Source organism: Pinus tabuliformis, chromosome 4_2, assembly GCF_031772625.1.
Source record: "Pinus tabuliformis cultivar Carrire ecotype Pingquan chromosome 4_2, CPIR1, whole genome shotgun sequence".
In the NCBI taxonomy this organism is placed as follows: Eukaryota; Viridiplantae; Streptophyta; class Pinopsida; order Pinales; family Pinaceae; genus Pinus; species Pinus tabuliformis.
The window spans coordinates 97,152,566-97,296,744 of NC_142304.1; positions in this window are offsets into that span (position 1 = coordinate 97,152,566).

Genomic DNA, 144,179 nt, shown 5'->3' on the forward strand with positions numbered 1-144,179 from the left:
TGCCAATGCAGCGTCACGTCGAGTCTCATCTAATTTAGCTAAGTACAATAAACGTTTCTCCTCTTCGGAAGTAGCTGGAAGTAATTCGACAGCCATTTGAAGTGATGGGATTTCACATTCAATGGGTAACACTGTTTCTAAGCCATAAACTAGTTGGAAAGGAGTGAACCCTGTTGAGGTTTTCACTGAGGTTCGGTATGCCCATAGCGCCGAAAATAACATGTTGTGCCAATTCGACCGATGAATACCAATGGTATTCATCGGATCATGATAACCAGAACTTTGTTGATAGACTCAACCAAACCGTTGGCTTGCGGATAATAAGGAGTAGAGCTGTCATGGCGCAAACCAAGCTGGCTTGTAAGTTCAGTCATCATGGTGTTTCGAAAATGGCTCCCATGGTCAGTAATAATTGCTTGTGGGACACCAAACCTAGTTATTATATGATTGAATATGAAAACTGCAGCTGTTTTGCCGCTTGCGTCGAATGTAGGCATCGCCTCGGCCCATTTAGTGAAATAATCAACCGCGAGGATGATATACGCATGCCCCCCGGCCGAGTGAGGGTTACAAGTAATAAAGTCGATACCCCATTTGGCGAATGGACCAACGGCAATTATAGGGTGGAGAGGAGCAGGTGGTGCGCGCATCTTTCGATCAAACACTTGGCAGTTGTGGCACTTCCGGACTGCAATGATACAATCTTTAAACATAGATGGCCAGAAGTAACCAGCGCGCAACACCTTCTGAGCTGTGGCATACCCAGACATATGACCGCCACATGCTCCAGAGTGACAATCATTCAAAACTCTCTCAGCCTCTTCGTGAGTTAGACAACGTCGAAAAACTAAGTCTGCCCCCCGGCGATAAAGTGTATCTCCAATAATTTTGTATTGCTGGGATTGAAACCTAATTTTTCGACGTTCCGCTTTTGAAGCTTCAGGCCGAAAGGTTTGGGTTTGGAGATAGATGATTATATCCCCGAACCACGGATCTAAAGTACTGATAAGAAACAAAGATTCGTCCGCAATGGACTCTTCTGCCACAGTCTCTGTGTCAGTACGCGGGAAATCACACATTAATTCCGCAAAAACTAAGGATTTCTTAGACTTGGACTTCTCGAACTCCAAGTCGAACTCTTGCAGGATAACGATCCATTTAGAGTACTTGCCCCCTAGCAATTGTTTTGTCAAAATGTAAATCATAGGGTTGCAATCCGAAATAACTGTAGTTTTACGGAGAAGAATGTAGTGACGAAAACGCTGGACAGCTTGAACGGCTGCCAGGGCCAATTTCTCCACATGCGAATATTTTAGCTCAGTGGGATTTAAGGTCCGACTGAGATAATATATCACATGTTCCGCTCCGAATTCATCTTCTTGAACTAACACCATTCCAATGGTGGAATGTGAAGCTGCGAGGTATAAGAAGTAGTCCTGGTTGTAGTTGGGAGGATGCAACAACGGTGCATGGGTCAACGTGTGTTTAAGTGCATCAAACGATTGTTGGGCAATCTCGTCCCAAAAGAATTGAACGTTCTGTTTCAACAACCGTGTAAAACCTTTAGTGACCTCGGTGTAGTTTGGGATGAATCGGCGTAAAAAGTTTTCTTTCCCTTGCAAACTTTGGAGTTGGCGCAAACTCGAAGGAGGAGGCAATTTGATGATCGCTTCGACTTTCGAGGGATCGACGCGAATGCCGGCTTTTGAAACAACAAATCCCAGCAATCGACCTGTTTCTATACAGAAAACACACTTGTGGGGATTCAACCGAATTCGATAATGCCTACACCTCATAAAGATTGCTCGTAGGTGGTCAAGGTGATCAGCTCGTCGTAAAGAATGAGCAGGCAAATCATCGAGATACGGTTGCACAATGTGCTTGATGTCGTGAAATGCGTAAGACATCGCCCGTTGAAAAGTGGCCCCGGCATTCTTAAGCCCAAAAGGTAATTTGCAATAAGCAAATGTCCCCCATGGACAAATGAATGTCGTTTTTGGTTGGTCGGCAGGTAGAATATTGATTTGATTATAGCCCGAAAAACCATCCATGAAGGAAAACATTTCACTTCCGGCACAATCATCAATAATTTGATCGATATAAGGCGTAGGATAGTTGTCTTTTGGACAAGCTCGATTGATATCCCTATAATCGATACAGATTCTTATTGTTCCTTGTTTTTTATTGACCGGAACAATATTCGATACCCAATCCGTTAACGGGATCGGATAAATGAAACCTGCTTTCAATAGCTTTTCGACTTCTGCTTTAATCGCAGCCGCTTTTCGAGGGTGAATTTGACGCAACCGTTGCCGGATGGGTTTAGCATCCGGGTAGGTTTTGATTTCATGAACAACAATGGCAGGATCGATTCCCGGCATTTCCTCGTAAGACCAGGCAAACACATCGCGGAATTCTTGGAATAGGGCCTTGTAAGTTTGGATTTCTTCTTCTGTACATGTGGCACCTATATGAATGTTCTCCTCAATTCCGGGCTTCACTGAAATATCAATGGGAATAGTACGAGAAATATTCCCTAAATTCAACTCTGAATCAGAATGTTTCGTTGGATCCCGAGCGTCTTTGACATATTCAGCGGTAAAGATAGATGAAAAATCATTTTCAAATGCATCATCCTTAGGTAAAAACGAAGATCTGTGATGGAGATCTTCCCATGGTAGATCGTCTACACTTAGGATTTCGCGAAGTTGTTCGTCAGATGACACGACTTCGGGAAATGCTATCCGTTCTAAGGCTGAGGTGAAAAGTGATTCTTCACTGACCACATTCATTTGGTCGACCTCGGTTGAATGAAAATCGGTAAAAGACATGAGAGCTTCATAAGCAATTTCATATGGACTCAAGGGCATAGCATTACCGAATGAGTATATCTCAGAGTCAGATGGGACATACCAAGGATCATCATAAACAATGTTTTTTGATGTAATCATATGAATTGTTGCAAACGAAGGTTCTACGCTGAGTGGAGGGAGAGGAAAAGTTCCCAGTAAACCAAAATCCTTAACTAAACCTACACCAACGTCCCTATAAGGGATTGTCGTCTTACCGACATGCTGGATACTCTCTGAAGAGGCTGGGTCGGATGAAAAGTATGTCAGCTGATCAATAGTCACGATCTTACCGTTATGTGGAAACTTAATTACTCTGAAGACCGATGAAACGACCGCTGTCATAGCATATGACCAACTTCGACCCAAAAGAAGGTTGTAGTCTAGAGGGGCATCAACCACTTCCACATCCAGACTAACGGTTTTACCTTCTACCCCTATAGGCAATTCCTGTAGAATACCAAACGGACGGAACCCACGGCCATCAAAGGCCTTAAGGATGGTGGGGGATTGGTTCAACGAAGGAGAACCAAGGGATCTCCAACATTGAATTGACATAATACACGTAGAAGCTCCCTCATCAATCACAGTTCGATGAATAGGCTTGTTTTTGACTATCACTGGAATTTGGAAAGCCATTTGATGGGGGAGTCGTGGTGTACTATTTTCTAGATCGAAGATCATTAGATTCGGATCCTGAACGTCAACAGCTCCTATAGCCGACAAAAGCAATTTTCGTTGTGCTGGGCATGATTGCAGCACTTCTAACGCCGACATTGCTGAGGGTGAAACAGCTAAGTCCTCAACAATGTTGTAATTCTGGGCCGCCTCGCATGTGGATTGAAAGCATACCTTCGAAGTACACCCTTGGCGGGCGGTTTAATTACTAAGTCTGGGTTAGGTTTCTCGATCTGTAGTGGATCGGAACCAGGAGCTGAGGTTGATGGGTTAGAGTGAGAAGATTCTGCTTCCTTACCATCAACAGGATTCTTACTACCATAATCTTGCGATCGAGTCGCAATCCTCACATGAGACATCATCAAAATGGGTTCTTCACTGGCATTCGAGGAAGAACCTATCATCTTATTCTCCTGCTCCGGAAATGGATTTTTTAACACAGCAGGAGTGGGAGAACCTTTGACTATTTTCACTACCTCGGCCCGATGAGGGCAATCTCTCGTAAAATGATCCTCTTCACAAATAAGACAAGGATATCGAGGTTTGCGCTTTTCGTCATTGGTTTCCGACTTTTCAGTTTTCTCCTTCGGAGCCTTGTTTGCTTTAGCCTTCTTCTTTCCTTTCTTCTTACCACCGTTTTTTGATTTGGCCGTGGATGACTCTACAGCGTGAATATCGGCGGTAAGTTCAGGAGAAGACTCTCCTGTCGGGGAATCGGGCAAAGTGATAATAGGAGTAGTTGAAGCCTTGGAAGACTTCTTCTTGCTCTTTGTATTCACGATACCAATCATACCATCAGCGGCATGAGATCCCGAAGGAGTAGCAGCGATTTGATTCGACTTTGGAAGATCCGGAATCTTCTCGTGTAATGTACCCGACTGCGTGTAAACTAAGTCAAGGTATTGTGCCTGAGCAATGACTTGCTCCTCAGTAACTACTCCGGCCTTAGCTACATCTTCAGTAATCCTTGGTAATAATGATTTAACAAACCATTCAGCTAAGATTTGGTCCGGGATAAAAACTTTCACTAGCCTTCTTCGACGTCTCCACTCATGAATGTGATCTGAAATATACGTGGAGGTTGATTGTTTTAGTGAAGTTAATAACTCCGTACCGTTATCGTATCTGACCGGTAACTGAAAGTGAGTTAAGAACGAGGTAGCTAACTGGCTAAAATTGTAAAAAGAGGCCCGTGGTAACTCAATGTACCACTTGGCCGCGAGACCAATGAGTGTACGCTGGAAAAGACGTAAGCGGATCGAATCATCCGAGATGGAATTTGAAGCACACCAGAGGTGGTAAGTCATCACGTGATTGGACGGATCCTCTCCAGACTTACCTTCAAACTTGGGTATATCGTTGGGCAACTTATTTGGCATTGGCGGCCAGAACGGAAGATATTGAATTGGATCGTTCGTTAGACGCGTCAAGTCTGGTAAATCCAAAGTTGCGATAAACGATAACTGCCGGTTAGGATCTCTAAAACTCTGGGTCACAATACCGGCCCCAGGAGGAGGATATCCAGGATAACTAGGAACAGGAGTCGCATTTGGGATATTATATCCTCCTGGAAAACCAGGATTAACCGGACCGTACTGGGGTTGCTGAGGTTGTTGATAAGTGTACCCAGGATACGGTTGATACTGGTAAACCGGTTGTTGGACAGCTTGCCCAGGTTGATACTGTCCCTGGTACGGAGGTTGAACAAATTGAGGTTGAGCAGTAACAACCGTACTTATACCAGGTTGGCCTACAGGCATCTGGACTGTGGTTTGAATCGTAGATCCAGACAACGGTACAGATGTCTGAGGAGTGGTTACAGAGACAGTAGAAACCGGAGTCGTCGATACTCCAGAAGTAAGTATGGTAGATGTGGCGGTAGTTGCAGCAGCCGTTTGAGATGGAGTACTAGGTGCAATTGGCGGCTGAGTAACTACCGAAGTTACAGAGGTCTGAACACTTGACTGGACAGGTTGCGGTTGCTGGGGTGGACCAGAAACTACAGGTTGTCCTGCTTGAGGTACCGACTGTATACTTGGCTGCAACATCTGTTGACCCTGTGACGGATCCCACACTAACATTCCAGGGTATTGACCCATAACAGGTTGAGGGTACTGAGATCCATAGCCGGATTGAGGATAGGATTGATAACTGTAAGATGCAGTCCCCATACTTTGACCATATGATTGATCTTGAGGTGGTTGATAACCTTGACCTGAGTATTGACCTTGAGGTTGATAACCTTGAGGTAAATACGGGTACTGGGGTTGACCTTGACCTTGAGATTGGTATCCTTGAGGTTGATACCCTTGGGGTTGATACCCTTGGGGTTTCCATCCTTGAGGTTGCCATCCTTGAGGTTAATATTGATACTGAGGTTGACCTTGGGGTACATATTGAGGCTGGGGTTGACCTTGAGGTATGTATTGCCCCATAGGAGCGTACTGACCTTGAGGTTGCCCCCCAGACACGAATGAAGTACCTTGAGGTTGCCCCCCAGGCATTAATGGAGGCTGCCCCCCAGGCGGTAATTGGCCACCTTGAGGTTGGGTAACGGGAACTGAACCTGACATCATGTAAATGTCTCCTACACCCAATGGTATATTACCACTGTTTCCAACTAATAACCCATGATCAACGGGTTGAGGAGACGCTCCCGCAAAGGTACCAGAAAGAGATTGATACCCAGTAGGAACAGAAGGACCGCCATGTAAAAAAGATTCAGGACTTTGTGTAAACACAGATGACTGACCAGACATATTTACAGGAGTATGAATACCTCCAGGTGGAAAAGGAGTACGAGGTGTGGAAAAACCTAGCCCAAAGTTGTCTAAATAATTGGTTAACGAAAGGTACCAAGTAGTACTTCTAGGAGGACTGTAAAAGATAGATTCACGCTCCCTTAGATCAAGGGTAATTTGATCTTCAGGATCAGAGACACCTATTTCTTCCTCTGGAACTAGTTCTTCAATAGCAATCAAACCAACAGGAAGATTTTCGGTGATAATTCTTTCTATTCTCGGTGAATCAGGAACACTAGGAGTCGGAGTAACAGGTTCGGATATTTCTGGTTCTTCGCCTATATCACTAGCAGACGAAAAACTACCAACAAGCTCAGAAACTGTAACAGCTTTGGGATTATAACCTGTCTCTAAACTTTGGTAATCTGGATGGACTACCAAGGAAGATTCTCCTTCTTCAGGTGAACCTACTCTTCTGCCACTAGGAGGAGTTACAAGGACCTTTAAACCTTCTAAATGACTGGACTCGTCTTGAGGAGGTTCACCCCTAAGTTTACGGGATCTTCTCAACAATTCGGCCACAGAAACAACTTCAGGAGACTGGCCCCGAATTCTACGGGACTGTCTCGGTAATTCCGCCACAGCTAAAAACTTTTAACTACTACACACGAAAACAAAATAAAATTTCAAATCAAACCACCTAAAGTCTCTAAAGAACCAAACAAATTTGAATCACATGCCTAAAGAATCTAGGGCGTCAAACCAAACACAAACAGTATTCTTCCGGACCAAAAGCGCTAGTTGGTGATGAAGCCCAACCTCGCTGGATTCAGTACAGAAATGGCGGGTGGAACAGTTACGCCGACAACCTGCTTAATGAATAGACTGGACCAAGTTCCTCCATTTTAACCGTCTCGAGTGAAGTGAACCCCCCAGAAAATCCAAGTGAGTATAGCCGACGTCTGCTCCAGGTACAGTGGGACCTTCCCTCCACCGTCACCTTGGGTAGAATCCTAAAGATTATGGTCACTAAGGTTACCAACGGCCACAAGTACACCTGGGGGAACAGTCTAAACTCCGACAGCACGCAAGGGCAGAGTAGCAAGCTCAATCCCCTTACCGGCTCCTTGACAGTAATCCAAGGTTTACCGATAAGTGACCCCTGGCTCCTCGACAATGGTTAATCCGAGGTTTACCGTTTGTAATACGTACTGTCTGGCGTCGTTCCCAACGAGGGGGGAATGATCCCCTCACTGGTTCGGACACGAGCTCGTGCTTCTCCTTTAAGAGGAGCTTTCCCAGAGTGTAAATGTAACAATTGGATTTGATTCTATCACAAGATCAACTACTTGTTTGGTTTTACTGTCTTGGAGAGTTAATTACTCACCTACTCCAAGACACTAGCCTGATCTAAATTGATGCTTCAGAGCCCTAGTAAATAAAAGTTACTATTTCAATTTTACTTTAAGCGTTACTTTTATGGTTGTTCTTAAAAGTCACAAGGTAATGGAAGTGAAACCAATGGTGTGTAGACTCGACTCCAACCACTACAAAGATGCACCTAAGATGATTTATGCTACTTTGCTTTTTTAATGAAATTCTTAACTAAGAGAGTTGAGAGAATGCAATTTTTAGAGAAAACAACTTCCTTAGAAAAGACAATCAAAGAAACAATTCTCTTTTTCTTTTCAAGCACACAAACATAACCACTCTTTACTTGCACGAAAAAAACTCTTTTTCTTTCAAAACTTTCAAAGCTACTTGAAACAAAACTTTTTCAAAGGAGATGTTTTTGTATTTTCTCTTTTTAATAAAGCATGTAAACCTACCTTTAACAAAAAACAATCTCAAAAGCTACAAAACTATGAAAACTTAACTCACAAGCAAATCAAAAGAGAGATTACTCTAAGCAAACCTAACAAGGCAAAAGCTCACAAAGATGATTCTAGGTTGTTTTACTTGATAAAAATCAAATCAAGGACCAGCTAATGCAGAATCAAAAGACTAGTCAAAACAAAACTCAAATCTTTTTGTTCTTTTCGTAAAATGGAAATCAAGACTTAAACAACAAGCACTTCGAAATTGGCCCAAAAGACAACTTGATGGTAAGTTGCCCCTACAGGTAGACTTTAGAACAGGTCTGACTTCTTAGAATGTTGACAAAACCATAGATATCTAAGGCTTGACAACTCCTACCGCTAAAGTCACTACAAGACCTACTCAAAAATCAAACCCTAGGGCTTACACTTCGATGAAATCCACTAAAACACTCAATGCTATTGAAACCAGTTCAGGTGAAGATTCTGGGCAAGGGACTAATGAATCTGGGCAGAAGAAACTAAGAAAAAACAAAATCTAAGAGCAAAAAAGGCAAAAAGTGGAATTTTCTCAAATTTTGGCAGGGGACGCAGGCAACCCGTTAGCACAGGTGCGGGCCCGCTCTGTGCACACAGCAAAAGTGCGTCCAGGGACGCACTGTGCAGCACTCAGAGGGTGCGTCCTACTGAAAAACTCAAGAATACCCAAAATAAAACTAATCCTAAGCTAACCCACCCAGAGACAAGGTCACAGAGCCAAAACCAGAAAAATAAACCAATTTTCTCAAAGCAAAGTTCACACAAAAGAAAAAACTCTTCTCATCAATGGAATCTATCCCCAGTGGAGTCGCCAATTTGTCACACGGAATCAGTCAAGAGTGCGGACACAACCGACCTTCCTAGAAGTCTAAGACATTCTAATGACAAACAAAACAAACTGGAGCTATCCTTCTCTAAACATACATTATGATATGAGAAATCAAGTGTTTCGTTCTTACCTTTGTCCAAACGTTGTTGTAGAAGTCCAAGCTTTGTTGATCTGGATGAGCTCCTCCTTTTCTCCAAAACCTGTAATCACCAACAGTCAAACAATTAAATAGCACCTGATTATAACATAAAACAAAGCATATTCAACATATAGACCAAGTAGTACATGAAATAACCCATAAACAACAAGTTATTGAGAAGAATGGACCAATTTGCATTAAAGGTAATCAAAAGGAACCATTACAACCTGAGCCTTGGTGTTGTGCAAGCTCCTTCCAGGGTCCACAAGATTCTTCCTCTTCTTTGACAAAGCTCACCCACTTCCAAATAGAACAAGTAAAGATGGCAATCTCTCCTCACAAGCTTCTAAATGGGAGTCCTAATTCCTGCAGCATTTACCCTTAGAAATGTATAGCTTTCAACCTCCCTCCTTCTGGCCCAATGCCTGTATTTATAGTGCTCAAGAGGAAGTTAATCAGGTCCACCATCAATGGGATAGTCCCCTCTTTGGATGGGATCACTCCCTTATTGATGGGATAAGTTCCTCTTTGGTAGGAGTGCATGAACCATCTGGAGGCGCTCAATACACATCAAACAACCTTCTAGAATGCTCTAGAAATGACCACAAGTAAGTTTTTGAAGATAAAACTTGCGCATTTTAACCTTTTCAGAGGGACGCACCTGCCCCTTTAGATACAGAGCGCCTTTGGACGCAGACCTTATGAACAATAGGTGCGTACCCGCAGGCAAGGTTTGAGAGAACCTGCGTACCCAGAGATAAACATATTTATAAAGACTTTCTCTCTTTCTTGGAGTTTGACATGAATAGCAGAGGCATAAGACTTGCTCAAGAGGGTAGTATGACTGTTGATAGAGCCATACCAACTGTAAATAGCCATGGTGACTTTTTTTAGTGTAACATATATAGGCACGGAAAGGGAGTTAGGATCTCTCCAAAGATAGGAGAAGACCCTCATATGAAGGATGTATCTCATAGGGATAAGACCAAAGGGCCAAGTTTAAAGAACTTGACCTCATCCATGCCAAACAACCTATAGCCTGTTGTTCTAGAAGCCTCTAGAGCATGAATATTCTTGTCCTCTTTGGGAAAATTTTACTTTTAGGGATCATCATGGGTATCCAAGCTAAAATCACATTGGCATCGCAAGGCTAGTGAAGTGCAGCTAGCGACCATCATGATTTTCAATGTCAGGGAGCAATGAGCCTCAAATTAGGGTTTTAGAGCCCTTTTCTTCAGGGGAAGCTTAAGGAATTTCTCCATCAGTGTTTTAGAGAGGATCTGAGTTGCATATTTGGATGAGTACATTGCATGATGGTCATGTTTCGAGCACTTTAGGGTATGTCACAAGAAAGTGCAGGAGGTGTGACAAAATATTGTGTAACAGTCCCTTAGAAGCCTATAATAGTATGTAGCCTTAAAGGAACATGTGAGCAAAATGACATCAGAAGCTAGAAGTGGAATAGTCCACAATCCAAAGTGACAGGTTAATCCAACAACATGTCTCCAATAAGATTCATAAAAAATAGTTCATACACAAATGCGTAAGTTAAATAACATACATTTCTAAAGTAATCAGAATAGTCGAACTACAATAACAACATATGCATGAAAACATATTGGCTCAGTTATATTATTAAGTGAAAGTTCCATCCATGCATACACCATTGACAACTACTAGCCCCAATAGTGGAACATTACAATCAACATTGCCTGCTCCTCCAAATATATGTACCCATGCTACGTTGTGGAGAAGCGAAGGCTCATCACAATACTCTCCAAGCCTTCTCTAAATAATTCCTAGCCAAAATCTTGGCTCCGAAAATCCTATTCTATGATTTATGAGGTTTCTATTTATAACAAAGGGTGTGGTGACCCTTGAAATTCCCCTTTATGACTCTTCGACTATTGTTACACAGTATTTTGTCACACCTCCCGCACTTCCCTGTGACATACCCCAAAGTGCCTGAAACATTACCATCATGTGGTGTACTCAATCAGATATGCAGCTCAGATATTCCCTAAAATATTGATTGGAAACTGCCTTGAGCTTCCCCTGAAGGAAATAGCCCTAAAACCATAATTTTAGAATCATTGCTCTTATGATACTGAAAACCGCGATGATTGCTAGTTTCATTGTACTAACCCCCACGATGCCATCGCTCTGTTTGCTTGTATACCTGTGATGATCCCTAAAAGTCAATTTTACTAAATATGATGAGAAGCTTTGTTATCTAGAAGCTTCCAAAGAGATGATTTGGAGGTTGTTTGGAGTGGATGAGATCGAGTTCTCTCAACTTGGCCATTTGGTCTTATCCCTATGAGCTACCTCCTTGAGATGAGGGCCTTCTCCTATCTTTGGAGAGATCCTAGCTCCCTTTCCATGCCTATATATTCATCCTCTGCCATTCCCAAATGGTTGGACTTTGTCTATTTTCACGCTTATGCTAAGATCCTTCCTATATGCTACTCATTTTGCTTGGAGAGCTTAAGCTTGGACTTGGATATTCATTCAAGTAGAGCCTATTAACATCAAGGCTTGGTTGTATGCTTCCTCCTTTATTCTATAAATATAAAAATGTTGGTTCATTTTCCATAAATGTGTATGCTTGTGTATCATTTATATTAATGCTCCTTGATCTGTTAAGTAGGTTACTTTTGATTATGTTATTTGTATTTTCATGCCTTGTTGTGTCTTGATCTCTTGTGCAGGTGTTTAAACATTATTAGCAGCAGGACCGAGTTCATGATGCAAGTGATTCAAGGTCTTCAAAAAAGGAGGACGTGATAGAATCATAACGAGTTAGGCCATCTTCTTCGTCTCTCATTTCAATTGTAACTTAGGAAAGTGTCCAGTAGATTGTCACGCAGGTTGCTAGTCCCACTCATTGGGCTAGAGGGATCATCGATGTCCGCAAAGGGATTTCATAGACAACAAAATGGTGACTCCGTTGGGGAGATATAACCCTTTTCATCCAATCCTTCACCTTCATTTTGTGATGATTTTGACCAACCGTCAGTTTCCTGGCTTGTTTGCTTCTCTGTAAATTTTTTCATTTGTAGGTGATTTCTTGAGGAGACTCGGTTTTGTCTGGTCTTGAAGATTTTTTATTTTCCCTCATTTTACTCGCCCATCATGAGTTTAGCTTTCACAGTTGCAATGTCATCACTGATTCTTTAATTAAAGTCACTTTATTACCCTTTCATCACCCTTTTTCCTATAACAGGCAAGATGATCCCAGAGCATAAGAGAAATTAGGGTTTTCCTTCTTGTTCTCAATATTTTTTCCCTCTTTCAGTGATTTTCCAGTGTGTCTATAGTGTATTTGTCTTGATTGTCATGCTTGACTAGCTACAATTGTCTCTTGATTTTGTTTATGTGTGTTTGAAGCTTGTTTTCTTTCTATGGTTTCTAGGTCACCATCGACTCATTGATTGGTCTACTTCTCAAAGATCAATTACTCTAATTCAAGAGTCTTCTGCATCATGGCATCTTTTACAAGTTGCTTTCGGTTCTTTGGTGTGAAATTGTTTTCATTAATGTCAAATCATATTGATGCTTTGAAGATCGATTTACTTCCATTGTCAAGCATAGATCACAAATTGTTTTCTTTGGTTGAACTGAAAGAACATGCTTGTTATCATTCTTATGTTTCAGAAAGTGAAAGTGTTTATCATTTAAGTATTTTTGAGACATTTATTGCATTCAAAACCATAAAGTGAAAGAGATTTTCATGTTCAGTGACTTGTTTGCATTTACCTTTACTTTTTGCATTTGTTTGCATTGATTGAATCAAATAGAAAGGAAAATCATTATTACATCTTAGAGAAAGGAAAGAGGTTTTCATTTCCATAGGATTGCATGTTGGCATTGCATTTGTTAGTTGAATGAAAGATTAGATTTCATTTTCTACATATTTCATTGGAAAGAATTGTGTTGTTTGATGCATTTCTTGGTTGTTTCTCTTCCTTTGTTAGCTTAGCCTTCATCGAATGAAAAGGTTTCGTTTTCATCATTTAGTTGCATTCTATGAATAGGTGACATCGTTGAGCCACCAAAATTGAAACTTAATTCAATATTAACTTAAAATTTACCTAAATTAACCTAAGGATCATTTGTTACTTAACACAAATATCTAGAGGTCTAGGCTAGAGACGTGTTCTGGCGTCTTAAAACATAACAATTGTCGTTAACTTCCTGCAGTGTATCCCGAGGTTGAAATCTTTTCCTAGCATGGACGTATATAGAAGGTTCTCCAGTACTTTTGGGTATATCAGAGGCACTTCAGTATGAAAAATATATAGGGACGCTCTCATCGAATGGTTCTGCATTAGACAATGCTCACACAAACTTGTGATTCCCATACCGTTGCGTATATATTGGGAGACCCCATTAGGTTGTTATCCTTTAGCCAAAGTTAACAGAGTCAGACGCCTTGTAAACGTGATACACTAAACACATCATTCAGGGAGATTGGTCGTCGTATGTTAAGTCCTTCGCTTCAGCTGGGGTGTATATTGCGGTTCACGGATGCTTGGTAAACCCTCTTGCCTATTTTTTACCCATTTTGATTTATTTGTTGTTTTGTGTCAATATAATTAACTGCCAACGATAACATGTCGAACCCATGTAGTTGCTTCTTGGCCCAATATTCAATAAATCTTTCTAAATTTTAATTTTAGTTGGCCCTCAACAAATCATCTCTCCTTCTTCTACTCTTGAGAGAAATTCATTATGGCTGAACCATTGACTTCACCCCAAAGTTCCCTTTCGTTGTTATTGGCTTAGGGGGCCTTGACCTAGGTTCAAAGTTAGTTGTGCCAACCAACAAAACCATACACTACTAGCCCTTTCACCAACAACCCGTGTAGTGCAAGCTATAGTCTCACCCGAAGAAGTATGGGGGGATGCAAGAACTAAGTTTTTGCATCCAAAGACTAGTGTGATGTCTTCCAGCACCTCAAATTTGCCTTCACATAGATCAATAAACTCTTAGGGCACATTGTTGCAACTCTATTAAAGCAGCCTTCAGATCTTCGTGAATGTCTACGATCAGTGCTTACGAACCTATAATAGTCAATTTGCCTACTTACGCACATCAATTCGCCTACTTACGCACATGAAAGTAATTAAACGTGCATTGTGTACATTATTAAGACTTATCTAAGAGAATCACGTAACATTCAACCAATAGTTCATAAACAAATCATTCACCAACAACATGTAACATTAACAGAGATAAGCATAAATACTCAGAAATTCTTTGGAAAATTATCTTTATTGATCTTCAATTCAAGGTTACATAATCAAACTACCCTACACACACAGCTGCAGGGGTTCGCGCACTCAATTCTAGACTCTTCCTATGCCTCAACGCACTCAGTTGTGGAGCCTTTCTTTCCTTATCTAAATGCAGGAAGAAGAGCCTTCCTGCCCTAGCTCATGTCCTAAACTCTTCAATCAACCCAAATCTCTATCTTTTCTCTGTCTTTTTCTTCAAAGTCTACTTGTCCCTTCGCTAAGACTCACTATTTATAGACTTTTCATACAATTCCATTGTCCATGGACCATGGGTGAATCTCAAAACCGACTCAAAAGTTTACATAAAAAAAGGGGATAAGCCCCTATGACTCTTATTCATCTATGTGCTCTGCATCCACAACTCACGAATACTTTACATTATTTACAAAACTCTAACAAAACTTGGGTTATCTTAACCCCAAACAAACCCAAGGGACCCCATCCCAATAGGGCCCCAACACATAGATCATGACTCGCCCTCAATTCACTTTGTTGGTGTTGTGATCTTACTGTGAAGACCCCCCAGCTCCACCTAGATTGCTACAACTTCAGCAACTCTCTATGCCACTGCCTATTGAACCTCCTCGATCAATGTTTCAGTAGTTGGTCCTTCTACTGTCAGCCTCATCATTTGTTGTGTTTGCTAGAGTCCTTTAAGCTTATCCTGAATGGAAGTCATGACCTGGTAAGCCTCCTCCAACTAAGGTTGCAACTTGACCTTTAGCATGGCCTCCTTCTTCTGTGCTTCCTCTACCCATGCCAGTAGCTGTTTTCCTTCTTGTAACTTGGCAAGGCGCTGTGCCAGTGCTAAGGAGTGCACAGTCACCCTGACCTCATCATATCGGTGCTACACCTCCTTACATCTATGTTCAATGTCTACAAGTTCGGATCCTCCTGCAGATTGGTCACTAGATCCATAGCCTACTCGAACAGTGTCGCACAGTCAAAGACTATGGCATCTAAGGTAGCCATGCCTTCCTTTATTGTGAGTCTGCGCTTGTTGGCTTAGGGTGTCTTGACCCAGGTTCAAAGTTAGTTACGCCAACCAACAAATCCCTACACTACTTCCCCTTTCAGCAACAATCCACGTAGTGCACACTGCAGTCTCACCCGAAGCAGTATGGGGGTGAAAGAACCAAGTTTTTGCATCCAGAGACAAGTGTGATGTCTTTTAGCGCCTCAGATTTGCCTTCACGTAGATCGATAAGTCCTTAGGGCTCGGTAATACAACTCTATTTAAACAGTCTCCATACCTTCGCGAAGGTCTACGATCAGCCTTGGCAGACCCTTAACAGTTGATTTATCCACTTACGTGCATCGGAGAACAACCCTTAATTAATGTTCACACAAATCTACTTACGCTAATTAGTAAACATAACATAATTCATCACAGTGTTCGCAAAAGTACTTAACATGCATTTTGTTAGTTTCAGTGAGTTTTTCCTGTCACTAGTGATCAAATATGCTTTTACCAAGTTTTTTTAGGGGTCGCAAAGTCAAATTTTATCATGTCACTAGGTTTTCAGAATAAAATTTGGTCACTAGTTAGTGTGTCTAGGGTTATTTCTACTCTCTCAAGAATTTCACATGTCCGTCACTTTTATCACCCAGTTAAGTGTATCATCATTAAGAGACTATCATCATCATGTCAGCCATCACCATCATGATTTCATTCAGTTCAGTTTCTCCATTAGATCATTAGGGTTCCAAGGTCACTAAAACTTTCAATTCATGCATAAAATCTAGCAAAGAAGGACTGGTAATAAGCAAGTTTCTTCAATAAAATTTAATTTCAAATGTAATTTTATGTTTTTATATGTAATAAGTACTTCAAAGTCCCAAAAGGGAATTCCAGAAAGAAAGAGACCAAAACCTACTAAACAAGGATTTGAGTATTAAGGACAGAATTGCTATGGAAATCAATAAAGATAGGGAATATTGGCTAGTCAAAGTCAATGGACATCTAGATAAGCTTATTGACAAGGCTAACAGGGACAATCAGATGTTGAGGCACATGACCCACCACTATCAAACAAGGAATCAGATTTCACAAATCAAAATCAAGAAATTGAAAACAAAACTGAAAGAAGTCCAAGACAAGCAAAGGGAGTCAAGAAAAAAGGGTAAAAGAATGAAATTGGTGGCCAAAAATTCCAAGGATTATTAGCCTATCATCCATAGCATCCAAGGAGAAAATTTTGAAAATTTTGGAGCAATTCGAAATTTTGCAGGAAATGGCACACAAAAGCGCAGCGCAGAGATGCGCACCCTTTTTCCCTGGACATCTAAATGAAGTTTTTCCTACATGTATGAGTACATAATGATGATTACATGCCAAATATCAACTTAGTTTTCAATAAAAGATTCCTATTCTGATCAAAAACCCAAAAAACCTCACCTTTTTAATGCCTCTGCCACAAAATCTAGACTGGCGTGGCGCTTCTGAGTAAGGTTGGAAAAATCAAGTTTTGGAGGCCTTCCCATGGGTATATTTTGGAGATTGATCACTCATTGTAAATTTGACTGTTTAGCACCACTTACCACTATTGGTAGATATGATGCTCTCGTTATGGCCTAGGGCAACCCTTCCTTCCAGACTTGGTCCAAAATCTAAAAAACAGTGTTTTGTTTCCTATACGCTACTTTGCCTGGCGATAAAAGCCTGTACACGTGGGTTAGCATATACCCAACCCATGTACATGTGTTTTTTTTAACAAGTTTGGATAGTAGTTATATTACCAAAAAGATGAGATGGAGCATGCTCTTATTACATTTGGTGATAATAATATTCAAGATGTAAGAGTGTACTGGGAACGCAGTCCCTTCTCCTATGCTTGAAATCCAAAATTATATAAGTTCATATATCTATCCTGTCATACTGCCTTACATACCAGCCTACAAGTAAAATGAATTTACATAACATTGAGTTTATTGTTGTTTTTCATGGTTTATGCACTCACTGTTCCTGGGAGGACTGTTGCTTCTTGTCGTGATGGACCAAGTTTTCTCCTTCTTGGCTCATGGTGGTGGATTTGATATATGCCATTGATCCAGGAGGATGTTGGTGGCCACCCACCTATCCCATTTGGACCCCCACAACTGTCTCTTTTAGTTTTTCTGTTTCCTTAATTATAGCACAGTTTACTATTTTTAGCAGTTTTTTGGGTCCTAAACTTCCGGAGCCGTTTTGAGGCCCTAAACGACGTTTTTTGGGAAATCCACCGCAGCGATTTTTCGATTTAAAAATCATCTTTTCCGTCGTAGTCCTCGGAGAGATCTTTCCAACGGGCTATCATGCGCGTCAAACGGAGATAGTACGACCAATTCGCGACCCCGGGAAGTCGATGTACCAACTTACCCAAAAACGGGGCCCACAATTTGGCGTTTCATCTTCTAGGGTTAGGTTTTGGAATGTGAAGGGTTTTCCATTGTTTCTCAACAATAAATAAGCCCTCGAGCCTCATTGTAACACAGTTTTTGGAGAACAGTTCAGAGGCATGTAGCAAACACATCTCTTCTCAGAGATAAAGCTACCATCGCCCTAGCTGGGTTATTTCCATTTCTATTTGTAAGCATATTTCAGTATTTTACAGTAATGAAATGAAGTATTATTTCCGCTGCATATTTGTCTTTATGGTTATCTCTGTATTTTATTGCGTTCCTGTTTAAATCCGGATCAGCCATTGCCTCCTCTAAATGCACACATTTGTTCTTGAGAGCCATTATCTCCACTTTCTGGCTTTCCATGCTTCTCTTTTGATAACTAAACTCATTTCTCATTTACGACCTAATGTCTTGCAGCGATTCTTGGAATCTGTTGATCATAAATTTATTTTCTTTGCATGTTGCACATATGTCGTTCCTTGCAGCTTTTTCTAGTGGATTGAATTCCATCTGGTTCACTTCCTTCTTTGGATTTTCAAAATGTTTGTTGTTCCTTTTTCGTTGGTATTATTGTGCCTTTTGTTACTTGGAGTGCTCCTTTTTCTACTTTTGATGTGCGATGTTCTGTTGAAATCGGAGATTATATTGGTTGTTGTAGTTGTTTTATATTGTTCTTCCTTTGGAAAATTATAGGAAATAGAGTGGAGGATAACTGATTGAGAGTTAAAGGGAAAGGAGCTCATGTGTGCTCGAATGGAGGTTCGAGAGAAGTTATGAAACCTATGGGTTGGCAAGCCTATGACGAGCCTACTACTAACTGTTATTAAAGGATTGAAGGGAGCATAATGGTGAGAGGAAGGGCATAGAAGGTGCTAATGTGCTTAGCTTTCCGAGTACCTCCTTGTTTTCGATCTGATGTTAGCCTCTAGATGTGGGTTAGTCTGGTGTCGAATGTGAAGGGAAGGGATCAGATGGAGGCTCAGAGGAGGAAAATTAGCATGAGGAATTGCAGAGGCACTATACAATAGCTGAGAGTGAGTTAAATGGATTTGGATAATATTAACAGAGCGAAGTAGAGAAAGGTTGATTTTTACTTTAAGGGAGACGGGGTGCTACGGTGCTTGTCCCAGATGAGATATTTTGTTGCGCACTTCATGGGAGTAGGATCACAATCATCCTTTCTCTTTAGTCTAGATAATGATTCTGATTTCCCCCATATTTTTTGCTTGATATCCCATGAGTTCCATGTGATTTCTCCTACAGGGATATCTTCTTGTTGATTTTCTGTTGTCCTTTTGAAAGTATTTTGAGAGTGTTGAGCAATGGAAAAGGTATGTATTCGCCATTTATTTCTTTAATATTTTCCTTTGAATCATAACTCCTTTACATTCTAAAATGGTAATCTGTTAAAGAATTATGGTAGAATTAAGGAGATTTGTGATTGATACAAAATAACTGATTATTGTCTTTTTCTATACAAAAAATGAAGGAAATGGAAAACCACTATTTGGGAGGAAAAGACAAAGCAGAAGCAACTGCTGTCCCTTCCCCAGGAAGCTGTATCCAGACAAGGAGATCAAGATCGGAGCGCATAGTCCAGGAGAAGAAAGGGAAAGCACGGCATCAGCGCAAGAAGACAAAACGATAAACTGGAAATCAAAGATAGAGCAAATCCCTCAGGATCCTTTGATCCTGAGGGATCACTGCTTCAAAACTTATCTGTACTCTTGATATATCCACCTGGCCATTATAAAAAGGGACAGTGCTTGTAGCCCAGGGGGCATGTATTATCATTTTGCAGAATTTATTGTTGTATTGCTACTTGATCATCGACTCTCGTTAATCAAAATAGAGTACGATTGTTTGTAACATTTTCACATGATCAATATATAAGTCAGTTGTTGTTCCATTCCTTCCTACTAAATTAGCCCAGCGGTGCTTCACTAGCGGCTAAGGGCCCGGCCCTGGTGGATCCACTTGCTACCTATACCATTATTTTACAGTTCCAGTCATGTGATGGTTTGATTTACTTTTCATTGCTTTGAATCGCATTACTTTCTAAATTCTTGTTCCTTTACATTTTCCTGAAATCGTTTCGTGCATGAAATTGTAAATGGATCATGTTGCCATTTTCTTCCACCATAAAAAGATTATTGTTCATTATAACTTAAATTGTTATGCTATTCATTCTGTTAGGGCCTCAATCTACCATACGCTGAGAAAGGCGGGTCTAGGGTAACATCAAACCACGCTTAACCTAGTAGCTAGCCCTACCAGGTCGGTAGAGGGCTCTCTCCTTGTCAATCTCAGAAAAATATAGCTAATGAGGCTTGAGATGACTGATATAAAGACTAATTTTAGGCTAGGTATATGCTCAGAGGAGTTTGATTAAGTTTTGTGTTGGTTTGCTGGATCAAATGTGAAAGGCAGATATGGGTCCAGGGAATGGACTCGGTGTTGCAGAGGTTTCTGTGGGGTGATATGGAGAGTCTTAAGACCGGTGAGGAGTTGGAGCGGGCATGAGAGTCTCGGGAATCCTCTTCAAACAGTTGAAAACATAAATAACTAAACAAACCCTAGGTAGAGCACTGCAACATCAATGAATTCTACCTTTATCCTTGATTCATTTAGTTAAGCTGAATAGAGAGAGATGATGGCATAAAAAAACACATGAAAACTTGAATTACAGAAGGAAAACAATACCAAATCAACTTGCCACAAGAATCCCACAAAACGCTGCAAACCCTGGTCTATTCCTTTGCCAAAATGCAGAGATGAATGTACAATAATGCTCAAAGAATTCAAAAGAGTCCAACCTTATGCCAAATTCCAACCCCTACACTATGAAATTCATAAAATATATACATTTTCTCATCCTTGTACTAAGGGAATTGAGCTCAACCATTTTCTTCAAAATAGAATCAGTTACATTAAACTTGGACCAAATTTCTGAAAATAGGTGTTGAAGATGAACTCGTATCTCCTAAACCATAGCACCTGTTACAAAACTGAAAGAGGTTTTTGTAGATAAGGTCATGTTAGAGAAAAACCTCTCTCAAATTTTGGAAATTCGTTTCCATTTGCTCATAATCTGTGCCACAAAATAATCTCTAAAACAGAAAATCATTAAAAATTTAAATCTATGAAAATGAGTTGTAAAGATCTAGTCACATATCCCAATTCATGAAACCTGTGAATAAATTGAAAGAGATTGTTGTTATATGGCTTTTATTTAACAAAAAACTCCTTGGGTTTTGCAAAATTACTTTCCTTCTGTTGTAAAATGGCACCGCACGAAAATTACTAAAACAGTAAAAAAATATGAAAAAATTGCTTTGTTTTAATGTAGGCTCCAAATATCACTATATATCTCCCACATAGTAGCACCTGTGTATAAACTGAAGGAGGTTTTTTTTATTTGGTATGTGATGAACAAAAACCTCTTTCACTTTTGAAAATTCCTTACCATTATTTTAGAAATTGATTTTGTACTAAACTTGTCATTGTGTGCAACAACTAACCTCAAAACATGCATAACCAATAATCACTCATTCATTTCGATCATATATTCTAATCCGAGAGCTGGTTACGGGAGTGTGATATACCGTTCGAAATATTTTTCTGAGTTTCTTCTGATGGACACACTTGTTACATGTTCTGTGCTGAACATCATGTGCAAAACATCTAACAAAACCAGACATAGTAAGAGCTCATGTTGATCCCTGGTGACAGGCTGCGAAGACTGGAACTAACACATTCTAGTTATAAAGCTTCGTTGTTCACTTCGGACTCTGCCATTCATTACAGATTGTTGTTCATTTCCATTTAGCATTTTTGTTCATTTTTATTAAGTTATCATTGCTATTCATTTCCATTTAGCGTTGTTGTTCATTTCTATTAAGTTAGCATTGTTGTTCATTTCCATTTAGCGTCGATGTTCATTTCTATTAAGTTAGCATTGTTTTTCATTTCCATTAAGATAGCGTTGTTGTTCATTTCCATTTAGCGTTGCTGTTCATTTCTATTAAGTTAGCATTGTTTTTCATTCATACTAGATAGGTGTTATTTCTTTCTTGCAAGTATTTGGTTTTGCTTTCAAGTATTTTGCAGTGAGCGTTTTTACTACATTTCTGTTAGAAACACTAGTGATCTATTATTTCCAGTTAATTTCTTAGTGTGGAGTGTAAGATTAAAAACTGTAAAGGACATTGGCTATCACTGCCTAAGTTCTTAGATTTTGGATCTTGTTTATATTTGATTTCATTTATATCAGTTGACAGAGGAAAGAGTTATCGCTACTGCATCCTTGACTGATAAATTGTTGTAGTTTTCTGAGTGAATGATTTAAGTTTCAGAGCATTAAGTCTCTTTTGATTACAATTTTATGTTATTTCAAGCATCTGTTTACTCTTGTATGTAGCATTGTACTGCAAATTATAAAGCATTACTCTTGAAATAAATTGCCCGCCTCAGACTGAGTACACTCTTGAAATAAAAAATCGTACCTGGATTGATAATTAATGTAGGATAAATAGTAGCTCAAAAGACACCTTTTATACCTCGACATTTTGGCGTCGTTGCCGGTGTTATCGGGAAAACTAGTGTCTATTCAGAGCTTCTGGACATATATGATTGGGGTTGTAGCGCCCAAATATGTCGATAACAGTCGAGGAGAGTGTAGCCATTTGTTTTTTTTAGAATAGTGTGCATTTGATAAAGTGCCTGCTAGGAGAGAATTGGGTATTAAAAATGGAAGGTAATAACCTGCGTACGGAGCATGTAACAGCCCTGCTCCCCCGCCCGCTTTCCCGCAAATTTGTTGATTACTTTGGGTAGAAATAAGTATCTAAGTTGTGTGCATGACTAAGCAGAAAAATCCTGAAAAGAATCCAAAACCGCTACCCAAACCTGATAAAGCTAAGGGACCGGTGACCCTTGGCCGATCGACCTTTATAAGCGATATCATTAAGAAAGCAGAATCTCAGTGCAGGCCCTAGAAAAGTTGCTTCTAGACAACCTACTAACTCCCTTCGGGCCATATAATCATCATTTGTAGCCTTTGTTGAGGTACATAGCCAAACAGAAGAAACTGAGCAAGATTTTCAAGAAATTGAGAATTCTCGCCCAATTTCTTTACAAGAAGGGAACTTTAGTAATCTCTATGAAGGAGGAGGAGAGACAGGGGAAATAGAAGAACCAAGATCCCCTCTTGGAGTAGTTCAAACACTAAGCAGCCCAGATAAGGGAAGTGCTATCAAGATCATCCAAAACAAAGCTGAAGAACCTGAAGAGCCAAAATCCCCCCAGATAATAGTTCAGCAAGGAACACTCATTATCCTAGACCAAGGAAGTGTTGTCAAGGCCATTCCTACTCCTTCTAGTCAGCCTAGGAATAACTCCCTAGAAATCCCAGAAGGATATTGGCACATATTTGATCAAATGGCCCAGAACCAGCAAACACCCCAAACCTCCACACTGCAATATCCCATTGTAGATACTACAGTTAATGCACCTATGAATGCCATTCCTCTCCAGCATATTCCTACATTCCATGGCCTAACATAAGAAGATCCAGATGCATTTATGTTTGAATTCGATGTATTATGTCGGGGGTATGACTATACCACCGATCCCTAAAAGCTAAAATTATTTCCCTCCACATTAAAAGGAGCAACCTTACGATGGTTTATGGGCTTAGGTGGAGGTGTTATAAATGAATGGGATCAGATGAAAGATGTTTTCCTAAAGAAATATCAGGATTATTGTAGGTCTAGAGAATTAAAGGATGAAATATTTCAAATGACAGCCAAACCTAATGAAACATTGGAGGAATATGTAGAATTCTTTCAATACAATCTTCAGAGATCTCCTTATGCATCTTTACCCTTACCTGACAATGTGTTAAAAACTACATTAATTAAAGGGATGAAGGAAAAATGGGTTGAAACATTAAACATAATGGGAAAAGGTGAAATATATCAGGAAAGTTAAGCTAACATTATTGATTTACGTATCAGGAGTTCGAGAGGCAGTACAAGGCTAAAACCGGCAGAACGTGACATAATCACAAGGGACAACAAAATCTCTGGTGGAGGTGTAACCCGCGCAGAAATTGGGAATCTACTGGAAGACTTCAAAACCGATATTCTAGGGGCTCTGACAATGCAGCCCAACATTATGCAGGTGAAACAAAAGCAAGCAAAAGCAGAGAAAAATTTGGCAATATTCTGTCATCGATGCAGAAAGAAACACAGCCATAAAGAGTGCCCACTAGATGCAGTCCAAGTCTATGCCATTTGCACAAAACACCACTCCATAGAAAACTGTCCCTCACTCCCGAGCCTGAAAGAAGTCTACAAGGAGGCAAAAGAAGAATCAAAACCAGTGTACCTACTCAATCAGCACCGTTAATGGCAGGCACAACAAAAAGGTATACCCAGTGACCCATCCTCTTCTTTTTAGTCTCCTCAGTATAATTCTCAACAATATAATGGAATATGGCAAAATCAACCACCTTTCCCCAGCTAGTCACAGCAGCCATTTCCTACATCACCATGGCCAAATCAAACCAATTGGCCAAACTTCCCTTACTGTCCACCATTTTGGAAAAATAATGCATATCCGACACAATGCTCACCCTCCACCTCACAGAGTCAAACCTGGCAGTCGAACTGGCAAAGACCAATAAATCAGCCGGTTGGAACGATTCCTCTCCCTCAACCTACACTGCCAGCACCATATACATTGAAACAAAATCCCCATACCAACTTAAGACTGCAACTCCCAGCCCAACCCAACCTGAACCCTAATAATAGACCAGTTCAATCTGTTCAAATAATCGAAGCACCAGAACTAGAAACCGAGTTAAGGGAGTGCAACGACCTTCAATTAAGGTCTGGGCGCATAATAGAAACTGAGGGAGATAAAAATGCTCAAGTTGAAAATATGTTACCTTTAGAAAAGACACTATAAGAAGAGGATGTGGTTAGACAACAAACTCATGACCAAGCAACCACTTCTTCTCCCCCATTCCTAGAACGACTAATCATACCGCGCCCAATCGAACATCCTAATTTTGATCTTCTGGGAGAACAAAGAAATTTATGTATAAAGATCCCACTCCTCAAGGTTATCCAAGATATCCCAATCTACGCAAAAACCATCAAAGAGTTATGTATAAAAAATCCAAAGAGGAGAATAAAAACTAACCCAACCATCCAAGTAGTCATCACCCTATTTGACTTACTATCAGGAAGAGAGGCACCCGTAAAATATGAGGACCCAGGGAATCTTATAGTTATGGTGCAAATCAATGGACACTCCTTTCCAAATGCCTTAGTTGATTTAGGAGCTGCAATCAATATCCTAACAACCACCACTTGTCAAAAGCTTGGTATTACATCATTAGATCCAACCACAACCTTATTGGAGTTGGCTGACTGATCGGTAGTCAGACCAGAAGGCACACTACATGATGTAATGGTCTCTGTAGACTCCTGGGAATACCCTGCAGACTTTTTGATAATTAATCCCAAAAACCAGCTAGATGGTCACCCTTTAAGCTTAGGTAGACCTTGGCTAGCAACTATTGATGCTTAGATTGGTTGCCGACAAGGCATTATGACTATAACTAGAGGGAGTAATGTCAAGAATTTAGCTTTATACCCTCCAGCCTAGCTAAGCCTAACAATAATGAAAACTAACAAACAACTTGCATCATATCTCACAGAAAACATTAGATCGCCTTTAACCATAAAAGATGCCCTCGAATTTAAAGACCAAACAGAGGACGACATCATTAACAATTTCATTAACCAATCAGAAACCAAATCCCATGTACAATGTCACATGATAGAGGCAGCATTTGATAACAAACTAGAAGAAGATCCCCTCAAAGACACTCATGATAAATCAATACCTACTACCTCTATTTCAAACAGCAAAACTATAGAGATTGATCCAGGAAAAACCTTGAACATTAACAAAAACCTAACTCTCGAACAAGAAGAAAAGTTGGTCCAACTACTGAGAAAATATAAGGAATATTTCGCATGGGATTACCCGGACATGAAAGGAATTGATCCCCAGCTGTGTACGCACCACATTTATACGAAAAAGGATGCTAGACCCGTTCGCCAACCCCAACGGAGACTAAACCCTCATCTTAAGGATATTGTGAAAGCTACAAAAACTTTTAGATGTAAACTTTATTTACCCAATACAATCAGATTCAGATTGCCCCTGAAGACCAGGATAAAACTACTTTTACCTGTCCTTGGGGAATATTTGCTTACAGAGTCCTACCCTTTGGCCTATGCAATGCCCCTGCCATATTTCAGAGGTCCATCCTCAGCATCTTTTCAGATTTAATAAATGAAGGGCTCGAAATATATATGAATGATTTCACACCATATGGAGATGATTTTGAGCCAGCACTAGACACATTGGAAAAGGTGCTGCAAAGATGTATTGCCACCAGGCTTTGCTTGAGCCATGAAAAGTGTCATATGATGATGACCGAGGGACTCATCCTAGGTCATTATATCTCAGCAGCTGGAATACAGGTAGATCCGACTAAAATTCAGATAATTTTGTTAATACCTACTCCTACCACACAAACAGAGGTATGTAGTTTTTTGGGTTTTTCTGGTTATTATAGGAGATTCATAGAGCATTTTTCTCAAATAGTTGCACCTCTATACGCACTAACTGGGAATGTTGATTTTATTTGGACAGATAAGTGTGACTGTGCTTTCAAGGATCTGAAAAATCTTGTATTGACAGCCCCAGTGCTAAGGGGCCCAAATTGGGATTTGCCATTCCAAATTTCATCTGATGCTTCAGACACAGCTATTGGAGTAGTCCTTGGGCAGGAAGAAGATAAAAAGCCATATGCAATTTATTATATTAGCAAGAATCTATCTCCTGCTGAACTAAACTATATTGTAACTGAAAAAGAGTTTTTAGTTGTAATATATGTTGTAAATAAGTTTAGACATTATATAACTGGTATCTTGTAGTTTTATATACATATCACTCTGCCATAAATTACTTAGAAAATAAACCTGTTACAAATGGTAGAGTAACAAGATGGTTGATTTTATTGCAGGACTTTGACATCACAATAAAGGATCGACCTGGAAAAGAGAATCATGTAGCTAATTTTCTCTCATGAATGCCAAAGCCAGCGGACACATCAGCAGTCGAAGATCGATTCCCAGATGAACATTTGTTTGTTGTTATTGTCAGGACACCATGGTATGCTGATGTTGCAAATTATTTAGCAGTAGGTAAATTACCCAATCATTTAATGCCCAATGAATGGAAACAGAAAGTACAACGCTTATCTTCTGTATTATTGTTGGGTGTGGATCCTGATTATCTTCTGTATTCAAAGGTTTCAGCCGGATGTATACCCTAGGAAGACTGTACACCCCCTCGCGGGGGTCCAGGGGGGCTAATCCCCCCCGGTTGGGGGGTTCGGGGGCAGCACCCCCGAAGCCAAAAATAGATGTAAAATTGCCTTGTAAAAGTCTAGTAATTTCTAGTCAATCTGGGTCGTTCATTAGGCGGATGATCTGACGGTAGAAGTTATGTTTAATTTAGGGTTTTTTGCCCTATAAGGACACCCCTCACTATATATGAGGGAATTGTATTGCGTCTATGTAGATCTGTATTATGAGTAAGGAAGAGAGAGGAGATTGAGAGCAAAGAGGGTGTTACAGCGGATCTGTTGTAGGTTGTATCTCTTTAGTTTGCTGGATAATATAATAAAAGAAGGACCGGCTGCTTCTCCGTGGACATAGCCCAAACCGGGTGAACCACGTATACTGTGTCTCTCTTGTTTTGTGCATTTTCTGTGTTTATATTTCTGCAATATTTTTTATGTGTTCCATTGCTCCGTAATATATAATTTTCTAACATATCCTATAGTTTTATATACAGATCACTCTGCCATAAAATACTTAGCAAATAAACCTGTTACAAATGGTAGCGTAACAATATGGTTGATTTTATTGCAAGAATTTGACATCACAATAAATGATCGACCTGGAAAAGAGAATCCTGTAGCTAATTTTCTCTCACGAATGCCAAAGCTAGCAGACACAACAGCAGTCGAAGATCAATTCCCAAATGAACATTTGTTTTTTGTTATTGTCAGGACACCATGGTATGCTGATGTTGCAAATTATTTAGCAGTAGGTAAATTACCCAAGAATTTAACGCCCAATGAACGGGAACAGATAGTACAATGCAATACCCAATTCTCTTGGATTGGGGGCTACCTATTTCATATAGGGGCGGATATGCACATCAGAAGATGCGTCCACGAAGACGAAATATTTGACATTCTGAAAGCTTGCCATGACGGACCATGTGGCAGACATTTCGCAGACCGCAGGACTAGTCACAAGGTTTTACAAACAAGGTATTATTAGCCTACAATCTTTAAAGATGCTAAGAAATTTGTTCAATCCTGTAATAGTTGCCGAAGAATGGGACACCTTGGATAGTCCAACGAAATGCCTTTAAATCCATAGTTAGTAATCGAGCCATTTAAGCGTTGGGCGCTCAATTTTATTGGTCTGATTAACCCATCATCAAATCAGAAAACATACATTCTAGTAGCAACAGAGTATGTTACCAAATGGGTGGAAGCAGAGGCACTTCCAAGAGCTATAGAGGATTCTGTAATACATTTCCTTTTCCAAATATTTGTGCGATATGGCCTCCCGAGGGACATAATCACGGATGGAGGACCGCAATTTGTAGGTAATAAAATCATTGCAACATTAAAAAATTACCACATTCGGCACAAAATTACCACCCCGTATCACCCACAGGCAAATGGCCAAGTAGAGAGCACGAATAAAGTGATAGAAGCAATACTGACAAAAACAGTTGCATCACACAGGCGTGATTGGGCTTCAAGATTGTTGGAGGCCTTATGGGCATACTGAACAACGTGGAGAAATACCACCAGCCATTCACCATATCAACTAGTATTTGGAAAAGAACCCATCTTTCCAATAGAATTCGAAATACAAACATTAAGAATAGCACAGGAGGTGGGTTTGAATTTAAATGAAGCCCAGACTAGTAGATTACAGCAAATCAACGAGCTAGATGAAATTAGGCTCTCAGCTCTTCAACGCACTGCATTAATTCAACAGCAGAGAGAAAAATGGCACGACGCCCTTATCAAAAAGAAAATATTCCACGAAGGAGATTGGGCACTCCTATATGATTCGAGGTTTCAGGATTTCCTAGGAAAACTCCAGACATGATGGCTTGGACCTTATGAGATACAGAAATTGCACGACAATGGCACCATTACATTGACTACCATTGATGGATCTGGACATTCGTTCAAAGCAAACGGTCATCGAGTGTGACTTTACCACAAACCGCTCACTCAAAAATCCTTTTACTATCAGTTACGGGAAGATTACACTATGCATATTCTTGTTGAGGAAGATAACCCCTCCTCAGCAATAGTCCACTGAATAATTATTTTGTTTATGAATTTTGTATACAACTTTTTCTCTTTAATTTTTCCTATATAAACTCTTTTTTTTACAGACTATTATTGTTGTTCCTCTTAAGGAACAACAATTTTGCGTACCTGTATTTTTCGTGTTGTTCCTCTTAAGGAACAGTTGTTGTTCCTTCGAATGAACAGATGTTTTGAGTGCTTACATTTTTTTGTTGTTCCTTCTAAAGGAACAGTTGTTATTCCTCTAAAGGAACAACAGTCGTTCCTCTTTAGGAACAGCATTTCTGCCTATTTCACAATTTTTGTTATTCCTTTCAAGGGAACAGCTGTTGTTCCTCTGAAGGAACAACATTTCCGAACCCGTGTTTATTTTTTTTGTTCCTCTTAAAGGAATAGCTGTTGTTCCTCTTAAAGGAATAGTTGTTGTTCCTCTTAAAGGAACAACAGTCGTTCCTCTTTAGGAACAGCACATTTGTGTGTTTATTTTTGTTGTTCCTTTTAAAGGAACAACTCTTGTTCCTCTTAAGGGAACAGCAGGCGTTCCTCTTAAGGAACAGCATATTTTCATGTTTATTCTCGTTGTTCCTTTTAAAGGAACAGCACTTATGTGTGCTTATTTTTGTTGTCCCTTTGAAATTAACAGTTGTCATCCATTTTAAGGAACAACAGTCATTCCTCTTAAGGAACAACACTCCCGCTTGCATTTTTGTTGTTCCTCTTAAAGGAACAACACTTCCGCCAGATTGTTTTTGTTGTTCCTATTAAAGGAATAGTTCTTCCGCCAGATTGTTTTCGTTGTTCCTTTTAAAGGAACAACTCCCTTCGCATTTTTTTATTTATTTCTGCCATTCCTTCTGAAGGAACAACAATTTTGATTTGGAATGTTCTTAGGTTGTTCCGCCGAAAGATCGGTGTTTTATTTCTCGCTTGCTTTATTTGTTGTTCCGCTTAAGGAGCAGTTGTTGTTCCTCTTAAGGAACAGCGGTTTTGAGCGTATCTTTTTCTTTTGTTTGTTGTTCCTCTTAAAGGAACCGTAATTTTTGTTGTTCCTCTTAAGGAATAGCAGTTGTTCCATCTAAGGAACAGCATTTTTTGAGTGCATTTTTTTGTATGTGTGCTTCTTAAAGAACATAATATAGAGAATTTTTGTGAATGATGGTTCATTGTTCATGATCCCTTCAAAGCACAGATATAAATTTATGCAAGGATACAAAAACTAGAGGATACTGAAATCAGCAAACCAAAGAAGAATTGTTATCTTTAGAGAAATTGCTTTGTATCGATAAGAAAAAAGAGGAAAGGACGCAACTATTTATATCACTTTGTTGTCTTTATTTTTACTAAAACTAATTTGATTGATTACTTTATCATGTTGGCTCTTCCCTAATCTTCATAATTCTCTTTGATCATTATTATTGAATAAGAATAAGGGCATATTTTCCTCTATTGAGATGTTCAGACTTCTTCCACCATCCATACTCTTAGGGAGTGTTGAGCCATCCTCTGTATATAAATAGGAAAGTGCTATATAAAAAGAAAAAAAGAAGAAAAAATATATATCTATATGATACTGAAAATTCTATGATTTGTCAGATGAAGGATAGGGGGTCTCATCAAGAGCTAGCCTACCATTATCATAAGGAAGTCGTGAAGTGGCATTCCCACTATGGCCACCACACCAGGGATATGATCCAAGAGGCACATCAGAAAGCACTTTCCTAGGCATACATAAAGGATTATAGTTCCAAGGGTGAAAAAGCAACTTTGTCAAGGTTATGAACACCTGTCGGCAACAGAGCTCTGCTGATGGTATTGAAGTCATATTTCTCACACATCAATAGTCATTATAAACCCTTTTCTTATATCTTTATCTTGATTTCAAATGAGATTATGTTTTCAAACCCTTTCGAACCTCTTACACATGAAATATTATTTGAAAATCAATCATAATGGTCAAAGTGGATAATGACCGCATAAGCATTTTTTACGTACGACAGCTGTCCTCTTCCCTATTTTTCACATCATTTCATAGCATTTCCATATCTATTCGTGATTTTCATCATAAGCCTTGATTTCAGTAATTTGCTACTTTTTGCAATCATGTCATGGATATATACACTGTTCCTTTTTTTTACTGTACAATTACCATCCAGTACACTGCTCCTCCATTTGCCAGTCGAGGACGACCTATCATATTTCAGGGGGGTGTGAGTGACCTCGAAAATACACTAGCATATGTGTTAATTCCCTATTGGAAGTACTACAACTCCATCAGATCTCGGAAATAGCAAGCTTAATGGTATTGATATTTTCCAATATGCACAGCTTTGTTGTTCCATTGTCATTTCTGTGTTTTGCTCTGTAAAAATTAACAGTGTGCTAAGCTTAGATGAAATAGGAGGCAGATCAATACGCAGTGAACCGCAGGTGCTAATAATTTTTGACACTGCATGAGAAATTCTAGAGAGAGCAGGATGGATTGCCTACCTTACCCGACTACAGCAGTCCCATGAAATGATGGCCATCGAATTTCTACAAAATTTGCAGGAAGATCGTTCCATGGTGAGGAGAAGACAAATAACAGTAACAGATGAGGTAATCGCTGAAGTATATGGACTACCAACTATTGGACCAATATGGACCCCGAAAAAAGTGATACTTCAAGAGGCCATAGCAATCTTTTGGGACAAAGGACAGAACCTTACCATCAAAGGAAAAGGAGTCATGCCTACAACCTTGGGAGAACCATGGGCAGAATTAGCCAGAATAGTACAAAGCTACATCACATGCAATGGGAGAAAGGATGTGGTAAGACCACGCCATCTAAAATTATTAGTAGTATTAAGACAGAAATGTGTTGTAAATTTGCCTGCATATTTAAAAATTTTATTGCATGACGCTGCTCAGAGCATAAGGAAATCAAGCCATACATAAATGGTAGTAATTCATGATGGTCTAATTCAATTAATAGTCAGTTATAGTCTTGCTCAGCATCAGACTAGCTGGGAAGCATTGGTATTTTCAATAGACAGGGGATTGGCCTTACCAGCGCTAAAAAGAAAAAGAACCGCCAACACATCAACTTGACCACAGAAACGTAGACAGCACTCCAGATTGAGGAAAGGCAGGGGAATGTTGGGAAATCTCCAAGATAAGAGTAGCCAACCCTTAGAAATACAGGGCTCCGAGGATGAGCAACCCCCACAACTCGAAGGAGGGGAAAATGTGGAAGATGAATTGGAGGAAGAAACTGAGCGCTCTGGTGCAAGTCCATTGCAGGAAGGTGAATTGGCCCAAATTTTGGCCAATATGGGTGAGTATATTCAACCCTAGAGCCCGCTCAACCTCAATATTGAGGCAGGGAAATCACAGGAACACTTTGCTCACAGTAAGAGTGCATCCGAGGAGATGAATGATGAGGAAGAAGAAGAAGCACAATCACAGGAACACTCTGCTCACAGTAAGAGTGCATCCGAGGAGATGAATGATGAGGAAGAAGAAGAAGCACAATCACAGGAACACTCTGCTCACAGTAAGAGTGCATCCGAGGAGATGAATGACGAGGAAGAAGAAGAAGCAGAAGTCACTCGGGAAGTGGCAGATCAAACCAGGGTTACCTCCCCTGAGGAACCTAATCAGGATGACGAGAACACTAAAGAAGTGTTCCAAATAGAAAATATGGAAACAAGCCAGGGTGAGGGCACAATCCCTGAAGAACAAAACCTAGCTGAGTAGCCAAGTCCAGTCAAGGAAACAATTGTTCCTCCCAAGAAAAAGAAGAAGAAGATGAATGAAATCAAGAGGTTGCGAAAGGAACAGCAAAGGCTACTAAATGTAGTAAAACAACTCAGATAGCAGATAAGGGCCCTAAAAATGGGGAAAATCTCAAAAAGAACCCCAAGAACAAGAGATGCAGCCACCCAAACGAAACCCCATAAAATAAAGGCCACGGGGACTCAAGCTGAGCCCATATCCATTCAGGACAGCAAGGAACAACATGCGGTTGTTACAGACGCAGCGGCCCAAACAGAAGATACACCAGTCTGTAATAAGGACGTCCAGATAGAGGCACTATCCTCTAGCGTCACGACCGACCAGACAGTTTATGATAAAGGGACACAGACTGTAGGAACCAGATGTTGCAATAAGAAGATCCAGGTAGATCTTCAACCCAAAAGTGTTTTGATGGACAATGACCCTAGGGTAGTAAAACTCCAAGAGGATCTGGCACAGGCTCAGCAAACTATAGAAAAGCTCGAAGAAGAGATTGTTCCTAATAATAAATACTAAGAGTTACAGCAACAATTAAGGGACATCAATGCAGCAGAGGAAGAAGCCTTCAATAAATGTCGGAGGGCAAAGGAAAAAGTCGGAAAGGTAACAAATAGACTAAACACAGTCAGGAGTCAAATGGATATTCTCTGTTCTCTATATACAGATGTCCTAGCATGTAGGGCCCCTACCAAAAATTATGCTTTGTTTTATTAGAAAGATATTTGCAATTAAAAATTAAAGTTGTTAAGGCAGGGAAACCTATAGAATTGAAAATTGTTGATGATTTTATAAATTTTGTAACACTATGGAGTCAAAATTCAGTGTTTACTCTGTGAATTTTATTTACATAATTTTATCTTGGAAGAGGAAATGGAGAAGAATCCCAGTCCTTTTGTGGGAGATATTCAATTTCAAGCATTCATTTCGTTTGCTGCCAACCAGTTAAAGTGGCTCAAGGCCCATAAAACCTTTCAAAGACAAGAAAATGGGTTAGACCTTTGGGTTAGGGGTGAACCGAAAAACCCATTACAACTGTGGACTAAGCATAAAAGCCTAATGAAAAAGGAGGGTGTGATCCAGACATTGGGACCCATCCACAAAGACATTTTCCAGCAAGGGGTAGAATATTTCCTGTCTATCAAAGACCATGTCGTAGCAGCAGCTAAACTCCAATGGAAGACTTCCAATCGAAATGTTCAAGATAGAGAGCCATTAAATTACAAAAATTTTATGTTAGCTGCCAACCGCCTGATCACATATAGTAACCTCATCTTGAGGGAAGGATCGTATTGGCTAGGTTGTATATTTCGAAGCCCTATTATCTTGTATCCTGCAGCAGAATATAAGGCCATCTATGAATTACCTGAGGGGCAGATAGGGCGCATTTTTGAAGTTTTAGCTACACATCATGGTTTTATACCACTTCATGAAAATCCCTCTCTAGCCTATTCCCTAACTGCCTTGCATGTAAATTACATGGTCTTCATTAGGGCATGAAAAAGGGTAAGCAGGGCGGTGTGTTGAGCAATGGAAAAGGTATGTATTCGCCATTTATTTCTTTAATCTTTTCCTTTGAATCATAACTCCTTTACATTCTAAAATGGTAATCTGTTAAAGAATTATGGTAGAATTAAGGAGATTTGTGATTGATACAAAATAACTGATTATTTATTGTCTTTTTCTATATAGAAAATGAAGGAAATGGAAAACAACTATTCGGGAGGAAAAGACAAAGTAGAAGCAGCTGTTGTCCCTTCCCCAGGAAGTTGTATCCAGACAAGGAGATCAAGATCAGAGTGCATAGTCCAAGAGAAGAAAGGGAAAGCGCAGCATCAGCGCAAGAAAACAAAACGATAAACTGGAAATCAAAGATAGAGTGAATCCCTCAAGATCCTTTGATCCTGAGGGATCGCTGCTTCAAAACTCATCTATACTCTTGATATATTTGTCTGGCCATTATAAAAAGGGACAGCGCTTGTAGCCCAGGGGGCATGTATTATCATTTTGCAGAATTTACTTTTGTATTGCTACTTGATCATCGACTCTCGTTGATCAAAACAGAGTACGATTGTTTGTAACATTTTCACATGATCAATATATAAGTCAGTTGTTGTTCCATTCCTTCCTACTGAATTAGCCAAGTGGTGCTTCACTAGCGGCTAAGGGCCCGGCCCTGGTGGATCCACTTGCTACCTGTACCATTATTTTACAGTTCCAATCGTGTGATGGTTTGATTTACTTTTCATTGCTTTGAATCGCATTGCTTTCTAAATTCTTGTTCCTTTACATTTTCCTGAAATCGTTTCGTGCATGAAATCGTAATTGGATCATGTTGCCATTTTCTTCCACCATAACAAGATTACTATTCATTACAACTTAAATTGTTATGTTTTTCATTCTAGTTATAAAGCTTCGTTGTTCACTTCAGACTCTTCCGTTCATTACATATTGATGTTTATTTCCATTTAGCATTGTTGTTCATTTCTATTAAGTTAGCATTGTTGTTCATTTCCATTTAGCGTTGTTGTTCATTTCTATTAAGTTAGCATTGATGTTCATTTCCATTTAGCGTTGTTGTTCATTTCTATTAAGTTAGCATCGTTGTTCATTTCCATTAAGATAGCGCTGCTATTCATTTCTATTAAGTTAGCATTGTTGTTCATTCATACTAGATAGGTGTTATTTCTTTCCTGCAAGTATTTGGTTTTGCTTTTAAGTATTTTGCAGTGAGCGTTTTTACTACATTTCTGTTAGCAGCATTAGTGATCTATCATTTCCAGTTAATTGCCTAGTGTGGAGTGTAAGATCAACAACTGTAAAGGACATTGGCTATCGCTGCCTAAGTTCTCAAATTGTGGATCTTGTTTATATTTGATTTCATTTATGTCAGTTGACAGAGGAAAGAGTTATCGCTACTGCATACTTGACTGATAAATTGTTGTAGTTTTTTGAGTGAATGATTTAAGTTTTAGAGCATTAAGTCTCTTTTTATTGCAATTAGATTTTATTTCAAGCATCCGTTTACTCTTGTATTTAGCACTGTAGTGCAAATTAGAAAACATTACTCTTGAAATAAATTTCCCACCTCAAACTAAGTACACTCTTGAAATAAAAAATCGTACCTGGATTGATAATTAATGTAGGATAAATAGGAGTTCAAAAGACAGCTTTTATACCTCAACAAGGAGTTTTCACTCTTTTTTTATGGAGAACTTCTTGCTTTGTGACATACAGTCTGGTTTATGGAACTAAGGTGTGGTATTTCTCTTCATTCTCCCGTGTGGTTCCTTCTGCTCTTTGGACTGCTTGGTTTTCACATTCATCGACTAGTTGATTGTGAGTTCTTAGAACGTGTTTAAATGTCACCACTCCTGAGCCTTCCAAATTAATTTTAATCCTCTTATATATTCTATTTATGGCTACATTGTTGGGGCTTTTATTTCTAGCCATTGCCTCTATAATAATAGTTGAATCTCCTATTATGATTGGGTCTCGAATAAATCTCTTTTTAATTATTCTTGACCCCATTAGCAAACTATACGCTTCTGCTTTGTTGTTTGATGTTTCTCCAAGACCCCATTCATATGAGACTATCTCTTTCCCATCAGGATCGATTATGATTCCTCCTGCCCCTGCTTTCCCGAGATTGTTTTTTGATGCCCCATCAAAGAAAAGACAGTATCTTTTTTGTTTTTTTTTCCAATTTGCAAATTCTTCTTCGCTTAGCCTAATTTTCCAACTTTGAGATGAAGGTTTTTTCTTGTGTCCTTTTTGCCCATTGTTTTTTGTTATGGCTTTTCTGATCCAGTCTTTCTCTTCTTGTTGTAGGATGTTGTAGTCCATTGTTGCAGTCCCTTTTGCATTTATAATTTCATATGTTAAGTCCCAAGTTTTGGAAATAATTTTCGCTATTCTTGGGTCTGGTTTTTAAAAATACTTTTGTTTCTTATCAACCATATTTACCAACGCAGGACTGCTGAGACGCATTTCCAGAACCTCTGAATTTTCACCTTGTTCTTTATTGTATACGGGCATGCCTTCTCCCAAGCCTTATAAAATTCTGGAAAATGCTTTGTGAAGTTTAAGTTGATTTCAAGGGGACTTCAGAGTTGTTTCCAATACTCTTTGGCTATCGTGCAATCCTGGAATAAGTTTTGGATGGTATCTTCTTCCTACAAGCACATAGAACATCTGGAGGGGCCACGAATTCCTTTTAGAGATTTTCACTGGTTAGGATTTTACCTTTTAAGAGAGTCCACATCAATATTTTTATTTTAGGTAAATTTTCAGATTTCCATACTATTTTCCAAAAGACCCAATCATGTTGATTTGGATGATCTTGTAGGGCTTTATATCTAGTTTGGATTGTGTATCCTCCTCCACTTGGATCCCGGAAAAATTCATCTTCTTCCTCAATGCTTGTAGGCGTTGCTCCTTTAAGGTGTTGCCTTAATTTGACGCATTGCCCTTTCATATTTTGAGGTGTTATTATATTTTTCCTTTCTTGCCATTCTCGTTGATCCAAAATATATATTGAGTGAAGAGTGTTGAGGCCTCTTTCTGTCATCCAGTTTTGAATGCCTTCAAGTTCCAAATGAAACTTTAAAGGCTCTTTTCCCATAATTTTGTCCTCCTAGATCGAGATCGTTTTCCCATTGCCTGGGATTTTAGAGATATGCTTTCTGAATAGTGGGATTGTATTTTTCACAAGCTTCCAAACTTGTGTGCACAGCCTTATGGGGACATTTTCACTCAATAGATTTATTCTAGATTTATCCATGTATTTGGTGACAGGAGTTTTTTTCACCAACTCTCCTTTCCTATTATCATTCTCCATATTATTTTCATTCCTAGAGCAGCATTCATTAAGCCAGGTAACCTTATTGATAAGCCTCCTTGTTCATAGGGTAATGTTACTTGTTCCCACTTGACCAAACTGAATTTTTTGTTCTCTTGTTTCCCTCCTTGCCATAGAAAACTTCTTAGAATTAGCTCCATTTGTTTGTGTGCACTTGTAGGTGCCAAAATTATTGCATACTGATAGATTGGGAGTGCCGCAAGTAATGCTTTTATCAAGATCACCCTGCCTGCCATATTTAGCCACATCATACCCCAGTTTTGAATTTTATTTTTCATTTTTTCAATCTGTTTGGTCCATAATTTTGCCTTCATATTTTCTTTAGAGATAGGGAGCCCCAAATAGAAGAAATGGGTCCATTTTTCCTGAGTGGGGATTTCTATAATTTGTGAAATCCTTTGCATGGTTCTGGAAGGAGTGTTCCAACCATATATTATGCATTTTGAGTTGTTTAAGAGCCCCCCTGAGACTTGAATAAAGTCTTCAAGAACTTTTTTGAATCTTCTTGCAATTATTGTTGAAGCCCCTCCCAGTAAGAGGGTGTCATCCACAAAAAGGGAGTGGTTTATGCTCTTTACTCCTCTTGCTATTTGGAGACCTGTAATATTTATTTCTCTTCTTTGTTTTTCTAAGGCTCTGCTTAAAGTTTCAGCCATTATAATATAGAGAAAAGGAGAAAGCGGGCACCCTTGTCTGAGACCTCTAGAGCTCTAGAAGAATTCACTTGGTCTTCCATTTATAAGAGGTGCAATCCATGGGGCCGAGATGCAGGCCTAGATGACCTCTATTATGTCTTGAGAGAATCCAAATTTTTTGAGTGTTGCCATTAAATATGGAAGGCTGACCCTGTCAAAGGCATTTTCCATATCTAATTTTATAATGATTCCTTTCTCTTTCCTTTGCATGCTTGTATGGATGGCTTCCTGTACAATAATTACATTGTCAATAATTTGTCTGCTAGGCACAAAGCCTCCCTGATTTTTAGATATTATTTCCGGGAGCACTTTCTTGATTCTGTTGGCAATTATTTTAGTAATAATCTTGTAGGAGGAGTTGCAGAGGGAAATAGGGCAAAATCTATTAAAGGTGGATGGATTGGGTTCTTTTGGGACTAGAGCCAGATAAGATGATTTTGTATTGCTTCCTATTTTTATTTTTTTTAAACATTTCTCACCATTCTTAGAAAATACTTTCTTATTATGTTCCAAGGCTGCCTGTAGAATGCTATTGTGAAACCATCTATTCCTGGGGCCTTGTTTGGATGGAGGCTCCAAATGGCTACAACTACTTCCTCTTCTAAGATCTCTTTGTTTATTTCTGAATTTTGCTCTTCTTTATTTATTTTTTGGTATGGTGGAGGAATCTTTCATGATCTGCTACATCTTCATTGGCTATAAGGAGGTTTTTGAAATGATTATGAGTTGTTTTTTTCAGCTCCTTTGACCTCTTGTCCATAAACTTGAGTTTTGTCTATCTAATTTCTTGCTCTTCTTATTTTCATTGTGTTGTGGAAGAAGGTTGTATTTTTATCCCCTGTGTTGAGCCAAAGGCTTCTGGATTTCAGTCTTGCCTCTTCTTCCTCTTTTCTATTTTCCCTATATATTTCCCAAAATATCTCCTTCTCTTTTAAATAATCTTGTTTTTCCTCCTCTTTGTTTTCTTTTTCATTTTGCATGTTGTCCATTTTAATTTGCAGCTCTATTTTTTTTTTTTGGATTTCATTTTCTCTTGCCCATGCCTTGAGCTTAATTCTCAAATTTTTTAGCTTTGTTTCCCAAACATATTGAGGTGATCCTGTAATTCTTGGTGCCCAAGCTTCTGTGATTTGGTTCCTGAAGTCTTCATTGTTGTCCCATATTGGGTTGTATTTAAATGGAAGAGGTCCTTGATTTTCCATTTTGCCCAATATAATTGCCACTGGCTTGTGGTCAGATGTCATTGTGTGAAGAATTTTAGATTTTATCAAGTTGTAACCTGATGCGATGTTTTCTTGGACCAATATTCTATCCAACCTTTCCTTTATGTTATTTTTTCCAACTCTCTTATTTCTCCAAGTATATTTCCCATTGCTTGGAGGGATATCAATTAATTTGTGTTGCTCCATTATTGTTTCCAAGGCATCCCTGGATGGATCTGCATGATATATCCCTCCAAACTTCTCTTCTATATTTCAAACCAGATTTAGGTCCCCTCCAAGGATTATTTTCCCATTTTGTATTTCAGTTAGAGTTTCCTTTAAAGTGTTCCAGCATTGCTCTTTTTTTCCCTGTAATGATTTGGTGCATATATATTGATGAAATTGTATTGCTCCTTTGTACTTGCTTGCTTTAGATCTGTTTGGATCCAATGTTGTTCCTTTTTTTGTTGTATCATTTCCCATTCTCCTTTTTTCCATATCGTACAGATTCCTTCTCAGGCTCCTGTAGCCTGTATTGTTGCTCCTTCATAATTTTTTAGTTTTTTAATCATTTTTCCAGTTTCTTGGCTATTTATTTTGGTCTCTTGAATCATGAATATGTCTGGGGATTCTTTTACTAATATGTCCCTTGTTGCATTTTCTTTGAAATTTGATCCCAATCCGTGACAATTCCAAGAGACCACAATCATTACTTATTTGTTTGGTGGTGTGCGGGACCTTTCCCTCTCTGCTGGCTTTTGTCATTGTTTCCAGAACTTTTCCCAAAAAAAGAATCCATTGGTTGTTGCGTACCTAGAGCCATCTCCTTAGCTACTGCTTCATCCCTCAACTCCTTATTGGACTTCCTTCCTGCTTTTTTTTGGTGTTCAAAGGTTTGAAGGGATTCCTTGGACTGATTTCTAGTTAGAATTCTATCAACTGATGGGGGAGGTGGGGAGCGGGTGCTTGTAAGAGGAGGAGAACTAATGGGGGAGCTATGGGGTTGGAGAGGGGATCAGTGATCCGAATTGGATCCTAAACACTCTCTAAATTTTCATAAACTCTTTCAAATGATGTAAAAAAGATTCAAGTCTTATAAAGATCAAGCTATCAGAGGGAATCCTTGTGACAGTTGAAATTTGTGATCAGCGCGGAGCAACAAGGACCCTCGGTCGAGCGCGCAGACCGTTGGCCCATGGTAAGACGCACTGGTGCAAATTGGAAAACCAGAGGCTAATTCAAGAAACGGGGTAGTTTCCGATACACGATTAGGCTAAAGTGCTAATCGCATATCGCAGGGTGTCCCCCTCAGTGAAGGAAAGCCCCGAACTGCCTAGACCTGAAAAAACTATGAAATGCGAAAAAGTAATTAATTCAGTTCCATAGAGCGGGATTCCACAAAACCAGCAGGATATCGGAAGGCCTCAAGGCAGTAAGTAGTTTCAATTAAGTCCCACCCGATGCCACACATTGAGTGACACACATCCGACGGATGAGAGAGAAAACCGCTCACATCAGACGGGTAAATGTCATGCTACTTACCCACCCGATATGAATGACGACCGTAGGATTTGGGGGACCTAGATCAACAGTGGAGGCGTGTCCCGATAAATGACTGGATTTGACAAGGTTATAAAGCGAGATTGCAAGGGATTTGAGGTCCGACATGGACGATGAGTTGGCAAAAGATTCGTGTTTCGCGGGCGATATTAAAGCAAACGGAAATAATCGCCATTCAAATATGATTCAAGGAACCTGGCACACTCAGTGCATTATGAAACAGGTGGCCACCTCCCTGTGAGGTGTTACACAGTGATGATGATGCAGAGCAGAGGAATTCGAACGGCAGAGGCAGGGAAACCAGAAAGCTGAGAAACGGGAACGAGCAGTCAAAAAACAAACTGGCTTTAAATCCACGAACTGATAGAGAAAGCAAGAGAGAGAGCAGTAAGAAAGCTAAGAGCAGAAAACAGAGAGAAGAAGTCGAGCTGACCTGAAGGCAGCATCAGCCCAGACAGAGCCAGAGAGAGTCAGAGAGTCTATGTACTCCAGAGAAGGCTTGAGAGGTTCAAGCGAACTCCTCGGCATAGGCCTGTCATATTACTGTGACCAGTAGAGGTTGAGTTTCAGTAAGGAGAGTCTGTGTACTCCGGAGACTTGAAGAATCCAAGTCCAATCCTACTTATTTTTATCTTTTTAGTGAGACTTGAATTGAACTCACTGTTGTAAAAACTCTACTTTGAAAACATAATAGAGAGGCCACCACTGAAGTCTGGACCAGGAGACATAGCCCAGGAGCATTAGGTGAACTCCTTATTAAACTTGTTGTGTTTACATGTTTGCCTGTTATGTTTTCTATAACTGCCTCAGTGTCTATGTATTCTGCAATCTTATCGATCCATTGCATAAAGTAACATAGGCATATCCATGCACATGAGTCTATAATACCTTTAATTCTTTATCCTGGATAAATTCCAAATCAAGTGGTATCAGAGCTCTAGGTTACTAAGGTTAGACAAGCTTGTGTTGGATTTTGTTGTTGAATTCTAACTAGATCAAATCTTAAATTAGGAGAAGGAGAGTTGGTTGAAGCTAACCCAAAAATTGGAAGAGTCTATCCTAAGAGGAAAATGTCAGAAGAAAGTCCCTTGGAATCAAACTCCCAGTTCATGGATAGTTTTATGACCATGAAAGCCATGGTGGAGGAAATGTATAGGGAATTTAAGAAAGGTAGAGATGAAGATTCATCAAACTCCAAACAAGATAAAGGAGTAGAAGAATCTCCTCTCCATGACCACTCTAAAAGCAAAGGGAAAGAAGAAAAATTTCTCACACCTCCTAATAGCCTTGAAAATAAAAAGAAAACATATTTGATTAAATTAGATGTTAAATTTGATTTGTTGATATATGATGGAGAGTTGAATGCAGTGAAGTTGGATAATTGGATCAGATAGATTGATGTTTATTGTAGAGTGCATAGCATCGATTCAGTCCAGATTAAGATTCAGCTAGCCAGCCTACGCCTCGGGGGCACTGCCTTGGTATGGTGGGAAGGTAGGACACAAGCTGACATGAATAAGCATGGTAAAATTCTTTATGTCTGGAGTGAATTTGTTTATGCAATTAAAAATCAATTCTATCCACTAGCCTATATGTAGCAAGCCATGATGAGTTGGCCAACTCTTCGCCAATTAAAAGGGAAAAGTGTACAAGGTTACACCCAAGAATTTAGGAAAAGAACTTGGATTCTAGGAATTTCATTAGACTCACCTAAAACTCTGTTGAAGTATATAAGTGGTCTACACAGATACATGAGGCACACTATCCTCATGTTTAATCCCACTAGCATAGATGAGGTATCCATTCAGGCTACACATCTAGAAGCTAGAGGTAAGAATGTGAACCCAGAAGTTGGGGGATCATCCAAACCCACTGCAAGCAAGAATAAGGAGAAAATCAAATAGAAATGGAAAGAGAGGAAGAAAAATATTGTACAGAAGAGCAAGTCTTCATGCACTCACTGTAAGAAGGATGGGCATGATGATGAACACTGTTGGATTCTGCATCTGGAGCTGAAACCCAAGAAAAATGAGGGAAAAAAGAAGAAAATTGTTGTAGCTATTCAAAAGGATTTGGGGTCGGATTCAGGGGATGAAACAACAATCACAGCCATAGGTATAAAAGGTAAAAATTCTGAAGCATCCACTAGTAATTATGGACAATCTACAGAAAATGAAGAAAATGAGAGGAAAAGACATGAGCTTTTTCATATTCGAGTTATTTCCAATCATCAAAATATTGGTACTTTGTTTGATAGTGGCTCACAAGTAAATTTAATTTCTGAAGCAATTGTAAAGAAGTTGGGATTACTAACCACACCTCACAAGAAACCATATCCATTAGGTTGGTTATGTGATAAAGCAAAGCTACAAGTGACTAGACAATGTAAACTTTTTTCTTTTGGGTCAACATTTGTAGATGAGGTTGAGTTAGATATAGTTCCTTTGGATATATGTGGAATTGTTTTAGGGAGTCCTTACTTGTATGATAGAAAAGCTATTTTCTATAGAGCTAAGAACAAGTATCTACTCATTAAAGATGGAATCGAATATATTGTAAGAGCTCATAAGCTGAAGAATAATTATACTCTCATAAACTCAGGGCAGATGAAAAGAATTGTAAATTCATGCAAACAATTTTTACTGATGGTTGTAAAGGAAAATAAACCTGACCAATGTATTTGAGGGTTGTGATGCTAAACAGCAAACTGATTTAGTAAAATTTGTTTCAGAATATGATATACTATTTCAAGAACCTAAAGGTATGCCACACAAAAAGGAAATAGTACATGATATTAATTTGCAGCAAGATGCTCCATTGCCTAACATCATAATGTATAGGTTGTCCGCTTTAGAGAATGCAGAAATCAAGAAGCAGGTGCAGGAGCTGCTTCGAGAAAGAGTTCATAAGACCTAGCACATCGCCATGTGGGTCTCCAATTTTCATGGTGAGAAAGAAAGATGGCTCATGAAGAATGTGCATTGATTACCGAGTACTGAATAAAATAACGATCAAAAATCGTTATCCTCTTCCTCGCATAGATGATCTATTAGATCAGTTGAAAGAATTTGTTTATTTTTCCAAGTTGGACTTGTATAGTGGATATCATCATGTCAGAGTTGCAGAGCAAGATGCATGGAAGACTGCTTTCAAAATAAAGCAGGGATTGTATGAGTGGTTGGTTATGCCTTTTAGCGTAACTGATTCTCCTACTACTTTCATGAGAGTAATGAATGATGTACTCAAACCTTTTATTGATGATTTTGTCATTGTGTATTTGGATGACATTCTTATACTTAGAAAAATGTGGGAAGAACATTTAAAGCATGTTAAGCAGGTTCGAGATGTTTTCAAAAGAGAAAATATTTATGTTAAACTCTCAAAATTGGAATTTGGCAAAACATCTTTGAATTATTTGGGTCATATTGTAGGGAATGGAGAATTGAAGATTGATCCCTCTAAGGTTGCAATCATTGTAAACTGGCCTAAACCCAAATCTGCTACAGAAGTTAGAAGCTTCCTAGGAGTAGCACAATATTGGAGAAAGTTTATTTCTAACTTTTCCTTAATTACAGCTCCCTTACATGCTTTAACATGTTTGAACAAGGTGTTTCATTCGCGAGGCAAACAGCAGCAAGCCTTCGACACCTTGAAAGAAAAGATTAGTACAGCACCAGTACCAGCATTGCTCGATCTTCAAAGACCATTTGAGATTGAAACGGATGCCAGTGACTATGCCATGGGAGCAGTGTTGATGCAGCACGGTAAACCCATATGCTATCATTCTGAGACATTTAATTCTGCAGTAGTTAATTATCCCACATATGATAAAGAATTGTATGCACTAGTACGAAGTGTGAAAAAGTGGAAACATTACTTAATGGGCAAAGAGATAGTTATACACACTGATCATCAACCACTTCAACATGTACACTCCCAAACTAAGTTGCAGAAATCAAGACACTATAGGTGGATGGGTTTTCTACAACAGTTTCGTCTTTTCATCAGATATAAAAAGGGAATACACAATAAAGTTGCAGACATGTTGTCCAGACCAATTATAAACACATCTATTATACTTAAGCATAATTCAATATTGCATGAAAGCTACATTGAACAATATGCTCAAGATATAGATTTTAAAGATGTATATGCAACTTTAAGTCAAGGCAAACAAGTAGGAGAATTGGATTATATGTTAAGGACCAGCTCTTGTATCATTTTGGGAAATTATGCATTCCACAAACTGAAAGAGTCTTGGTCTAGACTCGAAAGTCGACAAAGAAAAAATGAAAACTCTGGAATATCCGAATTCATATTCTAAAAAACCACACCACAGAAATCTACAATCCATTATAGAGTAAAGATAATTCGAGAAGCACACACTTCTCTAATATTAGGTCACTTTAGTGTAAGTAAAACAGTTGCACAACTGCAAAGATTTTGTTATTGGCCAAAAATGAATGAGACAATTTCTAGATATGTAAGAGGGTGTACCATGTGTGCTAAAAGCAAGCCCAGTAACAGAAAACTAGACTTGTACACTCCACTACCAGTTCCTTCTCATCCTTGGGAAAGTGTTTCCATGGAATTTGTTGGAGGACTGCCTAGATCTAGAAAAGGTCATGACTATCTATATGTTGTTGTGGATAGGTTCAGAAAAATGTGTATTTTAATACCTTGTAACAAACAGATTACAGCTGAAAAAACTGCAAAGTTGTTCTTTCAGCATGTATGGGTTCATTTTGGATTACCCACTTCCATTATATCAAATCAAGATACCCGATTTGTGGGGAAATTTTAGTGGAGTTTGTGGGAATTGATGGACACTAGACTGAAAAAGAGCACAACTTTTCATCCGCAAACAAATGGCCAAATAGAAGTGGTCAACAGGACAGTGATCCAGTTGCTCAGAGGCTATTGCAGCAAGCATCCCAAGCTTTGGGATGAAAATTTATGTTATGTGCAGCATGTTTACAACCGAGCTAAACATTCTTCTACACAGAGATCTCCTTTTGATACCTGTTTTGGTTTCACACCAAGGTCTCCCTTGGATTTTGTCTTTGGTAAAGACATAGTAGTTGATGGACACAGTGATGTGGACAAGGCAACCAAGTTCATTGAACAAATCCAAGAGTTTCACCAGGCAGTACAGGAACAGCTTGAAAAGAGACAAGCCAAGTACAAGGCAAGGCATGACAAGCATCAGATCGAGCATAGTTTCCAAGTTGGTGATCAAGTCTGGCTGTATATCAGCAAAGATAGAATGCAAGGTGAAGGTAAGAAGTTGAAGCCAATAAGGTATGGACCTTTCAAGATACTTGAGAAATTGGTGAGAATGCTTTTCGCCTTGATTTACCAGCCTACATGCACATATACTCGGTTGTTAATGCAAGCAGCTTGAGACTATTTGAACCTTAATTAATCGAATATCCCAAAGAGCAGAGTCAGTTGCCTTCTATTGATGATCTGTTGCCTGAATATCTCAATGAGTTGCAGGAAGATACAGTTCTGGACAAGAAGGTGAGAACCGCATGCAGAGGGGATGTTGAGTACCTCAGGATTGGACTCAAAGGTTCAAACCCAAGCAGTTCGAAATGGATAGAAATTGGGCAAGCGAGGAATCTATACCCTCACTTGATTGATGCTTAAAAACCAACTTTTGGTGGTCCAAAATCTTTTTCAGTGGGAAGACTGTGATCCAAATTGGATCTTAGAAACTCTCTAAGTTTTCATAAACTCTTTCAAATTATGCCAAAAATATTCAAGTCTTAGAAAGATCAAGCTATCAGAAAGAATCCTCGTGACAGTTGCAATTTGTGATCAGCGCGGAGCAACGAGGACCCTCAATCAAGCGCGCAGACCATTGGCCCATGGTAACGCGTGCTGGCGCAAATTGGCAAAACCAGAGGCTAATTCAAGAAACGGGGGTAGTTCCTGATACGCGATTAGCGCTATCGCAGGGCGTCCCCCTCAGTGAAGGAAAGCCCCGAAGCGCTTGAACCTGAAAAGACTATAAAATGCGAAAAAGTAATTAAATCGGTTCCGTATAGCGGGATTCCACAAAACCGGCAGGATATTGGAAGGCCTCAAGGCGGTAAGCAGTTTCAACTGAGTCTCGCCCGATGCCACACATTGAGTGACACGCGTCCAGTGGATGAGAGAGAAAAATGCTCACATCGGACGGGTAAACATCATGATACTTACCCGCCCGATATGAATGACATCCGTAGAATTTGGGGGACCCAGATCAATAGCGAAGGCGTGTCCCGATAAATGACTAGATTTGAAAAGATTATAAAGCGAGATTGCAAGGGATTTGAGGTCCAACGTGGATGATGAGTTGGAAAAAGATTTGTGTTTCGCGGCCGATCTTGGAGCAAACGGAAATAACGGCCATTCAAATATGATTCAAGGAACTTGACACACTCAGTTCGTTATGAAACAGGTGGCCACCTCCCTGCGAGGCGTTACATAGTGATGATGACGCAGAGCAGAGGAATTCAAACAGACAGAGGCAGGGAAACCAGAAAGCCGAGAAGCGAGAATGAGCAATCAAAAAAAGACTAGCTTTAAAGCCACGAACTGACGGAGAAAGCAAGAGAGAGAGCAGTAAGAAAGCTAAGAGCAGAAAATAGAGAGAAGAAGCCGAGCTGACCTGAAGGTAGCATCAGGCCAAACAGAGCCAGAGAGAGTCAGAGAATCTGTGTACTCCAGAGAAAGCTTGAGAGCTTTAAGCGTACTCCTCGGCATAGGCCTGCCATATTACTGTGACCAGTAGAGGTCGAGTTTTAGTAAGGAGAGTTTGTGTACTCCAGAGACTTGAAGAATCCAAGTCCAATCCTACTTATTTTTATCTATTTAGTGAGACTCGAATTGAGCTCACTGTTGTAAAAATTCTGCTTTGAAAACATAATAGAGAGGCCACCACTGAAGGCTGGACCAGGAGACGTAGCCCAAGAGCATTGGGTGAAATCCTTATTAAACTTGTTGCGTTTAAATGTTTGCCTGTAATGTTTTCTCTAACTGCCTCAGTGTCTATGTATTTTGCAATCTTATCGATCCATTGCATAAAGTAACATAGGCACATCCATGCACATGAGTCTGTAATACCTTTAATTCTTTATCCTGGATAAATTCCAGATCAATCAGGGGGAAGGAGGGGCTGAAGGTTCTTCCAATGGCCCAAAAGGGTTTAATCTAAAGAGGGAAGAGCGAATGTCTAATTTTGGTTAAGGAGGGATGGGTTCAAAGGGGAAAAAGTGTTGCGATGAGGGGGGGGGGGGGGGGTGTTGTTTATTGGACGATTTCTTCTGTTTAGCATGTTCCCATTTGTTTTTTGAATCTTCTATATTTTCTTTTTCTTTTTATTTTTTTTAGTACATCTATTAGAAAAATTGCCATATTCATGACATACCTTGCATTTGAAAGGGATTTGTTCATAATCCAGCTGTTGGATGTGTGTCCACTGGTCCACTTTGATCTTTATCACCTCCAGAAGCCCTTTCCCTAAGTCCACTTCTACATAGATTCTGGTGCATACATGCATGTTCTCCTTTGGTTTGCATCTGTCTATGTATTTCCCAATAATATTTCTGATGGCCTTTACTTAATCATCTTCCCAGTGAAGAGGGAGGTGTGGCAGCTTGACCCATACTGGAACAGCGTTGGGCACATCCATTTTAGGATCGAAATCTGGTGTCCATCTATTTAAATACAGTCCTCTTGTGTCCATGAAGTATGGGCCATTCTTGAATATCAGATCTCGATCCTCCTTGGTTTCAAAGTGAAAGGTGTAGTATCCTCTTCCACATAATTTGATTGATATTTTCCCATTGATCGATGAAGTCCAGTTCCTTTCAACCCATTTCTGAACTGTGTTGGGTGAGGGCCATAATCTAGTAAACTACCCAACTAATCTGCGTTTAGCAAGAAATAGTGTTGCACTACGAGGGAGAGCAGAAGGGAGGGATATTTTAGGGATGTATTCCAATCTTTTAACAAACTTGATTACTGATGGTCAATTTTTGGGAGGACCCAGTGCAGAGATGAGGGAAGCGAAGGCATTTGCAGTCTCTTCTGTTTTGTGTTGGCGATCTGTTAGAAGATCTCCATCCTCTGGAGGATCCATTTTGATCTAGGGCCTCAGTAGTAGGAGACCGCTGAGAGGCAGCTGCACACTAGGTGTTTCCAAGCTAGGTCTCAGCAACGGAGCAGTAGTGGGAACTTTAAAACCTCATTTTAATGCTACTAATGTATTCAACCCATGTACATGTGTTAAAACACTTAAAAATAATAAATTTCCTTAATTTCGAGTGGAGTTCATGGGTTTTACCTATTACTCACCTCCTATAGCCCATGGCCCAACTATTTCCCAACTAAAAAAACTAATTTGGAGAAGTATAAATAAACCTCCTTGGGAAGGATTTAAGGGAGAAGAAATGAGATATTGATATTATAATTGATTTATCCTTGATCGAGTCAGACGAAATCCTTATTCCTTTTACACCACCCAAAACTTTAGTAAACCCCTATTTCCTCATTTGAGATATCCTTCATCCTTCTTGAGATATCCTTGTGTATGATGATGGAGGAAGATTGTTGAGGTTGGGAAAGGATGGATACGAAGGATGGTTCTGCTTGGAGTTGGAGGAAGACTCGGGTTGTAGTTTTCCACCTTTCTTGTATCTTACATCAATAAAGAAATGTTGTTATATTCCTGATATTAAAACGTGTTTATGGATTAATCTATATTGCGACTTGTTTAGGAACCTTATATCGATGCATAATTGTTCATTCATTTATATGATCTAATGTATATATCAATATGCTTTACGTTTCTACTGTTGTATATGCTTTGTTTGAATAATTTACAGGTTTCAAAGGCATCTGGAGAAGCAGAGGGTTTTCACCCTACGGAATCTAACTAAACATAGGACCTCCGGGTAAGGACACTTCTTCCCAAGTTTAGTAGAATAAGCATTTAGATTTTTTTGTCTAAGAATTTCTTGTTGTTGTTTTCCCTCCGCTCTGTTGGGGTTTTCCACCCAAGACCCTAGGGTGTTCTCACTCGCAATAGAATTGGCCACTCCACTGGGGTTAACATTCTTGTTATTCCTGGTTTGGGTTGTTTTTTCTCGATTAGGGTTTTTTTCTTGATTGCTAGCTTGTACAATGTTATTTGACTCATTAGCTTCCCAGGCATTAAGTCTGATCTTCTGGATTAGGCCTTCATTTCTGTTTTTTCTTAATTAAGCCTTTTATACACTTTTTTCTTGGGTTACAGTAATGTATACATGAAATTTTCCTCAAACAAACTCACGTATACATGAGTTTCTTGTGTTAGAAATGCGTGTGCACGCCTTTGTATCTTTATACAGTCACGTATACAATTTTTTGAATTGTTTTTCAAATATTTTTGCCCAATTAGGACTACTGCCTGGTGATTTTTGTTGTTTTATGGTCATCCAATGTCTAAAGAACTCAGTTCTCCTGCAAGTTTTCTTTTTCAAATCTCCTTCTTGTTGAAAAGCCTAGTTGGCCTAGGATTGCTTGTTAAGCAAGTTTTTGGTTTGTGTCTTGGGTTCAAGGCTTCTGTCTAAAGTTCTTGGATGTTCTGGTTTTCCAGAACAAGAAATTGTTTTCGATTTTGTTTGCAACCCAGATTTCAAGTTGCCTTTCTTTTATTTTCCTTTTGATTGGCCTTGTTGCTTTTCTTGCTTTTTTTAGTGTCTTTTTGGAAATTTTGAAAGTTTTTCTTTCTGGACATTTTGTCGAAATGTTGAAATATTTTACTGTTGTTCGAATCAGTTTGTGTGAGTTTGTAGTCTTTCTTGTTTCAAGTTACATTTGTTAATGAGTTTTATAACTTGCAAGATATAAGGACTCCTTGTGCTTCTTTCTTGATCTTTTGAATTTAGTAGTTCTTTTTGTGACCTCAAAAGTTGCTTTAGTTTCCTTAAAAGAAAAACACAAAAATATTATTTTTGCTTTTATTTTTTCCAAGCTTTTAGCTTTTTGGTTTCTTTTATTTGTTGTTGTTGAGAAATTGTGATCTTTTTTTATTTGTTTTGCTTGCTTTGGAGGGAAATTTGTTGCTAAGTTTTTTTCCCTCTTCATTATCAAATTTGGCTTATTGACTTTATAAAGAAGGACATTTTCTTATAGTATGAGTGTTTTTTAGGATCTTGCATCATCATTTAAATTTGCATTAGCTTAGTTTCCATCTTAAGCATTTTTATTCTTTTTATATTTTGAGTGTGTGTGGAGTGTTTCAGAAAACAAAAGAAAAATATTTTGCTTATATAAGTTTTTCATAGAACCCAATTAGAAATCGCTCTTCATCGAAAGAAAATAACGGCATGCATATATTTAGGTTTCTATTGGTTTCTTTTGCGCCATAAACATCATCAGTTTCACTCTCATAATACCCTTGACATAAGAACAACTCTATAAAATCAAGCGATTTAATAAAATGAACTAGAAATTTTTATTTTTATCATTAACAAGAACCAATAAGTTTAGGTTTATTAGGGCCTTGGAATAGGTGAGTGGAGAGTTAACTCTCCAAGGCAGCTAATATTATCAAACATTGAAGTTGAATAACGAGCGAAATACAATATCGTTAGAAAGACTGGGAAAGATCTGTGACTGGGAGTTAAGCAAGAGGGACAGTGAAGACAAGGAAGAGATATACGCCCTCTCCTACTTGTTGGATCTTGCCTCATGACTATTCCGCCCAACTTTTGATACAAGTTGGTGCCCATAGTTGCCTTTCCTAGGGATCTCATAAGTGGTTGCGAAGGGGAATCCTGTGGCACCTGAGGCAGACGTTACATCACATTATTTAGTAATTCTAGAGGTTACCCTTGCAAATCTTGGGTTCTTGCATAGGAAAATGTGGTCTAGAGGTCAGTGTAAATTCTTCTGATACCTTCGCTAGTAGGCCTGGGCCGTCATTACCCAATACTATTTTTGGAAGGTCCTTGATATTCACTTTCTTGTATTTTGGTGTCTGATCCTCATCACCCGGAGTGGAAATACTCGAAAGTAGTTTGATTGACTACATCTTTAGGGATTTTTAGAGAGTTCTCTTTGCTCCTAGTTGGCCTAGCTTTACAAATTTTTTGAGTCTTTAATTAGATTTCTTAAAAATAATTCAAAGTGGCTGACTGACCGATTCGTTGGTCTAGGAGACTTCATGGGCTTTCACCTACGAGTCCTAAGCCTTCTCCTCGAAGGCATAGGAGCAATTCTGCCAGTGATTTTCAATCAGTGGCAGTAGATGCATCGGAGATTGATCCTCCGATTGGAGTTATTGATTCACAAGATAGACCTGGTACAAGTAGAGAGTTGGAGAGGAAAACTCCAGTTCTTTCTAGAGTCCTCTTCCAGTCGGAAGACATTATTGAATTTGAAGAGATTCAAGAGACTCTTTTGGATCCTAATTCTCCTCTTCCTCCCAATCACCCAAACATTTTATTATACATCGGGACTCTTACCAACATGCCTTCAAGCCTAGGTTTCTTTCAATCTTTTCCTTCGATGACCACTGTTGGAAGCATGGCATCCACCATGAGTGCTACTAGTGTGAAAACTCTTGTATCTGTACAAGGAGGAGGAACGATTTCCATACCTTTCGTTACTCCTAGAACTGTTATATTTGGCTTTACTTCCATCCAATATTCGAGGAGAAGTACTCAAGATTTTTCCTTTTGAATTGGATTTTTCCCTTTTGGAATGTCGACTAGCATGATTCCTTCGGTTCTGTTAAATATTCCATCAGCTACCTCCACATCCATGACTTCCATGGCAAGTGGATCAGCTTATTTTGAGGGTTTCCCTTTTGGGAGTGGTCATATACCACATTCCAACCCATCTTTGGGATCAATACCTTTTTCCCCTACGGGTCAAAGTTATGATCCATTTCAAGGTTGGACAAACCCTGCAGTTAGTGGGTTAGGAGCTGGGAATCAATCTTATTTTGGCCAACAGGGGAATTTGTCATATTCTTCTGTCAGTTCATTCCAAAACATTTCTCCCTATGATAATGTATGGAACCCTTACCAAGGGCTCTATGCTCCTTTTATCACCTCCCTAAGGGGCAATTTTACTGGCTATGGAAATTTTTCAGCAATAGTTGGTCAAACAATGGTCTTTTTTGGACCACAAGGAGCTCCTTATGGTTCAGTTGGGTCTACTTTTGAGTTACGAAATGGGTATGTATTTACTCTTAATTCCACCACCTTTTTCCTCTTTTATTATCTCTTTCATATCTTGATACGCTAACATATTGATGGATTATGATAAGAAATGGATGAACTACTCTCGATTAAGATTTAGCCACCATAACTAACTTTTACTCCTTTTTATGCAAAGAAACAACGAAAGGAACAGTTGTTGTTCCCTAGCGACAGAACAACATAAACCAGCAAAGGAAGAATGGGGTGCGTCGATTGCAGTCAGATCGGATGACGAATCAGGAGGATTAATGCCAAATATGAAGGGTGTCATAAGATAGAATTCAGTTGCGAATCCCTCAAGATCGGGAGATCCTGAGGGATCTCATTTATCTTTTACCTCTTTCTGACTATAAAAACAAAAGATTGTAGGAGGAAAGGGGATCGATCTCTGTTATTTCAAATTGTAATTTTAATTTATAGACTCATGTTGTTGGAGAACACGACCATATTGTAATGAGACTTGAGTTCAATGATTAATATATAATTGACGTTGTTTTTCATTCACATTATCTGAAGTTGGAAAAGACCTACGAACCAGCCAATAGGGACAATCCCCCTGTCTCAACCTACGCTACCAGCACCTTACATGTTGTAGCAGAATCCTCAACCCAATCTACGACCACAACTCCCAGCCCAACCCAACCCAAATCCTAACAACATACCAGTCCAGTCAGTACAAATTATAGAAGGTCTAGATCCGGAAACTGAGTTGAGAGAGTGTAATGAGCTCAAATTAAGGTCTAGACAAATAATCAAGTCAGAGGATGATAAAAATATATAATTGGAAGAACCACTGCCTGTAGAACAAACACCTCAAAGGGAGAATACAGTCAAATAGAAAAGCCACGAACAAACTATTACCTCTTCTCTGCCATTCCCAGAAAGATTGATTATACCTCGCCCAATCGAATATCCCAATTTCAATCTCCCGAGATAATTAAAAAATCTTTTTTTAAAAATAACCCTCCTCCAGGTTATTCAGGACATTCCAATTTATGAAAAAACCATTAAGGAATTGTGTACCAAAAATCCTACGAGGAAAATAAAAGTAACACCAACTATCCACGTAGTCGGAACTTTGTCTGATTTATTATTAGGCAGAGAGATACCAGTGAAATATGAGGACCCAGGAAACCCTATTGTCACAGTACAAATAAATGGATGTTCCTTTCCCAATGCGTTAGTCGATCTAGGGGCAGCCATTAATATTCTCACAACAACAACCTGTCAGAGACTTGGCATCACAGCCTTAGATCCAACTACGACCTTGCTGGAACTTGCTGACCGATCGGTTATTAAACCAGAAGGGACATTACAAGATGTAATGGTGTCTGTAGATTCTTGGGAGTACCCAGCAGATTTCTTGATTATTAATCCTAGAAACCGGCTAGATGGACATCCTCTAATATTAGGAAGACCTTGGCTAGCAACCGCAAATGCTTATATAAGTTGTCGAACAGGTAGTATGACTATAGCCAGAGGAAATAATGTGAAGAACCTAGCTTTATATCCTCTAGCTTAGCCAAGCCTAACTATAATAAAAACTAGGAAGAAACCTGTAACATATTTAACCGAAAACATTCGATCACCACTAACTGTAACAGATGCTCTTGAATTTAAGAATCAAACAAAAGATGACATTATTAACACTTACATTAACCACCCAGCTGTCGTATCTAATCTAAAATGTCACATGATTGAAGCAGCCCTGGATAACGAAATTGAAGAAGATCCCTTAAAAGATATCAATGACCAAAAAATACCAACAACAATTGTTTATAATAGCAAACCCATTGAAATTGAGCCATGGAAAGTCCTAAACATTAACAAAAACCTGACTGATGACCAGCAGTAGAGGCTTATCCAACTCCTTAGGAAATATAAAGGGGCTTTCGCTTGGGATTACCCAGATATGAAAGGGATTGACCCCCAATTATGTATGCACCACATCTACACTGAAAAATATGTGAGACCCATTCAACAACCTCAACAAAGATTAAACCCTCACCTAAAGGATGTTGTTAAAGATGAACTACAGAAATTGTTAGATGTAAATTTCATCTATCCTATATCTGATAGCAAATGGGTTTCTCCATTAGTTGTGGTTCCTAAAAAGAATGGGAAATGGTGTATATGTGTCGATTACATAGAGCTCAATAAAGCAACGCAAAAGCTCATTTTCCCCTTCCGTTTATCGACCAGGTTCTGGACACATTGGTAGTAAAAAATTCTTCTCTTTCCCGGACGGCTTCAATGGCTACAACCAAATCCAAATTGCCCCTGAAGACCAAGATAAGACTACCTTCACCTGCCCCTCGGGGACGTTTGCTTAAAGGGTATTACCTTTCGGACTGTGCAATGCACCTCCTACATTCCAGAGAGCCATACTCAGTATTTTTGTAGACTTGATAAATGAGGATTAGAGGTGTACATGGACGATTTTACACCCTATGGAGATTACTTCGAGCAAGCATTACAAACACTAGAGAAAGTCCTGGAAAGAAGCATTTCTACTAGGCTCTGCTTAAGCCATGAGAAATGCCATATGATGATGACCGAAGGCCTAATCCTGGGTCCTTACATCTCAGCAGCTGGAATTCAGGTAGATCCAGCAAAAATTCAGGTAATCCTCTTACTACCTACCCCCTGCACTCAAACTAAGGTACGTAGTTTTTTGGGATTTTCTAGATATTATCGAAGATTTATAAAAAACTTCTCCCAAATTTCTGCACCATTATATGCTTTGACAGGAAATATCAATTTTATATGGACTAACAAATGTGACATTGCCTTTGTAGAATTAAAATGGCTAGTATCAACAGCCCCAGTACTACGGGGCCCGAACTGGGATTTACCATTCCAGATTTCATCTAATGCATCAGATACGGCCATTGGAGCAGTTCTCGGCCAAGAGGAAGACAAGAAACCCTATGCAATATACTACATCAACAAAAATTTAACTCTTGTTGAGTTGAATTACACAGTGATCGAGAAAGAGTTTCTAGCTGTAATCTATGCTATTAACAAATTCAGACACTATATAACAGGATACCCTGTGGTTTTGTATACTAATCACTCTGTTATCAAATATTTAGCTAATAAACCTATTACAAATGGAAGGGTGATACGATGGTTAATCCTTTTTCAAGAATTTGACATAACAATCAAGGATTGATTAGGAAAGGAAAATCTGGTGGCAAACTTCCTCTCACGTGTGCCAAGAACAGACGACGCAGTGGCGGTAGAAGACTAGTTCCCCGATGAGCACCTATTTGCTATGACTGTGAAAACACCGTGGTACGTAGATGTCGTGAATTACCTAGCAGTGGGAAAATTACCCAAACACCTGACACCCAGAGAAAGAAAATTAATAGTGAAATGCAGCACTCGGTTCTCCTGGATCGAAGATACCTCTTTCGCACAGGAGCCGTATGCATATCCGCAAGTGTGTTAGGGAAGATGAAATATAATATATCCTAAAATCCTACCACGATGGACCTTGCGGTGGACACTTTGCAGACCGCAGGACTAGACATAAAGTCTTACAGATGGGCTATTATTGGCCCACCATTTTTAAGGATGCCAAGAAATTTGTCCAGGCATGTGACAACTGCCAAAGAATGGGTCGCCCTGGCCAGTCTGACTAGATGCCCCTACATCCACAGTTAGTCATTGAACCCTTTGAACATTGGGCATTAGATTTCATTGGCCCAATAAATCAATCATCTAATAAAAATTCATATATACTGGTTGCAACGGAATATGTGACTAAATGGGTGGAGGCAGAAGCATTACCAAGGGCAACAGAGGACACAGTAATCCACTTCCTTTTCCAAATTTTCGTGCGGTATGGCTTGCCCAAAGAAATAATTATGGATGGAAGGCCACAATTTGTAGGCTATAAGATTGTGGCTACTCTAAAAAATCATCACATTTTGCACAGAATCACATCTCCATACCACCCACATGCAAAAGGCCAGGTAGAAAGTACCAACAAAGTAATCGAGGCCATTCTAACAAAGACATTCGCCTCGCATAGATGCGACTGGGCTACTTGATTGTCCGAAGCCCTGTGCGCATATCGCACGACTTGGATGAATACCACAGGATACTCCCCATATCAGCTAGTGTTTGGCAAGGAACCTATCTTCCCCATAGAATTTGAAATTCAGAAATTGAGGATAGCCCAAGAAGTAGCGTTGGATTTGAATGAAGCACAGGTTAACAGACTACATCAAATCAATGAATTGGATGAAATTCGGCTATTAGCTCTTCAGCATACTGCACTAATTCAACAACAAATAAAAAAAATGGCATGATGCCCTCATCAAGAAAAAGATATTCCATGAAGGTGAATGGGCACTTCTGTACGATTCTAGGTTCCAGGATTACCCAGGCAAACTCCAGACTAGATGGTTAGGTCCCTATGAGATACAAGAGATGCACGATAATGGTACCCTTACATTAGCCACCATTGATGGGTTTGGCTACTCTTTTAAAGCAAATGGGCATCGAGTACGCCTCTAACACAAACCTCTTACAAGGGAATCATTTTGCCAGCAGATACGCGAAGATTCTACGATAGAAATTCTCGCTGAAGAGGGAAACTCTTCGAAAGCACCAATCCAGTGAAGAATTTATTTTTGAAACCTGTACATAAAAGTGCTTTTCTGTTTTCTTTGTATTTGATTGTATTTTCTTAGAACAGTAGAGATGATTGTTTGTCAGTTTTTTTCCTGTTTTCCTTTGTTTTTCCCTACAGGGAACAGTTGTTGTTCCCTACAGGGAATAGTTGTTGTTCCCTATAGGGATTAGCACTTTTTGTGTGCATTTTTCTTTGTTGTTCCCGACAAGGAACAGTTGTTGTTCCCTACAAGGAACAGTTGTTGTTCCCTATAGGGAACAACAGTTTTCGTGTGTATTTTTTTTGTTGTTCCCTACAAGGAACAGTTGTTGTTCCCTATAGGGAACAACACTTTTTGCGTTTATTTTTTTTCCCTCTTGTTCCCTATAGGGAATAGCACTTTTTGCATGTTTTTCCTTGTTGTTCCCTACAGGGAACAGTTGTTGTTTCCTGTAGGGAACAACACTTTTTGCATGTATTGTTTTCCTTGTTGTTCCCCACAAGGAACAACAATTTTTGCGTGTTTTTCTTGCTGTTCCCTACAGGGAACAACACTTTTTGGGTGTTTTTCTTGTTGTTCCCTATAGGGAACAACAATTTTCAGGTGTGTTTTTCTTTGTTGTTCCCTACAAGGAATAGTTGTTGTTCCCTATAGGGAACAAAACATTTTATGTGTGTTTTCTTTTGTTTTTCTCCTCGGGGAACAGCACCTTGTGACTATTTTTAAGAACACCCTTTCCCCCCCTTGCATGATCATTCCTAGGCCATCCTAGTTCACTCTTTATGATCCTTTTTATGGCTTAAAAAGTACAATGCATATTTAAGGACAAAAAGTATGGAGTCTACTGAAACAGGAAAATATCTTGAATATTATCATCTTTAACAAGATTCCATTGTGATGATCGAAAAAGAAAAGACACAATTATCTATATCACTTCACTGTCCTCATTTCCACTATAAATCAAACTGATTGATTATCTGTACCATGTTGGTTCTCCCCTCTCTCGTATAACTCTCTTTGTTTATTATCAATAATATTATGGGTATATTTTTTTTCTATTGATATGTTCAAACCTCTTCTGCCATCCCTACTCTTAAGGAGTACTGAGCCACCCTCTATATATAAAATGGGGAGTGTTTAAAATATATATATATATATATATTCACTAACAATTTTATGATATTTTTCCACAGATAGAGGATAGGGGGTCTCATCACGAGCCAGCCTACCATGATCATAAGGAAGGAGTGAAGTGGAATTCCCACTATGTCTACCACACCAAGGATATGATCCAATGGATGCATCAAGAAACAAAGTCCTTGGAATAGGAGGTCTCATCACGAGCCGGCCTGACCACTTTTGCTACTTCATAGTGAATGGCAATGTGTTCATTGGTTTCCATGCTAGCACATTGGTCTCTACTATGGACATCATAATGCACTTCCCCAATTATTAATAGAGGACCATGGTTCCCAAGGGTTAGAAAGCAACTCTGTCGAGGCTATGGATGCCTGCAGGCAACAGAATCTCTACTTATGGTATTGAAGTTTTATTTCCTACATCAATAATTATAATAATGCCCTCTTCTTATGTTTCTATCTTTTCTACGGAGAGATCCCTGACTTACCTTGAACCTTTATGCATGAGTTAATCTTTTAAAATCAATCACAACAATTTTAAGTGGAATAACGGTGGTAAAGTATTATTTCCTGTGTATGTTGTCCTTTTTCTTTATCGCATCACCTCACGGCATCTTATCACTTATTGATAATTCTCGTTACATGCCTTGTTTTCATTACTCCAATATCCTTTATGATCCTTTCATTAATATACGTACCTTGCCACTTTCATTACCCAATCCATCACCCCTGTACTTCGCTGCCAGCGCATCATCATTTCATTCATTTGGTTGTAGGCGACCTATCATTTTGAGATGGGGCGAGGACCCCTAGTATACTTATGCATGTGTTTTCATCTTTTCATTTGATTTTTTTGAACAATACGACATCCCATAATCACAGAGCATGTGGCATTATAACAGTCCTCGATAACGGTACTTATGTTTATAAAGCATCACCTGATAAAGCCATTACAACCATTTGTTGTTCCATCACTCAGCTCTGCTCGTTGTTGTGCTTTCTCCACAACACTAATCATTTTGCAAAAGTTGAGCATCATGGGAGGAAGAACAGTGCACCGAGAACCTTTAACACTGGCTGCCTTCGATGAAGCCAGAGAAATTCTAGCTCATGCAAGATGGACAGTATATTTTACAAGATTTTAACCCCCAATGAGGAAATCACCATCGGATTTTTACAGCATCTACAGAATGAACAATCCTTGTTAAGAGGCAAACAAATCACTGTAACAGATTTTGTGATAGCAAAAGTGTTTGGGTTGCTGACAGAAGGACCAGTATGGGCTGGCAAGTGACTAAAGCTACATGGCGCTATGGAGGTTTTTAGGGATGAAGGACATGAGCTAATCAAGAATGGTAGAGGCATTCGGCCATCTTCTCTCGGAGATCCATGGGGAGAATTGGCACGAATTGTATATATTACCTGCAATGGGCGTAAAGACATGGTAAGGCAGCGACAACTCAAACTTTTAGCAGTTTCAAAACAAAAATGCTCTGTTAATTTGCCTGCACAGTTGAATTCATTATTGCATGACACTACCAAGAGGCTGAGACGGTCTCAACACACAGAAACAATAGTTATCCACCATTGTCTGATCAGGTTAATAGTTAGTCATAACCTTGCCCAACAACAATCAACCTGGGATGATCTAATATTGGCCCTCGAAAGAGGTGAAGACCTGCCAACACCTAACCCTATTCCAAAAATAAAGAGAACTGCCCTTTCAGGAAGCATACCTCACAAACGTAGACAATCTACAAGGTTGAAGTCAAAATAGGGAGCATCTAAAAATCGTCAAGGCAGTGCTAGTCAACCCATAGAATTATCCAACCCAGTAAATGAACAAGACTTGCAACTAGAGTCAGAAGGACAAGATAACCCTAAACCAGAACCTGAGGAAGGAACAGGGAATTCTGATGATGAATGAAGAAATGAAGTGGGACCTCCTCCAACACCAAATATGAGTTCTCAAGACAATCTGTTGCACGATTTCGAGACAGGGATGGCCCAGGTCCAGGCCAACATGAATGTCTACATGTAGCCTGGGGGACCGCTCAATCTTGACTTAGGAGAAACCTAATCTCCTGGGAATTCTGGCTATATCAGAATTCTTTCTCCCTCAAAAGATACAAACTGCGAAGAGGAAACAGATACAGAGGCTATTCAGGAATTAGAGAACCAATCTGGTGACACGCTCCTAGTGGAAAACATTCATGAAGGTCTAGACACAGAAAACATAGGGCAAGAATAGGAAGCAAAGACAGAGATTACTCAGGAATCTGATAATCAATCTGGAGACACGGTCTTATTGGAACAAATCCAGGGTGAACAACTAGGCTTTTTAGAGACAGAAGCTATTAACGAGACTATCATCAAACCAATTACTCCTATGAAAAGGTATAGAGCCATAACGAAATTGAAGAAGCTAAGAAAATAACACTAGAAGCTTCGGAAGACAACTAAGAGGCTTCGAAGAAAAATAAAAGAAATCACAACGGGAAAGGTTCCGAACAATACCCCTGAGGTAGTAAATGTGGTTGTGCAAACGTAATTATATGAAGATAGGGCTACAGGAACTCAAACTAAGCCCATACCTACTCAAACAGTCATCACTCAAGAGGAACCTCATGTAGATTTAGTAGACATAGCTACTCAGATGGATGTATGGACCTCCCACAACAAATAAGTACAAACAGAAGATGTACCCTCTTATAGCAAGGGCATGCAGACGGAGGTTTGAACCTCCCACAATAAAGAAATACAGATAGAAGATATCCCTTCTTATAGCATAAGCACTTAGACGGGCATACAAGCCAAAGACATCATGACACACCATGACCCCATTCTACTGAATCTTCAGGAAGAATTGGCACAAGCTCGGCTCGCATTGGAACAACTTGAACAAGAAACCGTTTCCCGGCAGAAATATCAAGAGCTGTAGAAACAGCTTTGGGAAATGAATGCAACAGAGAGCGAGACTTTTGACAGATGCAGAAAGGCGGAAGAAAAAATGGAGAAGATTAAGCTCAAACTAGACAAAGTCATAAGTCAGACAAACACCATCTACTCACTATATTCGGATGTCCTGGCATGCAGGTCACCCGCACCAATTATGCCTTGTTTTTGTTAGAACGGTACCTTTTATTGAAAATTAAAGCCGTAAGAGCTGGTAAACAAATTGAATTAAGAACAATTCAAGATTTTATAAATTTTTGCAAGAAACATGGTGTAATGATCCAAAGGATTCTTTGTGAGTTTTATCTGCACAATTTTATATTAGAGAACGAGGTGTAAATGAACCCTAACCCTTTTACAGGAGATGTTCAATTCCAGGCTTTTATTTCGTTTGCAGTTAACCAACTCAAATGGTTTAAAGCTTATAATGCATTTCAAAGACAAGAACATGGATTGGATCTTTGGGTGAGAAGTGAACCTAAGCATCCCTTACAAATGTTTCCAACCATAAAAGTCTGATGACATGAGAAGGGGTGATTAAAACTTTAGGGCCTAGACATAAGGAGATTGTGCAGAAAGGAGTATCATATTTCCTCTCCATTCAAGAAAGATCTCTGACTGCATCTAAGCTCATATGGACGATCTCAACTAATAGTGTGAAAGATAGGGAACCATTTAATTACAGAAACTTTAAAGCAGTTGCATCCCATTTGGTCACCTATAGCAATCTTATTTTGAGAGAAGGACCTTATTGGTTAGGTTGTCAGTTTAAGAGCCCCATTATTTGGTATCCTCCTGAAGGTTATTGGGCTAACTATGAATTGCCTTAAGGAAAGGAAGGGCCCGCCTTTGCGCTCCTGGCTCAACATCATGGTTTTAGACCAATTTTTATGCTTTCTCTCCAGCCTACTCTTTAACTACACTGCATAAGAACTACTTACTTTTCATGAGGACATGAAACAGGGTAAGCAGGGGAGTATGTTGAGTTACGAAATGGGTATGTATTTACTCTTAATTCCATCACCTTTTTCCTCTTTTCTTATCTCTTTCATATCTTGATACGCTAACATATTGATGGATTATGATAAGAAATAGATGAACTACTCTCAATTAATATTTAGCCACCATAACTAAATTTTACTCCTTTTTATGCAGAGAAACGACGAAAGGAACAGTTGATGTTCCCTAGCAACAGAATAGCATAAACCAACAAAGGAAGAATGGGGCACGTCGGTTGCGGTCAGATCGGAGGACGAATTAGGAGGATCAATGCCAAATATGAAGGGTGTCAGAAGATAGCATTCAGTTGCGAATCCCTCAGGATCGGGAGATCCTGAGGGATCACATTTATCTTTTACCTCTTTCTGACTATAAAAGCAAAAGATTGTAGGAGGAAAGGGGATCGATCTCTGTTATTTCAAATTGTAATTTTAATTTACAAACTCGTGTTGTTGGAGAACACGACCGTATTGTAATGAGACTTGAGTTCAATGATTAATATATAATTGATGTTGTTGTTTGTTCGCATTCTCTGAACTAGCTCAGCAGTATTCGCTGGTGGCTAAGGGTCCGGCCTCTGGTGGATTAAGTTGCTATCCCTTGTGTTATATATTTCTGATTCTTGCAAGTTTGATTGGTTTGATAATTTTCCCATTTTCTGTGAGTTTGTCTTATTTGCTATTTACCGCTTTCCTATATTGAAGTTAGTACATTTTCTTTACATGTTTTACAGCATTGTCATTTGATTCTATTTACGCTTATTGTAGATTAAATTATTTAGCTGTTAAGATAGAGAATCTTATTGATTTGATCAACTGAAAGAGTTTGGTTATCGCTGTTGAACTCTCGGTTGACATCATTTCCATTTGGATTGCTTAGTTGACATTGAGTGTGATTTAGATTGAATCAGCTAAGAAGAGATTGGTTATTGCTACTATGCTCTCGGTTGATGCTATTAGCAATTGAATTGCTTGTGTGAGATTTGATTACGATTTCAGCAGAGGATTAAGTCTTGATGCTTAGATGTAATATTTATTTTAACAGTTGAAATTTGAGTTTTATAAATGCATCTGTTTACTATTGTATCAAAGCTTTATACTTCATTCTAAGAATCATTACTCTCTGGATTCATACCATGCACATATTGTTTACACTCTTGGAATAAAAGGACTTGCCCAGGTTGATGATTAATGTGGGGTAATTAGGAGTTTCTAAATACACCTTTTATCAACCAACATCTACGAGTTACTTTAGGCAACCTGGTGCCTTCACAAATCCAGGGCATTCTTTTCAGAACGTTTGGAATTCTACCCACACGGGGTGGAATCCTCAAGGTCCTTCGCAACTACCTTTCCTAGCAACATTAAACTTGCCAGATCTTTCTAAGTTCACTAATGATCCAATTATGTATAACCTAGTTTGGCCTCCAATCCCAACCAAACTTCCCTCATATATACCTAAATTTGAAGGGAAGACTGATGAAGATCTGGGTGACCACATAACCACTTTATACTTATGATGTTCGTCAAACTGCCTGATAGATGAATCAATCAGGTTGAGATTATTCTAATGTACCCTAACTAGAAACGCGGTCAAGTGGTACATTGAACTTTCAGTGGTCACCTTCACTTCTTTTGGTGATTTGGCTATTATCTTTTTAAACCATTTTCAGTCGCCTATTCGCTATGATGCTAGAACTGAGCTTTTGGCCAATTTTCACCAGGATCAGGCAACAAACATTTGGGATCATATCCAGGAATGGAGGAAAGGAAGAGGCTCATTAAAACTGAATTCCACAATAATTCCTTCTTCAATGGTTTCTTAAATATTTACAACCTGAGATCTCTAAGGACGTGTCACTCTCCGGTGTGTTCACCAAAGAGCAGGTTATTTTTTGAGCCTAACAATTACAACTTATATACTCTCAATATGGGGTTCTTCAAAAACTTCTACCGGAAGATCCTAGGTCCAAGGTTGATGTATCCAAGCCCAAGCCAAGTCCCCATGCCAATGGGCTAGTCGGATCGATCGATGCTAACACGGCTAACCTGTTGAATCAATTGCAGCAATTGTCTTTACAAACAGCTTCTTCTATGCAAGCATCACCGTCTGTAATTACACCTTCTCAACCTACGTCTATAAATGTCGTTCAAACTTATAACCCCGAAGGAAACCAACAATCTGATGGGAAGAAGAAAGGACGAGATAGGAAAAAGAATCAGGATGGGAAGGGCAATGTAGACAAACCCAACAATGATGTCAGTGGTGGTAGAAAGGAGTTTAAGAAAAAAATAAAATGTCCATGCAAGTTATGCAATGGATATCATTTGTCTCATCTCTGCCCTAAGATCCAATATGCTCAGCGTTTACTAGTTCAACAGGGGTCCTCTAGCTCCGAGGTTGTCCTCACTAAGCAACAGTTACTTGTTAGCACGAACTCTAGTATTGGTACCCCCGTAGGGGGCAACTAGGAAGGGGATAATACATCAAATGTCTACAAGATGAGTTCACATATCGAGGTCGTTACGCGATTGTGTGATTACGTTGAATCAGAGTCATCTAAAGCCAAGTCTACTTCCGATGCTTCAGAGCCGCTCCATTTTGAGAGGCCCTCTATTGAGTCTATACCTCAGATGTCGAAAGGCTCTGCAAAACGCTCGGCCATCAACCCTAATGCTAGGGCACCCCAAAACTACTCAATTCTAGAAGATCTGACTTAGTGTTATTGTGCTATTTTGGCATTAGAGGTACTCTAATCGTGCCCCGCGCAAAGGAGTGCATTACTCACTGCAATCGGAGCAGTTGATCTAAAAAATTGTCTTGTGCTTAAATTTGATATGCCAAATGTCAAAAAGAGACTCCCGTATCATATGGATTTCCAGATAAAGTCTACATATCGAATGACCATTATCATTCCAACTGTCATTGATGAGGGGGCTTCTACATGTGTGATGTCCATGTCATGTTGGAAGGCCATTGGATCACCTCAAGTTGTTTCTTCACCTACTATATTGACGGCATTTGATGGTCATTCTCATTGGCCGCATGGGATTATTCCAGCCTTTCCCATTTGTGTTGGGGGTGTTGAAATATAGCAACAAGAATATTCCAATTTTAATTTGTACTTGAATTAAAATTCGAATTTAGTCTCACTAGATGCTTGAAATATAATTAATTCATTCATATTGAGTTAATTAGTTGGAGAAATTCAAGCTAGAAGTCTTTGTGAATTCATGCAACAGTTATCCCTTAAATTAAGGAGATTATCCCTTAATTAAGGAGATAAGGATGAGTTGTATTTGAGTTGTTATTAGTTAGCTCAGTTAACTGAGTTAAGTCCAGTTAAATTAGTTCCAAGCAGTTTGAGGAACTAATTGTGAGTCCAGTCAGTTAATGCATGCATGCATGCAACTAGTGTACTCCAGATAACTAAAGATTCTCTCATAAATAACTCATGCATGTCTATTAAGACAAAGACCTAGTTGAGATTAAAGATAGGGACAGTGTACTCTCAGTTGCTAGAATTTTCCTATAAGAAAATCTCTTGCATGCAGAAGGAATTCATTCCTTGAGATTTGCACAGTTTTACAGTATGTTGGAGCAATGTGTGAGATCAATGTCACACAAGGTTACAGCTAGATCACCCAAGGAAAATTGCGCAAGGAAATAGGATGCTTGGAGGGTAGAGGAGAAGGCATATGAGCAGTCTATTCTGTCTATGAGCAGTAGTGAGGGATTGTACTAAGAGCTGGATAGTTGTGAGAGCAAAAGCTATGTGTAATCCTGAGATATTTCCACTTATATGATAAAACAGATAGCGGGGTTTTTAGCTAAGGCTTTACCCGGAGTATTCTTCTGTGTTTCATGTGTATTGATTCTTCTTCTCTGTTATATGTGTTATGCTTAATCTTGCTCAAATCTATTAAGCTTCCGTAAGTTTGATTATAGAAGTAGATTAAGTATTTTGTTTTAGTTATATTTCATAATCAGGTTAATCTACAGTCAGAATTTCTACATGGTATCGGAGCAAAGGTGATCGAAGTTGTGAACAGTATAATGAGAAGGGAAATTCGAAGTTTGAAGTTCTTGGTTGCAGGTGCAAAATCGAATTCTTATCACACCTCAAAGTTCACCAATGGTGTTCAATGGCTTGAGACTCGAGTATGCTCTAGATGGCAGCTTGAATTACATAGCATGGAAAGATCGCATGGAAGCGGTATTAGAAGACAATGGTTTGAAGGATTTCATTGATCAAGAAATCCCCAAGCCAGCTGCAGCTAATGCACAAGAATTGGCTAAATGGAAGAAGTGTGTGGCAAAGGCGAGACAGATTCTTCTTGGGGGAGTTCGAGACCATATTGTCTCGAGTCTCCATGGGAAGGAGACTCCATTTTAAATGTGGAAAACATTGAAGGACCTCTATCAAAACACTAGCGACCATAGGAAACTTGCGGTCAAGGATAAGCTTCAGAAAATCAAGATGGAAAAGGGCGATACTATTTCTACATATCTGAACAAGCTCACCACCTGCAGAGATGAGTTTGGTAGTGTGAGAATAACTACAGTTGATGATGATATGGCGAGTCTTTCTCTCCTCAGTCTTCCAAAGAGCTAAAATAGCTACCAGGACTCTGTGAATGGAAGAGAGAAACTACCGGATTGGGAATGACTGTGGTCGAATCTCATGCAGGAGGAGATTAGGAGAAGCACTCGATATGGTTCTTCATCAAAGAATGATGATGAATAAAATTTGGTTTTAGCAAGTAAGGCAAGGAAAGGGAAAGGGAAGGCTTCCCATTCTAAATCTAATTCTTCTCATGGAGGGAAGAAGATTGACAAATCTAAAGTGATATGCTTTAATTGTCATGAGATGGGCCATTATGCAACTAATTTCCCATTGAAGAAATCCAAGAAGGGGTCCTCGAAAGGATCAGAAGGTGAGGCATTAGTCTCTCAGTTCGAATTGGATTTTACCCTCATCATATGCATGGTTTCATTGATGGTGGGTTGTGTTTGGTATCTTGACAGTGGAGCCTCATTCCACATGACTGGCGATAAAATTTTATTCAGTACCTTCAAGGAGAAAGACCTCAAGATGCGCATAGAGATGGGTAACGATGGAAAGTACAATGTTTTAGGAGTGGGCACGGTTTCTTTTCAGAGGGAGCATGGATCTCCTTTCACCTTGACAAATGTGAAGTATGTGCCTGAACTGAAGAAGAACTTGGTATCAGTCACGATGTTGAAGGACAAAGGATACGATGTTGTCTTTAGTAAAGGAAAGGTGTTCCTAAGACACATAGCCATGGGTCAGACCAAGAGGATTGGGATTCGAGTGAAGAATCTCTATAAACTAGAGGTAGATGATTGTGCTACATTGAGTTCGAAAGCAGAATTGGTGCAAAGACAAGACATTGGCGAGTTATGGCATAGGCGGTTGGCCACTTGCATCATGGGGCCTTGAAGATAATGCAGCAAATCTCTACGGAACTTCCCAAAGGTAAACTTGAGCAAGTGGACACATGCAAAGGTTGTACCTTGGGAAAGTATGCCAAGTCTTATTTTCATGATCAAGACAGTTGAGCTGAAGCAATCTTAGAGGGAGTTCATACTGATTTGTGTGGACCATTCTCGACATCATCCACTGTGAAGCAAAGGTATTATGTGATTTTCATTGATGATTTTTCTCGTAAATGTTGGATTTATTTCATGTAGAAGAAGGACAAAACCTTCTCAAATTTTTGTGAGTTCAAAGCTTTGGTTGAGAAAGAGTCAGGGAAGAAGATCTAGGCCTTGAGAAGTGACAATGGTGGAGAGTATGTCTCTCAAGAGTTTAAGGACTTCTTTGTAGTGGAAGGAATTAAACGGGAGTTGATGGCACCTCATAACCCACAGCAGAATGGGGTGGCCAAGAGGAAGAATAGAATGATTGTGGGGGTAGCTCGGGCGATGTTGCATGACCAAGGCTTACCACTTCATTTATGGGATGAGGCATGCAACACAATGGTCTATTTGCATAATAGAAGCCTGCATCACATACTTGGGATGAAAACACCAGAGGAATCTTTCTTCGGTAAAAGACCAAATGTGGGTCACTTCAGGATCTTTGGCTCATTGGTATATTTCCATGTGACAAAGGATGCACCGAAGAAGCTTGATCCGATAGGTGAGTTGGGAATACTTGTGGGGTACAATGATACGCCTCACAACTATCGAGTGTACTTGCCACCAGTCGGAGGACAGTGGTTCGCAGAGATCTCAAGTCTGATGAGAAGAAGGCCATGCGAGTTTCCCTTGAGAGGGAGCTCCAACTACAGGCTGTGGAGGAACTTTTGGTTCCTAAGGAGGAGGAGCCTCAGACTGATGTGGAGCAGTTGCATGCAGATGTTCCAGGAGTGGAGACATCCACTCAAGCAGAGTCTTCCAGAGATGGACGGAAGCGCACAAGAGAAGCTGATAGATTATTGTTGGATGCGAGAGAGAATGTGGGAGAACCATCTTCTCAGCGCAGACAAAGGAGGTCACCTGATAGGTACACTAGATACATGGCCCTTGTTGGGGAATGTATTGAGACTGAGCCATCTTCCTTTGAAGAAGCAGTGTAGCAGCCGATTTGGGTTGATGCTATGGTGGAGGAGTATGACTCGATAGTTTGGAGCGGTGTTTGGGATGTGGTTCCATGACCAGAGAACAAGTTAGTTGTGAGTTCTCATTGACTTTACAATGTATGTGATGATTGATGCTATGTGATTCATTTCACTAGTTTCAATCCCACTTCTTCACCCCTGTGAGCATCACCCGATGCAATGAGTGCTAAGTGAACTATTCAAAAATCATGAGAAATTAGTTAGCTACGACTACGTCTCATGGAAATGGTCATATGTGAATGACTTACTTAACGCAGTTGAATCCAAAAATGATATATAATATAATGCACTGTGTAAACCCCCTAATAATTAAATTCAAAAAGAGTGAAGGGATCTCTAATTGAATGGTTCATGAGGCACAATACTTGTTAAGGTTTTGCAAATGGGGTAGCAAGTTAAGTGGGCTTGATTGTGGGGAAAACTTCACAGTTAAGCGCACTTGATCCAGAGGTGATCTGGGATGGGTGACCTCCCAGGAAGCCCTGGTTACCGAGTGCAAGCCATAGAAGTGATGATTGATGCTATGTGATTCATTTCACTAGTTTCAATCCCACTTATTCACCCCTATGAGCATCACCCGATGCAATGAGTGCTAAGTGAACTATTCAAAAATCATGAGAAATTAGTCAGTTACGACTACCTCTCATGGAAATGGTTATATGTGAATGACTTAACGCAGTTGAATCCCAAAATGATATCTAATATAACGCACTGCGTAAACCCCCTAATAAATAAAAAGGTAAAGCAAGCCACTAATTGTAGTGTGGAGAAAAATAAGGCAAGATTTGTTGCTCGTGGTTTCTCACAGGTCGAGGGGATCGACTATGATGAGACTTTTTCTCATGTATCAAGGTACTCATCTATCAGATCGATGTTGGCATTATCAACATAGATGGGTTGGAAGATCCATCAGATGTATGTGAAGACTGCATTCCTCAATGGAAAGATTGAGGAAGAGGTATACATAGAGCAGCCGGAAGGTTTTGAGACCTTTGATTGTGAGTTGCATGTATGCCGACTCAAGAGAGCTTTTTACGGGCTGAAGCAAGCACCTCGTGCTTGGTACACTAGGATCGACAACTACTTCACCGAGTTGGGCTTCACAAAGAGTGAAGCGGATGCAAACCTATATCACATCATTGTGAAAGGTAAGCCATTGATCATTGTTCTTTATGTTGATGATCTCATATTAACAGGTGATGGTCAGTTGATCATGTCTTGCAAGGAGGACCTTACAAGAGAATTTGAGATGAAAGACATGGGTCTCATGCACTACTTCCTTAGCATGGAAGTGTGGCAGAAGGATGGGGAGTTGTTTGTGTCTCAGGGCAAGTATGCCAATGATATACTCAGGAGATTCTACATGGAGAAGTGCAAGGCCATGCAGACTCCTCTAATAGATAACTGGAGGAAGGAGGATGCTACTTCAGGAGAAGTAGTAGAAGCTACTATGTACGGGCAGCTTGTGGGTTCACTGATGTACTTAGTGAACACATGACCAGATTTGTGCTATGCGGTAAACCAGCTGAGTCAAGCTATGGTTCAGCCTACCAACATGTTTTGGAAAGCAACTAAGCATGTTTTGAGATACCTCAGAGGCACATCTCAATATGGATTATGGTACAGATGGAGTGAAGCTAAAGGGCTTCACAGACGCAGATTGGGTAGGGAGTCCATCAGATCGGAAGAGCACATCAGGTGGAATTTTCAACCTTGGATCGGCAACAGTTTCCAGGTAAAGCAAGAAACAGAGGTCGGTTGCACTCAACTCAGTAGAGGTTGAATACATGGTTTCAAGTGAGGCAGCATGTGAGGTCATCTAGATGCGGAAAATTATAGTTGGTTTGTTTGATCAGAGGATGGATCCAACTATGATCTATTGTGATAATCAGAATCATATCAAACTCTTTGAGAATCCATTATTTCATGATAGGTCTAAGCACATTGACATTCGGTATCATCATCTCAGAGACTGTGTGGCGAGGAGGATCATTTTGTTGCAGTATATTTCAACCGAGGAGCAAGATGCTTGTTTGGTCAATTTAGTGTGATCTAAATTGCTATTTAAAATTTCAATCCGGGGTTCGTAAACTGATGAAGTGAAGTGTACTATATGTACTAGATAACCATTTCCTTAATCTTTTGTCGTTTTTGAGTTTTTAGTTTATTTTCGAATTTATCTTTCCCTAACGTGTGATGGTGAAAATGAAAGTGAAGTATGAAGTATGGATGGTGATGGTGGTTTCTACAGTGATTTTCTCAAACTTGAAAGTGCTCAAGAAGAAAGCTTTAAAACAACTAAACTGAAATCAATTCTTAAGAGAAAGTAAATGCATCAAACAGTGAACTAATGACAATGGCCCAGTATCCTTGCTGCTGAATGAAAAGAGAGTAAAAACTGAACTTAAAGCAACTCAAACCAAAAACAAAGCAACTATTTCACACTACTTAAACTCTTCAGATCCTTTACCCTTCAGCTCAATCTACCTTGTGGGAAGTAATCATGAATAAGTCAAGCAATATGCTATCTAAATGGCAAGAAATTAAATTGCATAAAAGAAACTAGTCACACTACTTTAACTCTTCTGGTCCTTTATGTTAGGATATTCCGACACATAGGATATAGTTAAGTTCAACTTGGTCTAGTATAGAGTTAGGTTAGAGTTAGGTAAAGTGTGTTTCTTTACCGTTGTACATTTTGTAACTTACAATCCGACGGTCACGATATGTAGTGATCCGACGGTTCACTCTCACCTCGGTATTACCGACACTTGATCCGTGGCTTGACACCCGATTGGTCCATGAGTTCTATTTAAAGCGCATGGAGGGTCATTGTTCGGGTAATCCGTGCATGAGAGAAGCTTATGTAAATTTTCATTCTTTGATTAATAAATTGTCTGTACCCACGTTGGGACAGGCCGTGGACTGTTTCCCTCCTTGCACTCTGAGGGTTTTAACCACGTCAAAAATACTGGTGTATTGATTTGAGATCTGGTTGTGAGCGGTGTCCTCTTGGTATTCTTTCTGAGGAACTTACCCTGTAAATTCCTACATGGTATCAGAGCTATTTGAGGGCCGCGTCCGTTGGTGATCCAAATCTGAAGCCGGTAGAACTGCATGCGGCTGTCGTTTCCTAGATCTGCTGTTTCTGACTGCTTTCGGGCCGAGAGGACTGCTCTGTTGCGTTCAGAGCATCTTTTTCAGTGAGGAACCCCTTTCGTTTCACGCGAAAAGGTTTCCGGTAGCCCTAGCTGCGTCATTTTTCAGATCGGGAGGTATACAGTGTTTTTTTTTGCAGTTTACTGTCATTTTCTCTCTGCTTATTTCGGTTTCGGTTTATTTAGCCTTTTTTTTTCCGGATCTATACCTTTCATTTCTGCGTATGCTCTTTGCCCTGCGACTCTGTGCGATCTGGGCAAATCAGAAACAGAAAGAAAGGATTTTTCTCATGCGTATGCTCTTTTCCCTGCACCTTAGTGTGATCTCGGAAAATCAGAAACATTGAGAAAAATATTTAGTTTTTCGGCTAAAAGCTAACTTTGAGATTTTTTTTAAAATTTCTAGTTTTTTGGCTAAAGCTAACTTCGAGCCGTAAGGTTCGTTTTTCTTTGGATATTCGTGTTGGGTTTTGTGTTTTGTGTTTTGTAGGGGAAAAGAGTCTTCCCAAGGCAAGCACGCAAATCGAGGCCCCCCCCCCCCCTCTCTCTCTCTCTCTCTCTCTCTCTCTCTCTCAAATATTTTGTATAGATCAATTGGTTCAAAGACAAGTCTCCATTTTGTGGGGGCGGATTTTTTCATTCCCGCACATTCGCGCACTTTGCCGGCAACGTCAACAATTTTTTTTCAAAAAGCCATAACTTCTTCATCCGGAAGCCTTTTTCAGAGCCGTTTTTTTTAAAACCGCCTATTTTTTCGAGATCTATCCATTGGACCACTTACTTTCAGCATCTTCAGCTTCAGTTGTTTTTCAAAAAATGGAAAGTCCATGCCAAGTCATTCTTGACAGCACTAACTACTTCCAATGGGTAGCCTACATGGGAGATTTACTTAGAAGTAAAGGTCTCTTCAGAATAGCCACAGACCAAGAGAAGAAACCCAAAGATGAAGACAAGGCCGAAAAATGGGAAAATCGACAAGATCAAGCACGTGGTTTGATAGGAATGTCTGTTTCTCCTGATCTTAGATTCCACATTGCAGAAATTGAAACTCCTCATGAAGCATTAGAAAAACTTGCTAAAGTTTTTGGGATTAAAAATGAAATTAGAGCCCATCAACTTGAGAATGAGTTGCTTACTTTGGATCCTAATAATTTTTCTTGCATTGAAGATTTCTTGTCCAAATTCAAGACCCTTAGATATCTCTTGGAAGGTGTTAAAGTTAAGAAAGAAGATGGTAACCTTATTTATTCCATCCTTACTAAGTTGGGACCAGCCTACTCTGTATTTGTTTCCACTTTCCATTCTACCAGGGAAGCTTTCATTTGTCAAGGCAAAGACTACAAGCCCCCTTCCTTTGACTCCTTTTGTGATTCCTTAATAAGAGAACAAGAAAAACTCTTACACCTTGGTCTTCTTAATCTTGGAAACTCTTCCTCGAAAGCGTTAGCCGCCCAGCAGCAACCAAATTCAAAGAATCCTAAGAAGTCTTATCCTCAAAGGAATGGTCCTAAACCAACTCAGCCTCAAGATGAAAGATCATTTCAGCAATATGACAAGACCAATAAAAACAAATGGAAGAAGACTGACAGACATTGTAACTTTTGTAATCGAGATGGCCACTTAGAATCTAAATGCTTTAAGAAGATGGAAGCCTTGGAAGCCGCAATGAAGAAACATAACATCCATCTGGAGCCTACTTCAACTTCAACTTCCGGAACGGCATTTTCTGCATGTCATCGTCAATCATCTCAGTCTGGTTATGCATTAAATGTATCTTCTTCTTCTTCTCATTCTCATGAGTGGCTCATTGATTCTGGAGCCTCTTGTCACATGGCCAAAAACCAAGCCATGTTTTCTTCTTTAAATGATTGTAACACCAAAAATATATATGTTGGTGATGATAGATCTCTTAATGTTGTAGGGACTGGAACTGTTCATCTAGACAATGGTCAGTTCAATGATGTATTATGTGTTCCAAACTTATCCTGCAACCTTCTATCTGTCTATCAGATAACTCATTCAGGTGAAGGTAAAATTGTTGAATTTTCACCTCATGATGTTGTAATCAAGGATCTAAAAGATCCTAAACAGATTCTAGCTACTGGTCTTGCTGATGATTCCAAAAGGTTGTATAAGTTTCACAACTTTGGGTCATCCCATCTTCCCTCAGTATTTGTTGCTCATAATGATGAAGTGAGCAAACTTTGGCATGAGCGGTATGGTCACTTAAACTATCGCTCCCTTCAGCATCTATGTAAAGAAAACATGGTGACAGGTCTTCCTATGGTATCTTGCAAAGATGGTGTTTGTTCCGGATGTGTACTCGGAAAACATCATCGGGACAGTTTTGACAAACGTGCCTCTTGGCACGCCTCAGCCCCTTTACAGCTTGTGCACAGTGATTTATGTGGTCCTCTTCCTGTTGCTTCATTCTCTGGCTGCAAGTACTTCTTAACTTTCATTGATGATTTCTCCAGACGCACTTGGGTATACTTCTTAAAACTCAAGAGCGAAGTATTTACCACCTTTTTGGCCTTCAAAGCATTCGTTGAAAAACAATCTGGACATCAAATTCTTAAGCTAAGAACTGATAATGGTGGAGAATATGTTAAAAATGCATTCATCAACTTTTGCACCGAAAATGGAATTCAAATGCAACATACTGTTCCATACACTCCACAACAAAATGGTGTAGCTGAAAGGAAAAATCGCACCTTAAAGGAAATGGCTAATTGTATGCTGCAATCTAAAGGACTCAGTCTTAGTTTTTGGGCCGAAGCAATTAATTGTGCAAATTATATAATCAATCGCACTCCTACTAAGGTTCTAGAGAATATCACTCCAGAAGAAGCTTGGAGTTCCATTAAACCAGATGTAAGTCACTTTCGTGTGTTTGGAAGTGAAGCATGGGCCCATATTCCAGATGAAAAGCATAAAGCCTTAGAACCTAAGAGTGAGAAATGTACTTTTGTTGGATATTCTGAAGATGTAAAAGGCTATAGACTTATTCCATTTAAGTCCAAAAATGTTATCATTAGAAGAGATGTAAAATTTGATGAAAATAAATCGGCCTGCGAGCCTAGTCCGGCGGATGTGCCACCTCTTCCTATCTCTTCTATCTTTGAAAACATTTCTTCTTCTGATGATGAAAGCGAGGATGATAATCCTTCCCCACCTTCTCAGGATCCTCAACTTCCAAGATGGGTCCGTGCTACTCGGGATGCAGCAGGTGATCTTGCCGGTGATCCTACAGATCAGCGACGTACACGTTCTCAGTTTGAAAGAGCCTCTTCTTTACTGGCTCAAGCTCCAGTAAATCATGATCCTGACACTTTTGCAGAAGCTTCAGGCCATCCACATTGGGAAACAGCTATGAATGAAGAATATCATTCATTGATGACAAATGATACATGGGATCTTGTTCCTCTACCAAAGGGACGCAAACTTGTTAGATGCAAATGGGTTTACAGAACCAAGTATGGACCAGATGGGAAAGTTGATAAACATAAAGCTCGTCTAGTTGCTAAGGGCTTTTCACAGGTTGAAGGCATTGACTACACTGAAACCTTCTCTCCAGTTGCCAAAATGAACTCTATCCGCCTTGTTCTTTCCCTTGCTGCCTCTTTAAAATGGGAAGTCCATCAAATGGATGTTAAATCTGCCTTCTTGCATGGTGACTTGCAGGAAGAAATCTATATGGAACAACCCATTGGCTTCATACAAACAGACTCCAGCCTCGTTTGTCGACTTAAGAAATCCCTTTATGGCCTCAAGCAAGCTCCTCGAGCTTGGTATGCCAAAATGGATAGCTTTCTTTTAGAATCTGGCTTTTCTAGGTGTCATTCTGACAATACTGTCTACACCAAGAAAGTGGGCAACTCTCTCATCATCCTTGTTCTTTATGTTGATGATCTTATTCTTACTGGTAGTGATCCCAACCTTATAAACCATGTGAAGTCCAGCCTTAAAAAGAAATTTGAAATGACAGACTTAGGACACTTACACTATTTTCTCGGTCTTCAAGTCTTGCAATCCCAAGAGGGTATTTTCCTTTCCCAGTCCAAGTATGCTTGTGATATTCTTCGTCATTTTCACATGGAAGACTGTAAGCCAGCCACTTCTCCCTTTCAGTCTGGAGTCAAACTTTCAGTCTCTTGTACTTCTCCTGAAGTTGATGCTACCTTATACCGTCAACTTGTCGGAAAACTCTTGTATTTAACCCATACTCGTCCTGATCTTTCCTTTGCTGTTGGCCTTGTTGCTCGTTTTATGCAAAACCCCCGTGAAAGTCATTGGAAAGCAGCTAAAAGAATACTTCGTTATGTTCGAGGTACAGTACAGTTTGGGATTCATTACAGTGCCAAAGCAGCTCCTCTGTTAGTTGGTTTCACTGATTCTGATTGGGCTGGTGACCTTGATGATCGGAAGTCTACTGCCGGTTATGTCTTCACTCTTGGTTCAGGACCTATTACATGGGCTTGTAAGAAACAGGCTGCCATTTCTCTTTCATCAGCAGAAGCAGAGTATCGTGGTGCCGTGGAAGCTAGTAAGGAAGCCTTGTGGCTTCGTCAGATCCTATCAGAGTTTGGCTTTGAGCAGCAGCATCCAACCACACTTTGGTGTGATAATCAAAGTGCCATTCAGCTATGCAAAGATCCAGTCCAGCATCAGCGCAGCAAACACATTGAACTACACATGCACTTCATCAGAAAGCTCATTCATGACCATGTTCTTGAAGTGCAATATTGTCCAACAGATGATCAGGTTGCAGACATCTTCACAAAGGCTCTCACAGAGGCGAAGTTCACTAAACTTCGATATATGCTTGGAGTTCAGGAAGTTGTCACTAAGGGGGGATAGGCTCTAGTGCCTCCTTCCTTTTCCTATTGTGTCATATTTGTAAATCCTTCAATCCTATCCCAAGTTGTTCTTAAGGGGGGATGTTAGGATATTCCGACACATAGGATATAGTTAAGTTCAACTTGGTCTAGTATAGAGTTAGGTTAGAGTTAGGTAAAGTGTGTTTCTTTACCGTTGTACATTTTGTAACTTACAATCCGACGGTCACGATATGTAGTGATCCGACGGTTCACTCTCACCTCGGTATTACCGACACTTGATCCGTGGCTTGACACCCGATTGGTCCATGAGTTCTATTTAAAGCGCATGGAGGGTCATTGTTCGGGTAATCCGTGCATGAGAGAAGCTTATGTAAATTTTCATTCTTTGATTAATAAATTGTCTGTACCCACGTTGGGACAGGCCGTGGACTGTTTCCCTCCTTGCACTCTGAGGGTTTTAACCACGTCAAAAATACTGGTGTATTGATTTGAGATCTGGTTGTGAGCGGTGTCCTCTTGGTATTCTTTCTGAGGAACTTACCCTGTAAATTCCTACACTTTACCCTTCAGCTCAATCTACCTTGTGGGAAGCAACCATGAATAAGTTTAAGCAATATGATAACTAAATTGCAAGAAATTAAATTGCAGAAAGGAAACTAATCACACTACTTCAACTCTTCTGATCCTTTACCCTTCAGCTCAATCTACCTTGTGGGAAGCAATCATGAATGAGTTTAAGCAATATGATAACTAAATCACACTACAGTTAGTAATATTCTGATTTCTTGCTAATAGAGTCACTTCACTATAGAAAGAAACCATAAATTGATGAGCAATATGATATCTAAATAACAAAAAAAAATAAGTAAGCAAATCACAACTTGGAAAAGACAGTGCTGAAATTAAACTTCAGAAAATGAAAGTTAGCAGGAAGGACAAGATGATCTCATATGTCAATAGTTATCAAAAAGATGAAAATTTGCCCGGGCTGCCTAAGAAAACCTGCAGAAAAGCACTGATCAGTTGACAGTTATAAGAAAACAGAGGTGAAAATATAAACAGTAGTGAGTTAAGAAACATCAAACAGTGTGTTATGTACAAGCTAATGATACAAGAACATAATAAAACCAAATGAAAACTTTACAAGGCTTCAGCGCGCAGGGGCCTTCTGCCACTTCAGCCAGTCAACAAGTAGTCACTCGAATAAACTCATAAAATTCTTCTCATATATTAAAATAGCAACATATATAAACAGTGGGGTGATAACACAACAGTTCAGAATTTACATATCCAAAAAAACTCCTTTACAGCGTTCATCGACGCGTTATTTATAATGACAAAATGCTGAAACTAACTAACTAACTCCTACGCTATTGACTGTGTTGCCAAAGACACGTAGATCCCTTCAGCTGGAGATCATTTCTGTAACCTGAATCTAACAGCTACCACTCCGGAGATTTAATAGACATGATGACAGTTACGCTAGGACAGTTACGCTAGATCTCGGCTGAAGGGATCTACGTGTCTTTGGAAACACAGTTAATAGCGTAGGAGTTAGTTAGTTAGTTTCAGCATTTTTTCATTATAAATAACGCGTCGATGAACGCTGTAAAAGAGTTTTTTTGGATATGTAAATTCTGAACTGTTGTGTTATCACCCCACTGTTTATATATGTTGCTATTTTAATATATGAGAAGACTTTTCTGAGCTTATTCGAGTGACTACTTGTTGACCGGCAACGGCGCCACAAAATGTCTAGTCATACCTGCATTTTCATTTTATTGCACTAACATGTTGACTATAAATTTGAAAAACGGAGTGGTGGCTGCGGAAACTGCTTCTGGCTGCGGAAACTGATTCCAGCTGCGGAAACTTGGCACAGCAACCACTTAGCTAAATAGAGATAGTTAGGCAATCTGAATGGAAATGATCATGGGGAAAAAAACTTTTATTGATGAAATGAAATGGATGGCATGGTGTGAAGTTTATTTTGTCTCTTCTTCTTCTTCTTCTTTTTTTTTTGAATCAATTGAAGTGATGAAGTTTATTTTGTCTCCTATTTTTTCCTTTTTACATAACAATTATTTTTCTGATCCTCCAGATCACACAAAGTGCAAGAGGAGAGCATACTCAAGAATTATTAACTTCTTTTTTTTTTCAGATGTAAGAAATAAGGTCTCCTAATTACACTTCCCTGGCAACGGCGCCAAAATGTCTAGTCAATTTAATGTCTTAAATTGCTCTACATAAATTATCAATCCGGGTATCATAAACTGATGAAGTGTGGTACACCATATGTGCTTAGTTAACCTTTCTCTTACTTCGTTGTTTTATAGTTTATGTTGTTTTTTTGGGGTTTTGTTCTTGTTGGTTTTCTAAAGTGTTTAATGCAAATGGAAATCATATTCTAAGGTCTTAAGAATACTTTTAAAGGACAAGTATGGATAAAGATTTCAAGACAAGGCCTATGTCCCTAATGGTAACTTCCAAAACTTAGCACTTCAAAAGAACTTAAAACATGTTATTGATGGAATTAGTATTTAAACAAAAGTGTAAATATACAACTAGTTCAATCAAAATAAAATGCAATAACCAAACAATGAGCTAGTGACTATGAGACCCAGTATCCTTGCTGCTTCAGCAGAAGGACAAGATGATTCTATCATGTCATTAGTCATTAAAAGGCTATGTGCATCACTAATATACAATCAAAATAGAATGCAACAACCAAACAATGAGCTAGTGACTATGAGACCCAGTATCCTTTCTGCTTCAGCAGAAGGACAAGATGATTCTATCATGTCATTAGTCATTAAAAGGCTATATGCATCACTAATCTACAATCAACTGGTTGAACACACTTGCATGAATTAAAATTGCATGAATGAAAAATCTAATCTATCAAACTTGAAAGCAATCAAATAACATAATGAAATCAAAGCAATATTTACAAAATGAAATCTACTCTACCTTACATTCCACAAAGCAATATTTACAAAATGAAATCTACTCTACCTTACATTCTAATATGCTCCATGACATCTACTTCACATGTCCTTCCATGTTGAGAACATCAAAGCTTTATTCAAATTCTTCAAAAGTACAAAGTACAACAAAGTTCTCCAAAGCTTTCAAAAGCCATCAAGGAAGAACTACAAACTTAAGAACTAGGGACTAAGGACTAACAAATGAAGGAGAGAGATCTCCTATTTATACAAAAAGATGAGAGCCATCTCATTAATGATAGTCCATGAATCTCTCCCTCTACCTCTAGAGTCCTAATCAAAATAGGAACTGATAAGACACATGTCTTCTTAGAGTTACAATACAATTAGGAGATGTGACACATATCCTCATGATCCCATGATTCTTTCCAACCAAATTCGAATTTGGCCTTAGAGTGCCACATAAGGGTCTTCTAGAAGTCTCCTTTCAACCTACACATGTCAACAACCTCAACCCATTTGTTAGGTATAAGCATATGCACATTATTTTCTAATTTTTAACCACAAATTCACTTAAAAGGCTTAGAATTAATAAAGATTGGAAAAACATAAATGTGGCCCAATGATAATGAAAGTGGGATGAATGTGGTGACATAGTAGTGAAATGGAGGTGATATAATGGACATAATAGTGAAAGTGTAATGGAAATGAATGACATTTTCAAGACTCAACATACACCTGGAGCTTGCCCATGTGGCTCGTTTCTTCATAGGACACCTGTAGCACAGCTTTTAACAAAATAGCTGTGGAATCCTGTGCTGCTGCATGAACAAAAAACTAAACCAAACAACAGTCATAAGCATAGTCAGAAAACCATGTAAAAAGCTCTTTTTAAACTACAATGCAATGATCTAACAACTGGGTGGATGAAATAAGTGGAAAAGGAAGGCTGAGAGGGTGTATAGGAAGGTGCAGGTTTGAGGCTCAACATACCCCCACTGTGAAGGTGTTTCATGTCCTCATGCAACCAAAATTGAGTTATTTCCCTCTAATCCATATGTTCTTATGCTTCTGCAAGGACATCTAGCCCTCTTTTCTTCTTCCTTGATGCTAACAACATCCTTGGCTTCCTGACTAGACATTTGAACTTGAGGTTAATCAATGCTCTGCTTAACTTTTTGCACTTCTTCTTCAGTTTTTTGTTTTTCTTTTGCCACAGTCCTAAATGGAGCATAGTATTATCATGGACAATCTTGTCTACTTTACTCTGCTCTTTGAGTGCTTCATTTTCTTGTATGATATTCCTATTTAGGACTTCTAACTCAAATATTTCCTGTTTCAAAGACTGAACTTGTGCATCAGGTGGCAGAGAGGTACTTGGTCCTGCAGCTGATTGTTCTAAGGATTCCAGGTAGTTATATACCTCTTGCTGACTGGGATCTACCTCAGGTGTCTTTCTCGGCCTAAACTCAAAATCTGGTGGAGGAGGACTGCTTTCTCTTTCCGGCTGAAAAGGGCTTTCCTCACGTGGAGGACTTGACTCAATGCTTGGCTGAGTTGGAGATTTCTCAAGTGTCTCTTCATCTAAATCAATAAAGTGAGACTATTTTTCTTTGGTTTTATTCCCCTTCCCTTTTAGCCTAGTGCTCCTTCTTAAGTATGAACTAGTACTCTTCTCTTGTGCACTCTGTTTTCCTTTTTGCTTTTTCTTAGCTATGGCAGCGGCTTGAAGATCTATTAATATTTCTGACAGAGGTTGATAATCCTCTTCTATGGATTGCTCAGGGGATGGATAGACCTCTTGAATGGTTCTCTTGCCTTTTTCTTTCTTCTGTTTCTTACTTTTAGCTCTATCTTCTTTTTCTTTTTGGACTGTTTCTTGAATTTCCATTGTAGGGGAGTCTTGGATTGTAATGTTCTTTTCTTTCCTCCTACTTTTCCTTGGAATCTTTGGTGGACTACTTCTAGAGGCCTCAGACGGCTCTTGGAAGTAGTTTCTTGTCAAGAATTGCCCCCAAGTATCCTTAGTTTTCTTCAACTGATCCTCAATAAGAATTTTTATGAGCCCATGATGGTAAAGATGAGGTTTACTATTACCTACATGTTTTTGAACTGTAAAACTCATCTTTTTCAAACTTGATAGTAGAAACTGAGGCAAATTAAGGGTGTGACCGTCTATGAAATTCATCATCAGTCTAACATGATACATATACATAGAGCCAAAACGACCTTCACACGTGATAAATTTCTGGATGACTAACAGTAGACTAGACCATTCCTCTTTTAATACATGAACAGGGATGCCTCTTGTAAATACGGTTGTATCCATACCTTGGTTTTGTAGCATGGTTCTCCATATTTGATCGTCCACACTTCTATTTTTAAACCACCTTTCACCTTCTTGAGGTAGGCCCGTGGCAGCTGCTACTGTGGCCTCGGTCACTGTGAATTTCAAGTCTCCAACCTCCACTGTTTGTCCATTAAAGGACCTTGCAAAAGCTTTGGTCACCTCCTTGTTATAGCCTTTAAACTTCTGGCTAAATCGTAGCCATCTGACTTTCTTCAGTAATTCCTTAACTTGAGGATAACCCTCCAAATATTTCGGTCCTTCCGGCTCAGCTCTCAGTAATTTTCCCATCCTCTGTTTTAAATTCCACTGAGAGTTCTTCTGTATGTGAGGGTTAAGGAAAAAAATAGCTCTGTTACAGGGTTTAGGATAAACTGTAATGACTGTAGTCAGGGTTTAGGATGACTGTAGTGACTGCAATCGGGGTTTAGAGCAAACTGTAGTGACTGCAGTCGGAAATAGAGAACAGTGAATGGAAATACCCGAATTACAGGAGGAACAGTGGGTGAGCAGTGGTAAACGAGTTTATAAAATGAAATGTGGATGCATGTAAGGAGTATGGTATAAGTGGAGTATGAGTGGAGTGATAAGCGGGTGGAGTAACAGCAGGATTCTTTCGAGTCGGATGACTGTGTATGATATTTTACACGTCTCAACAGACGACTGTGGAAATTACGGCTGGGAAGAGTCGTAACACAATAGGTCACATCTCAAGAGTACGGGTAATAACTAGAAGTGCAGTCATACTTGAGTTCAAACTCGGAGTAATCATGAGACCGTTAGGGAAACGAATGCGAGGTGTGTGGAGTGATATCGCAGAATAAGAGTGATAGTGGGCTAATATATCAAATCATTGCACATAGGAGAATGTGTTATGGTTTAATGACTATACGTAATTATGACTTGAATTGTTATTTGATAAAGATTTTTTATCATACCTTTGGAAACTTTGTCAATTCTTGCTCAAGGCTTCTAACCAGTTGCTCTTCTTTGATATCTTGGAGATGCCCCATGTCTTTAGCTCAATTACACCTGCATTTCATGATTATGGCACTAACCGTTGATTTTATTTTTGAAAACAGAGTGATGTTGGCTGCGGAAATCGTTTCTGGCTGCGGAAACTGCTTCTGGCTGCGGAAACGGTTTCCCAGCTGCGGAAACTGAGACAGCACCCCTTTAACTGCACAAAGATAGTTAGAGAAGAACTAACTGAATGAAAATAGTCCTGAAAGGGGTTTTTATTAATGAAATGAAATGGAATGAGTGGAATGAAGTGAAATGGAGATGAAAATGAGATGGAGGTGAAGTGAATTGACAAGTGGGATGAAGTGAAGATGGAAAGAGAAGGAGAGGAGATTTTTTTGGAAAATATAGAGTGTCAGGTGTCCCTGATTTTCACTCTATATTTTCTGCATAAGACCGCCAATCTGGGATTGGTTTTCAGCCTTATACACATTTTTTCTTTTTTTCTTTTTCTCTTTTTTTTTCTTTTTTTTTTCAAAAACTGAAAGAAACAAAGATTAGGCTGGTGGGAGAGAAGGATTCTTCTCCACCAGCCTTATTGCAGAATTCTCTTGGAATATTTTGACAAACTCCTCTTTTGAAAGTGTCTTATGATAAATCTTCAATCGGTGGCCATTCACAATAAGAGGAGTCTGAAATTCATCAATGGTCTTGATTCTTACTGCTCCATTGTTAAAGACTTTATCAATCTCATATGGCCCAAGCCAATGAGTCTGAAACTTCCCTTTGAAGTCTTTAAACTTGGAATCAAATAGTAAAGCCCAATCTCCCTCTTGAAACTTTCTCTCTTTAATATATCTGTCATGCCACTTAGCTCTTTGATGTTGAACTAGATCAATCCTTAAAATTGCATCTTGTCTGATCTCATCTAGCTCATTCAGCTGCTCCATTCTGTGTTTTTGGGCTTCTGATAGATTCATCCCCAACTGAACTGCCATCTTGAAAGTCTTGACTTGAAACTCAATGGGGAGCAGGACTTCTTTCCCATAAACAAGTTCATAGGGAGAAAGTCCTATTGTGTTCCTCCATGTAGTTCTATAGGCCCATAAGGCTTCAGGAAGCCTTTCCGCCCAATCTCTTCTGTGGAGATGAACAGTTTTGGTGATGATGCTCTCAAGAACTTTGTTTGTAGATTCCACTTGACCATTTGCTTGAGGATGGTAAGGAGTAGATTTTCTGTGCTTGATTTTATATTCTTCCATCAGCTTCTCCATCAAGTTAGATGTGAATTGACTTCCCTGATCTGTCACAATTTATCTTGGGACACCAAAACGAGTAAAAATATCCTCAAAAAGAAATTGAACAACTGAATTTTCAGTGGCAGAAGGCAATGCCTTGGCTTCTACCCATTTAGTGACATAATCAGTGCAAACCAATATATATTTCTTTTGTCTAGATGGTGGATTAATGGGTCCAATGAAATCTAAAGCCCATTTTTCAAAGGGTTCGATGAGTACCTATGGCTATAATGGCATTTCATTTGAAAGAGTCGGTCTCCCAACTCTCTTGCAGTTGTCACACCTTCTGACATATTGTTTTGCATCTTTGAAGAGAGAAGGCCAATAATATCCTAAAGAAAGGATTTTATAGGCCGTCCTCTTGTCAGCAAAGTGTCCACCGCATGGTTCATCATGACATGCCTTGAGGATGTCAGGTATTTCATCTTCCCGAACACATCTTCTAATCACACAATCTAGCCCTGTTTTAAACAATTCATTAGAAATCCACGAATAATTTGAACTCTCCTGAATAATTTTCCTTTTCTCATTAGGAAATAAGTGTGGAGGTAGCTTCCCTGTAACCAAATAGTTAGCAATATCTGCATACCAAGGAGTCTTAGTAGTTACTGCAAACAAATATTCATCTGGAAACTTATCCTCTACAGGAGAATCTTCGTTAGTATTTTGGATTCTAGACAAGAAATCAGCTACTGTATTTTGTTTCCCTGGTCTATCCAACACATTAATATTGAATTCTTGTAAAAGTAAAAGCCATCTTGTAACTCTGCCATTAGTAACAGGTTTGTTCATGAGATATCTAATTGCAGAATGATCAGTATGGACAAAAGTTTCATAGCCTGTCATATAATGTCTAAACTTGTTGATTGCATGAACAACAGCTAAGAACTCTTTCTCAGTCACAATATAATTTAACTCAGTAGGAGTCAAATTTTTACTGGTGTAGTAAATGGCATAAGGAACTAAATCCTTTTGACCCAACACAGCTCCTAGAGCTGTATCTGAAGCATCTGTAGAAATATGGAAAGGAAGTTTCCAATTTGGCCCTCTCAAAATGGGTGCTTCAGATATTCTTGTTTTCAAAGTTTCAAATGCATATTGACAATCAGGATCCCACTTGAATTCACAGTCTTTTGTAGGTAATTTGAAGAGTGGAGATGCTATTTTGGTGAAGTTTTCAATAAATCTTCTATAATATCCAGTAAATCCAAGAAAACTTCTAACATCTTTTTGACAATTTGGAATAGGCAACTTGGAGATGACTTCAACTTTTGATCTATCAACTTTAATCCCATCCCCTGAAATATGATGTCCTAAAACAATCCCTTCAGTAAACATCATAAAGCATTTCTCATGACTTAATGAAGGGTTTGTTTCTTTACATCTTATAAGGACTTTTTCCAAATTCTCTAATGCCTCTTCAAATGAATTACCATAAACTGTAAAATCATCCATATAAACCTCTACACAATCATGAATTAGATCAGAAAAGATTCCTAGTACTGCCCTTTGAAATGTTGCGGGTGCATTACATAATCCAAAAGGAAGTACTCGGTAAGCAAAAGTTCCCCATGGACAAGTAAATGTGGTCTTGTCCTGGTCTTCAGGTGCTACCTGAATCTGATTGTAACCACTAAAACCATCCAAAAATGAGAAATACTTTTTGCCTGCTAAAGTATCTAATACCTGATTAATAAAGGGTAGAGGAAAGTGATCCTTCAAAGTTGCTTTGTTCAATTCTCTGTAATCAATGCAAACCCTCCATTTACCATTCTTTTTAGGTACTATAACCAAAGGAGAAACCCACCGGCTATCTGAAATTGGATAAATGAAGTTTACATTAAGTAACTTTTGGAGCTCTTCTTTCACTATCTCCCTAAGGTTTGGATTCATCCTTCTTTGAGGTTGTCTCATTGGTCTACTGTTCTCCTCAATGTAGATGTGATGAATGCAAGTCTTAGGGTCAATACCTTTCATATCGGTATACTCCCATGCAAATGCAGTAGAATGTTTTTGCAAGATTTTGGTTAGCTCTTCCTGTTGTGATTTTTCCAAATTTTTGTTGATATTCAATGTTTTTCTTGGAAAAATCTCAATGGCGGAACTACCAAACTCTTCCATAGAGAAAAGAGACATTTGTCTAGATGATAGACACTCAATGTCAGAATCCAACTGAAATTGTGTGTGGTCATATTCTGAAGATGTTTCAAAGTTTTCTAATGTGTTCAGAATTTGACTATCTTCACTGATCTCAGAAATGGTAAAGACTGGTTGTATAGTATCTTCATCATCAACCCACTCATTATCTCCTATTTCTGTAATTGCTTTTGCTGGAGGATACAGATTGAACTTCTTTGTCGAATTACCATCAGAAATATACATATCCCCAGACCTACAACTGATAAAAGCATCAGCTGTGGCTAGCCAAGGTCTTCCTAAGATGAGAGGATGTCCTCCTAAATTACTCTTGGGAGTTAAAATCATGAAATCTACTGGATATTCCCAAGAGTCTAAGGAGACTGAAATGTCTTCTAATACACCATCTGGTTTAATAATTGATCGTTCTGCAAGTTGCAATAAAGTAGGTGTAAAAAGAAGATTAGGAAGTTTTAGTTGTTCCATAGTCTGTCTACTCATGATGTTGATAGCAGCCCCTAAATCAATCAAATTATTTGGTATTTCTACCCCATTGATATGTGTTTTGACAATTGGACTACCGGGATCTACATACTTCTGCATAGTAATTTTTCCCATCATGATATCTGCAATTTTTCCTACCAGGTGGATTCTTTTTGTATCTCTTGGTTTCCTTCCTGGTCTTTTAAGACTCAACTCCTTTATTGTTTTCGCTAGAATAGGAATCTCTTTAATGGCTTGTGACAAGGGAATCTTGATACATACATTCTTCAATTCATCTAGAAAATCATAGTCAGGCAACAAGATTTTTTTTTCCACCCCTTTGTCAATTTGTAATCTTTCAGGAAAAGGAGGTGTGGATGAAGATGCAGGTTGCTCAACTATAGGAGTTGTGGGGGTTAACTCTTTTTCTTTTTCTTTTTGAATGCTTGGGTTTTGAAGAGATGCTTCAGAACCCTTATTAGCTTCAAGAGAATCTTCCTCAGAAATGCTTTGCTTTTGAGAATCTATAGAAGGCTTATCTAGGACTCTACCTGATCTGAGTTGTACATCATTGAGAGGAACAATCATATAGGCAGGAAATTGTTGACTTTCCATCATGTAAGCATTTTGAGGGTTTTTATTATTAGGGTTTGGCAATGGCTGAGAAGGAAGTTGATTTGACTTTTGTTGGAATGGAAGCAAGAGTTGAGAATTTGGATTCTGTTGAGAAGGTTGTTGTTGTTGTGGAAATGGCAATGATAGTTGTGGGTTTTGATTTGGAAGTTGTGGAGCTTGTTGGTTTTGAAAAGATGGAGGATATTGATAAAATTGAGCAAATCTCCCATAAGGATTTTGCATACCTTGTGCCCATGATTGAAAAGGATTTTGAGGTTGGGACCAAGGTTGTTGCCAAGGATTCCAATTTGGTGGGGGTTGAAAATTCATAGAGTTGTTAAACCCTTGATTTTGTTGCCCCTGCCAAGGTCTCCTTGCAACAAAACAGAGAGACTCGATTGTATCTGGATCTTCTTGAAAGACAGCTTTGAGTCCAGGAATTGAAGGAAAATCCTTGGTCTCATGATTCTCTAAACAAATCACACATGTTTCTACAACTTTTGCATCCAAGGGACATTCCCTTAGAGCATGTTTATTTCTACATTTTGGGCAAAAGATGGCCAAAGCTTCAGTTTATGCTTTCTACTTATTGTGAATCTTAAGAGTGTCTAGTTGCTCACTAAGACTCCCTAAGATGTCAGTTTTGAATTCATCAAGCATGTTGCCAATCTCAGCCCTACTTACTGATCCAGTTGCAGATTTGTTTGCTTTGATGAGAGAAGGATCTCTAGGCCCTTTTTGAGTTTTAGATTTCCCCCTTGAGAGATGGACACATAGCTCTGCTATATCATGAAGTGGAAGTTGAGATATGTCTCCTTTTCCCATCATGTTCAAAATATCTATCCATTCATCTCTAATGGCTTTTAATAGAAGGGCTTTCAAGGTATTCTCATCTAAGTTACTCATTTTTGCTCTTTTCAGGTTGTATTGAAATCTTTCAAGTAAATCCTCCAAGTTTTCATCTTCTCTTTGCACCATTTTGAATACCTCATCCTTGTGATTGGTGGGCATACAATAGTCCAGGTACCTATCCAAAAATGTTTGTTTCATATCATTCCAAGTCCTAATGGATTGAGTGAGTAATCCCATGAACCATTTCAAGGCTGCTCCTTTCAATGTTGAAGGAAACAGTTTGAGTTTTGAGAGTCTTCCAGATAATCATAAGTTCGACACACGACCTCAAACTCAAATAGAAATGTTTCAGGGTCCTCATTTCTTAACCCATGGAAGTTTGGGAGGACAGATGGTGAGATTTTTTTCATTGTGGCTCGGGAGTCCTCATCGACTATAGGAAATCCAAATGAGTTATCTCCATCCCTATTTCCCCCAATGTTACCTCTACCTCCTCCATTATTTCCTCCTCCTCCTCTACCTCTACCAAATCCATTTGCTCCTTCCTCTGTCATGGTAGTTTCCCTGGAGACTTCAGAGTCCTCTGGTTCCTCTACTAAGGGTGAACGAGAAGGAATTTCTCCCTCTTCTTCTTCAGATGATTCTACTTCTTCAATTACAATTTGTCTCTCTGTAGAAGGAAGGAAAGGATATCTTTCTAATTCAGATTCGATGGAAGGTGTGGGAGAGTCAACTACTGCCTCTTGAATTCCAGGAATCCTAGGGCTAGGAGTGTAAGTTGGAGATGATGGAGGTGTCTCTTGTCTATTCCTTGAAGTAGATGGAGTTGTAAAAATCGAACTCTTGGCTCTAGCTAAAAACCTTGCCCTAAAATCTCTTGCTCTATGCATGTCATTTTTTTTTATTTTTCTTCAAGTCGGGCTAATAATTTTCTTTTTGATCTTCCAGGTCACTCTAGGTGCAAGAAGAGAGCATACTCAAGAAACTATTAAACCAATAACTTTCTCTTTTCTGATCCTCCAGATCACACTAAGTGCAAGAGGAGAGCATACTTTGAGAGGTTATCAATTTTCCTTCCTTGAAATTTTCTTGTTTTTTTTTTAGAAATTGGCTACCTAATTTCACTTCCCCGGCAACGGCGCCAAAATGTTTGGTCAATTTAGTGTGATCTAAATTGCTATTTAAAATGTCAATCCGGGGTTCGTAAACTGACGAAGTGAAGTGTACTATATGTACTAGATAACCATTTCCTTAATCTTTTGTCGTTTTTGAGTTTTTAGTTTATTTTCGGAGTTATCTTTCCCTAACATGTGATGGTGAAAATGAAAGTGAAGTATGAAGTATGGATGGTGATGGTGGTTTCTACAGTGATTTTCTCAAACTTGAAAGTGCTCAAGAAGAAAGCTTTAAAACAACTAAACTGAAATCAATTCTTAAGAGAAAATAAATGCATCAAACAGTGAACTAATGACAATGGCCCAGTATCCTTGCTGCTGAATGAAAAGAAAGTAAAAACTGAACTTAAAGCAACTCAAACCAAAAACAAAGCAACTATTTCACACTACTTAAACTCTTCAGATCCTTTACCCTTCAGCTCAATCTACCTTGTGGGAAGTAATCATGAATAAGTCAAGCAATATGCTATCTAAATGGCAAGAAATTAAATTGCATAAAAGAAACTAGTCACACTACTTTAACTCTTCTGGTCCTTTACCCTTCAGCTCAATCTACCTTGTGGGAAGCAACCATGAATAAGTTTAAGCAATATGATAACTAAATTGCAAGAAATTAAATTGCAGAAAGGAAACTAATCACACTACTTCAACTCTTCTGATCCTTTACCCTTCAGCTCAATCTACCTTGTGGGAAGCAATCATGAATGAGTTTAAGCAATATGATAACTAAATCACACTACAGTTAGTAATATTCTGATTTCTTGCTAATAGAGTCACTTCACTATAGAAAGAAACCATAAATTGATGAGCAGTATGATATCTAAATAACAAAAAAAATAAGTAAGCAAATCACAACTTGGAAAAGACAGTGCTGAAATTAAACTTCAGAAAATGAAAGTTAGCAGGAAGGACAAGATGATATCATATGTCAATAGTTATCAAAAAGATGAAAATTTGCCCGGGCTGCCTAAGAAAACCTGCAGAAAAGCACTGATCAGTTGACAGTTATAAGAAAACAGAGGTGAAAATATAAACAGCAGTGAGTTAAGAAACATCAAACAGTGTGTTATGTACAAGCTAATGATACAAGAACATAATAAAACCAAATGAAAACTTTACAAGGCTTCAGCGCGTAGGGGCCCTCTGCCACTTCAGCCAGTCAACAAGTAGTCACTCGAATAAACTCAGAAAAGTCTTCTCATATATTAAAATAGCAACATATATAAACAGTGGGGTGATAACACAACAGTTCAGAATTTACATATCCAAAAAAACTCCTTTACAGCGTTCATCAACGCGTTATTTATAATGACAAAATGCTGAAACTAACTAACTAATAACTACGCTATTGATTGTGTTGCCAAAGACACGTAGATCCCTTCAGCCAAGATCTAGCATAACTATCATCATGTCTATTAAATCTCCGGAGTGGTAGCTGTTAGATTCAGGTTACAGAAATGATCTCCAGGTGTGCCGGTGTCTTCGTGAGCTGAGGACTGTGCCACGTAACGTTCACGTGCTCAAAACAGAGACGTGCCATCGCTGAACTCCTTGGTTGGCTTTGCCTTTGACCTTTGTTGACCGTGACTTTCCATGGATGATTTGGCTGATTTGAAGGGACACGTTCCATGTATCCGTCACTTGGAGCTTGCCCATGTGGCTCGTTTCTTCATAGGACACCTGTAGCACAGCTTTTAACAAAATAGCTGCGGAATCCTGTGATGGCTGCAGAAACCTGTGCTGACAGTTTCCGCAGTTGCATGAACAAAAAACAAAACCAAACAACAGTCATAAGAATAGTCAAAAAACCATGTAAAAAGCTCTTTTTAAACTACAATGCAATGATTTAACAGCTGGGTGGATGAAATAAGTGGAAAAGGAAGGCTGAGAGGGTGTATAGGAAGGTGCAGGTTTGAGGCTCAACAATGCTGACATTTTGACTAAGGCATTGTCAAAGTGTAAATTCAAGTTCCTTAGAGACAAGATCGGGGTGGCAGATAATCCCTTTCTTGTTGAAAGGGAGTGTTGAAATGTGGCAACAAGAATATTCCAATTTTAATTTGTCCTTGAATTAAAATTCGAATTTAGTCTCACCAGCTGCTTGAAAAATAATCAATTAATTCATCTTGATTTAATTAGTTGGAGAAATTCAAGCTAGAAGTCTTTGTGAAGTCATGCAACAGTTATCCCTTAACTAAGGAGATTGTCCCTTAATTAAGGAGATAAGGATGAGTTGTATTTGTGTTGTAATTAGTTAGCTTAGTTAACTAAGTTAAGTCCAGTTAAATTAGTTCCAAACAGTTTGAGGAACTAATTGTGAGTTCAGTCAGTTAATGCATGCATGCATGCAACTAGTGTACTCTAGATAACTGAGGATTCTCTTATAAATAACGCATGCATGTCTATTCATACAAAGTCCCAGTTGAGATTAAAGACAATGACAATGTACTATCACTTGCAAGAATTTTCCTATAAGAAAATATCTTGCATGTAAAAGGAATTCATTCCTTGAGATTTACGCAGTTTTATAGTGTGTTGGAGTAGTGTGTGAGATTAGTGTCACACAAGGTTACAGCTGGATCTCCTAGGGAAAACTGCGCAAGGAATTAAGAGGCTTGGAGGGCAGAGGAGAAGGCATATGAACAATCTATTCTGTCTATGAGCAGTAGTGAGGGATTGTACTAAGAGCTAGATAGTTATCACTAGTACAAAATGACTAATTAGTTACTAAAAAAACAACTAAAATTTGCATATAAACAACCATTCTTCAGTTGGTGACCAATAGTAGCTAATTTACAGTATCTTATAACACGACCAACTTTTAGTCATTAATTGGTTTCCTCGGTTTTACAATTTAGTAGTATATTTAGTCATTAATTTAGTCATTAATTTTTCATTGGTTTAGTCATTAATTGTTGCAATTAATGACCAAATATATAACAAAATATATTACTATATGAATCCTCGAGAAAACCAATTAATGACCAAAGAAATATGACCAAAACGTTGGTTGTGTTATAAGATACTATAAATTAGCTACTAATAGTCATATATATGCAAATTTTAGTCATCATTTAAAACCAATTAATGACCAAAGAAATATGACTAAATTTTAGTCGTGTTATAAGATGTTGTAAATTAGCTACTAATAGTCATATATATGCAAAATTTAGTCATCATTTAATAATAAAAAATTTATTATTTTCAACAGTCATTTACCTTTTTTTTTGTATTTTCATATTCATTATATAAACAACTGATTTAGTAGTTTCTATTCATTTCATTCAATTTCATTCAGAATCATTATAAACAACTAATTTAGTCATATATTCATTTTATTCGTGTTCATCATTAATTAATATAAACTACTAATTTAGTAGTTTAGATTGATTTTATGTGTTTATTATTAATCACCATAAACTAATTAGTATGATTTTGTGACTAAATTTTAAGAAAATGTCATACAATGTGCATATTTATCTATTATGATAACACAAAGTTACATATGTTAATTACAAGATTAAATAATATCAAGTGCAAATAAAAATAATTTCAACCATATAAATTTTATTATATAAAATATCAAGTATTACAATATGAGTTTCCAACTTAATATGGGTTGGACTACAATTTACACATGAAATATTGTTTCATCATTTCAAAACATTATCACTGTGTTGCCAAAGAATTGCAATGGAATTCAGCAACTCTGAAGGCTTTACCATCAATCTCTATGAGTGTGTCTTATGCAAGATATTGGCTCTAAGGGTATCACTAGACATATTCTCTTCTCTCTATCATTTTGCATTTGCCGCTCTAGTGTTATTGTTCTCCTCTTTCTTCAATTGTTGCTTCTTACCATCAATATTTAGTTCCTCTCCTAAAAATGAAAGAAGATACAATGCAAAGTATAAGACATGAAAGACAATGAATAGTTGAATATAAAATAAAGTAGACTATAAAATATTTATATGAAATATACCTCAACATTCGATAGTGGCCATTATATGGCTAGATGACTTGTATAACAAAGCAAATAAAATGTTACCATAGAAAATGGAATTGGAGGGGGATTCATCATGCATGCTAGGATTTTTTGTGTGTGCACACATATATTGCTCACTTCTAATTGTATCAAACACAAATAATATACACAATGACATGTAATGACATGTGGGTGTCTAGTTGACTCAATGATATGCTTGATTTTTTAACCCATTCCAATCCTACCACAACGAAATTAAAAGAGAAAAGGATACAAGAAGGACTATCGATAAATGAAATTAGAGACTTTAGAATGCAACTCAATTGTACCTGAATGTAACAATAAGTATTTGCAGCTTCCTGGTCACCGATGAGCATTAAATCACAATGTGAAAAATTTATTGCATTATGATAATTTGGTTGCACCTACACTAATACTCTGTATTAGTCCCTTGACTTGCCTATAGATATAATTTTAGAAACAATCCTACTCCTACAATTCTTCCCTATATGGATCATCTTTGTCCCCCCCTATTAATAGTTATTTTTCAAGGCAACAGAATAGAACTCTCCAATTGCATCATCACCTTTCAAAACAATGCTTGAGTATTTCCAGGTGATTGTTGAACCAGTCTCTACTCAGGTCCATGAAATCCTTGATTTGTCTCTATCGCAAAAACCTCTTTTTCGTAATAAAATTATAAATACCACATCTAAATTCCTCATCCCCAACATACCAATTCTTTACAGTGGAATATTTTATTATTGCTCCCTCGGTGCAATAGAGATCCACTATTGTGGCATGGAGATGATTGGTGTCATAAAATGGTATAATGCATCCTTCAATCTATGTCACATAACTCCTCTCACCTCACAGAACTCTTCTCATCTACAAAAACAAGAGTCCTCTCAAAATGCATGATCTCCATCTCATTCATCCTAAAATAAGTAGATATTTCCATGGCTGAAAAAGTGTGCTTGGAGGTTTAATAAAAGGAGCTATCACTAAAAAAATAAAAATACAATGCAGCATAATAGTTATCAGCGGGAGCAACAACCCTGCCAAGCTACTTCCTAACTAGATAAAGATACTCCTAAATTACCTCTTATAACGAACAAAAGATAACCTCAACTACCTATAGAGTCTACCTATGCATGGTAGCAATGAAAACACTGTCTAAAACAACATCTACAACAACGTTGGTCAATCTCTTCTTTTAGTCAAGGGCATGCCCAACTTTTGAAAAGTATCAAGCAGGTCAGTGTCCACCTCATCTAGGCTCCTCTTCTTCTTATACTGTCTCTGTTTAGGTTCAAAATAATACCAAAGGTCTTTGAAATTGATGGGTGGGTAAAAGTTATCAGACCATTGAGTTCTTCCATTTTTAATCATTGTCTGTAAGAATTGAATCTAAATTGCAAAAGTCGTTCAGGTTCCTTCTTTTTAGCTGAAATTAACCTAAGCTTTGGAGAGTTGTAAGGTTTAATGGATCTAAGTATATTCTACTTAAAATATAGTAACATGGTTTAAAACTGTAGGCATTGAGATCAGAATCTAAGGATGAAACATAAAATATTTTATGTTCATGATTACAAGAAATTTTAATTTCATGTAATAAAGTTTGAGGAAGGCCTAGCATTTTCATCCTACCACAAACTTTTCTTGCATCACTTGAGCCCTTTAATTTGGGCATGGTAGAGTCCATTACACAAACAATCAACCACTTAAAAAAAGGTGAAAAGAAAAAATAAATTTTCATGCATTCTTACCCTAGAAAATTTAGGGAGGAGCGAACTGATCTGTACAATAAGGACATGCAAAATGCTTACTTGTCCATTGTATTTTGATGAATTGTTAGCCGTAATCAAAATCTACATTATCATAATCATTAAACCCTTTGTACAATAAGGACATGCAAAATGCTTACTTGTGCATTGTCTTTGATGAATTTTTGGCTGCAATAAAGATCTGCATTATCATAATCATTAAACTCTCAACTCTAGGTAAAATTTATGATTTGATCATATAGGCCCTCAAAATTATTTATCCATAAGAACAAAAATCCTCTTTAGTAAAAAGGGAGAATAGAGTCCAAATTCATACCCATGTACAAATTACTAATATCATAATCATTAAACCCTCAACTCTAGATAAAATTTATGCTTTGATCATATAAACCCTCGAAATTATTTACCCATAAGAACAAAAAAAAACCTTTTTAGTAAAAAGGAAGAACAGAGTCCAAATTCATACCCATGTACAAATTACCAAAATATCCACGCCCACCTTTCCCTTATCATAATCATTAAACCTTCAACTCTACATAAAATTTATGCTTTGATCATATAAACCCTCTAAATTATTTACCCATACAAACAAAAATATTCTTTAGTAAAAAGGAATAATAGAGTCCAAATTCATACCCATGTACAAATTACCAAAATATCATAATCATTAAACCCTCAACTCTAGATAAAATTTATGCTTTAATCATATAAACCCTTGAAATTATTTACCCATAAGAACAAAAATTCTCTTTAGTAAAAAGGAATAATAGAGTCCAAATTCATACCCATGTACAGCTTACCAAAATATCCACGCCGAATGACCTTTCCTCCCTTATCATAATCATTAAGCCCTCAACTCTACATAAAATTTATGCTTTGATCATATAAACCCTCGAAATTATTTACCCATACAAACAAAAATCATCTTTAGTAAAAAGGAAGAACTGAGTCCAAATTCATACCCATGTACAAATTACCAAAATATCCACTCCGAGTGACCTTTCCCTTCCACCATATAATCGTTTCCCATGCAAACTCCATCTCGGGTTCTAATCCCATGAAATCCATAGATCATTTCCATGTAAATATAGACCAGGCAAAGAAAAATATAGTGCTACAATGTGATGTTGTAATATGTGAATATTTTATTTGAACCCAACGCTAAAGTGGAAATGAAAAAGAAAAGAAATATTTATAATAGAAAAAATAAAAGAAATATTTAATAAAATATATAAATTCCAATTGGGTTAAATGATTTATTTTTAATAAGAATTTTTTATTTTTTCCTAAGATGCTAAATTAAAAGGAAGAAGTTAAAAATGATATTGGGATGAGTGTAAACATTTAAATATGACCTCAATTAACAATAAAAAGTTAAATTAATAAAAATAATAAAAAATAATTTGTTATATTTTGATTTTGTTATTAACTTGTGAATAGGCTTTTTTAGAATACCATGGGCCAATATCATGGCTTATCAATACTACAAGTCTAAAAACATAACTTATTTCACAACCAAAATATTTTACAACAATATGACAAGATTCTTAACCCTAGATATTCACCCCCACATTACGGTAGATATTATTAACTTGTAAAACATAGTCTTTGTTACAATACCATGGGTCAATACCATGAATTATCAATACCACATACCCCGAAAACATAAATTATTTCACAATCAAATATTTTATAACAATATGACAAGATTGTAAACATGGATATTCACCCTCACTTTACCATGGATATTAACATGTAAATCCGCTTTGTTACAATACCATAGACGAATACCATGGCTTATCAATAGCACATGTCAAAAAACCATAACTTATTTCATAGTAAAAATATTTTATTTTAATTTAATTTTACAACATTTTTTTAATTGAATCTAAAAGGGAAAATGTTACAATTTGAGATATATCTAAACCCTCTATCCTCACAACTACTAAAAATATTCCCATAGAAATTAAATTAAGGTTTTAATAAAATTAAGCTAACATGGATCTATGTCGGTTCTTTATATATATATATATAGAGAGAGAGAGAGAGAGTATCGACATATATCCATGTTACCTAAGGATCCAAGGGATGAGAGCAAGCAAATTGAATAATTATAATAGATTAAATATAGTGCATGATTTTTTTAAGTTTTTCATTATTTTATTTTCTTTGACATGATTGATCCAAAATATAGGTTTAATATTTTACAACCAATACCATGGGCCAATACCATGTCTTATCAATACTACAAGTCCAAAAACCATAACTTATTTCACAACTAAAATATTTTACAACAATATGACAAGATTCTTAATCGTGGATATTCACCTCCACATTACGGTAGATATTATTAACTTGTAAAAAATAGCCTTTGTTACAATACCATGGATTATCAATACCACATGCCCAAAAAACATAAATTATTTCACAATCAAAATATTTTATAGCAATACCACATGCCCAAAAAACATAAATTATTTCACAATAAAATATTTTATAAAAATATGACAAGATTGTTAACCATGGATATTAACTTGAAAATCGGCTTTGTTACAATAACGTGGGTTATTAATACCACATGCCAAAAACCATAGTAAAAATATTTTATTTTAATTTAATGAAAATGTTACAATTTGAGATATATCTAAACCCTCTATCATCACAACTACTAAGAATATTCCTATAGAAATTAAAATAAGGTTTTAATAAAATTAAGCTAAGATGGATCTATGTTGGTTCTTTATATATATATATATATATATATATATATATATATATATATATATAAAGATCCGGCATCGATCCATTATAGCTAAGGATCCAAGGGAAGCAAGCAAATTGACTAATTATAATAGATTAAATATAATGCATGAAATTTTAAAGATTTTCATTATTTTATTTTCTTTGACATGATTGATCCAAAATATAGGTTTTGATATTTTACAACCAATTAAGTTTTTCTAATTTAGATCATTTCTTAAACACAATACAATGTGATCAAATTTAAGAGAGAATTGGGGAAGGGGTGGAGAGAGGGAGCGAGACGGGGAAAAAGTTGGAGTATAGAGAGAGAGAGAAAGAGAGAGTGATGGGAGAGAGAGAGAGAGTGAGGTGGTAGAGAGGGAGCGAAAGGAAGGAAGAGAGAGGAGAGAGAGAGATAGAGAGAGATGGAGTTGGAGTGGGAGAGAGAGGGAGAAAAGAACAAAGAAATAGAGAGATAGAGGTGGAGAGAGTGAGGAGTGAGAAGGGAGAGATGGAGAGAGAGTGAGGGAGAGAGGAGAAGAGGGAAGAGAAAGAAGAGGGGAGGATAAATATAGGGAGAGAAGGGTAAGGGAGAGAGATGGAGAAGGATAGGGAGGGGGGGAGATAGTGATAGAGTTGGACGGAAGAGAGAGAGAGAGTGATTTGGGGGGAGAGATAGATGGAGGTGGGAGATAAGGGATAGAGAGGAAGGAAGATAGAGATGACGAGGGAGAGATGGAATTGGATGGGGTAGGAAAGGGAAGCAACCAAAAAAACATAGAGGTAGAAAAGTGGAGAGAGAGAGGGGTGACAAGGGATTTTCTACTAGTATCATCACCATTTTGGTTTACAGTTGGATGGATCTCGCTTGGTGTTTCTAATTATTATTATTTTCATTGCTCAAATTTTCTCCTACTTGTTAGTATTATATATTCTTTGGAAAATTTGTTGTGCTAGGTGCTATGTGGAGGATCAGAGTGAAGTTGGAGTCGACGACTTGCTAATATTTTTTCCCTTCTCATTCATATTAACACATTAATAACCCATAGCCTAGATTTTGCTTGATTGATTTGAGAATCATCATGGGTTGTGTAATCTTTAGGACTAAGGATTGAGGATTCTATGTGTGTTTATTAGTGTTTGGTCTTCATTACGTGTGTTTTTGTTGGACATTGGCATTGTTGTATTTGTCCATCAGTATTGCTAGACGATGTGTGGAAGTGTGAGGTTGTTGTTAAATTTGACGGTTCACAAGGATGTTATGTACATGCACACTTGACAAATGATTTGAATTTAGTTCCATGTGAATGTTATCAAAGGATATAACCTCAAAGATTCTAATCAACTCCCTAATTGTAATCATCCACTAATCCAATAAAGAAGTGTTTAAGGAAGTATAACCTTTCAGCCAATCTATAACAACCTTTAAATCCCCTATCACTTGTAAGTTTAGATTGGAGAAGTGACACAATTAAAATGACTAAGATAAACGACTAATTTCTATTATTGTAGTACTTTCTAGGTAGTCATATTTTTGTTTGTAGACTAAATTAATCATTCATGTTAGTCATTTTTAGTTCTATTACTTATTAGCTAGTCATATATTTTAACCCGAGACTAAATTGGTCATTTATGTTAGTCATTTTTAGTTGGGTCAGTTGATATTGCTCAATCTTGGTAGTATTTCACTTGGGAAAGCTACGATGACTAACGTTTTTAGTCACCTAGTCACTAATTTCATAATTTTCTACTAGTGCGTGAGAGCTAAAGTTGTGTGTAATCCTGAGATATTTCCACTTGTATGATAATACAAATAGCGGGGTTTTCAGTTGAGGCTTTCCCCATAGTATTCTTCTGTGTTTCATGTGTATTGATTCTTCTTCTCTATTATATGTGTTCTGCTTGATCTTGCTCAAATCTATCAAGCTTTCGCAAGTTTGATTGTAGAAGTAGATTAAGTATTTTTCTTTAGTTATATTGCATAACCAGGTTAATCTACAGTCAGAATTTCTACAGGGGGAAAAGTGGTAAATATTGAGGTAGAAATAGTCGATGTGAATTTGGATTACAACCTCCTTTTAGGCAAGAATTGGATTTATGAGATGGATTCCATTGTATCATCACTATTTCACGTCTTTTTCTTTCCTCATGAAGGTATAATTGTAAAATTTGATCAGATGGATTATTCTCTGAGTGACTCCCATGCATCTTCTGAGTCTACTATTCCATTAGTGGACAATCCCAAACAACCTATAGAGAATTTAGGAGTTGGAATGTACTCTTCCTTAATGGGTACTTTTGATCTTCCTTCTCCTATAGCTAGAATTAATGCTATTTCATCCTCCAAGGGACCTTCTCGAAGAGAGTTCTTTAGAACTCATTATTTTTTGGACCCTTGGCCTTTACCCTCATCTACCACCACATTAGATGAAGGGCAGGTAGGTGGAATGACATGTCCTATGTCTGCAACAAAAATTGCTTATCAATATATTGTTAACTCTGCAGACTCCAATCCTACTCCTTTCTCACCAAAGGAGCTGGATGGAGATGTGGCTCCGGCCTGGACCCTCGATTCAACTTTGGCTCAGGATTGCTTAGATATTGTCTTGCCATCTGAAGAAGCAATTCTAGAAGCAATGATGGGTGTTGATAGACCATGGGATGATTTGCATCATCGTTCCTATTTCCTCCCTCATTTGTGGGAAGTTGAATCAAGTTTGTACAATCCTTCTACTAGTGGTGATCATGCAGTTTTAAACCCTTTGGCCACAGCACATTTTTCTGTTGAAGGTTATCTCACAAACTGTACCGGTGAACAATCTCTAGGAATCCTAACATTATTGAAAATATCTTCATTGGAGCTTACTATTCCCCTGAAGAAATTCAAACTTAAATTGATCTCTTCAAAGAGTTTCGTGATGTGTTCGCTTGGTCTTATGAGGAAATGCCTATAATAGATCCATCTATAATCCAACATGAGATCAAGACGTATGAAAATGCTAAACCTATTCATCAAAAACTTCGACTGGTCAATCCTAGAAAAGCAGTAGCTATCAAAGCTGAAGTCGAGAAGCTACTTAAGGCAGGTTTCATAAACCCTATTCATTTAATTGAGTGGGTCTCTAATCCAGTCCCTGTATACAAAAAGCAAGGAACGATTCGAGTATGCATTGACTTTAGGGATGTAAATAAGCCTTGTCCTAAGGAAAATTACCCCGTGTCCTTTATTGATCAAATTATTGATGAATGCGTTGGTAATGAGATTTTTTCATTTATGGACAGATTCTTTGGTTATAATCAAATTATTGTCCATCCAGAAGATCAGCACAAGACAACTTTTATTTGTCCCTAGGGTATGTTTGCGTACAAAAAGATGCCTTTTGGCCTCAAAAATTTTGGGGCTACTTTTCACCGGGCCATGTCTTACGCTTTTCATGATATCAAGCACATTATCGAAGCATATCTAGATGATTTAGCTTCTCGTTCTCGAAAGAGAATTGATCATCTTGAACATCTTCAGTTGATTTTTGAGCGGTTTCATTTTTTATAAAATCTGCTTGAATCTGAATACGTGCGTTTTCGCGGTCACATCCGGTTGGTTGTTAGGATTCATCGTGTCAACAGAGGGGATTCATGTAGATCCCTTCAACGTTGAGGAAATACTTCAGTTGACTTCCCCTTCTTCCATATGTCAACTTCAAAGTCTCCAAGGAAAAGCAAATTTCTTGAGGAGATTTATAGCCAGTTATGTTGAGATCAAAAAAGGATTTATGTTATTGCTTAAGAAAGGGGTCCCATTTTCATGGGACAATTTCACGCAATGATATTTTAATGCTTTGAAAAAGCATTAACCTTTGCTCCATTTTTTAGTCCACCTGATTATAGAAGATATTTCCTGTTGTATCTCGCTGCAGCAGAATCAACCATTGGTATGGTTCTAGTTCAGGAAGATGACGCCTTATGTGAGCGTGTAGTTTACCATCTAAGTCGGGGCTTGGTAGGTCCTGAACTGTGCTATTCTCCAATTGAGAAATTAGCTTGGGTAGTTGTCCATGCTGTCCAACTACTTCATAATTATATTCTTCTTCAAAAAACACTTGTCTTAGTAGTCGTTAATCCATTTCATTTTGTTCTCAGTATGCGAGTGATTGGGGACAAATATAATAGATGGATTGTCATCTTGCAAGAATTCGACCTCCAATTCATGTCGACTAAATATAAGAAATCTTTAGTATTTGTAGAGTTGATATCAGAGTTGCCTTGTGAGGAATAAATTATTCACGAGGAAAATTTTCCTGATGAACATCTATTTCTTATTTCCTCATAAGGTCCTTGGTATGGGGATATCATTGTATATCTCCAGACTTTGAAGTTTCCACCCGCTTTTTCCAAGGATGAGCGTAGAAAGTTGTGTCACCTCACTAAGAACTATGTTATTATAGGTGACACATTATATCGTTGCGGAATTAATTCAATCCTTAGGCATTGTTTAAACTTGGAAGAGGCTGAGTCAGTACTTAATGATTGCCACAATGGAGCTTGTGGCAGTCATCTATCTGGGCTTGCTATAGCCCAAAAAAAATTGTGAGTAGGCTACTTTTGGCCTTCGATATTCAAAGATTATATTGAGGCGGTCAAAAGATTCCATCCTTGTCAGGTCTATACTCGGAAAATTCGTGCATGTCCAGCTCTACTTTTCCCTATTATCACCATTGGTCCTTTCATGAAGTGGGGCATTGATTTTACTACTTGTAATCCACCTTCGGTAAGAAATCACAAGTATATCATTGTGGTCGTAGACTACTTTACTAAGTGGTTTGAGGCCATGCCTACTTTTAAGAATGACAGTGAAACAACAACCTTGTTTCTCTTCAACCAAGTTATTTCCTGGTTCGGTATTCCTAAAGAGATTATCACTAACCATGGCAGTCATTTCCAAAATCAATTGATCTCTGAATTGGCTCTCAATTTGGGTTTCTAGCATGAGAATTCATCTCCATATTATCCTTAGGCTAATGGGAAGGTTAAAGCCGTGATCAAATCCCTTAAAATTATCCTGCAAAGGATGACTGACAAATCTAGATCCAATTGGAATATCATGTTGTATCCGGAACTTTGGGCATACGGAACGTCAGTTAAGACTGCCACTAGTTTTACTCCCTTTCAAATAGTTTACAGGTTGGAATCTATTTTTCCTGTTGAATGTGGAATTCCTTCCCTTAAACTAGTTGTTTAACTTCTTCTTGAGACTTCTAGTCTTGAAGAGCACCTCATTCATTTGGAGCATCTTAATGAGCAGCGTCGAGATGCTGCCACAATCAACAAAGACTATAAAAAGAGGGTAAAAATGCAATGCGATAAAGATGTCCGTCCTAGAAATTTTTCTAAAGGCGAACTTGTCTTGGTCTACGATCAAGACAAAGACACCTTGGGGGCAGGCAAGTTTAAGTCTATGTGGTACGGTCCCTTTATTGTCAAGCGAGATATTAAAAAGGGAGCTTATGAATTGATTGAATTTGAAGGAAACAAGTTGGCAGAGCCTAGAAATGGGCTCTACCTTAAGAAGTACTTTGCTTAGGCTTCAACCAAGAATTTACTTGTTTGTATATTATATGTTTTTACATATCTATCTATCGATTTTAATGATGTCAATATTTTTTTATTTGCTTTGGCAGGTATTGATGGACAATTTCATATATCTAGGGTTCACCGATGGTGCCAGTAGACACACCCGGAACCTTTCTTTCGCGGCTTGGGTGATTTATTATCCATCTGGCCAGTTGATGGTTTCGAGAGGAGTGTGTATTGGTCTTGCTTTGAATAAGATTACCGAATATATTGTCGTTATTAATTTTCTCTCTAAAGCAATATCTCTAGATATTGATTCAATAGTGGTTTATTTAGACTCACAACTGGTGGTATCTCAACTGAATAACATCTATTGGGTATGAGATCCATATTTGTATCTCCAATTTTTTAGAGTGTGGTTGTTGCAGTAATCATTTGTTTACATTACATTTGTTCACATTCCACGATCAGAAAATTCCTTAGCATATTCTATCGCTAATCAAGCATTGGATTGGCATATAAATCGATCATCAAATTAAAAAACATCAAAAATAATTGAAGTTCATATGTAAATATGATCATCATAAAATCGTTTGTATATAGATAGAGTGTTTGTGTCCAAAATAATATGCAAAAATCGGGACAAATTTCCCTACAAAATTTGGGCTTATGCCCATCATCATGTATAGAAAAGATCTGATCATCTATCTAACGATCTTGCTGAGGATGAGCAGCTAGAAAGTAAACGACAACATTGGCCACATGCCGAAATAGTCGCACCTAGTCTCGTGGTACTCCCACCACATGCCGCTGCATCTCCTTTGGTAAGTTCTCTATGGCCACCATGGGTACTTGGTGAGTCAATCTCACCAAGTTCCTCTGGACTACATGGAGAATTCTCTCAATCACAGTTGCAGCCCCTTCAACATCTCCTCTACGACACCTATGTTGAGGAAATATGTCAGGTCTCACTGGTCCCACATCTAAAACATGATCAATATATTGTGTAAGTGTCTTGTCTCATCAAAAAGATTTTTAATTCATTTATATTGAAAATCCAAAAAATATTAAAATATTAAAATTGAAAAATCATTTATACATATGGCACCCTGTGCTGCATCCAGTGGTAACACTAGATCTGGATCTCCCTGGAAATCCATTACGGCGTAGGGGTAGTCGTCGACTGCAATGACCTATTGATCCCACCAAAGGAAAAACTCGTCATCAAAATTCATCCTAGGGACCTCACCACCCCCTAGGCATTTCATAAACTCTGCCCATCTACAGATCTCTCACGCTACTAATGGTAGATAATACCTTGGGACAAAGCACAGGTACTTTCTAAAAAAAGAATGAGCATAAGATAATGTCGTATTTGAAATTCTTTGTCTAACCCTTCTAAATGGAAGTGAGTTTGTTCTTCATGTTGGTCAGTAGAGGTGTACACCAATCAAAGACAGTAGTGAGGCAATCCACTGCTAGGCTCATGGACACACGTGAAGCCTGATGTAGAGCATCAAAACCGTTTTCCCTAGCTATGGTAAATAGTAGGATTTTCAATGATAAACTCTCTACGTGCTTGATTGGAATCTGATTTCTAACCTTTTTGGTGTGGCCAAGATAGTATATGCAGATGTAGTCTTCTACACTAAGATTACCTCTCGTCCTGCCAGTAGAATGCACTCTCTCTCCCCATCGAGAAATACCTGTAATGAAATACATATCTTCTATCTCAATCCTCAAGGGCATCTGATCAATCATGAATGCATCATCTTCTGCACTCCAATAATGAATCAACAACTCAAGAAATCAAGTATTCACCTTCATGTTTGGCATTTTAAATAATTTTAGCAAACCACAACCTCTCAAATCATCTAATGCATTTTGATCCTCCATCACTTAGTTATCAATGGCATTGTGCTCCTTTTCATGCTAGGTAATTGTCATCCTGCCAAAAAAGATGTTTGAAATCATTAAATCAATATACCTTTAGCCTAAGCATGTGGCAGAGTAATTTTTGAGGTGTGACATTTTATTTGAGGCATTGTTTGTTTGCTTGTTTTGGTTAGAAAATGGTTTTATTTTGGTTTTATGTGACTTCCAATTTATCATTTGTATCATGTTTAGAAACATGAAAGAATAACGTGTGACAATTATATTGCAGAAATTGATGTTGAATGAAAGGATAGAGAGTTTAACCAAACTACCATCCCCTTTGGTAAAGGTAGATGAACATCTTAAAAAGTTTCCTAAGAATACACCATATACAGAGTTTGAACACAAGTAATATATAGTTTTTTCTTTTGCAAATATGTTACTTTTTCTACCCAAGATATCATAGCAAGAAAAATATTGATATTGTAGGAATTGTTTGAGGTCCTCATTGAGGTCTATTTTTCTGATGTCCTACTTGATTGATACCTTCTCATGACAAGAAGGCTTTAAATATGATTTAATATGTTCCCGAATCCAATCATATTCAAATTTTATATATATAAAAGATAAAAACAAATGTCAATGCCTTCGTTTGATTGTTACTTGACTCAAGTGTGGGCAAGTTACAGGAAATGGGATTGGAAAAAGGGTGGAGAGACAATTCAGAGTATGTCTTGGATATGATTCATTTGTTGTTGGATATCCTTCAGACACTTGATCTATCAAATTCGGAAATGTTTCTAGTAGGGATTCCTGTGGTTTTTAATGTTGTGATTCTTTCACCTCATGGTTATTTTGGGTAAGAAAATGTTTAGGAATGCTAAACATCGGTGGACAGGTAAAAAAAAAAATTATAATTTCAATGTCTATTTGATGATATCCCATATTTATTGTTTGATTACAATTTTAATGTTTCCTTTGATTTTGTTTTGTCTTTTAACTATGAAATTGAAAATACTTGGTATCATGTCCATTTAAACAACATCCAAAGCTTTCAGATGAAATTAATATTACACGACATTGATTGAAATCATTTTAATTGTTTTGTGTTAAACTATTTTCATGACTATTAGAAAAGTTTACTTTGTTGTTATTATTTGAGCATAGGTTGTTTATATACTTGACATAGTTCATGTGTTAGAGAATGAAATTTTGTTGAGAATAAATTGATAAGGATTAGGCATCACACCTCAAATTATTTGTTTTCACAAATTATCTACAGCTTAAGCTTTTTAGAATGTAAATTAGTTGGCATGATTGTGCCTAAGCTTTCCTTGAAGGTTGAATACTAAGTTACTAAGGTATTCTTTTCTATGGTGACATTTTATTTGCTTTGTTTATACAGGTCATCTGGCCATATAGTGGCCACTATTGCCTAACTGAAGAAAACTTGTTCAAGTTTCTTGTTTTTTTTTTTTTGGGGGGGGGGGGGGGGAATGGAATTCACATTGCTATTAGTGAGGTATATGTCGTATAAATCCTTTATAGTCTACTTTAATTTATATTCTAGTGTTCATCGTCTTTCATGTCTTATACTCTGCATTGTACCTTATTTCGTTTTCAAAATTGGAACTCAGTATGATGGTAAGAAGCATGAATTAAAGAAAAAAGAAAACAATAACACTAGAGCAACAAATGTAGAAAGAGAGAGAGAAGAGAATCAGTCTAGTGATACCCTTAAAGGTTCCTTAAAGCTAATACGCCGCATGAGACACGCACATAGAGACTGGTGTTGAAATCTTCAAAGTTGGTGAATTCACCTGTAATGCCTTGACAACACAATGACAATGTTTTGAAGTGATGAAACAATATTTTATGTGTAAATTGTTTGCAAACCAATATTAAGTTAAAAATTCATATTGTAATACTTGACATTTCATATAATATAATTTGTGGTTAAAATTATGTATAGTTGTAAATGATATTATTGAGAATTGTAATTAAGATATGTAACTTTGCATTTTCATATTAGACGAACATGCACATTGTATGTCATTTTTTTTAATTTAGTCACAAAATCATACTAATTAATTTACGTTGATTAATAATGAACACATAAAATAAATTTAAAACTACTAAATTAATAGTTTATACTGGTTAATGATGAACACAAATAAAATGAATATATGACTAAATTAGTCGTTTATAATGATTATTAATGGAAGTAAATGAAATGAGTATAAACTACTAAATCATTGGTTTATATAATGAATATGAAACTACCAAAAAAAGATAAATGACTAATGTAAATGATAAAATTGTGATTACAAATGATGACTAAATTTTGCATATATGTGACTATTAGTAGCTAATTTATAGTATGTTATAACACGACCAAACTTTAGTCATATTTATTTGGTCATTAATTGGCTTCAAACGATGACTAAAATTTGCATATATATGACTATTAGTAGTTAATTTAAAGTATCTTATAACGTGACCAATATTTTGGTCATATTTCTTTAGTCATTAATTGGTATTCTCAAGTGATCATATAGTAGTATATTTTGTTGTGTATTTGGTCATTAGTTGTGGCATTTAATGACTAAATCAATGACCAAATTAATGACCAAATTTATGACTAAATATACTACTAGACAATAAAATTGAGACAACCAATTAATGACTAAGCTAAAAATGACTAAAAATTGCTCGCATTATGATACTGTAAATTAGCTATTGTTGGTCACTGACTCGAAAATGGTCATTTATATATAAATTTTAGTTATGTTTTTAGTAACAAATTACCATTTTGTGCTTCTACTGCTGAAACATGTTGTTTCACTTTCGTTTTCTTGTTAGCCATATTGGGAAAATATCTCTTGAAATGTCCATATTCTTAATAGCCATAACATTGTATCTATGACTAAATATACTACTAGACAACCAATTAATGACTAAGCTAAAAACGACTAAAAGTTGGTCGCAATATAAGATATTGCAAATTAGCTATTATTGGTCACTGACTGAAAAATGTTGAAAAATGTGCAACAAGAAATGTTAAATTTAGAATGTGCTAAAAATAGGACTCCTAAAAATAGAATGTCTAAAAATAGCAGTTTGGCCAGTGAGGTCATTGGCCACCTTGGGTGACAGGTGAAACTTCTAAAAATAGAATTTCTTGGTCCCTTCCTATTTATAGCAGTCCCTGGTCTATCTATAGGAAGTAAAAACAGATTTGGTCTTAACAGCAGTTTAAAATATTAATTAATCAATCTCCATAAGTTAAGTAGTTAATGAAAAACAAACCTAAAGTCTATGTGAGGACATCCAACAATTTATTTATTTATTGGTGAATTTATCCATCAGTTAAAGAGATAAGGATGAGTTGTAATTATGAGTTGTAATTAGTTGGCTCAGTTAATTGAGTCAAGTCCAGTTAGATTAATTTAACAAGTTGTTAAATTAATGAGATTTAGTTTGTTAATGCTTGCATGCATGTAACAACTGGTATTTTCATATAACTGAATATTATAGCTTAAATAACTCATGTATGTCAGTTCAGACAAAGACCTAGTTGAGATCAGAGAAGGGACAGTGTACTATTAGTTGGATGAATATTTTTCCTATAAATGAAGCTCATCCATGATGAGGATTTATCTCCTTCGGGTTTGTGCAGTTATTTCAGAGGTCAGTGTTGTGTGTGAGGTGAGAATCACACAGGTTGTAGTTGGAGGACCTAGGAAAACTGTGCATAGAAACAGGAGGCTTGGAGGGCAGAGGAGAAGGTTTGTGAGAAGCCTTTGACTGTCTATGAACAGCAAAGGGATTGTACTGAGAGCTGGATAGCTTCCAAGCTAAGGCTTTGTGTAATCTGGACTATATTTCCACTTGTATGATAACACAGAGATGGGGTTTTAGGCTAGTGCTTTCCCCTAGTTATATCTTCTGTGTTATGTGTGTTTGATTTCTCTTGATTAGTTATGCATGTTTCTACTTGATGTTGCTCATGAATTCGATTATGCTTCCGCTTAATGTTTTGTAGAAGTAGAACAAGTATTATGCTTTAGGAATTGCATATATCGGTTTGTTCTACAGGAGAAATTTCTACAAAAAATGGTAATTTATATGTAAATTTTAATCCTTTTTTAGTAACTAATTATCCATTTTGTATTACTGCTTCTTCAACTTTTGTTGTGGAAACATATTGTTTGACTTTTCTTTTCTTGTTAGCCATATTGGGACAATCTCTCTTGAAATGTCCATATTCTTGACAGCCATAACATTTTATCTTTAATAAGTCTTTCTTCTTCTTAGAGGAAGAAGATCCATTTCCTTTCTTATGTTGAGGTCCAAACTTCTTCTTTCCCTTATTCTTGAAGCGAGTTGAAAAGGCTTTAACTTCTTCATCTTGATGATCTCTAGTCATCAATCTTGCTTCTTCTTATGCACAGGATGTCCATAATTTTTCAAATGAAGGATCTTCTTTCCAACTGCTTAATATGTATGTTGCAAATGCATCCTATGATCTAAGGAGACCATTGAGTGTTAATGTAGTCACAAATTATTAATTGAGAATTGATTCTCCAATAGCTTTAATTTGATCTCTTATTTGTGAAATCCTCATGAAGTAAAAGGCCACAATATTTTTATTAGTCATCCTTGTATTTCAGAGCTCATTCTTCAAACTCGTTGACTGAGCAACATCCTTGATAGTGTAGAGATTTATTAGGGCATCATACATCTTCTTAGAGGTGTCATGTTTTACAATGTAGGGGATGAGATGATCTCTAATGGAATATACTATGAGAGTCATGAAAATAACGTCATCCTATTTCAACTTCTCCTTTCCAGCTGCATTAGTTGGTTCAGCAGTCTTTCCTATCACAATATCCAATACTTTGTTTTTTGCAAGAATAATATATATCTTGACTTTCCAAGCTTTGAAGTTTGATGCTCCCTCTAACTTGTTTTCATATTTCATGGAGGAAGCCATAGATGTCAATGTGCGAGAAGGACTTTAATAAAATGCTCTCTTTAGGGTTTCAGTAAAGGTGATCTCAATGTTCCTTCCTTCCTTCACAAAAGCTTTGATCACATGTTTATTTTCTAGTGCAATTAAGGTTAGCACAATATTTCTAAAAGTTTGGTAATTAATTTTTATGTACTATATCTTCTTTTAACTCATTCCAATATATCATTCAACAATTATACTTCAAAAATTCAACAATAAAGAACACAAGAAAAGTAGAGATCACAATGCGCAAAAGAAAGACAAGATTTTCCCTAGGAAAACCCACTATGGAGAACAACCCAACGACATTTTCAATAGAGAAATTCTTCTTGTTTAATGAGAGACACACCTAGACCTATGGTCAAACTTGGTTTTCTCCTGCAATTCAAGTCAACCAAATTAATCCTGCACTTTGCTCTTAATCCTCCACTTCTAGAATTTTCGCCCTCCTATAATAGCTAGTTGCCCAGAATTTCGGCCCTATAACAGTTGCCCCAATAACGTAGAAAAAATTTCCCCCTTACAATAGTTTCCCCATAAAATGTAAACCACGAAGAGAGAGAGACTTATTCACACATGAGAGTTATTAGAGAGAGAGAGGAGAGAGAAAATCCAACCTTCTTCTTCGTCCTTATTTGTACTTATCCTTCACTCACTTGCACTAAAATTGTCTTGTGTGAGGAAAGTGAATTTCCCAAATGAGGAGCTCGAGCTACCTTTATATAAAAGTTTGTCTAGGGTGAATGGACATGTATCTTGGCCAGGGTTGGCTTAACTTGGAGGGAAGCTGGCTTGTCACTTTTGGAGCCAAATTTTCATTTCAAAAATTCAAATTTACATCTTTTAAAAGTCACAATGGGACTCTGACTCAAAATAATTTTTTCTTTCACTCAAGAATTTATAGATATTATTTACAATGATAAATATCATTACAACAAGTGACCAAAAGTACGTTATGAATATTTACCATAGTTAAAAATTCAACAAGAACTATAGTTGCATTCTAATCCAAGGTAAATGGATTAGCGGTTTATGGATGCCACAATATATATACATTGTATTGTAATATGGTAAAGAAAAATAAATATTGAAAATATTTCCAATTTTCTTGGTTTGTGATTCCATGGTAAAATCTTTATATTGATTTGTGTGTTGTTCAATTGCATCTTTTTTGTATTATTAAAAATATCTTTGTAGCAATTAATTATATAGGGTTAAAACTTGTAATGGTTGTTGTGCTAATGATATTTAGGCACAAGATCCTTCTATAGTAGTCTATTTTGGTAGGGGCGTCCTTTTTGAGTTGAGGGGATTATCGTAAGTTCTCCCTTGATTAGGAGTTTGATTAATGTTAGTGTGTTTCCTTTTGTTCTTGTGCCCTTAGCTAAGTTGATTTTTGTTGCTTAGGATATAGTGGGGGTGGGGGGTGTTCCCATGTCTTAGCCAAGAGATGGTGGGCTGTGAATGAAGTTGAACTCTTGTTTTAGTGTTACATAGGTAGAAGGCGGGGTAATGAAGAGGGAACCTTATTAGAGTATGCTCCCTACCACATGAATAGTGGAGGGCATGGGGTGGGTGTGTACCCTAGTGGTAACTCCTAAGAAGGGTGTGGCATGGAATGTGATGTAACCCTATAATGTAACACCCTCCTCCCACATTTACCGAAGTTATCGGCCTTCGAGGGTAAACATGTGACGAAGATTTACTATCATATGATTCAACCTCCTAAATCACCTTAAGGAAGTGGAATCGATAGACCAACACTTTAAAGACCTCCCTCGGGTGCTACAGGACCCCCAGGAGGTAAACCACCACTCCAGATGCCTAACCCCTGAGTTAACTTAACATTTCATTGAAATAGAGCCCTAATTGCTCCCATGAAAAGACCTCCAAGTGACTGAAACCCTCCAGTCACTCACATGACAAGACATCCATGTGACTCCAGCCTTTTTCAGGCAATTCTGTGCCAACCACCCCGAATTCTGAGCCACTTTTTCAGGGCTAGGATTTAGGCCTCTACCCAAAACTTCATGAAATTATCATAATTGGTAAACAAAAATGAAATGAGGCTACTAATGCAAACACTTGAACAATGACTTTACCTAACCCCTAACAACCATGACAGGCATTCCGTCAAACACATCATGAACAAGTAATCTACATATCATACCAACAGATCTGAACATGGGGGTCTCGTACTTATCTGAGATTCGTTAAGAAGGTCTGATGCCTTCTCATAATAGTTTCGTTATCATATATTAGTTCATACATTCATTATTCATTCATTTACTAATCAAAACATGATAAGAGCCTTCACTGAGATATGTCATAAGACCATGCTTATAACCAACATCTAACAAGCAGAACATTAATGATAGAACAACCATTAAAGCCACATAATAACAAGTACATTTACAAATAAAACACAAGAGGAAAAGAGCTCTTATTAACATATGAAAAAGCTAACCAAGTCAGGGAATTCCACGTACCACCCGACCATAGATTGGTCTGACCAAATCTTTCTTTCAACCAATCACCCTTGTGCCATATTCCAAGCATGAATGTGGGACTCACAATAGAATCAATCAAGGCTTCCTCATGTTTTGTCGTGTATCCCACCAAGGGATTCCTAGGCCCAAACAATAAGCATACACTATAGGCTTTACTGCAATCCTGCCATATACTGGTCAAAGGATCACTAGGCCCTAAATAAGCATGGATGTCTCTAGATATCTCCACCTAAACCATGAGGAATTTGTCCATCTCCACCCTATAGGATTTACTGTGTATCCCACCATTACCAGTCAAGGGATTCCTAGGCCTAATGAGGGTATTCACAATCAACTTTACAATGTATCCCACCATTACCGGTCAAAGAATTCCTAGGCCTTGTGATTTTTCTTGAGACCTATTATACAGTAATTTGTCACACCCCATGTCTCATACCCTAAGCTGTCAAACTTTGCCCAAAATTTTGCAAAGCGAGAAAATATGGCAATGAATTCACCATGAAAAACATTGATCAGAGCATCCCTGAAGAAAAGAAGAAGAAATGTCTTGAAGTAATTTTGGAAGAGAATGTCAAAAAACCTTACTTGAAAGACCAATTCAACTTTTAGCAGGAAAAACTGTGTTGGTACCCTTTGGTCTAACTAATGGATAGCATTGTCAGCTTGGGAATTATAGTGAAAAAGTGCGTTGGTCCTCTTCAGGTAGTTTCTCTAAAAATGGATCAGAAGATTATTTTACTAGAAGCCTCGAGAACAACGAGTTGGTTATTGTTGAATAAAGATATGGTCGAGTTCTCCCATTTTTAGTCCTTGATCCTACCTTTAGGGATATTCCCCTTAAGATGTGGATCTTCTTCCCCCTTTTGTGGATCTATAACTCCCTCTCCTTCCCTATAAATGCATTCCCTTATATCCTAAAATGGTTGGTTAGACTAGATTGGTCATTGCTTGGTTGCATTCCTATGCTAAAACTATGCCTAGATGTTTCCCATCTAAGGAGAAGGAGTGCTTGAAGGCCTTGGCTTGGACTTGGAAATCCCCACAAAGGAGGCTTTCAACATCAAGGAACCTATGGTTGTATGCTTCCCTCGTTTCTATTGATAAATACATCATGTGTTTACTTTCCATAAGTTTATAAATCATTATTCATTTGCCTTGATGTTCCTTGATTTGTCATGTAGTTCATGTTAGAATGAATTACGTTATGTATGATTTTGTCTCTCTTGTTTGATCTTCCTTGAAGGTACTCATCCATGAGAGCGTAAAGAGGATTGAACTTGGAAGCGAGAAGGTCGAGGACGACATCAATGATTGCTTAGCATTAGAGTGAGGTACATTATTTGTCTTACTTTGCATTTTTCAACATAAACTAGGAAAGCCTACACTTGTTTGTATGGTTTGTTGCTAGATCCTCTCATAGGACTAGAGAGATCGCTCTTGTCCACATAATGGATGGTATTCACAAAAAAATGGCAACTCCACTAGGGAACCTATAGCCCTTTCAACCCTCCTTTTTCATTTGGCCTTTTTCATTATTTTGGCCAACCTTTCAATGATCCTTTGTTTTAATTGCCTTTGAGTCTGTACTCTCAGTAGTTTGTGTTTTAGGGTATCAGGGTCCAAGGTTTTGTTCAAACTTTGTTTGTTTCTCCTAAGATTTTATTGCCCATCGCACTTTTTCTGAGACACAGTCACGCTGACATCACTGATTTTTTCAGTATAATCATGCTAGAAACCCTATCTTCCATTGTTTGCCCACATTGGTCTAGTTTCTCTTCCAGCACTGATTTTGTTGTGTAAAGTAGTGCTGTCAGCACGACTTTTGCTATGTAAAGAGTGTTGATGACCTTGGCAACACGAAATTTGCTATGTAAAGTAGTGTTGATCCTTAAAATTGAGATTTTTTAGGGTTTCTGCTTAAAATCCTAGTGTGTCCTGATATCTAAGTTCATCCTCCTTCTCTGTGTGCATTGAATTTTATTTTATTTGTATTAGTTCCTTTGTGGTGTGTAAAATTTTATCCCATGATTGAAGTGGTAAAAATGTCACTTTGATTGAGTCTTTCATACTTTGAGTCAATTAAAATCTTTGTTTGCTGCTTGTATGAGTGGGAAAATACTGATTTTCAATGATTGAGCATTAGCAGTTCTTTTGTAGTCATAAGGAAATTGATTTTGCATTCATTCAGTTTTCATTTCATAATTTACTTTTCGTAAAGTGCATTAGATCACATTGCATTGAAAAGTCATCTTTTGAGATTTATCATTGGACATAGATTACATTGTTTAGTGATCAAAATATAAAAGTACATCGAGTTCATTCTAATTCATTGAAAGAACAATTGAAATAATTTCACTTTTGGTGGTTGCATTTGGAAAATGAAAGTGAAAGATCTAGTTAAGAAAGCTTTGTTTACTGCATTTTTCGTTGTTGCATCATTGTTTGAATCTCTTCCCTTACTAGACTAGCTTTCATCGAAATGGAAAGAATCATTTTCTCATGATAGTTGCATCATAGGTGTTCAGGTGACATCGTTTAGAGCCTTAAAGCTGAAACTTAATTGAAGATAAACTTAAAATTTACATCAATTAACCTAAGGAGCATTTGGAACTTAACGCAAACATTTATAGGTCTAGGCTAGAGATGTGTTCCGACGTCGTTAAACGTAGGAGTTGCCGTTCTTTGCCAATGTTGTATCCTAGGGGTTAAATCTTGTTCCATGTACAGAAGTGTATAGGATCGTTCTTTAGTACTTTCAGGTATATGGGAGGCACTCCACGCATGGTAAGTATATGGGAATGCTCTCATCGAACGGTTACACATTAGAAAACACTACTACAAACTGCACTCCCACATATTGTCGTGTATATTTTTGAGAGTCCCCTATAGGTTTCTATGCATCCATAAGTAACCGAGTGTTTTGTCTTGTATACCGTGATATATTGAACACAACATTCGGGGAGATTGGTTGTCGTATGTTAATTCCTTGGTTCGATAAGGTGTATATTGTAGTTCATGATTGCATGGTAAACCTTTGTTCCTAGTTACTCTTTTTTATTTATTTGTTGTTAATTTATAAAATCAATTAATTGACTCAGAAAAACATTCTTCCCGTGGAAATAATCCTTAGTGTATCTTAGGATGAGACTAATGGCAACAGTTCCTGAGTTCACCAACCAAGGGAACCCCTATGGCGGGAATCTTGGTCATTTTCCTTATTTTGTAAATGTTGGTGCTCCCTATATGGAAATGTTGTCCCTTCTTCGATTTACCATTGGTTTGCCAATTTGGTTATTTTCGACCCCTATGGTTCCGAGTGCCCAGGCTGCTCCTCAATCAGGCTCTCTTCCATCTGAATAGTATCAACCTCCGGTTGATTCTAAAGTTGACACTTTACCTTCTTCTCTTGTTCAATATTCTTCCTCTTCTCCCTCTTCGTCTGGTGAAATCCTGCAAGCTAGTAACCAAGTGGAAAAGAACAAGAAGAAGAAATGGAAGATTAAGAAGAAAAAAAATAAGAAAGGGGGAACCCAAAAGCCATTACTACCGATGTAACTTATGTTGAGAAACCTTCCAATCAGCCCCAGAAAGTGAAATTACCTTGTATGCTATGTAAGGGTGGGCACCTTCTTAGAGATTGTCCAAGAATTCCTAAGGTCTTAAAAGTGTGGTCCATAGATTCCCATCAACCTTTATCATCAGCCTCTGGAGATCATGTTGGTTATAAACCTTCAACTAGTGACAGTAAAACCCATGGGAAAAAGGGAAAAGTTAAATTTCGATGTAGGTTATGTGAAGGGAATCATATTATTCACCTTTTTCCTTATATGGATGAGGCCTCTAAAATGTTGGATAACCTTACTGCTTCTCAACCTCGTCTTCTGACTGGTTAGTGGAAGCTTTCCCTCAACCCTCCACTAGTTGATCAAGTGATTGATCAGAACTCATCTCTCGTCAATGCCACTCTCCCTTAAGCTGAATCTCGTGACTTTGTTCCCAACCAACCATTGGTCAAGAAAATGGTTTACCCGATTCGACTTTTAGTCGATCATATCCATCATGTAGAGATTGAAGTTCATATCGCTCAATTTCTTCTGGTTTCTTCATATTCCAAAGAATTACGGGGCAATACTCTTGTTCCTATAACACATGGGGGAAATTATCCCATTCTGATGGCACCCCCCTCAAGTAGTTTAATCACTTTTTTTTATTGGAGTCGATTGGAAGGATATCGTCTTCCTTCTCATGTGCCTTTTCATATCACAGTACAGGCTTATCATATACCTGTACCTAGCACAATCATAGATGAAGGCACATATGTTAGTATTTTGTCTTCAACTACTTGGAAAGCTTTAGGTTCTCTGCAACTTGTGCTTCTTACCCAGAATTTGTTAGCTTTCAACAGAGGAACCAATCAACCATTAGGGATCCTTCCCGAGTTGCCTATTACTTTGGGAGGAAAGACCGTCTATCTCAATACGATGGTTGTCCAAGGCCATGACTATGTTTATGTCATGGGAGCTCTTGTCTCTTCTCTCTTTTGTGTGATATGTTTCCCGCACGAAGGAAGAATTGTGGCCATTAATTAGCTTTCGTTCGTTGGTCTTAATTTTACTCCTGGTCAACCATCTTCCTTAAATGGTCCGTCTATGCAATTGGTATCATCCCCTCCATAGGTTAATTATGTGGTCACCTATTCTGTTCCCGTGCCTGCTGATGATCTAGTCAGTGATATAGTGCACCATGTACTGGAGGCATTAGAGCCTGATATTTCCATTAGATCCCTTGAATTGTTTCCCTTCTAGAGCGTTGTTCTCCCATTTGATGAGAACCTCATGGAATCCATGACCTCTTATAGGTCGTAATCAAGGTGTCATGAGGATAGTTCTTTTACTATGTCGACCTTGTTAAAAAATGAAATAGGTGTCATGAGGATAGTTCTTTCACTATGTCATCCTCCCTATAAAATGAAATAGATCCCCATGAGGATAGTTCTTTTACTATGTCAACCTTGTTAAAAAATGAAATAGGTCCCCATGAGGATAGTTCTTTTACTATGTCAACCTCGTTAAAAAATGAAATAGGTCTCCATGAGGATAATTCTTTTACTATGTCAACCTCGTTAAAAAATGAAATAGGTCCCCATGAGGATAGTTCTTTTACTACGTCAACCTCATTAAAAAATGAAACAAGGTGTCAGAGCAGAGTTCCTTTACTTGTGTCAAGCTCGTTAAACAATGAAACAAGGTATCATAATCATGGTTCTTTTCATGTATCAATCTCATTAAAAAATGAAACAAACCCCCTTCCAATTCCAGTCTTTGATTAGATCTCATAAATTCCCAGTGGAGTCTTTCACTTGATCTCGTAAGTCAACCTTCATTCCATCCACCTATTACTAACCAGTAGTCTACTTAGGTGCATGAAATGAAGCCTGGGGGGCATGTTAGGTCCCTATAATACTAGTGTAACCCCTCATTGTTATTAGTGTAGCCCCTTTATTATATTGTTGTGGCCATGTAGTCCCCATATTGTTATGATTGTGCCCCATAGAAGCCCACTATTGTTATTGTTGTGCCCTTACAATATTATTGTTATATCGGCTCTGATTATATTATGACCCCTTAGACCCCTATATATAGAAAGGAGGCCTTATCATTTGTATCATCCAAGAATTGTTCATTTGTGTAATGTAAAGGAGGTTGCCCCCTCGAACAGACTGATTTCTAAGGCGTTGATCTTTCTCTTCTATATTTTTGTGAGTTGGTTTCATAACATTTGGTATCAGAGCTTTGGATTCTAGGGTTTCGTTGCTCCAAACAAGCCATCATGGAATTTTAGCTATAACGTTTTCACTACGAAGTTTCAAAAGCTAAAAAAAAAAACCCATTTGAGAAGAAATTTCTTTGAATCTTGGGTTCAAATTTTAGATCTTGTCTCGCTAAATTTTCATAGATATGATCTGAGGAAGTTAGGGTTTTTGCAAGCTCCAGAATTTCATCTCAAATAGGTCATCATGGAATTTCCACTATAATTGTTTTTCTACGAAGGTTCAGACTCTAAAATTACAACCCATTTGAGCCGCAATCTTGGTGAAGCTCGGGTCCAAATTTTAGATCTTTTGTCGTTATATTTTCGAAGATATAATCTGAGGAAGTGTTGTTGGGAAAAGTATCCAATACGGAATGACCCTATCCCACTCTAAGGGTGATAGTACCTCAACAACAACTGAATGCAAAGCTATTCAAGATTACTTCTTTATGAGATGAGAGAGAGAAGAGAAGGAGGATCTACTAACCGTTATCTTGCGCTAATGGTTGATCCAATCTTCCCTCTTTGCTGCTTGCTCCAGGCTCCTTGCTCTTTCACTGGCCCAGCTACACGAAAGATCCTGTAAAAGCACAAGAAAAGGAAACTACAAGAAGCATACATCCATAATCGATTCAGGGATTAGCATAAATCAAATATACAAGCATCAATTCACCATAGAGACACATGCATATAGGAGAACCTCAAATACTTTATTAATGGAAGAAGTAAAGTTCCGAGAGTGTTACAACCATAATAGGCCCAATCCAGCAACACCTCCCAGCAGAAAGAAATCTCCTCTTCACCTCCTTCAAGAAAATCACCCAATAGTTCTATACTCAAACCAACAGCACTTCCTTACTTGCACAAAATTCCAGCCCCCTTAGACCTCATGAGAGAGCTCTATATATAGGAGATTTGGAGAAAGGATGAGTCAGCTTGAGGCTGGCATGAAGCTGACTAGTGTCCTCTCCCACTTTAGTTATTCTTCAGTTCTTGAGTCCACTTGGAGATTCTTGCTTCCACTTGGAGATCAAGACCCTCTTACTCATCACAAGGCGAATTCCTTGATCCAAGTGTCAGTTTCGAAGCTTCCTGGGCAATTGACACCTTGCAGAATGACTGTGCCACTTGGCCAATCTCGCCCAGCGCAGGTAGCCTTCATTGATTTTGACATTCAGCGCAGGTACAGAGTGGAGCAGTTGACATTCAGCGCAGATGCTCAGTGGAGCAGCTGACATGATCCAGAAATAGCTTGTTTTTTTAGTGTTTTCAGGTGGAGAACTGATTTTTAGTGTTGTGGTTTGCTGATCTTGTTCCTCTAAGGGTAAGAACAACATGTTTAGGGACTTTGGATCCCTCAGATTATTGACATTTCATGCTTCATGTTGTTAGGCACAAAAATGTCTATAACAGTTGCCCCCTAAAGTATGAGGTCGTTTATCGGGTGAAATGCTTTATCAGGAGGATCTGAAGTTCATTCAATCGTTGAGAGGTGCCCTGCAATAAAATACAATACAATACATTATTTCTTCATTCTGCTTTCATGATCTAGCTGAGGCAGGCATTCCCATGCTCAGCTTTATAAATTCATTTTGGTACATATAACAGACGATCGTCTGATGGAAGACTGATAATTCTCTGCTGAAATTATCATCCTTTGAGTAGGATGATCATCTGCTGCAATGATGTACATATCAAATGTCTTTATATTTCCTGAATATATATCGCAGCCCGGATGGATGAAACTAGATCCGGGGTCTTCAAACTCGTTCGATCTTCACTCTAAGTACAAGTCGATCCATGTGAGAATTGCGCTGAAGTCGAACATGGAAAGACATCGCTTGATTACCGGTCAATAATGTAAACCGTTAACAAGCGCGAGAGGAATCACCAATAATGACAATGACCCTCAAGGTACTGCACTACAATTCACGTGGTGTGAATAAAGGACTTGGCGTCGAACACCACGCAAAATCTTCTGGTCGAAGGTCATTGATGTATACCTGTCGTCGGAAGTGAGAAACTTGCCATTGAGGCATGCAAGCTTCAAAGTACTGGGGGGGTGTTCCTAGATCAACTTCTTGGATAATGAGCTGAAGTCGACAAGAATTGATCCGTCAAAGGAGGGCCTTAATGAATCCCACATCAGTGACACGGAACGGAGCTAATGATTTTAGTGGAGGTGAAAACAATCTATGAGATATGATTCAGGGTGGCGATCATGGGTGGATGAAGAATAATGTATGGCAGTGGATGGGACACGGTTGACTCTTTCTGAACAACATCTCTTGAACATATAACGACACTGATGTGATGGATCGGTAGCATTACCCCAAATACGGATGGTTTGGCGAAGACCATGGTGATGAGACCGGTGAATGAAACAACCCAACCCGATGTGATATGGAGGACAAAGTGTCATGTTCAAGAGCGACTTGCTACCATTAAAGCTTTGAGGTTCTCCCAATTTTTCCCCAGTCATTTCTGACCAGTACCTCTTTATTTTTTGTCAAGCTTGAGGAGGATAACATATGCTTGTTCTATAACCTGCCCTTCGGGCAAGCCCATCGCTATGTTTTAACGAGCCTAGCGATAGGGAAACTCGTTCTCGTCTAAAGACAAGTTTGTCGCTATTTAATCATTTTAACGAGTCTAGCGACAAAGACAACTCAGTCCTTTTCATTTTTAGAGAGTCTGAAAAGGTACAGAAAGTTAACTCCAAAATTCCTTTTTCGTCATCTAATCCCTTAAGTCCGAAAAAGTATAAAACAATACAGAAGGGATGAATTTTCGATAACTTTAACAAGCCGAATAAAACAAGCGCTCGACCTTTTTGTGCAATAATCCCTCAGGTCCAAAAAGATTAAAATCTAGAGGAGGGATAGCTCTTCCGGTCGTTTTAACGAGCTGGAAGGCCAAAACTCGGCAAACTTTTCATGAGTTAATTGAAAAGAGCTCAAAGAAGACTCGTCTTTTGAGGAACGAGTGATAAACAGGGATAGCAGCAGATTCCAGGTACAGGTTGGAATTTTCCAATCACGGCAGTGTCACAAGGATGGCTAAGTGAATCACTCTTCGCAGCTGTTCCTCAAAATGGGTAAACAATCATATGGGGGTGAATGATCGGCCAAATGGAATGGAGGTGGCAGGTGCAAACACGACCAAGGCTTTTATGGTTGATCAGGTTACATATTTAATGGTTATTTACCGAGATGGGTTCATTTTTTAACGAGCTTGAATGCGCCAAAACACTGCTCAATCTTATGTTTATTTTTTAACGAGCATGAACTATGTGCTAAAACTGCTCGGTGATAAGTTCGCATGCCCCCAGCGTAATAACGCAAATCGAGGTGCATGCCCCCCAAGCTTCATTGCATTCAACTCGGTGGTTGGAATGAAGGTTTACCTTTGAGAAAGGGGATTTGTTTCATTTTTTGATGAGGTTGACACAAGATAAGAACCGTCCTCTGACTCCTTGTTTCATTTTTTAACGAGGTTGACATGAGATAAGAACCGTCCTCGGAGTCCAAATCCATCAAACATAGAAGGTTTCATATTCTACTGTGGCCACTTCCGCCAGATTACTTGGAGGCGGTAGGGCAAAAGTACCCATTAAGGCAGGGTCTTTTAGGAGACCTACTCCGATATTTTGGAGCGAATGATTCCTTCCATGGATCATTGAAATGCTTCCCGTAACTTGTGAACTGTTGGGGAGAAAAGTTTGTTGGTCGACGATTGTAATTCCTCCTTGGAAGGGAAATGCAATCTTCCTGAAGTAGGTCGACACAACTGCGGCCATGGCATAGATCCATGGTCTTCCGAGTAGGATGTTGTAATCAAGGTTTCCATCAATTACTTCAACATCAATTCCTACTGTTTTGCCCCCCAGTTCAACTTGCAAGTTACTTAAAATCCCGTATGGAGTGTATGATCGTCCATCAAATGCTTTTAACGTCGTTGACGATTTCGACAAGGGTGGTGAGCCTAAATCTTTCCAGCAACTCATCGACATAAGACATGTAGATGCCCCCTCATCAATAATTGTTCGATGAACAGTTTTGTTGAGGGCTTTCACTTGAATAAGGAAAGCTAGTTGAGCTGGTAACTGAGGGTCATATCCTTTATGATCAAAGGCGACAAGATTGGAATCCATTGGGTCAATTCCACCTATTGCTGATAATAAAGCTTGTTCTTGGGAGAAGCAGTTTTGCGGTACCTCAAGTGTCGACATAACGGACGGCGATTGGGCCAGGTCCTCTATCTGTGCTATTTTCGCACAAGGATTAAATGTCGATTTGTGTACTACTCCCTTTTGCGACTTTATTATTAGCTCAGGGACGATGGGTGGCACAACTTCGGTCAAAGTTGTTGTCGAACTACTAGGTTGTTCATTAGCTTTGTTGTTCGACAACTTTGGATTCATGTAATCCTTATTCCTCGTCAAAGCATTATTTTGCTGCTTTGAGGTAGACAACATAAGCACTTGGGATTGGGAAGCATTTTGATTAGCAACCAGATTTTGACCTGGATTAGGAAACGGATCAATCAATACTGCTGGGGTTTTTGAACTCTTAAAGAGTTTCTTAACTTCAGCTATATGTGGACAATCTTTCGTCCAATGATCCTCATCACATATATGACACCCTGCTGGGGGTTTCCTTTTTCTCCCTTTCTTTTTCTTCTTGCCCCCTGGTTGCTTCAGTTGTTTGCCCTTGTCGGTCGACATGGCATTTACTTCTAAGGCAAGAAGTTCTTCATTTGCTTTTTAACTATAAATTTTGTGCTTTCCAATCACGCCATCACCGGCGTGAGAGTCATTGTTTGATTTAGGAGGAGGAGGAATTGAAAATTCCGGTCTAGGAGCGTCGGGTATTTTGTCGTAGAGTGTGCCGGACTGAGTATAAACTAAGTCCAAATATTGTGCACGAGCGATAACTTGCTCCTCTGTTACGACTCCCCCCTTGGCCACATCTTCCGTTATAGCAGGAAGTAATGACTTTATAAACCATTCAGCTAATAGCTGATCGGGAACGTACGTTTTTACCATCCTACGACGACGTCACCACTCATGTATATGATCAGATATGTGGGTGGCAGTCGTCTGTTTGAAGTTGGTAAGGAGTTCTGTTCTCGTTTCATACTTTATCGGTAATTGAAAATGGGTTAAAAAGGTTGTGGCTAAGGTATTGAAGTTGTCGAACGAAGCTCTAGGCAATTCAATGTACCATTTTGCCGTTGGACCCGTTAACATCCTCTGAAAGAGGTGAAGTCTTATCGAATCATCATTCAGGGTGTTCGATGAACACCATAGATGGAATGTCATCACATGATTCGACGGATCTTCATCCGGATTTCCATTAAATTTAGGAATATCTGACGGAAGTTTATGCGGAATCGCTGGCCACCAAGGAGCATAAGCAATTGGATCATTCGTCAGCCAGTTTAGATCTGGTAATTCTAGAGTTGCTACAAAGGGCAGCTATTGATTCAGGTTAGGCGAAGCATACCCAGGATAAGATGGGATCGCCTGAGCAATGGGTCTTTGCAAACCAGCATAATGCTGGCAACTTTGACAAGGTTGATGGGCATAACCATTATAGTATGGTTGCCCATTACTTACAAAGACTTGTTGCTCAGGTCCTTGATATGATTGCTGGAATGGCGGTTGTTGAGATTGAACCTGCTCTGGTTGTTGGACCATTTGCTGTTGACCAATACTGGATGATTGACCGGGATGAGGAGTCACAGTACTTGTTTGAGCCTGAGTCGCTCCAGATAAGGAGGCACTACCCTGAGATTGTGATTGAGTCGTTGAGACAAGAGGTTGTTGTATTGCAACCTGAGAAACTTGGGGTTGACATACAACAGGTGGAGCTTGTACTTGCGACACATTCACTATAGCAGGTATGGTGGGAATATTCGACACAGGGTGTACTGGTTGCATTGAATGTACAACCCCCGGTTGTTGAGGCAGTATTGGTACCCAACCGCTGGATGTAATTCCAGTTTGACCTGAACTTTGTTGTAAACTCCCATATGGTTGTTCTCTTGGAGGGAACAATGAAAGAGCATACTGCCCTCCATATGGTGGAAATCCAGTACTTAAAGGGTAAATTGGCCTTTGAAGACACATTGGATCAATTTGTTGAGTTTCAACATAAGAAATACCAGATGATAATCCGGATGAAGAAATAGGAACTAACCATGTCGTTGTCCCTGATTGGACTCCGGCTTGTTGTTGACAATTTGCCGGGACAGATGGTATACCAGCGAACATCGTTGGAGTAGCAGCAGGAGGCTCTGTTGCTGCTGTGTCGGACGACACAGTCCTAGATGTCGACGGTTGTTCAGACATATCTAGTCTATCCAAAAGATTTCTTAGCGATTCTACAGGAACTTCCACTTGTGGTGGACTAACTTCGAAGATCAACGAGGGAAAGGTGATGATTATTCCGCTTAAAATAAATTTTATAACGACGCTTTAGACACAACTTGCTTTTTCAGTTTTAAAGAGTCGAGAAAAAGCTAAAGATGACTCTAGTCTCCTTCGATGTTTTAACGAGCCCGAAGTGACAAATGCTCGGATGGACTTTTTCAGTTATAGAGTTTGAAAAAGGCCAAAAGAAACTGCTCTGGAGATCTAGGCAGAGGGTGTGCCAAACCTTTCGCAAAACCACAGAATACGTTTTACGGTACGAGTGGTCGATCTTCGTGAATGCTGTGTTCACTGCATTACGATCAGTAGGGCGGCCGACACGGTTTCTTACGGATAAAGGCTTTGTTCCTATAGGGGTCTCCCAATATATACGCGACGGTACGTGGGAGCACAAGTCCGTATTGATACTTATCGCTTCACCGTGGAGGAATAACCCAACCACTCAACGCTAAGATATCACGTTTAACGACGCCGGAACACGTCTCTAGCTTAGACCTCTATGTGTTTGCGTTATGTTTCAATGCGTTGTTATGTAAATTCAATTTATTTTAATGTTGATCTTGTTTAGCAGTTTGCCTTTCAAGGTTCACCACGAGATGTTTTGATACAAATTCCTAAATGCAGTCTAAGATGAGAAGCAAGCTTTTTCAATCTTTTCGACCTATGAAAATCTTAACTACTGAGGGAAAAGAAAGACAACATCTTTTCACTCAGATCAAAGAGCACACACTAATGCACTTTTTCCCTAAATCAACATACAAACTTATATGCAAAATGCAAAATGCAGGTATTTCTTTTCTCTTTCTTGATGTTGATGTAATACAAAAAGAAAGTTGTTGTATAATTTCGAATTCAATTTCAAGTGAAAGCAAACAAGCTTGTCCAAAATCAAAAGACACCTTAAGATCCACTTGTTTCGACACTAGAAATATATATATTCAAACCATATGACGAAAGCAAAAGCTCAACCAGCTATGAACAGCAAACAAACTAACTCTTAAGATCAGAACGACACTTTATCACAGGTCTAGATCTAAGAGGCCACAGCAAGACTAGTTCACTTTCGTTATGGGAAACTGTAAATGATACAAGAAATACACAAAGAACAAACACAGTTTCTTTATACAACCGAGGCGAAATAGTGGCAAGGAAAGTTGGTTTCAGATAGGTACATTGACTGGTAACAGGCTGCAAAAACAAGGGTGAAAACAGGGCAAGAAACAGCAGGAAACCCCAGTAGCACAAGGCAAGACTGGTTCAGCGCAGGTGGTACACTGTCAGTTTGACATTCAGCGCAGGTAGCCTCTTCGGGAACTGCGTTGAAATGCAGACTGCCTTCACAGCACCTGCACTGAAGATTCAAACTTTCGTTTTTCTCAGTTTCCGGGTCACAGATTGCTCAAAAATTCACAGTTTTTGGCCAAATCAGAAGCTATCAGTCAAGGACACATTAAGGGATGAAAAGGAGGATGAAAAGCTATCACTAAGAGTTTATTAGAGTCCTTGTGAATCAGCTCTTCAAATCATAAACTTGCCTAGAAACTGAGCTAGAGTAGTTGCCCTCTACTTTGCATTTGAAAGATCCAAATGCGGTTCGATTCGGTACTCCCTTTGTTTATGAAATGAATAGAAAAAAAACAAACAACCAACAAGATACGGTCCCCAGCGGAGTCGCCAATTTGTTTTTGGGAAAAGTATCCAATACGGAATGACCCTATCCCACTCTAAGGGTGATAGTACGTCAGCAACAACTGAATGCAAAGCTATTCAAGATTACTTCTTTATGAGATGAGAGAGAGAAGAGGAGGAGGATCTACTAACCGTTATCTTGCGCTAATGGTTGATCCAATCTTCCCTCTTTGCTGCGTGCTCCAGGCTCCTTGCTCTTTCACTGGCCCAGCTACACGAAAGATCCTGTAAAAGCACAAGAAAAGGAAACTACAAGAAGCATACATCCATAATCGATTCAGGGATTAGCATAAATCAAATATACAAGCATCAATTCACCATAGAGACACATGCATATAGGAGAACCTCAAATACTTTATTAATGGAAGAAGTAAAGTTCCGAGAGTGTTACTGTTAGCTACCTATACCAATAGGTTTCATATTTCATGATTGGCTATAGAAGTTCCAAATATGCTCTGCTTTGATCATGCAAAGATCACATATTTCCAAAGGAGTACAAGGTATGTAAATAGCTTAATGCGTCCCAATTTTGATGGATGGTCCAACAGTCTAATCTGGATCATTCCATGGTTTAAATTTGTAGTTGTAGATTAGAGAAAGAAGTCTGTCCAAACTGTTTAATCTTGGCAGACAAGTAGTTCAGGTAGAGAAGAAAAGGCTCCCAACAGCTTAATCTGGGGCCTTGGAAGAAATAAGGGTAGAAGTAGATAAAAAAAACAAAAGAAAAAGCCAAATAAAAGAAAAGGCAAGTAAGGGTCTACAAGTCCAAGTGCACCCTCCAAGAAGAAATAAAAAATGCTAGGCAAAGTAGCTGGGTAAGTAGATGGGGTTGCAGAAGTGGTATTCATTCCAGATTGAATCTTGCTGGTTTAAATAAGAAAAGCAAGGCAAAGGAGCATGTCTAATTCCCCAAATTCCCCTTCCACTCTTATTACTAACATCCCTTCATCCATGGAGATTGATGAGAAATTTCTAAGGTTTTATGATGGTTCTTGTTCATTTAAAAGCCACATTTCCTGTGTAAAATTCTTTTCATTTTGATCTACTCCCTAAACTAAGTAAGTTTCAAACAAACTTAGTGGTTTCCCCTTCATTTACCCTTTCATACATCTTAACCCCTAACTCTACTATCTAAATCCCCTATGTCCCCCTTTCCCTACTATAATAACACTATGGTGTATAAATCCCAGCACTATGTACATATCCTCCTCTTGGCACTATAGCCAAATAAATGGTCAAGGGAGACTTTAGTCCATCTGGGACTGTGGTCAACCCTATCTTGGAGCTGCTCTAACCTCTGGTTATGAGCAGCAACCTCTTCCCTCAGCCCTCACCATCCCTCTGCTCAAAAACACAAAAAACCCCTTTTTCCCTTGCTAAAATCACTCCTATAAACCCCTTTCTCTTATAAAACCCTTGAAAAACCCGAAAAAATCCCCAAAACACAAGAAAAACCCACTATCCCAAGGTTCCCCGCCTGAAATATTAAATTGAATATTATAATAGACCAGCAGGCCCCCCCCCCAAACCTGCACGATCCGTCGAAGGGCCCGCCAGCCGTCGATCTTCCGCCACCCATGATCCAACGGTGGGCGGTCATTTCTGTTCCCCGACCTGCCGACCTTTAGCATCCGGGGAAAGTGGTTTCCCGCTCCGTACCCTGGACGCGTGTCAAACGCTGGGGTTGTTCGGAGCTCCCCTCCCAAATACCACTCATCAGCAAAGGCGGTGCGAGGAACCCACTTACCACCATTCCGATACCACCGTCCCTTATGTCATCGTTGCGTCATCCTGACGTAGCACCTTTCGCACACCCCCGCGCCATGTGATCCTCCACGTACTCCTCCCACCTTATTCACCCACCACCGTGTCCTGCCACCCTGGCTCACACCTCAGCAGCCACGTCACCTCCGTACCCGGGCCCCGCCATGACGTCATGCTGACGTCATCAGCGGAAAAGTGCCAAATGCATACTTTTTCCAAATTTAACGTTATAAACGACCAAATGAGCCGTTTTGGGTCATTTTCACGCGCAAAAGAAGTAGCCGTTGTCAACCAGCTGCCGCGAAATTTGTCCCCAGCCATCAAATTCAACATTTCGACCGCTACAAGTCCAGAATTCGACGGCATTAAACCTCCACAGCCCGGCCCGCAAGCTTCCAAGCTAGTTTTTCCAAGTATTTCACCAGTTTTCCCCACTTTTTCCCATGCATTCCAATTCTCTGTAAATTTACCATTAAAAAACTGGTAAAAATCCTAAATTCAAACTCTGCTTGTTACCTAAAGTAAGCCCAAGCAACCTGCACCACCCCTGAACTATAATTCGACATTAGAGCGGTCATTCCACGGGCTGAAAACATAAAATTTTCCTCGAGGTGCTCGGCATTGTTCCCTTTTGCCGAGTACAGGCCAGCTGCATTTTTACCAAAAGAAACCTCATTACCTCTGCAACTTACCCTTGGCAGTTCACATCCCTGAGAGGTTGCAGCAAACTGCAGAAACCAGCTTGCATTTTCACTGAGAAAAACACTTCAGATTTGGTCTGTATTGGTCCTATTACTCAAGCTTTTAAAAAGACTTTGTAAACAATTTCCATCACCTTATTTCAAATCAAGTTTTACAATGGCTGCTTCTGCATCCTCATCCCTCAGTGTAGCTCCATTGAATCCAACAAATAGAGAGCTGGAAGCCTTGCCATTGGTTGACAAAGACTGTCTTATTGAAGACTTTGAGGGCAACAGGGACTTCTTGCAGACTTTCAGTCAGTTGAGAGAGGACTATAAGGATGGTCATGGTACACATGGGATATGGGAGTCAAACCTACCATACTATTGTCTCCCAGCTGTAAATGTCTTCCCTGAAGTCATTCACCTATGTGCTGAAAACTATAATGTGCAGCACATAACTGTTAGCACTCCATCTGGAAGGATCCTTTTCTACATTAATGCTGAGTCTATCAACAAAATGTTACATTTTGATCAGACAGAATTGCTAATCTCGTTTTCCATGAGCTATTTGCTAGAGACTGGTGAAAAGATGACCAGTGAGGAGATTCAAAAGGTCACCAGAGATTTCATGAGACCTGAGTGCCAGCCTACAGAGCCACCTCCTTACCTGGGTATCCATTTCAATGATATAGGCAGGCTTTTACTGGACATGATTGCCTATGTGCTGGGATACAAAAACAGTGAGCATGTGGACAAAACAATGATGGTATTGCTATCTGCATATAGCCCACGCCAAACCCCTGCCAGGAAGTATAACTTTGCTAAATTCATTGCCAATAAGATTCATGATCAGCTGAGCAAGGTGGACAGGCAGGGGGTCTTCAGGTACTCAGCCTATATTTACCACCTATTCATGTACTACCACTCTGAAGCCTTCCCATGCTACATCAGAAGGCTGGATCACAAAGGGGAAAGAAGATATGTTATCTTCTGGACCTCTGTCTTTCATAAGGTCACAAACTCACCCTATACCTACTGTGAATTTGTTGACCAATTTGTATACCCAGTCTCTTGCTTGTTGATGAAGTCCCCTCCTCCCAGAGTATCAAATGAGATAAAGAAAGCCCTGCAGCTTTCTAGAAAATATAAAATAGGTGACTGGTACCTATATGAGAACCATACTGTCATTAGGATCTATGGCTGTGAGCTCTCTCCATACATGCTCCCAAAATATGTACCTATGAGGTTATTTGCCTTGGAATATTACAGGCAGTTGATTCAGTCAGACCTCACCCATTTCCACAGCGCCAAAAAGAAGGCCCACCTCAAGTTCAAACACGAGTTGGGCCCCTTCATCATGAATAAAAAAGAAGGGTGGGAAGAGGCAGACCTAATCCTCAAGGATAAATACAAGTTATCCTATAGTTTTCGGTGGGTCCATTATGACCCTCAAGGTTTCATCACTGCTAGAAGAAACAAGTATAGGCTTATAGGCATTAAACATTGCCAGTACTCTCACATTGAAAAATATGCCAACCTGCAAGAATGGCAGATGGACACTCTAGTTGAAAATCTAACTGAGGAAGAGAGAATGCTAAAGAGTAGGAGGGAGCTTGAAAAGACTATTGACCTAGACTATGTGTAGCAGGTACCTTTCAGACCGCCTTATTCAATAGGAGAAGGGACCTCGGCTACAAAGACTGCACCACAGGCACCTTCTACATCAGCACCATTGTTAGATAAAGGCAAGGGTATAATGGGTATAGAAGAGGAGGTAACAAAAGAAAAGCCTGCCCCTGAAGCAGAGCAGCAACAAGAACAGCAGCAAGGGCAAAATGTCCCTCCACAGACTCAGCTACCAGCAGCTCCAACACTGCAAATTCCACCTCCACAAAAAGAGCCAGTAACTGCCCCAATCTTACAGACCCCAGCACATGAGGAAAGGGGAACTAAAAGAGATAGAGAAGAGTCCACTCCTCTCAGTGGATCCTCCCACCAGCCAGAAGCCAAAAGGCAAAGAGCAGACTCCCCAGAGGTAGAAGACATTACTGATGATGTCTTGGAGAGTGAAAGAAAAGACAAGGAGGGCAGTCAACACACAGGTACAAGCTCCTTTCAGCAGGAGCAAACTTTACAACTCGGCTTAGAGGTGTCCTCCTCTTCCCAGTTGACCAAGAAGCCCAAAAGCACCAAGGCTTCTTTCAAACAGATAAAAGCTCAGAATGAGCTGCTAAGGGCCGAGGTCTACAAGCAATTCGTAGATGCAACACCAGCCCAGCAAGAGAGACTATTGTCGGTATATGACATTCAGCAGGAGAAATTGCTCCTGAGCCACTACAAGCCAATGGGGCCGGAGCCTAAGACACCTGCAGATTTCATAAAGACAAGGGTGGAGGTCCTAGCCAGGGATATACATCCCATGGACCAGATTGAACTCCACAAGCAAACTGGAGAGATGGTCTATGCAACCCTAGTAGAGAAGGCCACCTTGGCCCATGAGCTGAAGGAGTCCCTAAAAAACACCAACACCCAGTTGGATTTTGAGAGATTGTCATCCCAAGCCAAAGACAACAGAATAAAGTCCCTAGAGGAGATCATCATCGATCTAGGACATGATCCTAGTGATCCAACGGGTGTAAAGGCCCTCATGAAGAAAAAAGATGATGACTTGAATGCATTAAAGAAGAGGTTGAAGCTGCAGCCCACAGAGCACCCTCAAACAGCAGAACTTCAAAAGCAAAAACGGGCTGAGGACCAGCTAGACCTCCTAATGCAGCAAGACCAAAGGATTAGGGAACTGGAGAAAGAGCTGGAAGGAATATTACAGGAAAAACAAGCAGATTCCACTTCCCAAGCTCCTCCAACTACATCAACAACAGCAACAACTTCAGGGGCAGCAGTGCCCCCTACAGCAGAAGCAGCAGGAACAGCAGCAGCCCCAAATGCCAGTCCAAGCATAGAAGAATTGACCAAGGCTGTCAAAGCAATGGAGCTCCAAGCAGACGAAATAAAGAAGGCCAAGGAAAAATTGGCAGAACTGGACTCCAAATATACCAACTCCAAAATGACTGTAGCAGAACAGGGCAGAGAAATAAAGGCCCAAAGAGACAAGATAAAGGCCTTAGAAAAGGAGTTGAATCTAGAGACAGCTATGGCTGACATAAAGAGAATCCTATGGGCTAAAATTGGCCAATCCATCAAACAGCAGTGGAGGTCAATAAAAATAATGCATGAGCAGATGGATTTGATGGGCCAAGCACAAGCGGAAATTCAGAAGGCCAAGACAGTACTAGGAAACAAAACAGAACAGGCAAACAGGATGATAGACTTCCTGAATAGACAGGAAAGGGAAGAATTGGCAGCCATAGGCATTCCCAACAGAACAGAAGCTGTCCTCTCTGCCAAGAAGGCACTAACTCTAAGAAACTATATACAAACAGTAGAGAGGAAATTTTTTGAAATGCAAGCAGATGTGGAAGAATACAAGGCCAAAATGGGAGTGTTGCAAGCAAAAGGCCTGCCCAGCTTGCTAAGTGGTGCAGGAAAGCTGATCTCCCTAGATCAAATGGCCAACAGAATGGCAACCACTATTGAAAATCAGATTATTGCATCTGGCAGTACATCTAAACCAGCAGGGCCTCCTACAGGACAGAGTTTATATGAAAAACTTGAAGGCATGTTCTTCATTGAGAATGAGGTGAATCACCTGTTTGAGACCCCTCCCAATCTTTACAAACATACAGAGGTAGAGGAAACATTGATAAAAATACGCAGGCATCAAATGCCTAAGGAGGATTGGTGGCAGTTTATGCTTCAGATTTTGCCACGGTAATTCTAGCTGTTTGGTCACTGCCAGCTCCAGGTCACTAGAAGACAAACAGCGGAAAAGGGTTAGCATTTAAAAACAGCTAAGAAGTGACTCATCACATAAGACGATGACAGCTAGCCAAGTTTTGAACAGCGCATCTCCAACCGACTCTAACAGCCATAAAGACCAAATATCTTCTGACTATTTGACAGCTGAAGCATAAAGGAATTTCGGCTGCATTCACTCCTTCAGCTACTGCATTCCGGAGATTAGCATATCATAAATGAGATATTAACTCATTTCGTTGATATTTTTTATGTAAATTTTGTATATAAACTCCCCTGAGTAACTCATAAGGGGCTAGTAATTTTCTCTATGAGAACACTTGTATTGTACACTTTCAGAATTATCTAATACAAAGGGCTGGATGAGCTCAGTGATTTCCTGAAATTATTTGATGTCTGGAGGATGCTCCCTGTGTTGATGCAGAATTCTTGTGCTGTCTGACGAAATAACAAGTTTTCTTCAAAACTCTGTTATTGTTTTTCTTATGTTTATCAAATCATACTTATCTCATACTAAGCTAGCAGTGAAGAAAAAGAATAGTACAAGATCTGTTTTATTACACCTTGTGCTCAATTTTTGCTGCTGTAAATGTTTGTCTTCAGGGTTAAATATGTACATGAATTCTTAATTGCTCATGTGTCTGTTAATTCTATGTATACGAATATCACCTAGAAATTCTTAAATGCTCCTGGGTCAATATTCTCACTGTCTTACTCCAACAGTTAACTGTAAGATTCTTAATTGCCTTGCACTAACTGGATACACTCCATTCCATCATTATTACAAAAGTTATTTCTCAGACACTAATCTGGCTCTGCAGCATCACTACAGTATCACAGCAGCACATCAAGCATCTAAAGGACCACTGACTCCATAGCCCAATGGACTAGAACTCTTTGGAAAATACATAAGCACCTTGACTGAAATTATCATCCAAGCAAAAAACTCAAAACAGACCTGAACTTATAGCTAGCCTAAAATCATTACAAACAGAGATAAATTATAAAGAGAGAGCCCTCTCTGACTGCAGTTTGGCTAGAAACTATCGTCCAAAGATTGGTTAGTGGTTACCCCGGCCGTATTCCCTTGGGAGTCATAGGGAACAACCTGCGTGTTAAACTGTCGTCCAAAGATTGGTTAGTGGTTACCCCAGCCGTATTCCCTTGGGAGTCATAGGGAACAACCTGGGTGTTAACATAATTGGCGACTCCATTGGGGACTTCTTAGGATTTTCCAATTTCTATACATCCCTCAAAGCTTGAAATCAAGCCTGAAACAAGTTAGGAGGCCTTCAAAACTGTTTCTGTGTAACATTGACAGTTTTAGGGAAGAGCTCTTTCAGAGAATCCTCATCTCAGCTTTGAAGTATATATAGCCATTCCAAAATCTTTATCCAAGTCCTTACAGATATAAAAATTTCCTACAAAATCCTAAAAAACAGTTAGAAGCTGGCTCCCAAGAAAAATCCACGGCACACTAGGGCAAATCCTGACCCTAATCCACCCATCATTGTTGATAATCCAAATACCATCCCAAGAAACATTAGGAGGCAGCAAAAGCAGGAGCAGCCTGCTGATTTAACCTCAGATTCAGATCATCCTAGACTTATCCCTACTCCATGCAAGGTCCTTTTCCGGTCTACCCCTAGTTCCCCTAGTTCACCATCCACATCTCAAAGACCTCCTCTCACATCTTCATCCACTGCACATATCCCCTTGACCAACACTCTAGGTTCACCCCTACTTGTTACCCCTGTGGTACCCACTGTTCCTATTATCCCAGCTGCCCCTGTTAATCCTCTAAATCCTGTAAATATGGCTAACAGATATGCACCCTTGCAGATACCAGCTAATGCTGCAGCTCTACCCCAAGATTACCAAACCAAAATCTCATATTTTGACTCCAATGGCCCTCTGACAACTGTCCAGCATGCTGAGAGGATGCAAGACCATTTTGAGACCTATGAAATAGATGATGACAGTGTCAGAATGAGGATGTTTGTTCAAAGCCTAACTGGGGATGTTAGAACTTGGTTTAGATCCCTGAATGCAAACTCCATCACAACTCCTGATGAACTGTATCAAGCCTTTACTAGTAGATGGGAGAAGAAGAAAGATCCTCTGCACATACTTGGGGAATATGACACTATCAAAAGAGGTCCCCAAGAGACTGTTTTGGAGTATTGTGCAAGATTTAACAATGTATATAATGCAATTCCACAAAATTTAAGACCTCCTCCTGATTTAGCCTTGTACAAATTCCCTGATGGTTTTGACCCTGACATGGCCTATCAATTGAAGGAAAGAGATCCTCAATCCCTTGCAGAGGCCCAAAGGGTTGCTGTCATAGTGGAAGCCAACCTAATTGCCAAAAGGAACAGGGCAAGGTTGGAAAAGAGGACTGTTTTCAAAGAGGAACCCTCTGCCTTTGATCAGAAGCTGGATGCAATACTCAATGGAATGAAAAGATTAGGGGACAGAGTGGAATCGGTTGAGAGAAAATCATCATGGGAACCACCACAAAACAACCCTCCTAGGAATCCAAATTTTAGGAGAACTCAAAACCCAGGCATTGGCAAAACCAGTGCTGATCAAGACATAAGACCCCCTTTCCAAGAAAATTATGCAGAAACTTCCACATCAATAGAGCCCAATGAAGATCCTGAGATTAATTTATTGGGTCTAGATGGTGAAAGTCAAGTTTTCTTAACACAAGAAGATCATGAGGATGATGAAATCAAACTGTTCCAAACTAAATCAGGGGAATCCTTTGACTTCAAACAAGGCTATGACATTGCTGTTTATGAAGTCCATAAACAATACAAGCTGAGGAGCAGAACTGTGAACGTAAACCAGCCTGAAAAGATAAAGGATAATCAGCAGCCTGAAAGAGTCATAGTCACAGAACCTAATGACAAAATAAATTCACCTACAGAAGAAGTGATTGTTGAAGAGATCACTGAACCACTGTCCTTAAGACAGCAGCCTCTGGCCACTTCATCTTCTCATCCTAATTTAAATGTTACTCCCCAAGAGATGAGTAAAAGAGGCAAGTCCCAAAGTCAAGATAAAAATCAAGAAGAAGATTTAATGAACAAGGAAAGGACTGTTATCTATAACCCCAAAACCCAATCTGAAAAACCTTTTGACCTAGAAACTGAAATCGGCAAACTAAAGATAGCAATCCCTCTCTCAGAACTAGCCAAGCATGACATCTATAAACTACAAATTAAGAAGTCCCTTCAACTCACTAGCAACAAAGATGATGTCAATGTGCTGGATGACACCCCAGAACTCCTGTTTGGCCCAGAAGTGGATGGAAAAACAGTAGTCACAGGGATACTACCTTTTTATGTCAGTTTACATATTCATGATAAAATATTACATAACGCAATGTTTGACTCAGGTGCCTCTCACAATCTCATGCCAAAAGCGGTCATGGAGAGATTGAATCTAGACATAACAAGACCATACAAGGACCTGTTTTCCTTTGACTCCAGCCAAGTCAAGTGTTTAGGTCTCATAAAAGACTTATGTGTGTCTCTGGTTCAATACCCAAACAAGACAATCCTAATGGATGTGGTAGTTGCTGATATCCCACCTAAGTATGGGATGTTGTTATCAAGATCATGGGGAGCTAAACTCCAAGGTTCCCTACAATTAGACATGTCATATGCCACCATCTCTGTTTTTGGGCAACCAAAAAGACTGTACAGAGAAACACTTATGAAATATATGGTCAGCAGTGAAGAAAAGCCTCAAAACTTCCCCATATATGCTATCCATTCAGACATAGACTCATACATTCTCTTCAATGACAGCACAACTCCCTCAAAAGGTGAGGTTGAAACCAAGATACTCATACAGGAGGAAAGCTCAAATGAAAGAATTACTACCCATGAAACAACAGTCAATCAAACACTAGATACTGCTGTTGTTCTAAGTATCAAGCATACCCAATCAAATGATGAAACTGTCCTAGAAGACAAGCTGGATGAAAAACCACAACTGCTACTCACATTGCCAGCCCATGAACCGATCATCAAATCTCCCCCACAACAAGATATTCTATGGTTCCTTGAATTTGATGGCTCAGTCAACAAATTAGGGGCAGGAGCTGGAGTTTGGGTACACAATAAAGAGAATAGTCATGCAGAAGGCAGAGCCTATAGATTAAACTTCAGATGCACTAATAACATGGCAGAATATGAAGCTCTTTTACTAGGCCTCAAGTTAGTAAAGTTCTTACAAGCTGCCAGGGTTTCAATCATGGGTGATTCAGATTTGGTTATTCAACAAGTGAAGGGAAACTTTGTCACCAATGACAAAAGACTAAGGACTTATAGGTCTGCTGTTGCTGAAGTACTAAACTTTTTCTCTGAATTTCAAATCACTAAAATTCCTAGAACCCACAATCTACATGCTCATAGTTTAGCCACCTTTGCAAGTACCTGCAAGCTGCCTTTTGAGCCCCATCATTGTTTTACAGCTGAGGTAAAACACAGACCCTCCATCCCGAACAATGTTAATGATTGGCAAGTATTTGAGGATGACAAGCAAATAAACCATTTTTTAACTCTGCAACAAGAATTTGCAGGATTAAATATTGACACTGATACAGCAAATCAATCACAAATACTTGATACAGCAAGTCAATCACAACTACAGTTTCAACAGGTTGTTTACCCAATATCACCTAGAACAGCAAAACAAATGCTCAATCCAACCATTTTCAACAAGGAAAACATTCAGCAAATTCAACAAATTAACTGTGAAGAGGTAGCCAATGATGAAGCTGAAATCATAGAGTTGAAAAACAATTTTCTTCCAACAGGCCTAACTCCACTAGAAGACATCTTTGACTCAAATGACATCCCCAGAAAACCAAAAATGCAGCCCTTAAATGCAGCCATTGAAGAATGCAACATAGGTACAATTGACAAACCCAAAATAATTAAATTGTCTGCATCTTTACCTCCTGATCAAAAGCCAAAATACATTGACCTCTTTAAAGAGTTCCAGGATGTTTTTGCATGGAGCTATGAGGACCTAAAGTCCTATGACACCTCTGTAATCCAGCACACTATCCCTCTCAAGCCTGATCAAAAGCCCTTTAAACAAAAATTGAGGAGAATCAATCCTATGCTTCTCCCAGCAATGGAACAAGAAGTACAGAAAATGTTTAAGGCAGGCATCATAGCGCCAATCAGATTCTCTGAATGGATCTCCAACTTAGTCCCTACAAGAAAGAAGACTGGGGAAATCAGGCTGTGTGTGGACCTAAGAAATCTGAACCAAGTATCCCTCAAAGACAACTATCCCTTACCCAAGATGGATCACATTCTCCAAAGAGTGGTAGGGGCCTCAAGGATCTTATTACTGGATGGATTTTCAGGCTTCAATCAAATCTTGGTGCACCCTGATGACCAAGACAAAACTGCATTTACAACCCCATGGGGAACTTTCAAATATGTAAAGATGCCTTTTGGATTGAAAAATGCAGGGGCAACTTTTCAAAGAGCCATGGATATTGCCTTTTCCAAGGAGATTCATGACTTTTTAGTCATTTACCTAGATGACCTTACACCTTTCTCAAAATCAGACCAAGAACATATAAAACATCTGAGACAGATCTTCCTAAAATGCAGAAAATATGGAATTTCCTTGAATCCCAAGAAATCCATGTTTGGTTTAGAGGAAGGTAAGTTATTGGGCCACATCATTTCTAAAGATGGCATCAGAATTGACCCAGATAGGATACAGGCTATCCTACAAATGCCCCACCCAAGAAATGTCAAAGAGTTGCAAGGATTCTTGGGAAAAATCAATTTCTTGAGAAGGTTTATCCCAAACTTAGCAGAACTGATCAGATTATTAAATAACATGCTAAAGAAAGATTCAAAAGTCAAATGGACTGTTGAAGCCAATCAAGCCTTTGAAGGTATAAAATTGGCCCTTACCCAAACCCCAGTGTTGACCAATCCTCAGTTTGACAGGGACTTTATCATTTTCTCTTTTGCCTCCCAGCATACTATTGCTGCTGTTTTATTGCAAAAAGATGACCAAGGAAATGAGAAGCCAATTGCTTTCTTTAGCAAAGCTCTTAGAGATGCACCTTTAAAGTATCAAATCATGGAAAAGCAAGCTTATGCTTTAGTCAAAGCCATTAAAGACTTTAGGATTTATATCCTTTATTCCCATGTTATAGCATATGTGCCAAGTCCTATTGTCAAAGACATTCTCACCCAAGAAAATTTAGAGGGCAGAAGAGGAAAATGGATTGCCAACATCTTGGAATTTGACATTGAGATAAAACCTACAAAACTAATAAAAGGGCAAGGCTTGGCCAAATTAATGACAGAAACAAATTTCCAAGCCTTAGACATTAACCAGCTGGACAGTGAACCGGAGCTGGCGACTCCAAAGATCAATGTAGCCTTTGAACAATCCCCCTGGTATTCTGATATCTGTTATGTGTTACAAAACCTGTGTGCTCACCCAGGACTGTCCAGAACTAAGTGTAGATTCTTAAAAATGAAAACCTCAAGATTTTGTGTGATGGATGGCAATCTGCTTTGGAAAAACCATGAAGGTATATTGCTGCACTGTTTAATTGAAAATGAAACTGACAATATCATAAAAGAATTTCATGCAGGTGACTGTGGTGGGCACTTGTACTGGAAGTCCACTGTGGACAAGATACTAAGGGCTGGATATTACTGGCCCACCATGTTCTCTGATGTCAAGAATTTCATCACCTCATGTCATAAATGTCAAGTGTTTGAGGGAAAGAGACAGTTGCTGCCACTTCCTTTAAGGCCTATTGCAACAGAGAGACCTTTTCAACAATGGGGCTTGGATTTCATTGGGGAAATTCACCCCTCATCTTCAGGACAGCACAGATGGATTTTAACAGCAACAGACTACTTCACTAAGTGGATTGAAGCTGCCCCATGCAGACAAGCAAATGATTCAATAATTATTCAGTTCTTGGAGAGCAATATATTGGCTAGATTTGGCTGTCCTGACAAGATAATAACAGACAATGCTGCTGCTTTCAGATCCAAGAAAATGGTGAACTTCTGCCATAAATTTCACATCACTTTGGGCCATTCTACTGCATACTATCCCCAAGGAAATGGCCTTGCTGAGTCATCAAATAAAAGTCTGGTAAATATCATAAAGAAAGTACTAGAAGAGAACAAAAAGAATTGGCATAAGAAGCTTGTGAATGCCCTATGGGCAGATAGACTAACAACCAAAAGATCAATTGGGACCAGCCCATATGAGTTGGTTTATGGATTAGAGGCCAAATTTCCCTCATCACTAGGAGTGCCTGTTATGAAACTTCTTCAAGAAAGCCAAGCTGAACCAAATGATATGCAAAGAAGAATCAATCAAATCATATGTTTACATCAAACTAGAGACCAAGTTTTCAGCAGAGTTCAAGTTCTACAAGAGAAATTAAAGAAAGCCTTTGACAGAAGGACCAAGGCAGAAGACTTCAACATTGGTGACAAAGTCCTCAAGTGGGATTCAAGAAGAGAGGATAAGGGAAAACATGGAAAATTTGATTCCCTTTGGAGAGGACCATTTGCTGTCCAAGCAGTGCAAGGAAACAATACCTATTTCCTTAAAAGTCTAACTGAAACTGACTTGGATGAAGGTCCTGTGAATGGTAGGATGCTGAAGCACTATTTTGACTACCACCCATAAGTAGAGCATGAGCTTCCATTGTACATACCCAAATGTATATATTACTTTCTGGTAACATGTAAATATGAAATTTCTCAAAGTTTTCTTAAAACTGCCAGCAAAAGGTAAATAGAATCAGAGGTCTACCAAGAAGAGAAGCACACAATTTTGGCACTTCAAAGCAGCAAACTTCAAGATTGGCAAGGGCAATCAAGGAGCAAGGCAATCTGACCTGCTGTTCTTGGTCTTTCAAATGAAACACCATCCCCATGTGGAGCCATTGTTAGCTACCTATACCAATAGGTTTCATATTTCATGATTGGCTATAGAAGTTCCAAATATGCTCTGCTTTGATCATGCAAAGATCACATATTTCCAAAGGAGTACAAGGTATGTAAATAGCTTAATGCGTCCCAATTTTGATGGATGGTCCAACAGTCTAATCTGGATCATTCCATGGTTTAAATTTGCAGTTGTAGATTAGAGAAAGAAGTCTGTCCAAACTGTTTAATCTTGGCAGACAAGTAGTTCAGGTAGAGAAGAAAAGGCTCCCAACAGCTTAATCTGGGGCCTTGGAAGAAATAAGGGTAGAAGTAGATAGAAAAAACAAAAGAAAAAGCCAAATAAAAGAAAAGGCAAGTAAGGGTCTGCAAGTCCAAGTGCACCCTCCAAGAAGAAATAAAAAATGCTAGGCAAAGTAGTTGGGTAAGTAGATGGGGTTGCAGAAGTGGTATTCATTCTAGATTGAATCTTGCTGGTTTAAATAAGAAAAGCAAGGCAAAGGAGCATGTCTAATTCCCCAGATTCCCCTTCCACTCTTATTACTAACATCCCTTCATCCATGGAGATTGATGAGAAATTTCTAAGGTTTTATGATGGTTCTTGTTCATTTAAAAGCCACATTTCCTGTGTAAAATTCTTTTCATTTTGATCTACTCCCTAAACTAAGTAAGTTTCAAACAAACTTAGTGGTTTCCCCTTCATTTACCCTTTCATACATCTTAACCCCTAACTCTACTATCTAAATCCCCTATGTCCCCCTTTCCCTACTATAATAACACTATGGTGTATAAATCCCAGCACTATGTACATATCCTCCTCTTGGCACTATAGCCAAATAAATGGTCAAGGGAGACTTTAGTCCATCTGGGACTGTGGTCAACTCTATCTTGGAGCTGCTCTAACCTCTGGTTATGAGCAGCAACCTCTTCCCTCAGCCCTCACCATCCCTCTGCTCAAAAACACAAAAAACCCCTTTTTCCCTTGCTAAAATCACTCCTATAAACCCCTTTCTCTTATAAAACCCTTGGAAAACCCGAAAAATCCCCAAAACACATGAAAAACCCACTATCCCAAGGTTCCCCACCCAAAATATTAAATTGAATATTATAATAGACCAGCGGGCCCCCCCCCAAACCTGCACGATCCGTCGGAGGGCCCGCCAGCCGTCGATCTTCCGCCACCCATGATCCAACGGTGGGCGGTCATTTCTGTTCCCCGACCTGCCGACCTTTAGCGTCCGGGGAAAGTGGTTTCCCGCTCCGTACCCTGGACGCGTGTCAAACGCTGGGGTTGTTCGGAGCCCCCCTCCCAAATACCACTCATCAGCAAAGGCGGTGCGGGGAACCCACTTACCACCATTCCGATACCGCCGTCCCTTATGTCATCGTTGCGTCATCCTGACGTAGCACCTTTCGCACACCCCCGCGCCATGTGATCCTCCACGTACTCCTCCCACCTTATTCACTCGCCACCGTGTCCTGCTACCCTGGCTCACACCTCAGCAGCCACGTCACCTCCGTACCCGGGCCCCGCCATGACGTCATGCTGACGTCATCAGCGGAAAAGCGCCAAATGCATACTTTTTCCAAATTTAACGTTATAAACGACCAAATGAGCCATTTTGGGTCATTTTCACGCGCAAAAGAAGTAGCCGTTGTCAACCAGCTGCCGCGAAATTTGTC